At 39.8% G+C, this 114,778-nt stretch overlaps 3 protein-coding genes across 7 annotated transcripts; all 3 read right to left on the bottom strand.

Moving 5' to 3' along the window:
• Positions 1–5,372: 5,372 nt before the first annotated feature.
• On the bottom strand, positions 5,373–21,176 carry LOC140319386 (ras-related protein Rap-2a). Its single transcript, XM_072396996.1, has 2 exons — positions 20,116–21,176; positions 5,373–7,092 (listed from the first exon to the last, which is right to left on the bottom strand). The coding sequence occupies exons 1-2, from the start codon at positions 20,427–20,429 to the stop codon at positions 6,855–6,857; spliced, it is 552 nt and encodes a 183-aa protein (XP_072253097.1). The 5' UTR covers positions 20,430–21,176; the 3' UTR covers positions 5,373–6,854.
• Positions 21,177–21,684: 508 nt separating this feature from the next.
• Positions 21,685–39,744, bottom strand: LOC140319385 (muscleblind-like protein 2a). 5 transcript variants are annotated; one of them, XM_072396992.1, is made up of 10 exons: positions 39,441–39,741; positions 35,505–36,180; positions 31,044–31,208; positions 30,723–30,947; positions 30,365–30,619; positions 29,025–29,078; positions 28,558–28,714; positions 26,955–26,990; positions 26,188–26,282; positions 24,613–24,728 (listed from the first exon to the last, which is right to left on the bottom strand). In XM_072396992.1, exons 2-10 carry the CDS (start codon positions 35,676–35,678, stop codon positions 24,714–24,716), a joined length of 1,176 nt encoding a protein of 391 aa, XP_072253093.1. In that variant the 5' UTR covers positions 35,679–36,180; positions 39,441–39,741; the 3' UTR covers positions 24,613–24,713. The 5 variants fall into 5 exon arrangements, with proteins under 5 accessions (XP_072253092.1, XP_072253094.1, XP_072253095.1 ...); XM_072396991.1 differs by lacking the exon at positions 26,188–26,282 and having other exon boundaries at positions 21,685–24,728; positions 39,441–39,743; XM_072396993.1 differs by lacking the exon at positions 26,188–26,282 and having other exon boundaries at positions 21,685–24,728; positions 30,723–30,926; positions 39,441–39,742.
• A 3,860-nt stretch (positions 39,745–43,604) lies between these two features.
• Positions 43,605–113,356, bottom strand: hs6st3b (heparan sulfate 6-O-sulfotransferase 3b). The gene is made up of 2 exons (XM_072396990.1): positions 112,311–113,356; positions 43,605–49,067 (listed from the first exon to the last, which is right to left on the bottom strand). Exons 1-2 carry the CDS (start codon positions 112,853–112,855, stop codon positions 48,299–48,301), a joined length of 1,314 nt encoding a protein of 437 aa, XP_072253091.1. The 5' UTR covers positions 112,856–113,356; the 3' UTR covers positions 43,605–48,298.
• Positions 113,357–114,778: the final 1,422 nt, after the last annotated feature.

Here is a 114,778-nt window from a genome sequence, read left to right as displayed (position 1 = left end):
CTTGATGGTAAAGTTTTGGTTTCTATAAGAACAATCTCACAAAGATTGTGAAGAACATAAAATCCAAAATGGCCATTTGAAAATGTATCTTATATGAAACAGAGTTATTTTATGTCAGCTTTTGAATGCATAAATACAAGCTGATCCATAAATGGTGAAAATGAAGTTGGGCAGCTTTGCTATAACTTTCCATGGGAATAATTGGGACCCCCGGGACTCCGTAGGAACCTTTAACACTGGGGAAATTTCAGAAAAAGCACAAAGGATGCAAGAGGCCATCTGAGACATCCACCACAGCCTGAGACTCACAGTGTCCTCTGAGCAAGTAAAGGCCTCTCTCACATTGGCTAATGTTGATGTTCATGAGTGCACCATCAGGAGAACGCTGAACAACAGTGGGAATCACGGCAGAGCTGCATGGAGAAAGTCACTGTTCTAAGAGAATATTTACGCCTGGCCGCACATTGTTAAAGATCGGTATAGGAAAAATGCTCCGTGGACTGATGACACCAGAACTGAAGCTCTTTGTTTAAATGAGAAATGTTGTGTTTGTTGGTGGTAGCATGCTCTGGGCCTGGTTTGCTGCAACTGGGCCATGATGTCATCTGCTGATGGAACAATGGGAATGAGGATTTATCTGTAACATAGATCTAAAAGAAAAAGAAAAAGGGGGTCACAAAATCCTTCAGACACGTCTTTTTACTAAAAAAAAATACTGAATAAAAATAAAAATGATGTTCTGAAATGGCCAGGTCTTAAATTTGGTCCATTTGAAACAATGTGGACCTGAAACATGCAGCTAACACGAGGAAATCCACAAAAGTCCCAGAGCTCAAGCTGTTTGGTACAGTGTAATGAGCTAAAATTGATGTAAGCTGATGTTCAGGCTTGATTAACGGTTAACATTTTTTCCTCTTTGTTAAGAATGTGCGTGTGCACAATAATCCAGACACTTAATACTGCTTTTTAATCAAACTAGATAACTCCCATTCCTCGTATAATGTGCTGCATCGTTTTAATTCAACAAGCTGTTCAGCAGTGATTTAATCTTTCTGGAAGTGGCTGTGCAACATTTAGAACTGCCAAAGAAAGGCTTATTTCACCCAAACAAACATATTTTCTGTCCTGCTAACTCTTATCTTTATCCTAAGGCTGCTTTAAAAATATTTTTAACTGTTAAACACATGCAATTGGGGATGCTTGTGTGCAAACAGAGCTGAGCAAATGTTTTAGATTCACGATTTATCTGGAAGGCATACAGTCGGTCCCGAGTTCATTCTGAAACTTGATTTTTTTTTTGTAATTCCTTATATCCAAGTGTATGACTGTTCTCTTTTTGTCTTCTGCAGCTGATATGAAATGCAGCCCGTTGTCTTTAAAACCTGATGTGGGTCATATATGTCATTGTTTGCCTCACTCCATTGGCTGCTTGTCCATTATATGATTCAAAATATAATTTGTAGGTTTTTATTGCTGGTTTTTCAGGCTTTAAATGGGATGGCTCCAGACAACCGAGAGAAACTTTAACATATTCAGCTGGAACCTAAGGTTTACCAAAGATGGTTTTAGATGTTCTGAGATCCAAGGCCTGGAGCAGAGCTTTTATATATATATATATATATATATATATACATATAAAAACAATCAAATTAAAAGTACAATACCTCTGAAATATCAGTGGTTGAGGAAAAGTACAATGTAACATTAGAAAGAAATTTTCAAAAAATAACACAAAAAGAATAAAATGTATTTCATTTGGCAAGAATACTGTAGGTGAGGCTGAGTCTATATTTCAGTTGCTGCATGTTCCTCAGAACTTTTAGCTGCTGAAGGAACATCGAGAATAAGCAGCCAAATATATTTTTAGCAAATTGGTTAAAATAACATATTTATGCCTGTCAGAGCAGGAAAGCGTAAATTATGACAAACACATGACATGTATTCAGAAGAGGATTTCTTTTTGTTTTTTTTTTCCCAGATCATACCCACACACACTGCTCTGTTGCAGCGGCAAATTAGAGTGTGAAATTGACAACTCATGTGTTGCTGTCTAGTTGCCATGACACCTAGTTATTAGGCCCTCTGACAGTCCTAGCTCTGCTTGTTTGCCTCTTCCCCCTCCTATTTCATCATGACTGTTTCCCGTGTAAAAAAGGCATACGAAATCAGAGGGGGGTTGATAGTGTAGGTTGATAAAAGCTCGGTTCCTAACGTCCAGCGAAGGTGCAGCACACACACATGATAAATAATCGTTCACGAGCGCATGGAAAAAGCAACACCTTACACATGTTGACTGCAGTTGTTCCAAATGACTGCATTGAAAACCAAAACATTTCCTCCAAACACATAATTTCTTCATTTTGCTTTGGATCCTATTGATTTTCACTATTCCTCTGTGCTGTACAGGCACAAAAGGCTAATTTCCACACATTACAGCTCCTGTCTGGAGCACATTGAGACTTTAATGCTCCACTGATCAATGAGGGGATTAAAGCAATTTAAAGGGCCCTTTGTTTGGTCTGTGCGTTGGAATTTCCCTCATCCTCAAAAGTGCTGAGCTCGTAGGGTGCTCCTATACTCTCAAGAATAACAGCCTCTTGAACTCGTGTGCCCTGCAGTCCAAAAAGAGGACAGGGCAGACACAGCCTTTTTGTCATGAACTGCTGCTGTCTGTATTTCACGCAGATATCCGGCGAGAGTGTGCTGCAGCCTGGGGGAGAAAGGGGTGGTGACGCATGCTGCTCCCCCTCTTTCATCTTGACATTTGACATGGTGATGTAGAGGATCTCAGCTGGAACAAACATGGCGTGTTGTGTGACAGCTGCAGTGTCCTGAGCTTCTGGTGTGCAGAGCTCAGAACAGGTAACAATGAGTCAGCGACTATTTAATTCATACGCCTACACAGGGAGACTCAGGTGGTTGTTTTCAGGCTTATTTCAGCTTTATTTTCTAGTCTGTCTCCTGCTGCGAATTCAGCTTCTCACCTTGCATTCTTTCAGTCATTCGTGCATCGACTCTGCAAGGACTGTTGGAACAACTTTAACAAGTACATAAGATGAAGCTGCACAAAAAAACTGTTCGGCTGATTACCGTAAAGCATTTGGCAATCTATTCTCATTAAGTCCCTTTCTGTAGACAACAGGGATATTGTACTTTATGTGACCATAAACTATCACATACACAAATGATCTGGCTTCAGACTGAGTGATGCCACAGGGATTCTAGTTCCTAATGAACCCCACTGAGACCTCTTGCCATCAGGTCCTCCAGCCTTCTGGTCTTTGTCTCATCAGGCTGGATAAAGCACTGCAGTGAACAAGGCAGCACCAACAGACCACACATGCTCTGCTCTGACTCCTCTACATCAGGTGGCTGCCGTAGGAGGATGTTGACAAGTGTCTCAGAGGAGACTCCGGCACACTCTTCCCCAGATCTGTTTACTCATGTGTTGACATATTCTATTCTATTCTATTCTATTCTATTCTATTCTATTCTATTCTATTCTAATCTACTCCATCGTGACAATTGTATAAGATCATTCATGCCAAATGAATGAAAAGATTTCATCATATTTGGAATTGAGGCTTTATGATAACTGTGAACCTCAAGACCACTAAAAACCTTATGCCATAGCATAGTGTAGCATTTCTGATGAAAATCAACTGCAATACAAGTTCCCCCAGAATGCCCTTTATGACCACGATAAGAAAATACACAATGATGTATTATGAATGGGGATGTGTGGCATGTTGATACGGTTGCCATTTTTGGCAAAATGCAGACACTTAGCCGAGAATATCAGATCTTCTTATGTTGTGGTATTAATCTCATTTATGCTATATTTAACATACAAAATTACAAAATAAGAATGAACTGGATATAACAGTTCATTCTTATTAACTATATTAACTACTGACTTTCATATAACAGAAGCCTTTATCGTTGGTTGAAATGCTAAAACACAACTGGAACTACACAACTGACCGATAGATAGCATGTTAAAGTCAAATCACTGTTAAGATTCCCTGTGACCAAGTAATTGAAAGGCCACGCAATGAGCATTTAAATCGGAAACCTGGTCACGATTCACCAGCTACCAGCTACCTCTATCGTACAATATTTAAACAAAATTGTCTGAGAAAAGCTTGCTCTATGACAGGAAATAGCAAACTCTTGATGCCAATTCATGAATGGTTGGTTTGAAAGAAAAAAACTCTGCATGGAAATAAGGTAGTTTCTGAGTTTTTTCATCTTTTTCTTTCAATGACATTCAACTTGAATAGATAAGAAAGGGTCAGTGGGCTGCCTCCAGCCTCCATGTGTACTGTGGATAGTCATATTGGTCTCACACATTTCCATCACACAATTTTTCCATCTCATATTTGGACAACCAAGAAAATAGCATATACTGTGTCTTGGAATTTAGAAATCATTCACTAATTGGCTCATAAACGTTTGTGAGTGTTGTCAAATCAAAATAAACCTTTATAATAAACTGACCCCTCAAACTTGACTGTTGAGCATTGTGCTGTTTGACCTCCAGGGGGTGCCGAACTGAAATGGTGAAAATGTTGCACCAGTTATTGACTTAAACAAGCTGCAGCAGCAGTCACACCATTATTTCTTCAGGATTCACTCGTTTCAGTTATGTTTTGGATTTTTTTGTTGTTGTAATTAACCAAAGAATTAGGTGTTCCTTTTAGGGTTGAGGAAATTCTACTAGCTCTTAAGTAAACTTGGTCCTCGTGGACCATCTTCAAAGAAATTACACTCTTGCAAACACTGCAGTGGAATTATAACTTAAAAATTATTGTAGTTGCAATTTTAGTTGTTAAATGCAACATGCACGCAGCAATCCACCTCTTCTATCAATCTAAAAACATCACTAATACAGCCCGACCACAGGTACATTTTGAAAGGTTTTACCTGCAGTAGATTATTCTCAATGCATTATTTCCACTCTTTTCAAAATAAGGCATCTAAATAATTCTTCCAACACTGCATGTTTTCACACTGTGACTGACCAACAGTTTCAGATGGGATTCAATAAACCTCCTACAAATGAATGTCCACAGCAAATCTGCACTGTAAATCAAAGGAAAAGATTCCAAATCCTGAATTTTACCAGGTTTTTCAGACAAATTCAGAACAGAATCGATCCAATCATACTTCACCGTGCATAAGTGGGATTCTTAAGATGGCATATAAACATATAAACATATAAAACTATGTTAACTTAGTAATCGTGCAGACCTGTCAAGTTGAAAGAAGCAAAGAAGAACAAAAGCAAAGCGGTTGTGAAGCACATGAATGCCTTTCCTTTGAAGGTTTCTATCCGCTCACTTCATTTGACTGAAACCTGGCAGCCGCACTCGAGTGTTGAACGCACTTTTATTGTTTAGGTGTCAAATGTAACAGTGTCACCATTCATAGAGGGATAAAGAGTAAATGGTCACATAAAAAAATAGAAAATCAACAATGAAAATGGTTACACGGGGAAAGTCTGGTTCCCGTGGCAACATTGATGTACAGTTTAAACAGTGTCCAGATCCAGACGTGTGTGTGTTTGTTTTGCACATTTCCACATATTAACCTCAAACAGTAAGAGTCCTTTTTTGTTAACTAGCCATGCATACAGATGACAATTCCACGTGTTGAGTCAGTGTCTTCATACGAGCTGGCACTTTCATTACAAAATATTTACACAGCAGTTTTAATCACCATTTTCCTCCCTTACTATTTGTCACCATGATTTTGAATACTCTGAGCACAAAAAGAAGGGCATCAGGACGCCGAAACTCTTGAGTGTCACATTTCGTATTGATGGCGGAGAAGAAGAAGAAAATAACATGACAAATGTTGGCCTCTTGACTTTCAATGTCACCCGTTCCTGAAAGAGATGGTCTGTACAGGATATTCAAACACTGAAAATACCCCATTGCCCCATCAGGATGAAGCGGTTACTTGTATTACTACTCATCAATCTGTTGTCAGAGTCTCCCAAAGAGGAGATCAAAACGTCACGCGATATGTGAAAGACTCTGCTATGGTTACTATTATAGCTCAAAGTGAGAAAATGGGAAATAAATTACTGCACCAATGTTTTATGAAAGACACTGACTTGTCCCTTTTCTGTCCGTTACAGCTTTGAACGACTGAAAAAAAGACATGAGGAAAAGAAAATGGAGGTGCTTTCAGGTCACCTCTTTGGTTCAGCCCTGTGATGAGTAGAAAAAAATCTCCCGCCGACCACCGCACAAACTAAACTGGGAGAAAAATTCAACATACTGTGACTTTAATACTCCTAAATGTTTGAAACAAAAGGTTCCCAGAAAAGCTTTATTGGATTTGTGGTAGTGGCTACCTGCAATAGGGTCATGGTAACAAGAAATGCATCTCCACGTTCCGTGTGAAACAAAACTAGACACAAACAAAACTTTTACTCCTTAACAGCGGATAGTTAAACAGTAATCTGAGTAAAGAGCCTAATCTGTGATTCTTTGATTTTTTTTTCTCCCCTGCAACAGAAAAGATAAAAACAAAACAACAACAGACAGTAACATAAGGCGAGGGCATGTTCCTTTTTCTCATTTCTCAATTTCTCTTGCGGCACATTCCCAGCATTCCTCATTCAAAATGTGTGCATTACTCACATGTCGTTATTAATTATCATGTTACTGCGACCTTTATGCTCCACCGAGTTCAAATCCATTGTGTTCAACATTGAATTTATCTTCAGTTTAATTGGCTTGTTCGTGTGTGTGCGTGTCTAAGTGTGAATCTGTCTGCTGCAGGTCGATGGAGCTTCCTCGTAGTAGACCTTTTGTAGCCTGTTCTTAGAGGCCCCCCCAGGGCTATTGTATATTGCACGAGGAGCAGCAGGGGTCATCCTTGTCCGGCTGAGCAGCGTAGTCCATCTGCCGAACAATTTCAGCAAACAGTTCGTCTACCATGGTTTTGCTCTTGGCCGAGGTCTCCATGAACGGGCAGCCCCACTCCTCGGCCAGGGCCTGACCTTCGCCGGACGATACCTCTCTCTCACTTTCCAGGTCCACCTTGTTCCCCACCAGGATCACAGGGACCTTCTCGTACCTGGGGACACATACAGACCCCCATCAGCACGTCAAAAGCACAAGGAGCAAACTGAAACTTGTAATGGATGCGAATGCAACCGCTGACTTTTTGGCTTTTCATATCTTAAAACAAAGACAATAACTATCTCTATCATACTCTGTGATGCAGACAAAAGTTAGTTGATAATCAGCTACACAATGATGTCACTTCACCCGAAGAGTCACTTTACAGCTACCAAACAGACAACCGAGGCACAGCTACAGATGTGCATCTGTGAGCGTTCATCCACATGAACCATTTAATAAAATGGTTGTAGGTTTTTGATTTTTTTTAATGTTTAACTTAATAAATATACACCAAACAGAGCAATGTAATGGTAAGAGAAAAATGTAAAATAAGCATCAATAATTCATTTGTTTAAAATAAATAACTTTAAAAAGCTTTAAATATTTTAGCAATATTCTCTGTGGTTTAACATTTCCACTGAAATGCTAAAATGTTAAGTGGTGATTTCCTTTTCTTCTTTTCTGTTTAATAGCACTGGCAGCCACCACTTTATGCTACATTTTCTCAGTATAAAAAAGTCAAACATTTCTTTTGAACTGACTTAGCACACAGTAAAAATACCAATAAACTCCCTCTGCTCGGCACAAACATTTAGGTCGGCATATGTTTGAACACACACAGACGCATTTCTGGTTCTACTTTTAGAGACTGTGCAGCAATGTGACTGAAAATCAATAATGCTACCAGCTAACCAGGAGTTATATGAGTTCAGCTTTGCTGCTCTTGATCTAAACAGTAACTGTACTGTACTACACCTGTAGAGTAGGATGGATGACTCTATATAATGGCATAGAAACTAAGCCTATTTATCATTGTATAAACAAAAAATGTTAACTTTTACTCTCATAAAGAATAGACACTGCATAGATCTTTATGTGACATTTTTAAAAGGACCATTTTTTATCTAGGAACAGTACCATTAGCCTGAGAGGCTAGCAGGTTTATCGTCTTGCCAGAGGATGACAGACTTTGCTTGATGTGTGATTGGCGTGAACCTGAAAATGAGGATACTTTTTGTTTTCAATATAATTTATTTGGGGGGTTCTTCTGGCTTGGTAATTAAGAAAAGTTAAAACAGTGCTTTCGGAAGTTAACCATTACCATTGTTGAAGATTTTAATCAGCCAATCCTGGGAGAGGCTAACATATAGTGTTCACACACACACACAAAAAGAACTAAAGCAATGCCAAGAGCAAACTAACAGACGCCTTCTTGTTTTTCTTTCTCATACCAGCTATTGTGTATATATTACTGCTATACCAGTGACACTGGCAAAGAAAACAGGGATGTAACAGTGCCAAGACAACAGTGGATGCATAGATAACTGTGTTGTCTATGAAAACCAGACTTTGTGAACATCTTCACTCTGGAAGCAGGTTTCCATGTTTGACAAAGTACCAAAACACACACACACACACGCACACAAAAAGCTTCATTTAGAAAAATAAACGTGTAAAAGGCCTAACATTGAGATGTAAGATAATCCTGTCTGTGCAACAAAATTAGAAGCCACCGCAACTGTGCTTTTGGTGTGATGTAAAGCCGCTTTATGATCACTTGGTGAGCAAGAGAAAAATTAAGAAACATAAAAAAAAAAACTTATAAAGAGATGAGAATCCCATTAACTTGACAAAGGTAAGGTCAGTGTATGAATAGGAGCTGTCACTGTTGGCTGCTGCCACGCCTAAAATCTGTCTGTTACTGGATGCAGGCAGAGAACTCGTGACCTATGACTGACATGTCGGGACATGGGACCTCTGGGGGAGTCCTGTGGTGTCAGCAAGACGCCGCTTTCTAGATGCTTTGGGTCCTGGGGATTGTGGGGCGGCATCTCATGGATCAATTTTGTCCCTTGCATGTGGCATCTGGGTATTTTGCTGGCAGGGCCAAAGCCTTAAGACACTCTAGCATGTTCCTCAAGCCGGTCCTGAGTAGTTCTTGAATAATAGTGTTGACAGACTTTTGCCAAGGGGTGAGTTTTGGCTGCATTCATTTTTAGTGCTATGTATCGAATGAACAACGTACCCGTCAGTGGTTTTAACATTGTGGAAAATCCGTGTATAATCAATGGATGTAACATTTACCATGATCATTATCCTAGTTTAGTGCATTAGCATGCTACAGCTGAAGCTGATGGGAACATAACACAACATCATCATCATCACATCATCACAACATACACAGTAAAGTGTTGAGCAGTTACAAGTTTTGATCTGATGATGATGCGGTCTTAAATTCATTATAATGACATAAATGCATGCATAAAAATGTCATTGCAATCCAGCAAATACTTTGAGACACATTACTCAACATCACAGATGTGATCCTTGTTATGGTACAAAGAAAAAGATGACAGAGCAACAATATGACTTGCAATGTGGATGAAACAGGATTTAACGGCAAATATTTCACCTCGTGTCTGCTGTTTGTGTGGTTTGTTTGTGGTTGAACTCCAACCAGCACACCCTTTTTCAGCTGGAGAGAGTCTAGTTGTGTATTTTTCATTTTTAAAAAAAGAAGGCGTGATACAGAAGGTTTTTGGAAAATGAGTTAGCTACTTAACGACCTAAGGAAAGTTTGGCAAAAAATGTTGAAGCTGTTTTACCTTCTCATATGGGAAAACAACCGTGGCTCATTCAAAACAAACAGCAACGCTTCAAAACCCCTTAGCTGGGTGCAAAATGTCAGCTCACAGTGGGTGGAAGGTCATAATGAAAAGAAGATGTTTTTGAAACTGCTCCTTTATTAGTGCACACATCATCTTTGACTGCGGGAGGAAGCTTTTCATTTCAAGAGCCAGGCATCTTGCAGTGAGACAGTAACACTGACCCTCCACCCATCCAGCCTTGTTTATGAGTCTTAAGCCTGACCCAGAAGAGCACAGGAAATGGGCAGCAGAGCTGTGACCCAAGAGGGGAGGAAGTGGCCATAATCCTTTGAGCTCTGAACTTGTTGCCATGTCGCTGTGGAACTGGACTACTTTGAGGACAGCCAGAGGAGATGGGCAGTTCAATTAAATAGGCTGCTGCACTATAATTATAAAAAGGAGCAGTGAAACTAAGATGCAGTTGAACTAGTGTAATCACCACATCAGTTTTGAAATGGAGGTACATGGTGTGTCTGTGTAGCTATCTGCACACATCAGAGGAGGCAACAATGCTTCAAAGCAGATGCTACGCATTCACATTCTTTAAACTACAGGTTGTTTCTTCCATCCTTTCCCGTGTACAAAGCAGGAGAGGAAACATTTTCCATCTGTTGAACACACCATTGGGAGTTCAAATGTGTGTGTTAACAACCCTGTACAGCTCAGTCAAATCTAACTTCAACACTACTAAACATAATTAGGATTTCATATTCTGCTCTTACACTTATGGTAATACACATGCTGCTAAATAATTCACATAAAGAAAAGCCCTCCAACTTGTTTGCTGTGTTAACTCTCTACAAGGAAATGTCTAACGCTGGAGAGACGAGGAGACTGCAGAAGCAACAGCTTTGATACTACAGGTTAAGCAGCCTGAGCATCACTGAGAGGTTTCAGGCTACAGATTGTTAAATAAGCTTGAGCTGCCTAACTTTGATCTACTCATGAATACATTATACGGTAAACTTTAATCCTAACTATCTTGTTCTGTTCACAGGATCTGCTCACCAGCCGAGAGGAACTATCAGGAATTAGAGGTCGAACGCAGAGGTCGGTCTGGGTGTGACCAAAAGCATGACAGTGTTCATCCTACGCTTGTCAACATTAAAATTTAGCATACAGTGGGCATCTCTCCTGCATTCCTGGAGTGAATAAAACCGGCAAGGCAGTGATTTTCCTGAGAATAGCTTCTGACCACGTCTAGTTGGTGGCATGTTGTTTCTGCCTGCAAACCTTAAAACGCCCTTCCGCACCTTCTCCGAAAAAACCCTAAACACAGATTTGGGTGAGCAGATTGAAAGGCGGAACCTTTACATTTAAAGCTGTGGCCATTTCGGAGAACCCACAGGTGGCTCTGGCTGAGCCATTTTTGGGTTTGGTTTTGGCTTTGGCTCACTTTAAATCTCTCGTGGAGGTAAAGCATGTGCCCACATGCTGTTTCACATCAGCAATTATTCATTACATTAAAAGCAGAGCCTGACATGGTTGGCAACGTAATTCTATCTTTTAGGATTTACACGAGGATTCATTTTCTTTGTGATGATTAACTAAGTACCCAAACGAATTAAATGACTGTCATACTGGCAAACTACTATGAAAATAATGGTTACAATTGGGTAAGCATTAACAACTGTGCACCTACTCTTGGAAACATCATGAGGTTAAGGAAAGATAGTAGGAGAAATTTGTAAGGAAAGATGACCACTCTGCAACAAGAATCTGACCACACTTAACTATAAGCTGTGATGTGGGTTTAGCAGTGAAACAACTGCTGTTTAAAGAATATTTAAAAAAAAATGAAAGATACTTTAGATTCTTTGTCTGACATGTTCTTATCATGTTGTTTCACAGAGGATATGTCGCAAATATAGTATAGTAAGATAAGAAATATAATAGTGATTTAAAAAATGAAGGAAAAAACCTCCCACAACAGTGAAACATATTGTCACAGGTTACTCAACTGTGCTGCTCACACGCTTCTCCTCATGCTTATTCATACCTCCATCAATCACAGTCAGTACAACTGTGTGAAACGGTCGCTTTGAAATTTATTGTGGGCTGTTTTTATCTCCTTTCCGTTTCCCATGATTTGTGTTTCCTTAGATACTTCCAAGTCACAGCTATGTTGGTCCAAAGCGCAAAACAAATCAGGTTCACAATCTATCAATGAAAAAAAAAAAAGTTTTTTTAGTTTCTTAACTTTTCCTGCGGCAAAAAAACTTTGAGATGTGTCATTTTGAGGAAGGCAGATTAGTTTTGGGGGATTATCAACTGCTGAAGGAGGACTTTAAAAACAAATATAATGTAAAAAATGCATGAGTTATTGGGTTATATAACATGAATAACAACAATTGTGAAAATAATCATGGTTAGCAAATTTTGACATAATCCAGCGGTTCTTCTATTCACAGTAATAAACAAACTCACTAAAAATTGAATAGAGTTGAGTCAGCCAATCAGTCCAGTGGAAAAACATGTAAATTCCGACCTTTAAAATGACATCAAACGCTGTGTCACACCAGAGCGCATACATTGGCCCACAATACAAAATGTAGAAGTTTCATAATGAAGGCTAAAAAAAATTTGAAAATTATTACTCTTTCAATGCAATAACAGAATTTGTCAAAATCTGTGTAGGTTTGCATATGAATACAAATACGGTTAGGCGTAGGGATAAAAACACATGGTTTGGTATATCAGTGAACACATGTCACAGGTTTGCATCATGCTGCCCAAACGCTTTCCTCCACAAAACAACAGGAAATGAAAAACATCCCCACCTCACAAGTTCTAAGTCTTCATGGTGGCACGACTAACATTTAGACCAATGAGGACAAATGTTTTCTTGCGAGACCGGGCTGGTCATGTAGCTCATTTGGACCTCATTAAAACAGTGACACAGCATTAAGACATTTAGTGCGAAAGAAAATGGTCTATGTATAGTGATAATAACAGAGGAGGAAACCAGCAGCCCCAGGGGCTGTGAAACGGTGGCTGCCACGGATACAAGGGCTCGAGGGGCCTCAGCATTAAGGGTGTCGGCCACACCGTTCATGGACCACCAGCTTTTGATACGAAAAAGCAAGGCTCCACCTTTGCACAGAACACACCAAAGGAGAAATGAATAACTGAGCCTGGTTGTGTTTGTATTGTAACATGAACAACACAAGCAACATGTCACACTTTAGGCTTCAGGCTAACGCCAAAAGGCACTGGAACACTTTGACTGCAAACATCCATTCAAGCTCAGCCAGACACATCTTATCTATAATTCATGATGCAGATCATCTCACACAAGCCTTGCTGACGGACAGTGGAACCCGGCTGCATGAGCGCCTCTGGGCTTAACTGTGTCTATCAGCATCAGGATAAGGAAGGGGAAGGGGCTGTATACTGGACATCCTGATTAAGATTTCATTAATAATACCATGCAAGGAAAACATTCTGCTTCTCTAAATAACCATTGATTAGAAACACTGTCGCAGATGCTACTGAAAGCCTCTTTGAGATTCTCTGAAGGTTAAGGAAGCTAATTCTCTACATTCCTATTTTCCCATCATCTCTGATGCTACTCAAATGACAGACACCGGCCAGGAAATGCCAAGATGGTCAAGACAAATGAGTACCGAGCTCGACAGACTGCACATTCATCCTTGAATCCGATGATTTACAGCAATGCTGCTGGCACACTGAGGGTAATCATGATGTCTGACACAAATTCCTCCAGTGCAAACCACGGTTTCACTGGAGGTTTGTTCTTACTGAGTGAGTGGTAATAAAAAGGAGCAAGCTTTCAATAACTCTCAGACTCATTCACAAGATCTACAATCAGAAAATATGTGATGTCCTCGCCTTAGAAACTTAGATAACCTAAGACGAACAACAGCAGATGGCATATTATACTGTGCCAAAAAGCGAAGCAGTGTGTTAAAAATTAAGTCCACGCATACTGCTTTGGGAGTAAGGATAAGTAGCAGGTAGGTGCCGCTAATCAAATACTCTCGATTAATTGATCATCAATAAGTGTGAGCATTTCCATGAAAGCAGAGGTTTTGGCAGTTTCTTGGTCTGGAGCATTCGGGTGTGTGTGTTAACACAGTGGCAACGAGGACAGACATCAGCAATGATCTTAGAAAAGCAATTGTTGCCGTCAATCAATCTGGTAAGAGTTAGAAGGCCATTTCCAAACTATATGGACTCCATCATTCTACACTCAGAACAATTATTGACAAGTGGAAAACATTCAAGATGATTGCTTATCTTCCCAGGAGCGGACATTCAAGGTCACCCTGATGCCAGGCAGTACTATGCTGCGTCAGAGAAACTGCCAACAAACCAAGAGCCACATCCCGGGCCTTAAGTTTAGCATATAAATGTTCTATCTAAAAAGAGCATGGCAGCACGACTTAAGTTGTATCTGAACAAATCCCCATATTTCTGGAACAATGTCTTTTGGACAGACAAGACCAAAGTGGAGATATTTGGCCATACTGTACAATGCCGCATTTGACAAAAGCCAAACACAGCATATCCTTCAGCATGGTGGTGAAGGAGTGATGATCGGGGCTTGTTTTGCAGCTACAGGACGTGGACACCTTGCAATCACTGAGCCAACCACAAACTCACAGACATCTCAACGCATCACAGGTAAGAAACTGAAAATCAAAACCCAAAAACCAAAAACAACCAAACAAAATAACTCAGTTTAATGATCGGAGCTGCCTGCTAATATTCTTCACAGAATTTTATGGAGACTTTTCACTCTCTGTGTGATATGTCAAATCATAAAAAGCTATTAAAAATTCATACCCAGACAGCGTGTTGCCTGGCTGTCCTGTTTAATCAAAGCTTTTTTTTTTGTCATTGTCATGATGCGTGACAGTCTGTTTCGGTTTATAATGACGAGTCTTTAACAACAGTCAGCCTGCAGGCTGCAGATTCTGTCCCTGGGGTTAACAGCCAGTGTTTTGGTGCCTCTGGGGTCACAGGTGGATGTACAGATAACAGATATCCAAAGGTTGGAGACAAGACATATTTTTGCAATTCCCGATCAAAGTCTTGAGTTAGAACTGACAAGCCCAAAGTCACATTTCTGTTTAAGCAAATCGTGAATGCAGGATTTCTAATTTTATTTTTTTTCCCTTCAACTTGGTTGGACGCTGTCATGAGAATTGTGGGACAACTGACCTGTCAACTTGCTCGGAAAGGAAGTCAATTCAGGAAACAATTGATAAGTGTGCACACTTTATAAATAACCTACTTTTTAATATTTGGCCTTGATTCAATCCATTTGACTCAAAAAGGGTTAAGTTCCTGTTAAGTCTCAAGCCACAAGTGTTAAAAGTCCTCAGGACTTAAATGCACTTAGAAATTAAAAGAGAAAAAACATTTCAAAAGCTAAATTTCATCTGTAAGTTCTCTCTAAAGTGATTGACAATACTAATCAAACAACAAACACACTTCAAATGAAGACCCGAGGGTTTGTGGAACCATTATCTTGTGGCCCTATAGCATATTTTCTGATGACTTAGCCTCAGGGGAGTACAGCCAAAGTTTAGAGGCTTCCTGTGTGGCCAGCAGTTACATGGCTAACACATACCTGGGCAATGACATACTGCTCCATAAAAAATAAAGAAATTCATTATTAAATAATAAAATGAGTTACATACATATAAACAAAGCCTGCTTCAATAACTACTACTCAGACAGCAGGAATAGAAAGCTTATAGCTCCCCAAAATGTCCCCCCGTCCCCTGACTCTGCACATTCTATTCATAAGCAGACATGTTTTTGTATAGAGATTAGTATAATGTCATTAATGGAAGCGCAGTTTTCAGGATTACTGAGCTGGAGTCCATACCAGGGGTTTAAAAACTCTTCAGACAGAGCACTAATAAATTAATGGAGTACCTTTAAATACCAACAAAAATAAATACAAAATGCACTAAAACATACAGTTTTCCACAGTGGCTCTACTGTAACGTCAATCAGTGGTAGCTTTAGCGCAGAAAAGCACATTACTGCTCATAAAGCAAAACTTGTTATCGCTGGAAAAGCTTCATGTCTCCCCGGAGGTTTGCATTCTTCTTTGAAGGTGGTGGGAGCATCAACGTGGTGGAGGAGACGGCTTGACCTGTAATGTAACATACTGTATGATATAACACATACAGTCAGTGTGCTGGAGAATCTGTCAGCCTGCCGCTGGCCTGCCTGTTCATCTCCTGCTGTGTTGTGGCCTCAGGCTGCCGAGCGCGCGCGAGATGTTTACACTCACCAAAAAAAAGGTCTTTTATGTTTGCCGTTTGGCTCCGTTGCATGGAACAGGATGAAAGGCCGCTCAATGTATCCACTTATCAAGACACAATTAGTTAAAAATATGACCAAAACAACAAAAAAAAAGCGGGACTTGTTACTGCTGCCTAATGAGCCAGTGCTTAAGAAGACACGAGCCTACGGCATCCAGCGCTGAAAAACATGCACAATGGTGCAAAAGCTTTTTATTCACAAAGTCCAGTGTCAGAGGTAAATGGCAAATGGCTATTTGACTTGTTCACCATCTTGATTTTTTTTTTTTACATTTACAATAAACGTCAAAGAACAAGTAAATGTAACTTGAGAACAGAGCTGGATGAAAAGTTAACAGATTGTCAAAATGATAAACCTACAATTCATCTTAATTCAGCAGGAATGTTTAGGGCAAATTTCATGGTAATATTCCCACGAATGTCCTCATGGTAGTGCCACAAGGAAAAAAATCAGTGGACCATCATCGATGGGATTTATGATCTGGAAACAGTGAATGTCTGTGCTAATTCGAGCACAAACCATGCAGCAGTTAAGATGTTTCAGTCTGGACTGAAGGGACGGGCTACTGTAACATTGCTAAAATGTTACTTGCTAAGAGAGGAGACTTAACACGAGTTTACACTCCTGCTTCTGGCATTTCCTCAAACTTGTTCCATCGTCTCAAAAGTTGTGACTCTCAAAGTGGGGTGGAAAAATACTTTGTTGTTGTTTGAAAAAAAAAAGAAAAATTTCAGAGGAGGAGGAGGAGGGGGGGTTGATGACAGTTCGCTGTTTGGGGCCTTTGACACAGTGTCCGAATACCAGGGTGACTGTTAAGTAATCATAGCTGACCTTTAGCTCAGTTCACTCGTTTAGTTTGCACAAAAGACAAAAACAGCAAGGGACGCTTCTGTTCTTTCCACTCATGATCTTTTCAATCATCTTGCACATGAATAAGCATAGAAAAGATGTCTCCAAAGTTTGTATGCCGTGGCACATTGTTAGAGTGAGTAAATACCAGTACAAAGGCAACTACATAAAGGGGACAGAATAAGAGGTTTTCAGATACACCAGCGACATAACTGCAGAACCGCAGCCCTAACAGCATGGTTTATTATGGTGCCCTGTTTCACCCCTGCCTTGTACATTGTCCTCGACCACGGTCTGTTAAGTCACCAATCACAACATATTGCTGCAGCTAAATTAAGGAGCGATGAGGTCCCCCATCGACACAGGCGGTCCAGGACGTAATCACGAGCACCCGTGGCCTCTCCGTGCCGCTCTCAGCAGGCACTGATAGATGCCGACAGGGTTCAGAGCGAAAGCGACGCACAACAGCGCCTCTGACCTGAGCAAATGCCGATATGGTTGTGTGACAGGTCATCAGCGTTTTGGCAGCGAGGAGAGACAAATGGGCAAAAGACAAGAACAATCCCACTGCCGAGGATCACTCCGAATCGCTTCTCATTCAGCTGGGGACCAAAGTCTTACACAGCCAACAGCAACCATTACAACTATCTTTGTCTCAGGGCTGTAAAAGGAACAATTCCACCCTCTTTTTGAATCTATCACGTGTTTCTCTGAATGCTCTCAGTCATGCTGCCATCGCTGTCTTTCAGTTTATTTCAGTCTAGTTATTTCAACAAGCATTTCCTCTGTAAATAAAGGGGCGTTTATGATTGTTTGGTACAAAAGAGAGACACTTTGGTTACAAATGTTCGACATCACGTGTGGCATTTCCATTTTTCTGGGATGTTTGGAGAATGTGATTACTTGTACACCCACAGCCACTTCCTGCAGAAGAGGGCTTCTGATAGATACAAATCTGCCTGACGGTCTAGTATCACAGCATTGCAAATAAATGTTTTTTGGAAGTTTTTTTGTGTGCTGAAGTCTGCTCTGCTCCCTTGGAGCTTTTTTTTCCCCTGTCAGGAAGCTTCTGTCTGCGCACGTTCACGTTTTCCTGCACGAGGCAGACTGTGTGTGCCCTTAAGGTCAAAACAAATGAATGCATTTGCTTTCTAACCAAGCAAATGTTTGAAAGCTCCATTATTTATCTACTTATTTTACAGCTGGCAGCCGTCCTCTAGAATCCTTATCAATGGAACGCCTTGATTTGTTTATTTGATTGGCCTCTCATTTGCTCTTACGGAACACATTTCGCTTTCCTCACATTCAAACACATTTTCACCTGGCCCTGCTGTTATCTTATAACTGTTTACTTCATTTGAGGCGGGCATGACACCATGACAATAAAAAGCAGCGCTTCACATCTTTCATTCCTCTGACTGTTTGTAGGTTTATGACCTGGTGTATTCCAGACTTTTATTCACCATCGTCCTGACATTTTTTCCTTTCATATAGCTCTAATGTGGCTCAGTCATGGATTGACAAATGTGTTAAGACAAAACACAAGTGAATTTCATGTGATTGCATAAGGTGGAATACAGAATTACGTGGTCTTTATGCTGGGTTGTGCTGTAACAATTTTTAAATTTTTCATAGACTGTCTTTTTTCCCATGAAAATATATCGGTGTGTACACAGTTTTTCTAGGAATTACTAATAGAAAGTAATCATGATCTGTGTGGCCTGGAACTTCCAGTCGTGTCAAAGGAGCTTTTCATGATCCCCAGCAAAAGATATTCTTTTTCAAAAGGAAAAGCACCGTTACCAGCACAGTCTTAACTTTTTGCTTACTTGGTGTAGATAGATCTGAAAGAGATCTGAAATGAACTGTTTAATGTGTGTTGTGTGATGGTTTTGTTCCAGAAAATAAATTCTGCCGTGATATTAGAAAAAAAAAAAAAACAGCACCGGTGTTAGGTGTGAAATCAAATAAAAGCCTGAGTTGCTTCTGCTCAGAGAGCACTCATATACATATTTACACACTAACACACACTGTCACGCCGAAGAATTTCCAACTCCTATGGGGGCAGCACGTTGACCTCATTCTTTCAAGGAGAGTCGTGATTTCATTGGGTTGTTTAGGGTGTGCATTTGAAAAAGCCTCAATCCAATTAAGTGATAAAAAAAACAAAACTAAAGCAGCTGACAGAAATAAACATAGTCACCTTTGTTTCCTTTTTAAGGGGCAGAACAGATGAGATCTCGAAATGATGGTTCCTTCTCTGGAGGCCTTTGACGGATCCTCTGACACCTACAGTGACCCATGACCCCATACAGTCGAGCTCGGTGCTCCGGCACGCTGGAGCACGCAAACTCCATCTAACAACGGTTACTTGAACAGCTGCATTCATGACACTGCACATTTAAGCTCTCACTGGGTTCTATGACTTCATGCAATGTCAGCAGGTGGACACAGAAAACATTACGCCTCCCTATTGGGCCTATTGGTTGAGAGCAACAATAACACTATCGCCTCGCATGCGTCTATCAGCCGCTCACTCGGGTGACCTCATATCTTAACATCAGTCTCACACTTTCAGCCGTGCGGCTTTTCCTGAAGAGATTGTGCAGCTTATTAATTAAAAACACGGGCTTTCCTTCGCACAAACAGACTCGCGGTATAATGCGTGCTTTCCCCCAACGGTACAGTACTGAATGCTGCACTTTCGTAAAGCTCCCTGCAGAGCCTGTGTTGCACTGAATCCTGGGTATTCCCAACTGGGCATTTCGTTGGTGGTTGCAGGATCAGTAACAGTGGAACGTTCAGAGTTCACATCGCACACAGTATTTAGTATGCCACGAGTGCCTTTGGATCAGCACTGTTGTCCTGTTAGAAGTCTAAAGTCAAACACTGAAAAAGTACTTGTCTACACACTTGTGTTTGATAAGCTGGGACAGCAGTGTGAGTGCGTTCCCCCTGCCTAAAGCGGCTGTGGCTGAGTAAATAGAAAAGACGTGGTGTTTTGTTGTCTGCCTTGAGGCATCTTCATTCAAGCATAGTTCCCATACCAGGCCAAAGCCCATCCTGAAACTACAGGGCCCTTGATCATAAGGCCATGATATGTGTGACAAATTGCCTCCAACATTCACACTTAACAAGATGGACATGACTCTTTTCCTCAAAATTTCACCAACCTTTTGACTCTTATGATCTGATCTCTCATCGGCTTTATGTCTTGGAAGCTTTGCTGGTTGACAAGGCTGTAGACCAGTATGAATCCTTGACCGTTTTTGATGTACAGGTCCCGCATGGAGGCGAACTGCTCGGTACCAGCGGTGTCAAGGATCTCCAGCACCGAAGGCGAGGAGTCCACCTCGATCTCCTTGCGGTAAAAATCCTCTATGGTGGGGTCGTACTTCTCAATGAACGTCCCGGTGACAAACTGCACAGTGAGGGCGGATTTCCCGACCCCACCGCTGCCCAGGACCACCACTTTATACTCGCGCATCGTGGATATAATAAAGTCGAAGGGTATCAATCTCCGCGCGACATTGAAATGGACTCAAAATGTTCCCGCACGCACCACATTCACCATCCGTGTCCCATAATGAACGGGTTGTCAATAACACTGTCTTTGCTTGCCGCTGCTTAGCTATGGCAGAGCACAAAGACTCGGTGCCCCAAGATGGATTTCACTGTAGAAATTCCCCATTGCAGGCCAGACACTGACAGCTACACGAGCATCCGAGGACTGCAGTTGTCCAAAATGTGCAGGGAGGAAGAAAATATCGCCCGATGATGGGGACCGTGCGGGTTTTCATCTGCTTCGCTCACCCCTGTCTGTGCATCATAAAAAAACAAACTTGCTCCAGCGAGGACGCTGGAAAAACGCTGGGTTAGCCCGAGAATGAACTGCGGGCGCAATATTTCAAGCTGCGGGGTCTACCCATAAAAGCAGCTCCAACTAAAACTACAGCGAGACTTCACTGGAGAACTTGCGTCTCTTTGTTTCTTTTTCACCATCTCTGGCATGTCTCCACTTCTCCTCCGCTATCCAGTGCAATCCCAGCCGCCATACTCTCGGGTGGAGACCCACGGCCGCTGCGTAACCAGCCGGTCCCCACTCGGCTCCCGTACCGAAGCAGGAAAAAAAAAAAAGAAAAGAAAAGGGTCGTCCTTCACCAGATGGACATACGAACAGCCCAATGGCCGCCTCCGCGCTTTGTACACCTCACTCGCGGCTGAATGGGAGCCGCACTGGGGGAGCCAGTGAAATTCTGAGGTGACATTTCCGCTCATGTGTTAAAATTCCCATCATTCGGTTGCCCTAGTGACACCCAAAGAGAGCTCATCCAATCACAGAGGCGGCTCGAGGATGTGTATCCAGGAGGGGTGGGGGTAGGGGTGGAGGGGGAGCACCGGATGCTGTTGCTATGGTAACGCTGCATTTGGTTGCCTCAGGCTGAATTTGAGAGTGTTATTTGAAAGCTGCTAAACCACATGAACGCGATGGATCGAAAATTCCTTATTGATCTCTCACAATACAAGCAGCATTACGAACACATTACACCCGCCTGGCACACGTAGAACATCACTGTATTTACTTTTTGTGTTTATTCGTAATAATAAAACCCACGAGCCCTCCAGACACCAGGAAACATATGATTTACAATACAATATAATAACTAATCAACTACTACTTTGTGCACAAAAAGTCAGCAATAATATGTATTATTACTTCAAATAAAACAAAACGCACAGCATTGCATTAACAAGACATTTATTAATTTATTTGCAATATATCAGATATTACATAATCTAGAATTGACAGGAACAAAACTGTTCACATGTTTAATTATGCACAAATATTATTTTTAAAAAATTGGGAAATTCATGCCAGGATGGAACCTTGTGGCACCTGCATGGCAGCTTCGTCAGATGCCTCGGTCTTTAATTTACCCATACACAATAGCAAGCTAGCCAATTCTAACATAAAGCCTTTCAGTGTGGGGTTTGGGTTTGAATTACCGTCTGCAACCATGGACTAATTCAGCATTTAAGAAAAAAAGTTGAGGAAACAATGTAAAAGTCACAACCGCTGATCAAATACAAACTTAAGGATAGATCAGAGATAAGGCAGAGTTCACAACAAAAATAAAAACCGAACATGTCTTCTCAATCATCTGACTGTTGAGAAAGTGCTGAAGAGAAATGTTTCCATCCGGGATTCAGACCAACATTCTTACCGTCTACATCCTTTCAACGGGAGGATCAGAAATCGAGCGAAAAAGGTCACACACAAACACTGAAATATATGCCTTAAATTTGAAGGTAAAATAAGTAATAATCAAAGTCATACAGCTCATGACGATCTGAACTTTAAAGCAACTACAGACTGAAAAGTACATTAAGTTTAAAACAGCAGCTGAATCAGTGGCTAACCTTAACCGGATTTGAAACTGACGCTGCGGCTTAATAAGTACAATAATGTTGAATTTTGCACCGTATGGTGAGCATTTCATGACCCACAAAAATGCAGTTTTTAAATCACTGAAACTTCAGATTGCCGCAGTACTGTCTCAGACAACGTGGCCGTACAATGCACTTCTTCATGAGCAATTCCATGGCCTTGCTCATACACATGTTCCTTGTCCCTTACAGCTGACAAGGATGAAATGCCCTCAGCTTCACCTCCCCCCCCCCCAACATTCAATTCCTGGAAACGGCTTTTCAGAGGCTAATGCAACAGATCAAGGTCCTTCAAAGGACCCGACGGCGCTAAAGTCAGTTCAATAAATTACATTCATCATAAAATGAAAGAAAATACATTTCAAAAGTGTTTCTAAACTAGTCAAATATGCAAGTGAACTCATATTAATATTCCATTAATAAGTGTAAAGCAAATCACAAGGAAAATACAGAATGAAAACAGTGAACAAAGCCAAAATTTCCAAAAGATAACATTGAAGAAAAAGGTTGATATTTGTACACGCCGTTTGCAAAATACGGAACTGAAACCTAAGGGAAACGGGTTTAAAACATACATTAGAAGAAGAAGAAAAAAAAGACTCTTAAACAGATGCGCTGCTCGTTATGTCGGCTGTAAATTAAAAAAGAAAAAGAAAAAAAAAAAAGACTATTTGCATAATGTGGCCACCAAAATGTTACCTCCTTGGATCCTAACACACCACACAAAGTATTTCACCTTGTAGTAAAGGACTTTACCTCTTAAAAAGTGACAGAAAACTCAGGTCTGGATACTGGTCCGCATACACGGTACAAACATAACATGTCTGAGGATTGGTGAAAAAAAAAAAAGACATTTCAAGACTGAATCTGAGCACGTGCGCACAAAATACTAATGCACTGACATGGCATCGCAAAACATGTACATTTCATCTCTGATGCTTGTGACTAAAGTAGGAGCTTTAAATAAGTGATTCTCACACGAAGCCGCTTAAATATGCTTAGATGTCTTTGCATGTACAATTCTTTAGGCACTTGTAACATTCAAATAATACAGTTTTGACGACAGACTGTAACATTTAAGTTCACAGAATACTCAACCCTTACAGGATCACAACAACTCTAGTCTGAACATAAGCAGTAGTAATTCCACATCCTTTTAGTGAGTTAACTTCCCCGCCTGTAGCGGCTCTACCTAGAAACATGGCTTACTATGTTCTATCTTATTTGTTATGTCAAGTTGAACGAGCTAAAAACAGCTTATAGATTCATCAGTAAGTCTACCACCGTCATGAATAATCATCTGAATAGCTTCTTTTTTTCTTCCAAATAATAAACGAGGGGTAATTTAGAGAAATGTATCTGCACTGGATGGATTACACAGCATCATCTCTCGGCAAACTCCCTGTATATGCAATGCAAAGGCACACCAGGAGGTGGAGCACTGATCCAGTTCTCTGAGAATGACCAGGACTACGACGGAGACGAGCATCTCTAAGAGCATTTTAAAGGGATATATCTATAAACCTGCCATCGAAACTACATCTGACACTATGACGTGTAAAGTTTAAATAAGTGCTTCTCACTGCTTTGTTTAAAACAATTAAAACTGGCACTAGATAAGACAATCATTAACAAACAAAATGCTCGTAGCTTAAACAGCACATTCAAGAAGGGGGGGGTGAGGGGGTGGGGGGGGGGGGGGGGGGGGGTCAAGTTAATGACGATCAAACTGTAGCAATCTCTAAAATAGGACTCCTTTACATCTCACATTAAAATTTACTGTCAACACACCCAAAGCTGATTAGATTAGATCAGCTATGCTTTCCACTTTAAATAGTTACCAACTTTAATATAGTTATTGAGCGATATTTCTGTTGTTCGAGGGCGTCAATAATAAGGTTTCGCTGCTCTGTCCGCGCCGTCAGTCCGTCAGATACAGTTGTTCAAAGCCACCTCTTACTGAAGAGGCGCTCGCACAGTTTATGAATAACAGACTCAATGGCTTCATCCTTGACTTCATCGGAACTGGTTTGGGTGAAAAGTATTATGCACATCGTGGCTGGCATATGTTGAATGCAGGTGCAAAGGCTGTGTACATACAACAATACCTCTGTGATGCCCTAATACAACGCAATCGTCATAACTGAGCCACTGAACGTAATTCATCATCATATATCAAGTGAATGTCTACAGGCTTTTCATTAGTGATGTTAAGAGCATGCAGCTTGCTGTATATTGTGTGTGACATTAATAGAATATTTACAGAGAGGCTGTTGAGGGCCTTTACCAGCAGCAACGTGGCACTGACTTCTCTTTTTGACGGTTACTTGAGGATGATCTGTTCAAGAAGCAAAACAGAGCCACTGAGTACTTTCAAACAACAAGCGTTCAAATGCGTTTTTTTTTTTTTTTTTTTTTGTACGAAACAACAAAACCTGGAGATTTAGGGTGTGTTCACGCTTGTACTTCGGATATCTGGCCTGAACTACAGCACAAGTTCTGTTTTCCTTTTTGTTTCTTTTCAAATGGAACCAACAGACCATTTAAATAAGTCTCTATTTATGTTTAATGTTAGTTTCTTAGCAGCAGAGATGTCAGTCAGAGCTTTCCTGGACTTCCTGTGTTGCACACGCAAATGGATGCAGGTTGCCTGATAGCAGGTAGTCCAGCGCCTGCACTGAGCCGTGATGAGCCTATATTTTAGAAGTACAAGGTTGGTTTTGAATCAGTAATCAGGAACTGAGCGTATGTAGGTCCTTGAGCCACACCAGAGTTCGTTGGAATTAGACATAAAACCCATCTTTCAAGTAGTTTTGGTTCAGATTAGACCATTCACATCTCCTCAGGTGATCTGCAAAAACAGAGTCATCGCACCAGAGTTTGTTTAAAGTGAACTAAACCTGTCAAGAGTGAACACGCCCTAACAATCCTTGAAAAAATGAGACATTACATTAAATAAATCTTAAACTCCTGACATTCATCTGACATGAACCTTTGGTGTTGCTGAAAAGCAAAGAAGAAAACCTTTCCCTTAACTTATAGCTGCACCCTAATATGAGAATAGTGTTCTCTGTTGTTTTGTTTTTTTATTTCTTTTCTTTCTTGCATGTAACATACAGTATATATATATATATATATATATATATATATATATATATATGTATATATATATATATATATATATACATATATATATATATAAAAAGACAATATATATATATATATATATATATAGTCTTTAAGAGTTGGATTCACCTGTTAAATCAAATCAAGCACGTGTGAATATGACTCTACCACTAATGTATGAAACAAGTTATGTGTTAAAGAAAGGAAAGAAATAAAGTAAGATTAAATTCCTGTTAAGAGACTAATACTATCCTCATCTCATACTCATCTCAACATCAAAGTTGAGAAAAAAAAAAGAAATCTCCTTGTAAAACTGTGACTCACACAGACACAAACACCTGCACACAAACAGGATATTTACTGCTTTTATAGAAAATGTATGACTGCTAACATTTAGTCTGTGTCAAGCAAACATTTAGGTGGAAAAAGAGACTGACATTGAACAAGCATAAAACATGCACCAAAGACTAAATGACACACACTGTTTGTAACAAGTGACAGATGAGATTCAGCTTAGCAGTCCAGCTGAAGGTCTACAGGTACATGAAGCTTTATGACGGCAATGCAAGCAGAGCACCTCTAAGCTAACGGACCGACTCCACTGATTTAAAGATGAAGCACTTATTAAGAGCTCAAGGATTTATGACAGAAAGCTTTAAAAAGGAGCAAACCTGATTGGCTGGTGCTGTTGCTGCGTAGGGGACACTTGTGGCAGGAGTAGTTGCTGCAGAGACAGTAGCAGGCGTAGCACTGTACATCATGGGGACTTTTTCAGGAGGGGAACCATGAAAGCAATGAAAAGGGAGGTGGAGCATTATGGTAACCATAGCAATGTTTCTCTCTCTTGCCAGGCAAATACAAAATGCCAGTAGCAGCAAGCCATCATTGGGTTAGACCAGCAGATGGCATGTGATCACACGGCAAAGCAAGACAGCAGGGGAGAACATAAAAAGAAGGCTGATTAGAAATAAAATTAGGAAATCTGTTCAGAATTTGACATCCCACGAGAGATGACATGTGCAACCATGCCACCAGACAAGAACAGTGTTTTCTTGATAACATTTACAGAGTTTTAACGACGCAAAAACATTCGAAAACATAAATATAAAGGGATGCTGACCAAATTTCCTAATCTTTCCTAATGGTACATGGCAAATCTACAAACAGGAGGCACCAAAGTGAGGAGATTTCTATGGTAACGACTAGAAATGTTAGAAGAAAACTGTATACACAAGGCTTCAGGATTAGAAACGTGCACAAAAGGTGCCACGGAGCCACAGATATTCACAGGAAAAAAGTGAAACATCTTAACACGATTCAATGTAGCTGATCAAAACTGGTGTCCTCTGGTGCTCAAACAACAAGAGTCTTATTCAAACACAGTTATGTGCTATCTATTGATAATGAGACATTTGAAAACCATAAGAAAGAGACCTACCAACGCTGTTAGCGGGTGTCATGCACAAGACAGAACCTGCGTGATTATGGAGAGAGAGAGTAGGTATTTTAGCATGACTGACACATCAATCTGGTTAAAACAGAAGCAGACCCTAAGTTTAGTAAACACACACAAACAGGAAACAAGCAAAGATCACCAAATGTCCCGTTGTTGGCTGCAAGATGGATCACTGTTCTTTATGATAGCAGTGATCCAAAAACAACGGGAAAATCATTTGTGCTCCAATGCGTGAAGCAATGTAGAGCAATAGCTTTGCTATAATAACACAGTCAGGATGCTATGTAAACAAGCTGACTGACAATCAGAAATTAAGAGCAATTTTAGATCTGGCAACGTGACTGGTTATGCTACACTGTTTTATTGACATCTAACCTAAAGTCAGCTGGCTCTTTTGTTAGCACTCCTGAGTAATAATCAATTGAAGAATGAATGGTCACAGAAACAAGCAATTTCTATTCTAACTATTGCATGAAAACACTGCGCAGGATCCAATGATGTTTTATACGCTGTTAGAGGGCAACGACACTTAAGAGGCATACGCTGACACTCTTTTAATGTGTCAATGGTATGTAATCAATTTTACTGACACATGCGACCAATCACAGCAGAGAGGAGCGGCCATAAAGAGAAAGTAACTGAGACAGAGCATTTAAGACAGGCGATGATGAAAGGGGCCTGCAGAAATGTACTTAAAGCAATGGGCTGGACTGTATTCGAAAAGTCCTCCAAAATGACTTCACAAACTTTGACTTGAGCATACTGTAATAAGGGCTGACATTTTCACTTGTCGTACTCAGTAAACCACAGGTGTTATTTGACATTTAGCAAACTACTTGTTAGCATGACGGAGATTTTTATTTTCTACTTTCCTTACAACAAATAAAATGCCTGTTTTAGCTAGTAAGTCAACGGGTAGCTAGCCAGCAGCAGTAATATGAATGATCAAAGAAGTGATCAGCTGTTTCTGCCTCAAGACACAAGAGACATGGCCAATATTTGAACACATAAAATAACATGCCAGGCAGAAAAGACCTCATTCATTCCTTTTTTCTCTCATATGGGACCAAGCGGGCTGCTTCTGTTCGTGTCTTTTTCCTCCAAGCTCTATTTCTGGTCAGTGACTATTCCTCTGTTTGTGACTGCACAACTTAGCCTATTTCCAATAAAGCAACGATGAAAAAGTTTGCTTTAAATTCAATGTACAACATGATAGAAACCCGGCAATAATCTGTGGTATTTGTAACACCTGTGTTGTCTTTATACGACAAGTGAAATCATCTGCTATCACTGATGTAATTGGAATGCAGCCATTGCCACTGGTCATCCTGAGGTGAAAAGTAGAAGCGTCTGTCCTGGGAGTCAAACTCTTTAGGGCCAAAATCGAGAGCTGCTCGATTAATATTTGGCACACAACGTGAGCAGTGACATTGGCTGCTGCAAATTTCTCCGGGCAAACAACAACAGAAAGTGTCTGTTGCATTTGTGAGCAACACTGAAAGACGGAATGAAACAGTGGCATGAGCATGACATAAAATTTAAAAAAAAAGTGAGATTTCCTTAATGTCTTGGCTTGGAAGCTCACCTGCGGGATAAAATGCAGCAGTTTGCTGCTGTAGTTGTGTGTTGGCCAAAGCTTGTTGGTAGTGCAATAAACTGGGCGTGAGGAGTGAGTTGGCCCAGCTGCACTTCTCAAGAGCTGGTCTCTTTGGTAGAGGTTGTAGGACACCGTGTGGAAAGCCCTGGAAAGCGACGACAGGAAATATTAAAGCTCCTGCATTTTCACTCCATCTGTTCAGCTTTGTGCACACTCTTAAATACTGTAATTGTTAGTATTTAGCTTAAAATATGATCTCTATAATATACAAATATGACTGCAATAATAATGTAACCAAAATGCAGAACAAATTTGACAGTTTAAACATACTGACGATGATTTGATTGTACACACAAGAACTATATGAGACTTAAAGAGGCATTAAACCACAATGACGAAAATGAAAAGTTATCAGTAAAATTAATAGCTACATGCAAAGCGAAAGGTGAAAGTACCAGGTCTAAAGTTGCCTCGAGGGGTCGCTTCATTGCTTTGGCAGTCGACTGAGTCTTTTAATAGCAGGCAGCGAGCACATGATGGCAGTGGGCCAATGGGATTCAAGCGCATTAACATACAGGTAACAGCAAGCAGAGGTGCATCATGGAGGACAGCGTTGTGGATAGGTGAGAAGGGGAAAACAAAAACAAAATACTCTGAATGTAGTATACTACATAAAACACAATATATACGTGCACAGTAACCAAAACAACTGATTAAACGGCACATTAACTAAAAGATTCAACAGTAAGTTAGTCAAATTTCACAAACAGATTTGGCAAATCTCAAATTTACAGTGATGTACAACAATGTATACCCTAAACCGTAGGCTGATTACCCTTTTTTTAACATCGTGGGAGATGAGATCAGAGTTGTTAATAAAATGAAAACACAGCACAATCAGTGCGGCTATGCACAGATTATATAGTTAACATAAACAACGTACACGGATTTTATGGCTTTGAGGAGGGGATATCAATGGAATACACAGCAAGCACTGAAAGGCTTTACTGTCAAATGAAAGATGGCTTGGTTTTATGAGAGCCAGCCAAAAGCAGTACCACAAATCAACAGATACACCATGCAACTGATGTCATAAAGCACACAATGTGGAACTCCATTAACCACATTTACAGCGAAGCTTTAGGTGGAATGATGGTTACCTCCCCAGCTTGTGCTGTACATAAAAATATGACCACTTTTGTGAGCTTGAAATACAGCATCGCAGAAAACCGGTTGATGGCAGTATGGATCCGCTACTACATATGAAGTAAATGTGAACACGTACACATAGCCATCCGCAAACCTGGACTTGATAACTTTACAGGGGATTTGATGGTCATTTATAAAAATGGAAATGCAAGGATTGGATGGCTTGATTCAAACTGGGATGGGGCTGATTTCTGATTTTGTCTACGATGGCCTGACAGTGTGAGCCTCTGCTAATCTACGTAAACAGATGACTGTATGCGAATATGAACAATCAGCTGGTAAAGGGAATTATTTAGGAAAATGGAGGCTTGCTGGTATCCATTTGTGGTGCCAGTTGTATTGAGCAACATGTTGTTTGGGGAGCAGCAGCTGTTAAACACCAAAAACTCTTATCGCAGAGATGTTCTGCTTGGTTAAACTCTTTAAAAAAGATTTTCTTAAAACATTAAACCAAACCGCTATCCTGAATGTGCTCTTGCAAATGGCTGCATTAAAAATGTGCAGTGCTCCACATTCAGCGAGGTCATGGCAAACACAAGGACACGAAACACTCTGGAGTCACCACGAGGATCAGGGTCTGTCTTACCATGGCTGCAGCTGTGGCCTGGGCTGCCGCGCCCGTCTGATTGGCTTGTTGTTGACTGGATTTGATTTTGGCCTGCAAGTGCGCAGGCGGGTGAAAATACTTGCACTTCTCCCTGGAGCAGCGGCTCTTGATGTAGTCCATGCAAACAGTGACGGTGTTATCTGTGGCATCAATCATTGGGCTGTCACTGGGGTGAGCAAAGCGGCAATCTGTCTCGCCTCTTGCACAGTTCCCCCTCTGAAACTCACGACATACCTGAAAGAGGATCAGTTCAGCGTTTAGCATGCGGCCAGATTATGCCAAACCACAGCATTTTTTATTTATTTATTTCAAATCAAACGTAATGGCGCGTGGCTACCTCTAATTTGTCTGTGCGCTGCAACTTCTGTGACGGAGAAGAGGAGCAAGAAGAGGAGGACGAGGAGCACTGAACCGTCACAGCTGGGCTGCCGGGAAGAAGAACCTGGGTGTTGGAGAGGATGTCTGAGGGAATGAGGCTCATTCCATGGCTCAAGGGTGTGATGTATGAACCGTAACCAAGATTAGTATTCGTCCCAAGTCCCTGTGTAACAGGAAATGTTGGCTATGAGGGGAGAGGACATATATTAAAATTTGAGCCAAACATTGTCACAAAAAAAACAAAAAACAAGTTCCTTCTGCATAATTATGAGGACCTTACCACAGGCTGCAGACTGGGTCCTGGGATCATAAGCTGCATCTGCTGCGCGAGCACAGCTGCTGCTGTCTTCTGATGGATGAGATTGTTGCGCCCGTTTATCTCTAACTGGGTTTTTAAGTGCGAAGGTGGATGGAGATACTTGCAGTTTTCTCTTGAGCATCTGCCCTGCATTCAGAGATAGGTTGGAAACAAAAAAAAAAAAAAAGGAAAATATGTCATTTAATCACAATCCTTATTCGCTGTCCAAAGGAGCTTTATTGAAAGAGAAAAAAAATGGCAGCAACATGTGGAAGAGAAGTGAAGACAAGCATAAGCTGCTGCTGCTGCTTTAAATTGTCCATTTACTGAGGTCATCTTGTGTTATGCGCCCCAGCTCATGTCCCAAAGTTTCACAGAATTTTGGGAAATGTAGTTTTTTGCGTAATCTTGCCAAAAAATAAAGAAATAGATTAAATATTAAAAACCACGGATCACATTCTTTCGCTCCTCCGTGTCGACTCTCGCTTTCCTCTCAGGGACAAACTGTACAAACGACACAGTCTCCGTCTTTTATGTAAATATCCTTCCTATCTACGGCAATCTTTTCAACTGTCCGACCTGCGCCACTGAACTTCTAACGTTACGCCATGAAAGGCACACATTTCACTGCATTAACACTGAACAAACTCGATATGAACTACTTTCTGTAAGAGTTGAATATTAGCTAACCAAAGCTATAGCCAAAGCAATCAGTTAAGCATCAATTTGTTTCTCTTATAGGACAAATCCTCCAATTTAGTTAAACACTTTCAGCTCATTTGGATGCCAATCATCAGCTTCTCCTCCTAAATAATGTTTTTTTTTTTTTTTATGCTTTCTCCACGTCAGTAGAGGAGTAATATTTTAGTGTTTACCAAGCTACTAATCAATGCTTGATCAGGTTTAAATGCAGGTCTAAGGCAGACCTGGAGGCCAACACAGACAATAGCATGGGAATGAACACCATTACCAGAGCAGGCTGCACACATGCACATTAAGACATCCTTTCCAGATCCACTCGTATCTAAACCTCAAGCACTAACATGACACAAATGCAGTTCAACTCCCAGAGCCACCACCTGAATGCGGTCTCCTGCTTTCCAGGAGGTGCTCATGGTGCCTGCATGCTACAGAACAGAACCCTCGGGGTAAGTTATTCAAACAAGGAGCTACTGATAACACGTGGCTCTTTGGTATGCGCCTCTGAGAAATCACAAAGTGCAGCCAGAGTATGCTTCTATTCCGATAACAGCATTTCTATATTTTGAGCATAGAACATTCCTTACAAATTCACCCAATTTATAACCTATAGCTATTCTATATATGTTTCCGTCACTTTAGGTATGTAAGATCGTAGCGATCTGCTGTGAGATGTAGGTGAATAAGAGGCCCCGTTTCCTTCAAAGGAAAAAAAAAAAAACTCCCAGCGATGCTGCAGTTTAATAATGATCGTTTGATCAAGTGACGAGATCTTAACATAAAAGGGCTTGTTTTGAGCATCAGCAGGACTCTCGGCTGCTTTGTCGGAAGTCATGAGATCCAATTTAAAATAGACTCCAGTGTAACAAAGTTAAATGCGATCGGACTAATTTGTGCCTGGGAACTTCGGCGCAGATTTGGTTTTTTTTTTTGGTCGTCTCTTTCTTTACCAGCCTGAATCTGAGGAATCGCACGGCAAAACCATCAGTTTACAAGCCGAGACAGATAAATAGGAGGGAATTCAAGGGGAAATCCTCTCTTTAGAGAACTGTTTTAATAAGTTATGACAAAGACATCACGATTTCACGATTTAATAGCAGATGGACATGATTTAATGATGAAAAAACACAATTTTTCTCATAAACATTGTTGCATCTGCTCATGTCTCACGTGGCCAAAACAAAAACACACTGTTTTAGCTTTTTTAAGAGGGGGGTGGGGGGGCTTTTAGGGTCATTTTGAGTTAAGAACTAGCCAGATGCTGCTGGTGTGTTGCTCACACTAACCAGCCATATGGAGCTACAGCCTGTGACGGGTTAATGCCCGGTTGCTAAGCATGTTAGTCTGGTGAAAGTTGTAAATACTGAACTGGAATAATTGAGTTTATTTTGCATCAAAGGGAACATGTCATGCTCTTTTCTAATAAAGTTTGTAGAATTTCCTGAGGTCTCATCAACCCGTATGAGCCCAGGCTTTGGTCATGTTATCGCATGGCTTTAGCACAGCAACTGCTACCGAAACGATGCTCATCAGAGCTGTTTTAGGGGTGAGGAAGTGAGGAAGTGAGCGAGCAATCACTCCGCCTCTAACTCCGCTACCCACTTCTTGGGGTTTTGGTCTCTCTTGAGACTGACGCTTTCTCCCTAACATGTCAACCGCTGAGCAAAGCCAGACAGCAAGAGAGAAGCGTACGAAAATATCAATTTGAGTCTGACCCTGAACAAGAGGGAGATCCGGAATAAATCGCTGCAGCTATTTAATAAGAAGTATGCTGCATGTTATGGAAACCTGGGCCTCTGGTTTGCAGCTCATTGCAATAAACACAAACATAATGAAGCCCTTCCTCTGGTGACACCAATAACACTCAAGCTCTCTTTTTATACAAATAAAGTTACTTTATTGATCCCCCGAGTGACATCGTTTAGCACTCTAAGGCTGTAAGTTATCTGTACCAGCAAGCAGTGCGTTCTCATCAGCGGTAATGGGCCAAACAGCAGATTTACACAGCATAACTCATAGTAATGGTTTATTACTGTGCTTAAACGTTTTTGTATATATTAACACCAGGAAATCATTTCACTTGGGAGTCCTACATCTCAACGAATTCCACGAGCATTTTCAGCTGGGCCTTCGTTGCACACCGTGTCATTTGTGAAGGCACACAGGCGGAATAGGCGGTCGAAGTTGATCCACGACTGCTGCCTCTGAGCCGGGAGGTAGGGGAGGTAACAGAGGCAAAACACACCCAACGCATGCTCTGTCATTTTTTTTCATATTTCACTTCCTATGGCGGGAAAAGGGCTCATTTCAATAGCCAAAATATAATTGCAATGCAATTCTGCTGTGAATATGTCAAATGTTATTCAATAACAACAGAGAGGGAGATTAGGTCACAAGACAACCCGCTCACCAGCGTCAGTGTCCACCTTGATGTTCATAAACATCTCATATATCTCCATATCCTGCATTTAATCCAAAGAGTTAAAACAACTTACTTCTCCCAAGGAGCCTGTAGGAATCAATATCCAATAACCACAGTGGAAGATTTGATTTAACAAAGAGTCGAGGAACCCTACTGCCATGCAGCTCCATAAAATCTATTTAATCATTTTTCACATGAGCGTGCCGTTTTTAGATAATGGAGTAAGGTGACTACTTAGCATTAATCCTTTTAGCCTACTGACCACTTGCAGTATCTGTGCATTAATGTAAAGGAGATAAGGGGATGAATGAAGGGATGACTCAACGTGGATATAATCCTGGGGTAAAGCTGTGCTGGGGTGTGATAGTGAAGGTGTTAGAGTGGATTAAAGCAGTCGTAACCCCATACAGGGCAACTGAGCAAGTGAGAGGATAAACTAGCAATAATTCAACTGAGAGCTAGATTTTTTATTTTTTTATTTTTTTAAATAGTCTACATCAGTTAAGTTATTAGAACAACATTTGACTGTTGTTTTGCTCTGTTTTGATGGGAAAGTGTTGTATTAGTTATGCTTTCACAAGCACAGAAGCTACATGTATAATAGATTTGAGATTTTTTGCTCTGTGGTTTGGCATGTGTCTGGATTCTTGGGCATCTTAATGCAGCAAGGGACCATGTGAATTCCTTATTAGGCAGGTTATGGACCAGACAGGGTTATTTCCCCATCATCAACATTTTCAAGGGGAAATTTGATCCCAATACGTTTTTTTTTGCCGTGTAAATATCAGAAATGCTGTTGCAAACAAATAGCAAGACAGACACATTTAACTGCTGTTGCAGCAAGTTAGTTTGACAAATCTGCAGATCTGACTTCATTTTATGGGAGAGGGCAGCTCCCATTTTAAAGGACAGAGACGACCTCCACAAGAGGAGTTTGAAAAGGGGCTACAAAAAAGAAAAGTGAACAAAATATGTAGAAATCCAACTTTACACTGTGGCAACAACTCAAAAATGTTTTCACTGATAGATTAAGCTGTATATTATTTTGATCTATTATTATGGAAGATGGAAATAGTACATTTAACCTTCCGAATATCAATGAAACAATACATATTTTGCCAAAATAGTTGCTGCAAATTCACGTTCTTTCCGTTGACTGGTTCATCAACCCGTTCAGACCAACGGCTTGTTTAAAACAAGCTTCTAAAGCCTGAGGGAGTAAAGAAAGGTTTCACTCAGGAACACATGACATGCAAAATTACATTGGATTAATTACATTGGAATTAAATATACTCAATAAGGGATGGATAATATCGTCTTACCTTCAGTGAGTCAAAGCAGGCGATAACTCGCCCATTCTCAATCTGGCAGCTCTTGGGCGGATGTGCAAACTTGCACTCTTCATCACTACGGGAACAGTTTCCTCGCTGAAACTGCCGACAAACTTCCAAAGTCAGCCATTTTGTGTCTCTTACTGAGGACATATTTAATGCCATGTCCAAAGGTTTTTATGCACGCAATAAATGCTTAAGGTCAAACTTAAAAGTATAAAGCCTTATACAGCAAAAGCTCGAGATTAATCAAACAGTTAGCTCTGAGAGCAACACGACTCCTCCATCAGCTGGAGCTGAGAAATCAGATGGCTAGTTTATCAGTGAGAGATCATCCATCAGAGATAAATACCGGCAAACATGTTTTTCTGCAGGTTTAAGTTAGTGTATTCCTGAAGTGAAAGTGTCCATAGAGATCTTATGAGTTAGGGAACACAGACTTTAGTGAAACATTCTCAGGTCATTATTCTCCATTATTCTTCCTTTTATGTTATGGCTCAGGTGAAAGTCTTCTAGGTGCTGGATGTGTGCAAACTGGCGCCAAAGGTCTTGCAGCTGAGGTATCCTGTGTTGATTGAGAGTGACATTAAAGAGAGCAAAGGCAAACTAGGACCAGGGACCAACTTCAGACTGGAATTGTCTTCTCAAAGGCACTTCTGTTGGGGACCTGAAAGAAAAGAAAACAGTAATGGAACAAAGAAACGTAGCTGTAATTACGGCGCTGCGTCTTGAGCTGGTGTTTTTTAAGAGCTACTTTAAACTATCCATAAATAGCCATATATCATCTTTTGTAATTAGTCAAGTTGCTTCTGCAAGAAGAAGGTTTTGATACTCTGCAGTTCTATGATTTCATATAGCTGTAGTCACCTCTGTATCCTCATACACTCCAGTCTTCTTGAAGTTTAGACCACTGGTGTGGCCTAACAACTCTGAGAAACAATCGCCGGCATTTCTAAATAGTGTCTGACATTGAGTTGACAACATAATTAACAAATGTAGGAAATAAATGACCGATTACTCACTGAAATAAATTACCGTTAGTGCTACGCACAATCAACATTTACAGGGAGAACGGAAGGGAGCTTATCCTAGCTGGCATGAAGTGAGAGACAGGATACACAAAGCATGCGGATCAATCACTAAGCTAACACACACACACACACACACACACACACACGCAAAACTATGTGTGCACAAGCACTTTAGATTATGGGAAAAGAAGGTGTGCCCCAAAATCCTCTCGCTGTATGCCATGAGTGTTAACTTCTGCAACATTGTGCCGCCGAGACAATATAGTAATGTAGATATAAAAGTGAGATGGCTAGACCCCCGCTGCATTGAATACAGACAAAGTTCTGCTCAAACAAACCCTTCCACACAGAATCTTTAAGGGGAAAAACTGTGAAGATGTGTAAATCCCTTCCGGCCCGTTTCTCTATTTCACCAACACGAATAATGACACTCATAAAACACGACAACGACGCAGTTTTAAACCGTACCGCTCCACAAAGCATGAGTCATTCACTCAAGAGTAAACTGCGTCTTATTAAAGAAACTGGATTCATGAAAGCCAGTTTCCCGGAAATCAAATATCTAAACTATTTAAACTGACAGCTTTTAAGCTGAGTTGTAAAGTAAGCGCACGCAGTTAACATTCGGATGTCCATGAGGTGCACAGAGCCACAGCTGTTTTGCTAGCTGGAATGTGTAGCTGAGTGCCGTCATGGGAATCGTTTATTCAATAACAATACATCAACTTTGCCAAGTTCCAGTCCATAGAATTGCAAGATGTGGGTTGTAGTACATGAGTTACAAAGTTTTTTAAATATATAATAGTTTATATGTTATATTTATATGTCATAAATTCACTTTGTTGTTATGTACTTTATCCTCTAAAATATTTTCAAATACAATGAGTCTTCTCAATGAGGATTCTGTTTAAAAGAATACATAAACAGCTGGTTAGAAGTGCAAACTCAAAACCCACAAGAGTGTGTACGGAGCACAAGGATCGACACACACACACACACACCATGTTGGGAGTTAAACAAAAACGGGAGAGTCAAACCTATACGCTAAACCTGCTGCTACATGAGAAGCTGCAGAGCAGAGAGCAAAGGTGGTTAATTCATGAGCGACACAGATTCGCTGAAGAGTGAAAAAGTTCAACGTGTTCTGTGAGCGCAGAGCTCAAAAGCAAGGACTCAACATAAACACTGCTGTTGTTCTTCCCCTTTCTCCTCTGCAATACCACAGCATACTGCAGCAAATTCCTTTAGGCGCAAGTCAGGAAAAGGAACGAGAAAACCTGCCTCTCTCACTTCATGCAGCACTAAACTTCTGTCTGCAGCCTATCGTTTAGTCGCGAGCTATTCATTTGAAACTGATCCCTTGATAAGATTATGGCAACGGAGAGCTCTTACCCCTCTTTCTGTCTAGTGGATTCTGAGACGAAAAAATGTTCTCTTCACAACAGTAAAAACAGACTGTCTGCCTGTCTCTGAGTAAAACATTCCCAGCCACCCCCTTCCTGTCTGAGTGCTCGCCTCTGGAAAGACCCTCCCCATCAGAAACTAGCCAATAGGAAATCAGAAGCGGTTGCACTGTTGGAAAACTTCCTGTTGACCCCTATATTTGTTATTTCAGTTTAATTACTAAGAGAAGGTGGAATTCAACACTTACTCAATGCCCCAAGAATGAAAAAAAAAGACACAATGTGTCCTAATATGAGTACAGAACATGAAATTTATCAGTGTATATCCTGAACAGACAGTTTGTTAATATACATGTTTAACAGTTTGTTAATATACATTTAGACATGCGTGTCACAGTGGTTTTAAATTACATTTAGGCGACAAATAGCTCAAAAAGTCTAAGTGTGTTTAAAACTGCATTTAATCAGTGTATTTACATATTCAGGTTTATTTTCTTTTAACACTTGGCGTGAGAGGTATACCGGGTATTGTTAAGTCACCATTTAAGTTCCTTAAAGTCCAATATTATGTTACTTATCTGCTTTACAAATATTACAGTCGCCCTGAGGTGCACAACTCACCAACAATGAAACATAGCATCACAGTAAAAACACAATATGCTTTCAAAAAGCATCCCGACAACCCAGAAAACACAATGTGTCACGAAACGTAAATGAAGCCAAAAAGCTCAGTGCTGTTGAAAAAGATTCTGTTAGCATCATTCATGTGTTTTCTGTTTTGCTCTATCATTTTTCTGCAATGTTGTTCTTGTCCATAGCTGCTGTGTTTTCTGCTTTGTTGATAAATTTACTAGAAATACTGTATTTTGTCCAATATTCTGCCTTTTTGTACATAAGGGCCACCGTATATTAAAGTTACCTTTGCACAGAATCTTTTGAAATGTGAGGCACCATTATACATAAAATCATCTTATGTAATAATTTCAGAATGTTTCTGGGTTCTTGACAATATCTTCTTGTAGAGTAAACTGTATTTCAAATAACCGTGAATAACCTTATAAAGACTGTTTTCATTATAGTAGATGGATATTAATTGATTGTGAAGAAACGAACATGTCTTACGAGATACAGATGAGACGATGTACACATACACCACAGCTGTATTTATGTTATAAACTGAACTAGAGACGTTCTGTGTCATTGCAAATCTCCCAAAGTTGCTCATGTATATTTGGAATTGTTTGCTACCATAATGACTCATCTACTTGGGGTTATCTTGCGTCACACGGTTTCATTAGCAAGACTGATACTTGAGAATAGCACAGATTTACATATCTGATTTGTATTCTCAACATAAGCTTCGCTAGCTAGCTAATAACGTAGCTACCAAGCTAAAGGCGGGACTGGCACAGGTTAACATTAAGGAGTACATTAACTCTAATATGTATCCGCTTACGTTAGCCACAATGTAGCTGAGCAGAGGCTCTGCTTACCTCATCATCAGGAACCAACAGCTTTCCTCAGGAAACGTTATCACGCAGCAGCTAGGACAGACGGACGACACCCAACTGAACTAACGAAAACAAGATGTCAAGTGTTCCCACAATGTCTGTTTAACAACAAGACATTTATTGTCCTCTTTATAGATTTAAAGCTTATCCGACCTAATTTCTTCCTTACTTCGTAGCGTTACACAGATTTAAGCAACAAGCTTTTGACAGCTTACTGTACGACCGTCAGTTTAATGTGATGACGAGTATTCGCGGGGTGCGCTGAGATGCCGACATAAGATATAAAAAATAATTTACGACCCTAAAAACCGATAAAAGCGAACACTATCGTGTATAAATCTACTATAAGTGTTATATTTATTTTTCAAGGGATCAGTTATGAGCAAAACGAAGTAATTCTATAACCTCTATATGCTACCCCCTCCCCCCTTTTGACAGCAAAGTGGTACGATCCACACAAATGCCAGTAGGCTAAAAGGGCAAGGGTTTGCTTGTTACCAAGGGAACAGCGATAAAACCATGTGAGTTTTGTGGATTGGTTTATGTTAACAAGCTTTCACCCACAAATATAAACACGTTATTAACGAAGATTATGAATGTAGATTCGACAAAGATATCTTTAAATGAGAGTTATGCCAATTGATTTGCTAATATACCTTAAGAGTGACCTTAAGAGATGTGCATCCATTTAATAATATACGAAAGAATTACAATTGTCGACTATGTTAGAGGTGAAATTGAAACCTTTAAGATGTGCTGTCAGCATCATACCCAAATGTACTAACAATAGTATACATAATAGATGGTATGCTCAAGGTCAAGTAAGAGGGATGCTAACCCACATCAGATCATGCACGCAAGAAATGGAAGAAGACAAAGGAGGGACACTATTTACATTAAAGTTTAACAGCATAATTCTGTTATAAACATTTATACAAATTACTTTTTACTACTGTTGCTTACATGTAGGCATTTTGGTTTGTGCTAGATATTGTGTTATGCTTCAGTTTTCATCTTGTCATGTATTTTTCACACATTCACAGAGAGCACAAGTTGATTAAAAGAAAAATTATGATAAATTGTTTGAACACATCAGGACATAGAACGTAATCAGATTCCAAAATGTGCTTGTAATAGTGCTACAAATGTCACACACAGTCATGTTGTTGGTAGATCCTCTGTCATGAAGAAATTCCACTTTTCAAGTGACATTGTTATCTTCTGAAAGTTGTTTTAAATAAAGAAATATTGCTATATTAGTGATGCATCTTCTAAATAAACATATTCAGTGAGCTTTGTTTTGTTTTTTTTATAGAAACTCATCAAACTCGTGCATACACATTATTTTCTTTCAGATAAAGAAGTCAGTCAGAGTGAAGGTAACATTTTCCACTTTCCATCACTTGTCACAGACTGAAACAGTCATGACTATTTTATTCTGCCTTTTCTATTTCTCCAGTCCTCTTGAGGCTGAAGAGGAGCTTTATCTGATCTGTCACACTGACAGATCTCAAACTGGAGATGTGGCACTGAGTGCCACAAGGAAAGGTCACAATATTGCTCTCTTTGAGGGAAATGTCAATGTCAAAGTGAATCAGATATAAAAAAACAAAAAAAAACAAAGAGGATGCAGCAGCCTATGCTTTCATTCATTTGACCTTAACACTGTTTGTTGTTCATTTTTTGTTGTTGTCATATATCTAGTATCCTTATGGGTGAAGTGTTGAGCTTTTAAGAATGCCATTTATTCCACTGAAGCTAAACAGTGGATTATATAGCTTCCACTCCTAAACTTGGGGGCATGGATATTAAAACTTTCACTGAGAAGGTTTTTGAGGGAGGGTTAATCTTATTTAGAAAATTACAAATTAGTGTCTAATTATCTAGTCTGTTGTTGTTTATTGTTATAATGACTCAAAAAGATAATCATCATATACTGCCCATTTGTTGCAAATAAAAATAAAAGTAAATCAAATGCTTCTTCAATTATCAGCTGGGAAGGATTTCTCTCTAGAAGTAATAAGAATCACTTGAGCACCACTTTATTCTGCTACTTCATGTTTATAAAAAAAAAATGTATAAGTTTTAAGTCTGAAAACATTTAACATAAACTTCTAGTGTAATCAGCAGAGAATTTGAGGGGAATTATGGGAGAAGCCAACATCAGCGCTTGCAGAGTAACCAAAATGCATTTCCATTGTCAGCTTAGAATGATCCTATGTTTGTAAAACTGCAAAAAACATGAGGAAACCTTATCTGAAAAACAAAGATTTCACATCTACAAAGTGATGCGTACTATCCTAGGGGGTGGGGGATCCTTTGCAAATGTTACATTTCAAAAGAGGGAATACTAACTAATACAGGAACAGAGTTTCTCTTGTTAGAAGAAAATGATTTGTAGAATTATCTTTAATGTTTTAACTTTTTCTCACAAACAAGCTGTATGTCAAATGACTATTCAAAGCACCCTTCTCTTGTCTGGTGATGACAAAATGATATGGGACAAGATCTAACTGTTAATATAGATTTTTAAATGTTTTTTTTTCTGTATAATTCCACAGAGAACATTTGGTATGACACGTGTCTCAGAAATTAACAGCCAAGCAAGTCAAGAGAAGCAGCAATTGCGTATTATGGCCAATAGGTGGCAGTGTCATCTAAAATATGTTCTCATAAGCGTCAGAATTCAACATGAACTTCATGAAGACAGCAGTAGCTCATCCTGTACTCACTGTTCGTCAGTACTGTGGCCAAATAACTTATTTGTATGATAAAAATTAAATCTGTATCTGATTTCACAAACATTAAAACCAGTGAAGAACCCCAATAAACCTGATTGAGGGAACTAGAAGAATGAACGAAAGAATTTCTTGTAAATTTAACTAAATACTCTTACATTTGATTTATATGATTTCATCTATGATCGCATGTCTGTGCATTGTCATTTCTGCCCATGTTTTGGTGGAATTTAGGATAATTTGGATTTTTTTTAGGTTGCAAGCTATGTTTCTCTTTGATTTTGCTCTTCATTTTACTCAAACAGTAAAATACGGCAGAATTATCAAGTGCTGCAGTAAAAATAGTGTTTCTAATGTTGCCATTAGAATTTCCTCTTGGCAGCGCTTGGCCACCAGTGTTTCCAGAGACAATAAAGCTCAGGCAGTTTTTTTTTTTTTTTCAAGTCATTCCATACTTCAGCTGGTTTAACACGGACAATAACATAGTCATACCATCTGGAGGAAAATGACAAGCTGCTAAAATGCTGAGGTGGTAATCCACACTGTTCAACCTGAGGGGAAGCAGAAGGTTGAACATGTTAGCAGAGACAAAGCTGTAATTTTACAGTCTCAACTAGACTATACCAAGTTGACTTAATAGGATAAGCAGCAATCGGAGCGCTTTGGTGTTATCTGCTTCGGACTTTCAACCCAATCAGTTTTTTTCTGGCTGCTTTTCAGGGTAGCATTTTCCAGAAAGTTACCCCTCTATTCAAAGACATTGCTTGATCAGCTAAAATTGCTGAATATATTCATCTACAGACATTCTTTCATTTAAAAAGCTTTTATCTGGCTTCTTAGTGAATGTCTGCTGGTTGATTATCTACACAGAAATATTATAGTACTGACATTAAGCTTGGATATCTTTTCCTTTCATAGATTCCTTTTCACAAGCTTACCTTTTTTGTTTTTCATGAAGAAAAATCATATTTATATGCAGGCTGTAATTTATGGATCATTGCCTGAGTACGTGTTCTGTGTAAATCCTTTTTTATGTTTGTGCAAGACATTGGCCTTGACGTTAGTATTGTATGTACACAATGACAATATTTGTGAATTTCATCTTTGCAGTTGAGTTGATCTTTATATTTAGAGGCTGACAGGTAGACCACTGTATAATGGGGCAGATTCCCAGCTGCTGTGCGGACGATAAGTATACAGAGCAGACTGATGCATCAAAACCTGTGACCCATCCAGGGTGTACCCTACCACTCGCCCAATGGCAGCTGGGATAGGCTCAAGTCTTCCCCAAACTCTGAATTGGATTAAGCAGGTATTGAAAATGGATGAACAGATGGATGATGCATCAAAACTCACTCTTTGCTTGACTAGAAAAATAAAGACAGTACACTTCATAATGTCATGGCCATTCGATGCATTTATTTCGGATGTGTTAAGCAGAACTCGCTCATTTTTTTTTCCAGGTTTGACAAGAAAAGGGCAGATTAAATATAACACACCAAAATGCTTTTTGGACTGCTCTTTTTCAGCACAAGACTTTTAATATGTACACAGATATTCTCACAAGAAGAAAACTCTTGAGTTATAACTGATGGCCATCAGGCAAAGCCATTCCTCAGCAACAGTTAAAATCCTTTAAATGAAACAGATAAATCAGATTCTTGGAGGAATATGCGTTCAGTACGAGTGGCAGTATTAGTTCATTAAACGCCTCCTTTAACAAAGTGGCATGTCACACATTTCTGGGGATAGGAGTATAGCAGAGTGAAAATTCTCATTTGCTTCTCTTCATCTCTTTATTTACACCATAATATGAAAATAAACAGAGGGGGGGAGCGCTTTGGAGATATGTTAAAGCATATATCTAGGAATCACAGAGATGAGAGACCTAAATTTCAACAGCATACTTTAGTTTTATGATGGCACAGAGAGCAAACTGGAACTAGAAAAATGTCATCTATAAAAGACACGTTCAGGAACTGATAATTGTTACCCTATGAAAGTGTTTTTTTTTTTTTTATCTATACACACACTCACATACATATATACAGTGTGTATAGAACATATAAGGATATTTGCATGTGATTTGATTGCATCAGGATTACCAGTAAATGCGTACACTGCATATGTGATTGAGGAAAAACTCAAACTCATCAAAGATCCAGTGTGAACGATTCAGAGGCATCTGTTGACAGAGAAGCAGTCATCAGTTATTACCAGTTGACTGAAAACAAAACAACCATTCATGGCAGAATAAGACTCCAACAGGCTATTGCGAGAAGTATACCCTCAGGCTTTCTGACAGAAGGATGCCTTTATGGTAGACAGGAAGACAGGAGCAACAAAGTTCATACTTTCAACTGCTTGCTAAATGGTTTAAATGCAGAACTGTGTAAGTGTAAACTTGAAGGTTTAAAATTTGCTGCTAACTGGCATAAAACCTGTGGACAACCTTCTCTCGTGCATCTCCAACTGATCCAATCTGGCACCAACACTTTCATGTTTTCACAGCACTTCAGAGAGAAACCATACATTGGTTCTAGAGGACTTCTTTGAATTCTTTGCACTCACTGTAAGTTAACCTTTTGGCTTGAAGGTTGAGGCAATGATTATTCAGCTTGCTGTAGTCTCCATCTGCAACCTCATCAACAAATGCCACTAAGTGCTACACAGTGAATCGTTGAGGTAACAATATACAGTACACTTTATTCGCAATGGATGTTTCCTCTTGTTTTTGGTGAGTAAAGTGTAGTAATACTTGTCATGTGAACATACAGACAGCTTAATAGAATTTAAATGTACAAGTGCATTACTGAAAATGTTCCACTGTATGCTATGTTAAAGATCAATACTCCTGATTTTACCCTACTTTTCAGGTGCAACCTTCCACAGTTCACTATGATGCTTCTCAGTTGAAAATGACAAAGCATTCTCAATTACCCATAATCCATAATTTGACATTAAATTATATGTGCTTAACCTATTCTTCCACTGCTATATCTCAAATGGCTGTACTACACAGACTCTAAATTATGCTGAGAACAACGCTGTGATGTGGTTAGCTGCACTTGAAACACTTGAATTAGTGTTACAAATGTGCAGCACACCGCTTCTTTCTTCTCCTTCGTCTATCCAGACACTTAACAGATTTCATGCAGGTATGAGGGCATCCATGCAGACAGGCGCATATAAACACCTACCAGCAGTTGAAAACACCAAAACCAATATTCATTCAATGCATTCAGTGCAGTGGCTGGATCAATCACTCAAAAAGAAACAGAAGGAATTTAAACAAAACTACGCCACATGAGTCATGATAAATTGCATTCAGAGGAGAACCCAAAGAGATTACTGCAACAATAGCGTCTGCACGACTGAAGCGTTAAAACATTTTGTGAACATTTAATATGGTATGCTTATGTTGTGAGTGAACATGAGATAAGAAACATAAAAGCATCACAGCCACTGGAGCCTATTTAACCTGATAAAAACAAGCTTTGGGGGGACTGGAAACTATCAGGCAAGTGAAAGAATTTTTTTTATTTTTTTCCCCCCACCACTATCAGCTCTGAGGCTTGTCTTTGAATCCTGGCACTCTGCTGGTGTTTGAGCGCTCTCACTGCCCACAGCGCCGTTGCCGTCAGGTCTACAAATATGTAAAAGCAGCCAGCTTGACAGGGAGGGGCATGAGAACTGAATGCTGATTATCTCATTCACAGTCAAGCCACATACTAGCCACACAGACACATTTTATCACCTGTGCTATTTTCCAACTATTTAGTGGCTCTTTCAAACAGGAATAACTGACAATAGTTTTTCCCTCACCACAGATACCGTCCTCCGCCACAAGTATAGGGAAAGATTGAAGTTACTCTGTTAAGCAGGATAACTCTAAGGGAGACATGTTCAAGTCCGCAGGGTATTGCACTTCAGAATATATATATACATATGTATAACACTGTAAACAAAATATCTGCATATGAGGCAGTACTTTTATAGTTTGGTTCAGAAGATGGGTACTAAAAATGGGTGTCAAAATTTCAAATGATTTAATGCAGGGCAGAAACCTAAGTGAGGCTGTTTCCTCCCCTATGTCAATTCAGCTCAACTCAGAGACAGAGCAGTGGAGGAAGAAGTTTTTTGCCTTGTCTGAGAATATATTCCAAATCCTGTAAAAGACTGAGCACTTTCGAAATGATCCTGTGCAAACAACATGTCGGAAACTGGGCTGAGCTAAACTAGATCGAACGAGCAGTTCCCTGTGAAGCGGAAGTTTAACAACTGTGTCATATGCCTTATTGTTCTTCTGACTATTAAAGTTCTCTAGAAAAAAAACAACTACATTTTCAAACTATAGAAATTAGTAGCATAATGCATCAGCAACAGGTATCACAGGTGATTGGATGACCAGCGTAATGGATGGAAAGCGTGCTGTCTACTGTGCACTAGGATTGAAAAACTGGAGTCAAGATCAAATTTTCTGAACTTCTGTGTGGAAAATGGAGTATCAAATTAACGTTTCAAAATCCAAGTTTGTATTTGTTAAGGTGGGAAGAGCCTATTGAACCTGAAACATAATATTTCATCTCACTTTCTCCAAATGTTTGTTTTTAAACTGCTTAAAGTTACACTGACAATCAAGGAATTATTCAATCAGTAGTGTTTATCTTGGAGGCGGAATATACCATATTTGCTGATATCTGACATGTCTCTTCTTATTTTAATGGTCCAAGTCTCTGATGAAAAAAAAAACACTTTAATTTACATTTATAACATGCCATATTGATCTTTACACAACATCTTAAGCAAAACTGTAGGTTTTCATCCCACTTAAACAAACTCGGATGAACCTCTCTGAGAGACAAGACTGAAATTAGCCACAAATTGACCATTTCCGCATGTAACTGTGGAGTTATCGACGCTGATAACATGTTTTAAAGCCATTATTGGCTGATACTAATGATGTGCCAATATCGCGCATCCCTGTCTTTCACCCCTGAAATCAGCCTTGTCAACGGTAAGCATAATGCGTATGTAAAACATGCAACGGTCAGGCCTTATACAACAACTTTTTAGATGAAATATGTTTTCTGTTAGTTGTTACACCGAAACCCATCCTCTGTCCCAGAGTTTAAAATACTTGTTTTCTGTGAGAACCCCTGGCAACACATGAGGTGTCCCTGGGTGTAGAAATACTGGACCTTGACAGCAAATGTTATCTTGGAGTGTTAACTTATAACAAGTAAGGTTTTTTTTTTCGTTTTTTTTTTTTGTGGAGCAGCAAGAAGGGAGGTTGGTCAAAATCACAGGATCCACAAACACGAGACTCCAAGTGATAAGCAAATTTTTCCACTTCTATGTATTTATTCGCTTGCTGTTTATTTTTGGTTTCACTTGCAGTTTCACTCACTGTTTGGCTTATTCAGGCAACACATTTCCCTGGATGGCTTTAGGCACTAAAACTACTTGGTTAGGTTTAGCTAGAAATTGTGTTCAGGTCCAAAATGCACTGCTTCATCATGTTACTACAGGGTGTTATATACTGATTTGAAACTATACCATATAACTATGTTTACATGGACTGTCGAAAACTGACATTCAAGGTTGCACTCATCCTTGATTATGACACCAGGTGTCTTGAGAAAGATACGATGCCACTGAAGTGAGAACGAGCTGCACAGACAGTGGCATCAGTGACATTCATCACTGCGCTGTGAATGCCAAAATAAAAATCTGTAGCCAACAGTCTATAGCAGCTTCTTTTGTTTTCTTTCCACTCGACTTATTGTCTTATTTGGCAAATAAAAAAGAATCAAGGCAATAGTTAAAAGAAAAGAATCTTTAAATAGCATTTTAAGATTGAAGACACCACAGCACACTCTCAAGATAGAGATGACGCGAGAGTCACATCTCTTGGCATTTTTCATAAAGAATTAGCGGAACACTGGGATCACACTGAAGCTGACAGAACAGATAGAAGCAGGAGACGAGTTACTGGTGAGACACAACGAGAGACCTAAGATGTGCAAGAGAAAGTCACCAAAAACGTCTGTGAGGAACCTCCATCAACTCCTCTCTCTTTCCTTCTGTGTTGATGAGACCTCACCAACGGGCCACTTGGCTTGTGTAGTCCTCAGTGGTGGTGGTCAAGTCACTGTCATTTTCCTTTTCAAAGCCTCCTTTCCCTCTCCCGTCTCTGTTTCCCCACGCTTTGTGTTTGGGTGGCCACGGCCTGCCCTGCTCCCTCTGCTCCCGCAACCAGCGCCTCTCCTCCCGCCTCTTCAAGCGCACCTCTTGGTGCTCCCTTTGGCGGGTGAACTGGAACCGCTGGAGAAACAGGTCCTTTGCGTACTCATACAACTGCACGTCCAAGAAGTTCAGCTCCTCGATCCGCTTGCGCACAACCTCACTCAGGTCCACGTTGGCCGCTCGAGTGCTGTTGATCTGCGTGAAAGCGGAGATGAAGCGCAGGCTGAACGTCCGCTCAAACAGGTACTGCGTCTTGCGCTGGAACTCGGTCAAGCCGTAGAAAGCCATGTTCTTCAAGTTGCTCATGGCGCTGCTTAAGAGGATGTGATCGCGCTGACTCTCGTTCATTGAGGACAGGTTGTAGCAGCCCACCAGACTCAAGTCAGCCAGCATGCGGACCTGTCTGTTATTGGCCAGGTTTGACGGGCAGTTCATGAACTCCGTCAGGGTGACACCGGACCAGTCATCCCCACTGTAGCAGGTTGGCAGCTCGTCCTGGGTGGGCGAGCGCCCATCACACATATGGAGGGCAGTCTTCCATGTGGCTCCTCTTTGGACATGTTTCCACTCGCTCAGGTAGCGGGAGACTGGGTCACGCAGCATGGTGATGTAGTAGAAGTTCCTGCAGCCAAAACAAACACAGTTAGAGAGCTGTGAGTGCATCGCCATCACAGAGGGCTGCCCTGCATTGTGCTGACAGATGGTGAGTTTTGTCTCTGTATGAAACTTCAAGGTTGAATGCTAATTGGGAAACTGAAAGTCTCACTAATGAGACTATTATAGCTGGTTTCTATATATTGCCCTTGTAAAATGAACTCTTGCACCAGAGCAATGAATTTACAAAAAGGGGGCTAGAACTGTTTCCATTCCACAGATTTCTCCCACCTGCCAACACAGAGAATAATTGGGCATCAAGACCAAGTTGTAATTCACAGACACAGAGCAAGTGAGGAAAAACTGACCCAACCAAATCCAAAGAATTGTTTCAAAATAATGAGGTTTCAGCTTGTGTGTCTCCAATGTGTAGCACTATAAGGGGAATCCTACCCATTGTTATCCAGTTATGTAGTGGTGAAAAGACATTTGACTTTTTTTGTTTTAAGGTGAACAACTCCATACCGTCACCCATACCACCAGTAAAGGTTCTCTCACATTCTTACACATGGAAAACAAGCAAATCGTCGTAACTTCCAATTCATGCGATTCGGCAAACTACAGTGACCCGAAAACATGCAAAACTCGACAGCATATCACCAAATACGTCTTTGTAGATTCTCAGTCATCCGCTTGAGACATTTCGAGTCTCATGAGACGGGCTTCATCAGCTCCGACTGACTGGTGATGAATTCCAGGCACTTATGTGACCCCGACAACCCACATGACGGCAAGCTCGGTAAACAACTCTCAGGTGACAACCAACCCCAAAGAACCGCGGCATTGTCGGGCGGGTCAGTGAAACACAGGTGACCTTAACACCTCACAGGTGTGAGTGGCCCTACAAGAGCTCAAAGCCTGAAACTGTCTATCAGTCAGTTGGACTTCAAGAGCCAAGAAAAGGAGTCTGTTTTCCTTTTATTTTAAGCTCTTATGTGTTCGCAAAATGAAACAAAACAACCAAACAAACCGCATTTCACAAAGTACAGTAAAAAATGTTCTGCTTTCTATAATGTGTTTTCTATTTTGCTGTTATGTTTTGTAAGATACGGCTCTGTTTGCTATTGTGTTTTGGGAGATAGTGCGTTTCCATACTGTTTTCTTTCTCTGAAATATCGTGTTTTATGTTATGTGCATTGCAAAATGCTGTGGTGTCTTCGGTTTCATTCCTGTGTTTTCCCAGTACCTCTTTACCGATGGGACATAAGAAGGGATTGACACACTTATTTGGCTTTCGTTAGATTCTTCAAAGTATTACCAATAACACATAAATGTGAAATGTAAACACTTGGGTGTAAACTATGTAAAAGTTTGCGTTGTGTTGCAGGCATGCAAAGAACTGTCCTCCATTTTAATGCTGATTTCCACCGAAAGCACATTCTGATGGAAAACAAAAAAGTGGACAGGTGATGGCCAGGTAAACCTCTCCTCAGATGATGTCCTTTGTGTGTATCATGTGAATAATTAATGATGCAAGTGCCCCAGGAGAGCACCGTGAGCGGGTAAAGTGGAGTGCAGCACTGAGATTTCACCAAAGCTGCTCTCAGCAAAGCTTCAGAGCTTTCAACACAGCAAACAACCACACAGTCTCCACGGGAGAAAAAAAAAACAAAAAAACAGCCATTTGTCCTTGAGCGTTGGATTCAATAAGAAATTATTCTGAAACACTACATGTAAAGGCAAAGAATTCCATAGCAAACAATTGACAAGTCAAAGCCTGTGAGTTGTAGGCTTTTATGGCCAGAGTTCTTTTAGGCTGTTCTATTCACATTTATCCACGAGCAACCCCACTATCACACGAGTCTTTGCTTCATACACAGCATACAATAGTTTAAAAGATGTGTAGGATTTCTTGACTGAAGCAAAAGATTTTAAGTTATGAAGATTTGTCCGAACAGTGCCACAGGAATGCCACTGCTGAAAGTGTTCTCCTGTATGAATCAGAAGTTGAAGAAGCTGTGATTACAGCCATGGTAGGAGCAGCTGTATCCTGGCACTTGCTCCTGGAGTTGGCTGGCTGCAGTTACATCCTCATTAGACTGGGGACATAAACACAACTGTTGTCTGAGTGCAGTCGACAGCCCAAAGGTCAGTTGTGTGCACCATCAGTGTCAAAATATATCAGGATCAGCGGGTCTGCAGAGCTGTCTGGAGGAGGCTTTCCCTGAGTGATACAGATGGCTGTCGAAGGGGGGAAGGGGTATACGCAGACAGAATTCTCTTATTTCTGGCCTCAGTTATCACCAATACCACCCCTACAGTCATTTCACACTCACTATCAAAAGCACTGTGAAAAGTTTACACTTGGAGGCTGCTTTCCAATAGATGTTAGAGTAAAAGCCCAGCTTGTCTGGTTTGGCAGTGTTGTGACATACCCCATGCCTTTGCCAAGACGTAGCAAGCCCGTTTTAGTGTGTTGAAATCTAGAGCCCTGCCGAACTCCAGTTAATCACGGATCAATAATGGATAGGAGGCATATTGCAGCTCATTCTGCTCCAGAATACTCATTTCTGAAGCAGCAGCAGCAGCATTACTGCACTCGAGCACGGCTAAACAGGGGCCATTAAACAGAGATGGAAGAGGAATTTAAAAGTCTGGATAAAAACGGAAAGTAAAGCAGCTTCAAGAGTGGAGATGAGGGAGAAGATGCTGGAATATACTGAAGCTTAGTGCAATTTAAATAGACATATTAGGAGTTTGAGAAATGCAAGCATGGAACTGTTGACTGATATGTTTTTTTTAAAATGTCAAATGATTTGAAACAACAACTGAGAAAAGGATCTGACAGCCATCCCTTCTTCTCTTTTTTCACAACTAGAAACTTCCTTACTCTTAGGGCTCCTTTTTACTTAACATTATTACTCCTTATTCCTCTTATTTATCGGCTACTGTACTTTAAGCATTAAGTAAAATAGGAATAAAATATAAATAAAAGTAAAATAGGCTGTAAAATATAAATTCTTTACTTCTTTCCAGTCCTAAACTGAAAAAATTGAACTGAAAAAAAAAAATCTGCTCAAAAAGTTCTTTATGATACTAAAAAAACAAGGATTTACACTACAGTGTAGTCTTGGAGTGGCTGGTGTGATGTGCAGTTACACATTCTGCAATGGGCCTTTGATGCTCCCCTAAAAAAACAGAACAGACAGTAAAGATGGGAAAGGATGTGGGAGGATATCAAGTAAGATTTTGACCTCTAGAAGTGCTATGAAGCTGTTTTTTAAAATAAGTAATGTCCTACTCTATGAAGATGGAAATGGCATGTTTGTTAAAAACACCCAACACGTATTTAGTCAGTGACATTGAATGTAAGCATAAGCTTAATTTGTTTGCTGTCAACAGATATTGTTCTCCAGTGCAATGCTCAAGAGGAGTAAGAGCTACAAGCAGCTGGGATGCATCAAAATGAATTGGGTATGATGACAAAACTGTTAAAGTAGGACATTAGAGGAAAAACAATTTTGTTTTTCTTAGAAAAAGCATTTTGTTGTCTCTGTGCACCTATTATGTAATTTCCTACTATTTTAAAACAATTTAGCATGTTGGCTTTCTTCATTTTAACTGCACATGTGGTACACAAGACAGATGAGCATATATGCCCTCAGTCAATGAACTAGGTCTAGGTGCAACACACAAAGCCAGTATGGGGATGTGATGAGGTCAGCTGGAATGTCAGCACAGACAAAACTGGTGATAAGTTTTGAAGACGAAGTTACAGGCCAGCATTTTTGTTGCTGTGCAAAACAGCTGACGGGACAAAAGTTTTAAAAGTTAACATGGGAAATGAAAATCGAAAAAGGTCCAACTTCGTTCATTTGATGCATGGTAGAATGTTGGTTCTCTGGTGTACTGATTCAGAAAACCTAAGGTTACAGCAGGCAAATATGTGAAACATTTTTAACACAGCCAGTTTTGTGCTTGAATGCATGAACTATATCTCCAGGCTATGTGTCAACTGAGTCAACACCAACTCTTGGCTCTATGGTGTTCTGTGCTAAATGCTTAGGGAAGCTACATAACTGTTTAAATGTTAAATGTTTGACAGTGCATTATATTTAGAGATTACATGACTTGTATTTTCCTTTATCTCATTAAAATCTCATTTTAAAGTGTTGGCATGCTAAAATGTGATAGTTTGCATTGAACAAACTTCATTAGTTTCACAGGTAAGAGACAGAAGAAATGATTTACATGGAATCTCATAGAGAAATGAACGGATATGTAAATTCTTTACAATCCACTCAAAATTCCCCTTGAGACTGCAATGTGAACCTCTCCTGGCACCAGGAAAAGTCAGGGCATCACCAAAGCAATTCAAATTCATATAGGAACTTGTTGAGTGGGGACTGGCCAACAGTGTCAGTGAATGAGTGACAAGGGAGACATAAAAAAAGACTGACAGTGGCAGCCATCGATGCATGCTGTTGGCGTTACTAAAAAAAAGTTAGCTCCTTATGCATGTTGTCACTGAAAAACCTCAACATGGAGGAACAGATGATGCACCACATTCTATTCTCAGCCAATGTAAGAGACAATTGGCTTCTAATTACCTGTAATTAGCCCCAGTGACACCATTTTAGCCCACTGCTTCTCCTTGATTACAGGCTGCTAAATGCACCATTGTACTTTGAGCCTGAGCTCATAGTGTTTGGAAATGAAGGAACTGAATTCACACATTAAGCCAGCCTTGGTTGGAGTTGGATATATTTGCACGAGGAAAGGCAAAACAATGTGTGAGCTGAGCAAAAAGTCATTCAGAGCAAAAGCTAGCTCAGTGAGAAGTAAATAAGTAAAGACAGGCCAGATCCCAGAGCAACAATGGGACCGTCTAATGTTGTTGTAATGCAGTATGGTACACACTGTGCATTCATAGCTACTGGTGTTGTGTGTGCAACCTCTGCCACTTTACTGTCTGTTGACTACTCTGATTTACTGTCACGGTGTGAAAGCCTTGATCTTCCTCCAATACTCCAGTATGGTTCAGGGGCATTAAGGAAAATAACAAAACAACATTAAAAAAATGTAACCTAACAGACACGTGGTTCCAATTGAAAGTACATTATGTACTGTACTGTAGAGTATGGGAGCATATCTAGGCACATCTATCAAAGAATGTTCACTGCTTGTTGTTTTCTGTTTTAATCTTGCTGGAATAAAACTATCAATGTAAATATGTCTCATAAAAAGCATATTGAGGTCTCCCTGCACTCGCAACACAACATCACTTCAAGAACCAATCTTATCTTGCTTCATGTTTTCAATCCCATAATTACTTAATTTAGGTTTCCGATATATACATTTTACAAATAGAAAAAAAAAAGTTAAATGTCAGTATTACATCAATGATATTTACATGTAAAGGTTGACTATATTTCCTAGATATTTTGGAGCTTAATGTAACAGCAAACAGCTATTGCTACATAAAGACATGGTTCCCTAATGACATTAGGGACAGAAAGAAGTCAATGTCCTTCTCTGAGTGCTGTAATCCAAGCTGCTGTGTTTTGTGTCGGTCCAGCTGCGTTTGCAAGTTAGTAGGTTTGAGTGTCTGCTGATCAGTTTGGAGGTACCTAACTCAGATTTCCCTTCACCGATAAATCCACACTCTACAGACAAAGGCCTTCTACAAAGAGAAATAAGACCAAAATTGCCCTGGAGTTCTGAGATTGGTCCAAAATGCTTGTTTTGGACTGAATATGTGTTCCCATCGTGTAACATTCAGTGGTTCCATAATGTTGTATATTATACTTTAAGACCTGTATCCTGTAAATATGACAATTAAAAAGAAAAAAAAAGGTTCTAATGAGTTGATTTGAATTTTTCATTTTTTTTTTAATTAATTTTGAAATGTCACTACTATATGCTCTATGCTGCCTCTCTCCACCAGCAGCATTTTGAGGCTCTCAGCCTTTAAGAACAACACAGAGAAATTTGTCGATACAGGGAAAGTGACAAATGATAAAATGCTTCTAAGGTCCACAATCAGACACCAAATCAAATTGGCAGGTTTTCGGTTGTGTGGGATGAGTCTCGGATAGCTAGTCAATAAGCCTGCGTAAGGTCTCTTTATTGTCTGAACGCCCATTCAGTTGATATAAAGCCTGTAAAGCGGTCAACTTTGTATTCAGTGATGTGAAGAAACCTAATTTAGCCTAAAACATAAGTAGGAGAGTGACAGGCCAATTGGACGACCATCTGTTGTACTGGTCCGTTATGGTGAAGGACGCTGAAATGTGAAGAATTTACCGGTAAATCTTTACATAAGACATAGCAAATACAAGAGTCACAAATGAGCTTCCTCGCAATGGTATCTGTGCTCACCCGCACGGATAGGGTGAGGTTGTTTGTTCATCGTTAAGTGACTAAGTCAAGGCTCCTCCACATAAAGGAGCCAGTTCATGTGCTGTGGACATCAGGTCAGGATGTCTTCCGAATGACTCCAAGGGGACTTGTTTCAGGCATCAGAGAGAAATTATATCTCTTGGCCAGCTTGGGAGAGTCTTGGTGTCCCTCCCTAAGAGCTGGAGGAGGTGGCTGGGGAGAGGGAGTTTCTAGGGATCTCTACCAAGGCTGTTTTCCCTGCAACGCATTCCTTGATAGGTTGGATGTTGTGAAAAATGGTGACAAGAGAAAGCCTGGATTGGACTGACACAACTGTTCAAATTTTGGAAGTTGACATAACAAACACTGATATCTGAAAATATGATATCTGTGCAAATAAAAAAAAAAATCCAATTAATCCAAATAAGACACTACTTTAGCTTCCATTTTAATTGCAAATGAAATTGCCCGGATGGGTTTGTCTTAAATTACAAGCAAACCAAGAGCAAAAGGAGAATGCCACGAAGAACAAAATACCACAAATAATGTGGTTAAGGGAAAAATGTAAAAAAAATTGTTTAAACAGCTTAATTAATACCTATTAAGACTATTAATGAGGATGAGGATGGCTTCTCTAAACCTGTGACTGGATCTTTGATTATTGCTAATATCTTACTTTATTCAAAAAATAATTTTGTATTAAAACATATTAAAAGGTGCAATTACTAGTTAAAGTGACTAAGATACTCTTTGGTCATTTAAAAGTTTTCTTATCAAAATCACAGAAAATCATGTCCACCTACTATATAATTTACATCCGGTATTGTATGAAAATAGAGCCTATCAAAACATGTATACAGCAGATGTTTAGAGAGCTTATTATTATTACAACTATACTATAATGACTTTTTAAATGATTGATTATAAATTGCAGTATTCAACATCATCACTCAAGAGGCAACATTTTCTGAAATGATGCCTTCTAGGAGCCCTCTCAGTGCTCCACATTAACGAAGTATTCCTGTAATCGAACACCTTGATTGTCTCCTACCCTTTGCTCCACTCTGCTTCTCCCCCAAGTCTCACAGGCAAATCTCCGGATTCATAACCTTTTCTTAAAGGTTATCAAATTATTCACGCTGCAGATTTCACAAGTCAGTCTCCCCTTGCATCCGTTGTGTTTGTCTGTCGGGATGCAGTGAGATTGTCTCTCTCTGATGACCTCCGCTTGGAGCACTGCATATAAACAGACTTGACTTACCAAGTTCTTCGTGTTATAGCTTTTTTCCCCAGGGACTCCTCATTTAAGTAAATCACCAGAATGATAGAAGTTGATGAGAGATGAAGGTAACATATTGATAGTGTGATTTCAAATTGAAATATTCTATTTTAAAGAGCAGAGATAGAGGATCGGAAACCTTGTTGCGGGCTTCTGCCGAGAATGTCAGCTTTATTATGGTGACCATGGAGCAATGATTGCTTTAGAAAACATGCTTTTTGAGTGCAAAAGAAAACTTCATCTAATGTTATCCTCCCTATTTCCCAATACGTGGATGGAGAGCACATTAGAAAATCATTCAGTAATAACACATAATTTGTTTTCTGCAAACTTAACAATTCTCACAACGCAAGCTTGAGGAGAAAATACAAATCCTATATTTTCCTCTAATTATACTTAGGCATTTTCAACCCTTGTTTGATGTTGGAGAATGACTCAGGGGCTAGTGTTAAAATTACATTTTAGACTGGCTAACAGTGTACTACCACCTTTTATGCTCTGCTTTTTATGCCAATTAGATAGTCTGAAAAAACACGTCTGACTTACATATTAAATTATTAGTTTAGAATTTGGCATTCTTTGCTCTTTGTCTCCCCCTACAGTTGTGGAATTTAACATCACAATCTTCTAAACAAATCCCTGCACATGCACAGCCATGTACATGAAAGTGTTGTCCTGCTGAAAAGAGTGACAAAGACACCGTCAGAAGCTACCAGAAAACAAGAAGAACCTTTTGACAGGATGCAATCTTCCAAGAGTTTGGTATTAGATTTGCCAAAAACTGGTCAAAACATATTTAAAAAAAAAAAAAAATAGGGATAAGAGAACAGAGAACTATATGAGCTGCTTGAAGGGCTCTACGGTCACTCGTAGTTATGCCTTTGTTTTGGTCTTTGATTATATAGCTCTGATGTAATGCCAAGTGGTTTTCTGAGGTTCTTTACTGGACCTCTATGCAGTAGAGGTTTCTCCGAACCCAAGTTAATGCTTCTGTCATATTTCACAAACTGGAAATGGTTAATTTTCCCTCTTAGTTATCGTTATGTCTAGAAGTAAACTACAGTAGAAGTAAACTTTGGTTCAGTTTGAGGAATATGTTCTCCGTCAGAACAAGGCTCTGTTATTTCATCCTGACTGGGTCCAGAGGGGGTTTCACATTAGTAATTTGAGTTCAAATCAAACTGAAAAGTCCTTGGGTGGTTTCACAATAACCTTGTTTGTTCCAAATTTTCAGACTTGTTTTGTTGGGTTCAAGCTAAAACCATAGGTGGAAATTGCCCCCTGGACCAGGATGGTTGAACAAAAATAGATGCTCTTAGGTTGGATCAAATTGAACAATGGTTTGGTTTGCTTTCGGTGTAAAAACATTGTAAAGATGGTTCGGACACTTCACAGGAGGTTATGATGGGTTTTCGACAAAACCAAAAACGAGAAAGCATGAGCTCTGACAACATTTGGAGTGAAGAAACCAGTTTTATCAAATTTTCTGAAATTACTTCCTCTGACCTTAGCTGACCTCTCCCAAAACAAAGTTTCCAAGGCCTGCGAGACGACTCTCCAGACAACAAAAAAGGAGGGCTTATCATTGCCTTCTTGCTTTGCAACACTAAGCAAAGAGATAACGATGAGTGTGTAGTAATGCTGTGATAATGTTATTACAGTGATAGTGAAAGGATCCAGGATCCTATTCATTCATTATCTTCCATTCATTCAATTAGTGACAGGTCACCCACCAGCATACCAACACAGTACTAAACCAACTGGATCCTTTTGTTGCAACTGTAGTAATATTATTCATCAAATTAACATCTTCATCATGTGACCAGCAGTCCCTGACAGGCAAAGAGGTGAAAGCTGCACTCAGTCCGGCTGGTGGGAGGGGGAGGCTGTTTCAGAAGATGAAATAAGCCTCGTCTTCTCTCCCAAGACGCTACTGCAGCTCATTTTACATCATTCTGGCCTTTGCGTGAAGCCCCTGTAACTTTCTGTGAATGTTCCAAAAGAGAAAACCATGCCTAGCCTTACTGGGAGTGTATTGTTGTGAGACTACTTTTTGGTCTATTTTAATAAAAAGAAAAAGAAAAAAAATCACTCACTGATTGTTCATTCACTGTGTTGTCCTTTCTAGCTATGACATGATCGGAGCAGTGTTCCTGATCAGAGATCACATCAGCTCTTAGCTGTCCGCAGGCTCAGAGGAAATATGTGTATGCCAGTGGCAATGCCCTCAGCTAAACAAGCTCAGGTCTCACAGACATGACCCCAGCACTCGCACACAAACATGGATATGCGCTCCGAGCTCTCCTCATTCAGTGTGTTTTCTATTATAGTTGTTACTACATTGAGAAGTTTTAAATGCTTTGCTTCCAGCAAAGGCTGGGAGTATGTGATGTAAATGACAAACTGTTCTAGTTAGTCTCAAACACAAGCCAAATTACAGGGAAGACATTTGCCCCACAGCAGATGTGCATCACGTGTAGAGCTTAATGATACAGAAAACCCAAGAAAGGCTGAAATTGCTTCTTTTGTTTCTCCTTGAGTAGATTAAGAATGCATAGTGTGGTTTTGAGATGACTTTAGCCAATGCTTGTGCAAATGACAAGCAAAACAACATTAATGGTTAATCTTTAATACAAAAAAAAACACTGGCTTAGATATTTCTAACAATTTCATATAGGTCAAATTGATTAAAAGCCCCTCAAAATGCCCCCATCTATACATATTTTTCAAGATGGAGTACTGGGGATAGTGTGTGTCATCTTGGAGCAGAGAAAACAATCAGATCACTGTATGAATTTACAGCCTATCAAGGAAGAAAGAAATAACCTTTAAAGTAATATACCAGAAGCTGCAATTCTTTATCATATTATATCAGCCTGTCTGCTGCATCGCCAAGGACGAATGATGCCAGACTTGAATGCCTATCATTTTTTGGATTGGAAAACACAATTACTTTATGAAATCTTTGACCCAATTTGACAAAATTTGCCTTGTTTTGCACGATACAATTATTATTACTGTTGCAGTTATGGTACGTTGCAATTAAGCTAAATAAACCTCACAGTAATTACGAGCTCTGACAAAGAGTAATAGCAAACAAATCCCTTTTTTTTTCCTCCCAGAAGCGATTTGCTCTCATATAAATTATATGTTGATGAAAAAAAAACCCAGCATTTCTGGTATTTAAACGTGAAGCCTCATTTTAGTGTGAAAAAGTGTTTGAAGGCCCACTCTGCTGAATCTGCTCTGACATGGCACTGCTTAAGGCACATGTTGTGAGAATGGCAACAGTAACTAAACCCTTACCTGTTTGTAGGTAGCTGAGCCCATCAGCTGTGTTGGTTTGGATCGCAAAATAAATGTTTTAGTATGAGTAAAACTGACCAGTTGTGTGAACAAATGGTGAAGGCAAGAAAGAGATAATGTCGAGACTGTCAGCAAAAGCAGAAATCCAACTCTCTAGATCAGACATTGCCTTTTCATTTGACTTTAGAAACGACTGGGTTCTGTGCATTATTAAAATTGGAGGATTAAGTCACACACCACTTGAGTGACGTTCCCGCTCATGTGCACTTGGATGAGCGACATCGACTGACATGTCAGAAAAACTAGTGATTCTGCACAAAATGTTAATTAAGACAACTCAAATTATATCAGCTCATTAAATCAAGAGCCCGAGAAGTGTTGCGTACTTGCCTGGAGACGTTCGAAGCGTGTAGTACTTTCTGGTACTGTATGTGCTGACACAGCAAAGATGTCAAGACAGTGAGTTAGTTACAACTCAGCATATTTGAATTATGTGATTATCTTAGCATTGTGTTTGACAAGAGCCTGTGAACAAGATTTTTCTTCTCTCTGCCTCTCTCTCTCCTTTTTTTTTGTAGCAACAACAACATCAGCTGGAAAAGCAAAAAAAAAAACAACAACAATAGTGGAATTTTTCTGTACTCACATTATCAGAACTTTAGAAAAACTATAGAGGTCTAGTGATTGAGGTCAACAGACTTTAAATGTGTGGCAGCATGAGATACTTTATTGTGTTGCCAAACATGTCTCATTTGACCCTGTTGAGACCCCATTAATCATTTTAATATGCAAGTTCTGATGTTCAGAGGTATCAGGAGAATAATCTAGTCTGAATTAATTGATTTTGTTGGCAAATGACCACTGCTGTTGCTTAGCATAAGATATCATTTCATTTCTTTTTACTTTTGGCTCTTCACTTTTTCCCCTGGAGCTTTCCGTGGAATAAGGGCATGTTGTTTGTACTACCTCTGGACAGGGAACCGAATCTGTAACTTAGCGTAAACGCCTGACCAAATCCTGTTGGGATGTGGTCAAATAGTCAAAAAGAATGAAAAAAGAAAAGACATTAAAGAATTGACTTATACATATTGTGAGACACTTAAGGTCAGTTGAAAATGTTCTGTTAATTCATGTCTAGAGGCAAATTTCTTAAATGTCATGCTTCAGAAAATTGCTGAGTTATTTTGTAAAAATGTCAACAAACAGGAACCCCCCCCCCGTGTTTTGAGATAAGAGGGGTTCAATGATGGAGCTACACAAATGTCTATCAAACTCATAATCTTAGTTTGACTTTCAACCTACCCATTGCTCTCTAATCTTTCATTTGAAACCTAATCTTTGCTTTCAGTTTACTTGTGCGTACGCCCGCTGTTTGCATGACTGCAGAAATGAAAAACTATGTGCTTCCAGTCGAGGTAAGAAAATACAAAGGCTTGTGTAAAACAGCCACTGTTATTAAACACCTCCAACCTGTTTTTTTTTGTTGTTTTTTTTTACTTAAACATTAACTAAAAGCAACATAACTGTGTGACATTGGGTATAGCAGAGGTAAAACTTTTCTGATGATGGACCATGACAAGTGCATCTTCGATGCTTTACCTTAACCTTAGCGTTTCCTCGCTAAGGCTGAAACAGTCATTTAAAAATTTTTTTTTTTTAAAAAGACAGTCACACTTGTTGTCACACTGGCTACATAACAGCTGTTTAACAACTCTAGCTCTAGGCTCTTGAGTTGCCAGGTTCACTTATTATGAATGAAATGGGGCCTGCTTGTTTTGTTAAGAACACTGTTGCTTGTTAAAGGCTTGTTTTCGTAGATCTGGTTGCCTGTTTCTGTCATAAGAGCAGGAAACAGTGGCTTTGGTGGATATTAGGGAAGAGCAGGGAAGGCTACTGTTAAAAAAATAAAAAAATAAATGCAGTTGGGGAGAGAAAACCGCAGTGGGCTATGCTTTGTGTTTTGAGGGATAAGGATGTTATTAAGACTTATCATGGGTGCAAACAATGCCATTGTGTGGGGATTAAGACTTTGGTCTCTGACATGTAAACAGGTTACTAATAGAAAATCCCATCTGCAACTCATGTAAACACCAAAAAGGATGTCTTAAATGTCTTATTTAGACTATGGTCAAGAGATGAAACATGTCGGCTGTAAGTGTCAGTTATATGTTTTATGAACTGGGATAGGAAAATAGAACTATAGCAGACTACAGCTAATATCTTCCCAGACTACCTCAATTGTAACTCTATATATATGCAATAGGTGGTCAGGCAGTAAAACTGCCCAAAAAACACAGATTATCATATTCAACTAATAAGCACAAGGTGGGAACATTTTGTACCATCTGATGTATACCTGTTTCTAATCTTAGTACTGATGTAGCTGTCAAAATATAAAGAGAAGAGGGTAGAGCAGGAAGGTGTTTTGGGGAATTTTTATTTATTTTTTTTTGCTCTCAGAAAGTATATAGTGAGTATTAAATCACTGACATCCTGTTCTGTGCTGAAACTGTCACAAACCTGGCTGTGATCTTTGCAATGCTTCGTGCACCACGGGGAATCATCTTCTACTACAGGATGCGGGCGTCTAGACATTTTTGATCAAAAGGATAGAGCAGTGTAGATTTTTGTGATGTTTTTATTTATTTATTTTTATTTTTTTTTTACCAGTATTCATTTTCATTTTTATTCATCACATTTAAAACACACTCCAGTGGAGAGTTCTGCTCGGTCTCATCACATCCGTCGTGAATCCTAATGGCTTCGGTCGACAATGTACCAAGAAACATTTAGCTGTCTGTTTGACATTCATAGTCTGCGAGGCTTTCATTTGCTCAAAAATCACTGCGTATGAAGTCGATTTAGCTCGCTCATTAAAAAGACATAAATGTCTCCGAACTTAATGGCATCCCACATTAAAAGAGTAAGGCTTTAGAGTTTTGAGATTACATCTTAAGGTTGTCATCCACACAAGTGTGTAAGTGCAGATATCGGTCCGGTCCTGTTTACTTTAATTTCCCTTTGAATGAAAACGATCAAGAGTGGAAATATGCTGTCATCTGGCTGTTTATCTGTGAGGACCTGCCTCACCCAGGTGCTCTGCACTGGGAATTTGTAATAATAATTACATGTCTGTGTAAGCTGTACATATAGGTTTCCACATGGCTCATTCTGTTAATGTGCGTTAATGCGCTTCATGTATTATTTCTAAAGACGGTCGGCGCAATAAGAGCTAAAAGGTGAAACTGGCTGTGATTGGGATCTTAATTAACCACAAATCAGCATGTTCATTTTCTTATCCCTGTTCCATAAAAAAATCTGCTACCAGGAGATAATGCGGTGCAGGCTTTGTGGACGCGATTCTCTGAATGGGCTGTTTTTGCACGTGTAGAAGCGTTAACAACCTAATTTGATTAGAATTCACCTTGATTAGTCCACCTTTCAGAGATTACAGTCTGGTGTGCTTAACCTTGTGAGGAAAAAACTGCATTCTTCTGCATTACCTTTAGATAATGACGTCCTCCTGCCCTGCGGTTTATAATTTCAGCAGTCACAGAAAGTTTGTTATCACCAGCTGTAAGGTGATGCAGATTGAAGATGAAGTCTTTTTTTCAGTCCACTTCATGAGCTGTGAATTATGTGTCCTCCAAACAACAACGACAGTCACAGTATGCCATAATAATCACAAGCAGATAAAAGGTGCAGCGCCGTCAGCATCAATACTGTAGCTGTGTTTCAGTTGTTCATGCAGTTGTTAAATGGCTTTCGGGAGGAATTATATGACAAGCTCTTGCCTCTACCATCTCTCTGGTGAGTAGATGTCCTTGGTCTGTGAGCACGAGGGCGTTATTCAGAAAGAAAGGTCTCTGCAGTGCATATGTATTTCTGCACTGTCCCGATTCTCTCACACAAGATGAGAATGAGACCGGAGACATGCATTATTTGTAACCGATACCACTCCTTAATGGTGTCTGCACTCCCTCTGGCAGCCCATAATGGACCGTTTTTGAGGTTCTCTGCATCTTGCTCAGCTTTTTGATGGTGACAGAATGGGGACAGTGGGTGTCACCTGGGAAGAACAAGAAGAACGATGGGACCTTTCATTTACTTGTCAGGAAACTGGCATTGCTAGCACTTGACATGGTGTGCATGTTTGTGCTTGTACAAGGGGTGGTAGGTACAAGAAGGGAAAAAGAAATGCCCTTCAATAGAAAAATGTTTCATTCTGTCCTTTATAGTACAGAAATCAAGAACAATAAGAAAATTGTAATATATTTAAAGCATTTAAATGGCTCGTGGAGACACATTTCTGAACTATAAAACCTCTTAAAAGCTAATGTACCTGAGGGGGAATTCATGCTACACATCAAAGTCTGTTTACAAGTCATATAGAATACAACTGCATAGGCAGAAAAAGATGCTTACATTCTTCTGTGGCTATAAACTACAAGTTTAAAAATGAAAACACATTTTCAAGTGTGGTGTCAGAAAGTAGTGAGTCTTCTAGACCTTTGAAGTCTGCTTCATAGTTCTGCTTCATGTGAGTAGTGCTGAGCTTACTTGAAATTCTAAACTTTCAACCAAAAGTGGTGAAAAGTTAAATATTTGAAACCAAATATTTGAAGATTAATGAGTTGGCACGGCTTGTTGAGCCTAAGTCCCAATCCTCTAAGAACAATAAAGATTCTTAGCTGAGTTATATATGCAAAGCTGTTGAGCCACAGCTGAGCCAAACCTCATGTGTCAGGGAGCCATTCAGTTGGAGGTGCAGAACATTTATGAATATGTTTTTATGTTGTGTCCTGATTTTCCTTTTTTACAAAGCATTTTATATTGCTAATATTGCCTCGAGCACATCACATATTATTTAACTGCTTAACTTATCATCAAAGAACGTTCAAGTTGATGCAGAAAAATTGATTTTTACATGTTTTTTATCATAAGTCGATGCCAAATGGATTTTCACTCCTTGCTAATTATGTTTAAACATGTCAAGTTTACATTCTTAAAGTTCTGGTGTGCTCCAGTGTGTCAAACCAGAAATCAAAGAGTGAAAGTGTTCAGTTAAACATTTGTTTGTTTGAGTTGCTCTTTTTTGTCATTCTTTAAAGCTCTGCTTTTTTACAACTCATTCCTTTTGACTGACAGAGGCAGTTGGCTGTTCTCATAAACTGTCCTAAATAACAGAATAAGTACAGCAGGTACTGTACATACAGGTTCTGTGTGTCACGTTAGTTTGGTTGGTTGTGCAGCAGATGTTACTCTACTTGTTTCTGGTGCTTCTGGTGACTCACCAGCAGGTTAGTGCATGCAGCTCAACTTAACTGTGTGACACTGCACGGTTGAGCTGAGCCACAGTTACAGCATAACAGCTCCACTTGACCATGTGATTAGACTACTATCCTTGCTCCACTTTACATGCACTACAGTGAAACTGAGTTATTGAACCAAGTATGTTTTGACTCCCGCCCGAAAGCCATGAGAAAAAGCTATTAGATCATTGGACATTTAAGTATAGCTGAATTCGATACGCAGACGTTATCTTTAACTTACTTTAATGGTGATTTTGTCAGATGATGATGGGGTTATAAAATCTGGAGTTTTATTAGGACAGAGCGACGGACTGGAAAGGCTTTAAGTGCCCGCATGTTGACACGTTGTCTTAATGTAAACGAGAGCAGATTTACTGGAAACCAACTGCATTGATTTACACTTACACTTTATCGTTTTTACTAAAAGATGCGAAAAGTTGTAACTTTGGAGAATATTTGAGTCTTGTTGAGCGCATACATGCTGCACTGATTTGAACACCAACTGCATTATCTGGATGCGTTAGTCCGGTTTTGAGAAGCTTGTTTTTGTACAATATTTGGTCAAACTAATAAGTATACACGTATCTCAGAAGTCTGATTTTGGTTGCACTAACTAGCATTCCAATGCATAGTTGGAATCAAGCTTGTTCGAGCAACCTAATCTGTACTGAACCTGCTACTACCACGACATACTTTAACGACAAATGTCTAAGAGTCAAGAAAGGCTAAAAGGCGGAATAAAAAGCTTTGATTTAAATATTTGCATTAAAGATGTGATTAAAGAAGTGTTAAAAGCTCACCAAACTGCCACGCTGTGCTCAGATACAAGAAACTGCTTCATCTGTGGTAGTGATAAGCAAGTAGAGTCCGAATATAATATCTTTAAAAGGTGAAATCAGCACAGATCAGTGAATATGAAATACAGCTCTAGTCAGTTCACCACGGATCTTGCTGCCTTATACGCCCTATGGGATATTTCAGAATCTCACAATCTGACACAAATGTATCCGAGTCGCAAACACAAAATGCCACCTTGCCTTATTGATAGGCTATATGTAGAATATTCACTATGGGTTTAATTATAAAATTATAATGATGAATGCTCTCTACATGAATTTGCTAAGAATGCAGCTTAGGGGTCGAACCAATCTGAATGGTGGATATTTTATGAGCACTGTCATCTTGTTTCAGCTCCAACGATGCCAGCATAACCCCCCAGTACAGGGCTGCCAGTACAAAGCTGAATTACAATGATTTAACTTGAGTTGATGCACGTTCATAATCATTGTTTCTGCATGCTTTTGCCTAATGTGGCTGAAATTGTGTCATATGAGGTTGTGTAATATAACCGATGGGAGAAAGTGCTACTGGAGACAAATCAGACACACAAGACCAGTACAATAACTAGGCAAGACATGCTGAGATGAAAAGTATGGTTGGACAGGAAATTTTAATGCCGCTTTACAATGGCAAGTGACTCCCTGCTGTCCTCTGTTCTTCTGTAATCCTAGACCAATTAGACATTGTAATGCCACAGCACTGCTTCAATTACCACGATAGTGGAAATCCTCCTGTCTAATTATGCCCTCCTTTTAATCTTTCTCTTTCAAAGATCTTTCCAAGAGACAGTGGAGGAGGAGACAAGGCGTGCACTCACATGGTTTCTGAATTAATTATACAGCCAGAGGAGAGACACGAGTACACAGGCTGGCAGTGGAAACCACCGTACATGTCAAATCACATCAGGCAAAGCCGAAGACACTGAGAGGTTTGCATGCTGCCATGAGCCTTATGAGAGTCATAACAACGTGCAAACACACACAAATGCACAACAGATTAATGGCAGGGATGGTTTTTATCCACATTGTGGGATTTCAGTATCTTCACAATCATGATTGTGACCATCATCGTCATCATTGTTGAGCGGATACTTTTTCAATGACATTCTCCCTATGGGTAGCAAATAAAAAAGAATAATGATGGGCAATGGGTAATATCATCAGAAATCTGTTCACAGGCACTTGTGATCCTATTCCAAGGTAGATCATTGCTATGGCATTCCGCAATTAGCGCCAATTGAATGGATCACTATGGAATTCAGAAGAAATGTCCATGTGGATTTTACCGATGCCAGTGATTCTTCAGGTACTTTGGTTTCTGATCAAACACCTACAGAAATAATCACGTGTGGTGCTTTCAGTGTTATGCTAGCATACTATCAAGGAATCTTATGTAACTGCACACCCATGTGCGTTTGTATTATTCATAACAATGATGTTGTCTTCATTAAAGTAGACAATAATGATATAAAGACAAGTGAATAGAATTTTTTTTTCCATTGTCACATTAAACTGTGGCTGATTTATATCTTAATAAATTCATTTTGAGGTTATGAGGTTATTCATTTTACATTGCTTAATGTGGAAGCTAGAAATCCGTCAAATTAACATGCATTACCTAGTCATGATGTAATCGAATCAGATGTACACTGACACTGTGCTCAAACTGCAGCATCCTGACGAATTTCTAAATAAAGAGCAGAAACCTGCCTCAAAAGTCTAAATATTCCTTAAGACAGATACAGTATCAACACACTTTAAATTTTAACTTGACACCAAAGAACTCTGAATTTACAGGGGTTATTCTCGCTTTCCTCCTGAAGATGTGAAAACCTTGCTGTTTCTGGTTCTGTCCTGTCTGCATGCATGGCATCAGTCTTCTCTCTATAAGCAGCGATCAGTTGGGAATGATTGTTCACTGTGAAAACAAATGTGTGGCATGAGAGTGTGAATTGTGTGCATCTCACGCTCAATTCATGGGAGGTAAAGTCTCCCCCTGGCAACTCATCTGTGTGTCTCAAAATGTAATAGTTCAATGTTTTTGACAAGAAAAAAACAAACTTTTCATGCCTTTAAAATTGGTTGGGATGTGACTCTACCTCTTCCTCCTGATCCAGTGAATGGGAATGTATAAATATGCCAGTCTGGCCCCACCCCATCGCTGTACCCTAGCTGCTGACACCAGACTTAATGGTTAATGGAAAATTTGTTTGTAGGCTAGAGAACCAAACATGGAAAGACACATAACTTAAAAACTCTATGGAAAAAAACAAATTTCCAGCACTTCAAAACTGTTATATAGGCTACAATGTTTGTAGGTAGCAAGGAACGAGGCCATGGACAAATTTGGACAGTCAGTTTGATCAATCATTGAAAATATCCATACAGTAAATCACAATATGGCCATCACTAAAGATCATTACCCAGAGAAGTTGTTGTCTGTGAAACAATACAAGATGCTAAAACACAGAAGCTATCATTCAAAAATGAAGATATTCAAGAAGAGCGCTTAACTGCTTTCTTGCTGGGAGTTGGATGGGAAGAGTCTCCAAATAGGCTCTCTGTAGTGTGTGACCATTAACGGGAGATGGTTAGCTTAGTTTAACACACACACGGGTGACAAGAGGAAGCAGCTGGGCTCTGTCAAAAAAAATAGGGTAATGAAATCCTCCTATCAGCACTTCTCTGCTCACTAATTAACACATTATATCTTGGATTTTCACACTCTCCAACGGTTGCCTGGTAACCTCACGATGACGACAAGAACCCAGAAAGAGAGTGTGCATCGGCCAAAAAGTACTTGGAACACGGGCATCTCTACATTTCCATATAAATATATATATGAATTTTCTTTTGATTGCCTGCAGACAATGGATGATATGAGATATGAAAGGGGACCTACTGTATTGTGCTTATTTCCAGCTCAGTATCTCACAGCTTGAATAAATCCTTATTTAGTGCCTCTTTTGGAGCCCTCCCATTGAGACCATGCACTGTACGTAAAGGATCGATGTAGTCATCTGGTGTCAGAAGTGAAGCCAATCCACCAGCGATGGTTGCGAGGCACTGGCTAATCTCTGCCTCCAAGTCATTGGTGTCATTAGTTAGATTCAGTCCTGATCAGGGTGCTGGTAGTCATTTCTATATTAAAATAGGTATTAGATATTTCTGTCAGGCTTTAAGTATAACTCTGCAGAACCACCTTTTCTTTTATACTGTACCATTTGGCTCAGAAAAGAAAAAGACTGTGACGGCTAAATGTCAAACCCAAGGCTTCGAAATAGCCTTTTATATAGTGTTGTAATGGTTCACAGTTGCTACGTCCACCTTTTGTATATATAGTCTAGTTAAACCTCTGCTATCTTAGCTATTATCAGAGGGGGACAACATACTAGGGGACACTGATGGTGTTCCTGCCCTCTTAGCTCTTGTCTGAGAAGTAAAACTTAGCTTCAGAGGGGAACCTGTTTATGCCAGACACGGAAAATCTCCATGTGATCATTGAGTGTAACCTTAGCCGTGGAACTACAGCTAATGAAAACATAAAAAATGAACTACATGTAACTTTAAAGATCAACTATATCAACTATATTAAAATTGGCTACATTAGGTTAAGCTTCATGGCATGGAACCTGTCGTCTTATTCTTGCAAGCCCTCCAACCTACTTGAAGAGGGCTCATATGACAAAAATATCACAGGTTTTGCTGAAACAACATTAATGTCACAACATGCCTATTTGGAGGTTGCCACGGTGATGGGTGAACAGGAAATTTTGCATGAAACTGTTTTCACCACCACTAGAGGTAACAATATTTGCTTGAACTAACTAGTCATTGTTTTTTGCCAAATATTTTAATTTCTGTAATCTTGAAACTTGCCCAGATGAATAATTCATTATTGTTTGCTGCTACCTCACCAATCGAAAAATCAAAATTGCTTGAAAAAAAAAAAAAAGAAAGCTGTCAACAGCCTCACAATTTTAATGGCACAGCTAATGCTTATGTTGACCTTTTATCTGAGCCTGTTGGCAGCAAAAACAAGTACTTTGATGTGGAAAAGTTATCAATTTAATTACAATCCAGCTGTTTCATGAATACCAGAGATAATGTTCCTGTATAAAAATGGAGCATTTCCAAACACATACTGTTTTAGATGAAAAAGTAAGAACAAGATTTGAAAATGCTGGAATTTTTAGCTCCAATTTCCTCCGATATCATCTTTGAAGAAAGTTTTTGCAATAATGTGTAAATACATTTATCGACCGTGGGTTTAATTAGTGGCTGTGATGTACCTGAAGCACTGACATTGCATTATTTCAAATGTTGGACACATTTAATATGACCATTTGACATCACAAGATTAAGTAGAAACAGGAAGTAAGAATGAAATAAAAAAAATAAAAAAAACCTGCTGTCCATGCATCCATTAACTACATAGCAGACAAGTTTCTATGAGACGAAAAGACCTCTCCGCACCCAGAGTTAATAATGATAAATCCACAACTCTAGCAGGAATGGTCTCTGGATATTTAATGCAATAAACTTCTTTAATCTTAAGAGTTGTCGCTGTTCCTCTCTGTTGAGCCACTTATCAGAAATAATGAATATATCCAATAAAGAACAATGAAGCTGGCATTGATTTTATGACGGTATAATCTTACCGTAAGAGACTCGGGGGTAAACTGCAATCTGCTTTATTGAATTGCGTTAGCCAAGAGCTTACAACTTCTGTGCAATGGAAAGTACAATATGACAGGTAAACATTTTAATTTTATTCTTATAGATACCACTGTGTGGTCTTTTCACATGAATTTTTAGGTTGCTTTTTGAAAATATACAGTTGCAGTAACTGTTACACATAAAGGTTTTTATTCTTTTAATGTATATTTGTCATGGCTCTTTTGCAAATTTAGCTGGTGGCCACATTTAGCAGATTGATGGAAAAATTGATGTGGAAACATTTCCTGGTATAATGTAGAATTGGCTCTACCCCTAACCCTTTCCCTTGATTCTTCCAAGTTATGGCACAATAGGGTTCCACAAAATGCTGATTTTGTATTGGATGGAAGCTTTGCCGGGTCTGTTCTTATGACATTAAAGATTATAGTTAGAGTGCAATGAACAAAGGTCCTCTTGAATGTTAGTGTTTCTGAGTGAGAATGATGTAGATGAAGCCGATTATCTAACTTTCGAAAGCTCATTTTGGTCTCTGCTTGCCACAGAGGATCAAGCCAGCAGCATTGGAAAGGTTTTTATCATGGCTCTAATCCTTGTCCTGCTGAGAATCAGCAAAAAAAGAGAGGGGTGTGTATGTGTGTATATGTATTTTTCGATACAAGATAGAGAGAGCGGGGCAGGGCTGTTTGAGAATATAATTTGTCCAAAGAGTAAACAGAACCTATTCTGTTATTAATTCAGTTGGATGTGATGCTGCAACTATTAGTCACTTAATTTTCTGGATTAACTGCCAAGCATTTTGATAAGTTTCAAACAAAAATGTATTTTTATCGGGAGTGTTACATTAGCCATTTGGTATAAACCAGTGCCTAATACCATGCCTTTAAAACCAATGAGACTTTAAAGCTGTGCCTGCTTTGTCTGTTCTTTTCAGCCTCTAAACCAGAGTGAGTGTTTTCTGTGACTTTCATGGGCAGCGGAAGCAAGTCACAAACACAATGTTAATACTGCTTTCAAGCTGAGATTGGTAGCCTTTTGCCTGCAACAACTGCCTCTCTCCATAGCCAGCAGTTCAAGAGAATTTTCTGCCATTTGTTGCCCGTACAGTTCATCTAAAGAATGGCCAACATATCAGTCAATAACTCATTTCTATATATATATAGCCTCATACAGCACTGATGAGGACTAAGATTGCACTGTATTAACACAGTCATTAGTGCTAAATGTTTATAATCTGTTAATACTGAAGTTACTTGTAGTTGCATCCTTGGATGGATGGCTTAACACTGTACAATAATTTGATCTCTACAGGAGCTATAAGAGCAATACACCAATCCTGCCTGCTATTTTCATCTCACATCGATATGGCTACTTATTAGTCTAATGAGCACTGTGTGTGATGATGTAGTGGGGCTATTATGAACTTCTCAGCTGCATGCTCACTACATGTCTGCGGTTTTAACACAGGCTCTCAGAGTTTCACTTTATGAGTCACGTCTTGGCTTCATTTCTTTCTTCTTATAAGATAACTGCTGAGTAAATTATTCATAAGTGATCGCTGCTCTCATGTTGAAGGAACCATAGCTTTGATCAAAGAATGGGGACTTCTAGTAGCCATGCATGTAAAAGCATGCGTATGAGGAATGATCAAAGCCCACTCATGTAAACATCCTTTTTCCCTTATAGGAGGTATGCCTACATCTCTACAGCTTTTTGTGACATGAAATCTTAAAACAATAATGAGATACTACTGCAGAATGTGTCAAGGGGGTCAAGTGAAGGTCTGCATTTACTTTACATAAATGTAGTGTATGATCAAACATACACCCATCAGCCATAAGAGTAAAACCAGCTGCTTAATACTGAGTAATTCTGCAAAAACAGCTCTGACTCATGGTCTCAACAAGACCTCTGAAGGTGTCTTGTGCTATGAAGTGCCGATACATAAGCAACAGAACATTTAAGTTCTATAAATTGTGGGGTTTTCCCTACATAGATCTGACCACAGAAGTGCAATCGAAATGAGATCTGGGGGACTTGGAGGTTAAGTCAATGCTTTCCCCTTTCTTTTAGGTTCCTCAAAATTTTCCTGAATAAATATACAGAGACAAAGTTTCTTTGGGAAGGGAATAACCTCTGCCATGGGTGTATATGGTCTACAGCAATGTTTTTGAAAGTTATGGCCGCATCAACGTGATTCGGGATCAGAGGTTTTTCCCGTTAAATGTTGCTCAGAGCAGAAAGCATCCACAAACCCAACAAAACAGGAGATTCTTTTAAGTGCCAGTATTTTTTTTTTTTAGGTACACCGTAACCTTGCTTTCGCTAAGTGCTTTCAGCTGTCCATCAAACTCCCTGCAATGTCAAAGATTACTAAAGTTAGTAACTGCAAACTTCTCATCTCCAACAAGTCTCTACGTATTTTCTGTTGATGACTCGTCAGACACATTTCTGACTGAAATCAAGGGTTTCAACGGCTTCCTTAGTAATGTTTAATTCACATTCAAACCCTCTGCTGAGGGCATTTTGCTTAAAACCCAACCCGTTTTTGAGAATGCAACACCAGAGGTTAATCAAACTAGCATGCTGTCAGTGTTTGAATTGGACTAAAATGGAAGGAAACTAGAAGAACCACAAACTCCACAAAAGCTTTGTTATGGCATCATGCCCAGCTGCCCTCTGAGTTGTTTCTGGCACGGTGTAAGCAGGATGCGCAAGCTGAGACTCCCATGCTGGGGCAAGCAGTGACCTACAGGCTGTGTTTATAGACACCAGACAGAGAGGTCCTCTACAGTCTATCAGATCAGCAGGTTAATCAAACAACAGACAGTTACTTGGATCTATGATAGAAAAGAATGAATTATTCACGATAGTGACAGATTTTCTGCAGGGGGCTGCCAGTAAAGAGAGATGGTGTGTGTGTGTGTGTGTGTGGCTGCTATGAAGCTCCACGTGTCTGTCGTTTATGCAAAAAGTAGGCTCAGTTTAGTCAATTGAGAGATTTTTTCAGGTGGAATAGTTTTAAACTTTACTTGTTGTTACTTGATGACTCATGTCTTGTAACACACTCCTCTCCAAACCATTTCCACAGCCTAAGTAAAGCTCCTTTTAATAATGAATACCTTTTTTCACTCAGAACCCCATAATTACAGGCTCAAGCTGTCTCAAAGCTTGAAAACACCCAAGAACCTTTCTAGCTGTCTATTCTGAGAGAGCAGGAGTACTAAAAAAAATTGTTGAACTCCTTCAACGCACAATGTTCAAAGTGATGAGAATGCTTTTCAGACCACCAGATCATTGCAATATGCAAAGTACTGAATGAAAAGAGGGCATACAAAGAATCCCAATGTGGGTGTGAAATACTCGGTGAGCTCAGTGCAGAATGAGCATTCTTCAGTGCAAAATAGAAGCAATCACCATGTCAGTTTCAATCACAGCAAAAAAAAATAAACTCTTATGTTGTGAATTAAAGAAGCCATTTGTGATGATGTGATAATCAAGTGATTCCGGTGAAGGCAGAAAACACTTGATCCTCTCTGAGAGACGGAGTGTTTGGCAGAAGTGCTGTTATCCCACATTAGGCAATTATTCATACAGCCTTTGATGTGTGCTGTCAGACTGACGGCCAGGCAGACCTAAAGCGCCTCTTTGCTCCACTGACTCCATCAAACAAAAACCTCTCAGGTTCAGTGGACCATGGCTCTGCAGACATTCACAGCCCACCTTGTTGTCAATCCTCCACAGCCAACAGAACAATGCTCCACTTATTAAGCTCTTTTGCCCCAATATGTCCGTCACCTGACAGAGATTGAGCTAATATGGACGTAGCTTTTCCTTTGAAGGAACTATTTCATTAATCGCTTTTTAATTGTTTGAAAAACAATTTATCTATATGTATGCATACATACAAACTACATGCCATACCAATCAAAGCTGTGGTGAACAAGGGAGAGAATCGAGGCGTAGCAATTTTAAGAAATATGACCCACAATCACCAAAATTTAAAGGGTTCTTCTTCTGTATGCTTCACATCAGCCAAGTTTAGGTCAGGCGGCTGTCTCTCAGGAGGAAAAATCTCTGACTTCCCCTGACTATATGTCTAAGTATCATTGGGGAAGACAGCGAACTCCACATTGCCTTGACAAAAACAGGAGTGTGTAGCCTGTAACATTGTTTAAACCAAGCAGTGCTGCGTATGTGTGAGTGAGTGGGTGAATGTAGCTTGTAGTGTAAAAGTGCTTTTGGGTGGTCAACGGGACTAGAAAAGGAATAGCTTGTTAAAAAATTCAGAGTGTCTTTCCAGGAATATGCCCAAAAAACCCAGAAAATGTCTCACAATTTTAAAGTCTTTGTTGGCCAACCAATACTTAGACATTTCGTTGCGAGCCTGGACTACATATAGCATCCCGGAGATGCAGGCTTGACTACGCTTTACAGAGTTGTCACATTTTCTTTATCTCTTTTTTTCTTATCTTTTGGGCAGGCCTTTGTACTTTCTGGCAGACAAAAGAGTGTTTCCATTAGGGTTAACGCTGCGTTTGCAGAATGAGCACTGCATCAAAATACAACTAGAATAAAACATTGTCATAGACACTTATCCTTCCAGTATTTGTAAAGTGGGTTTGTTCTTGTCTTAAAACCCAAGAAAAGCGAGAGAAAAAAAGGTCAGCTAGGGAACATTTCTCTATATTTAATTAATCTTGTCCCCTGCAGTGCTGCTTGTGTCATCTATAGCGGGAAGAGTGTATCATGACAAATAAAAAAAGAATTGTTTTAGACAGTTAGGAATGCTTTTAAATAAGTGTTGGTTTCAGTTCCTTGCTAGCAGCAGTCTATGACTTTGTACACCACGCTAATGTTCACCATAATCTGCTGGCTTTCTGCTTGCAGGCTTTGATAGATAGTTCATATTAAATGGATAAACACTGTGGGCATCACAATGTTGTGGTATTCAGCGCTGTTGCCTCACAGCAAGAAGACTCCTGTTTTGAATCTTGGCTGGTTTCTTTCTGTTAAACTTTAAATGTTCTGAGTGGGTTTTTCGCCAGGACCTCCAACTTCTTCCCACAATCCAAAAACATACTGATAGGTTAATCAGTTTGTCTCTGTGAAAGCTTGAATTGCTCCAGCCCCTTGTGACCCTAAACAGGATGAAGCTGGGACAGAAAATGGATGAATGAATAAAAATGTTCGTAATGATCAATTCTATTAATTGCTATTAATGCTCTGCAGCATCTGTGAGTGCGCCAAGACTGGTTTGACAAATTTTTTGGGGGGTTATGGTTGTGCAAAACCTTTCAGTTAAACTTTAGATCTTATTTTTTATTTTTTTGGTGTTTTAACCCGAGATGTTATCATGTTGGCTGATTACTTTCATGGTGCAATTAACTAAGCCACAGAACTCTTGTTTTGTAAATGGGAGTTTATTGATTGTAAGAAAAGTGTAGCAAGGCTTAAATGGCTTCTCTCTCTCTGGTTCTGACTCTCACTGCTTTTTCAAGATGCTGCAATTGTGAAATGAAGCCTCAGAAATCAATATATGCCAAAGTCAGTTGATGCCCATTATCATCAAGTTCCCTGGTGTTATTCCATAGCTAAAAAAAACCACCTTCATCGACAAATTGTGGGGTAGCACAACTGAACATCATGATTTACACACGAGATCTCTTTGAATTTAAGTGGCCCTGGTCAAATAAAACGAAATGAGAAGAATGAATATTACTTTGCCACATTATGTAGCTAGATTTAAATTTATGAGAATAATAATAAGGACAAACAGTAAAGTAATTATTTCACAAATTATTTCTCACCTCACGTGAGAAACATCTTGTAATACAAGGAAACGATTTGAAAAAAGAAAAACTTTTTGAAAATCAATCCAAAGACAGATCCCCCGTGACTCTGAGCACTCTGCAGCCTCAGAAAATAGACAAAGGAACATACTGACCAATTTGGCCTGTGAAGCTTTTAGGAAAAATGCTGCAAAACACACACACACACACACACAAACCCACGTTAACAAGCTGGATGGTTAAATAGCAAAAGACTGCTAAATACGGAACTGCTGCAAGTAGTACACTGATAAATGTCTCCCGATGATGGTTAAAAGTAATGAACAGAACTCGAGCTTGTTGCTAAGTTACTGAAATCTGGGTGTGCGTTCTTGAGGTCGCTGACATGTATGACCTGTCTGTGATGTTTAGTTCAACACAGGATAAGATCAACAATCTCTACCAAGCTGGGGGTTTGCACGGTCATCATTTGTCATGAAAAGTGAGAAAGTGTCATTAAATGTTTTATTTGATTGGAATTTAAATGAAAAAAATACTTTATTTATCCTAAATGAAATTGTAAAAGTGTTTCAGATTTAGTATGTATGATGTCTAAAGGGCTTCAACATGTTAAAATGATTCAAGCCGTTCTTGTTGATCTCGGTGGTGCATAAAGAAGGGGAATCGCCTGGAAAAACCTGAATCCTTTCTGCAACGGAAGGTCACATGATTTACAAACAAAGGATTTTTTTTTTCAATGCAGCATCAAGACAAAAGTCAATAATATTTGACAAGTGTGGTGAAAAATTTGGGTAAACGCAACAGCTGAATTGTTGTCAAAGGTTCCTTCAGTTTATTATTTTAAAAGAAAATAAATGGAAAGGTTCACCAGACACAGTCTGTCACAAGGTAAGAAACGACAGCAGCTATTCTAGAGCTCGCTTACACAGTTGAAAGTAACAGCACATCAAATTTGACATGCTCACCACAGCATGGCAATCTTATCTGGCGCAATTTGTACTGAATGTTGTTGTTTCCTCGTGACAGCACCTGATCAAGCTTTCCGAAGCCCAAGTAATGCCTGGAATAAGACTTAGATGGGTTCAAGAGGAGATGTCTATGATGTGCAGCAAGGACAAAACAGACAACAAGAAAGAAGTTTAAACGTTTTCCTCATTGTCACGGGAAATGTGAAATCACTGCCAGATAAAATGGAGCCTTGACAAGGGTGCAGCTGGAATATTTGGCATTAAGCATATTTTTTTTCACCAAGACATGGCAGCGGGAATGACTCTAACATCTCTCTAACTGTCTTTCAGAATATTTCCGATAAGACCGCAGACAGAGAGGTGACAGTAAAGGAGGGGGGTGTGTGTTGTTAACAATAGATGGTGTAATTCTGGACATGTCACTGCTCCCAGGAAGTTGAACTGTATGCTGTGAGTACCTGTCCACGATTTCAAGTGAGACAATTTACCTGTGTTACCTGCAGAGGGCAGGAAGGGCAGGCTATAGATCCTTCTAAGTTCCTGCTCGCTGGCTGTCGCACCTGTTGGTCATCATTTTCATCACTTAAGCACCCAGTCTCTGCCAGGTTGTTTGCTCCCCAAGTGTGTTAATCAGGCTGCTTTATGACTCTCTCAGGAATAATGATGTTTACTGAGATAATATTTGCTTACCTGTGTTTTTTTGGTGCTTCTGAGCTGGCTGGGAAGTGGGTCACAAACCAGTGGCTCAAGCCAAAAACTCCTTGTGGATTACTTACCTCTGCCTGCTCATCCTCCCATGACTCCAGCACTACCTATCAAGGACAATCAGGTGCTTCTCTTGAAGCTTCTGCGTCAATTTTTTATTTATTTATTTTCTAACTAGTAAACCCACATCATCTGCAAAAAGCAATACTACTGGATCTACTCTTGGATATTATTTTAATACACCTACAAGAACTAACTTACCTCTTCTCCTCCAGAGACTTCAACCCAGTGACTGAACAAATCTTTGAAATCAGATTTGTTATCTATAATTTATACCGCATCAACATAATTTACCTTGGAAAAATAACTGCTTGATTGAATTGTATTGCTGTATATTTCATGATATTCATTATTTGAACAGAAGTGTATGGTTTCATTTTCCAAAAGGATTATGACCATGTAGCCAGTACTGTGTTGGAGACATGGTACAATAAAACATTAAGTAGCTGGTCAGCTCTCATTCTGAGTTACTCTGGAACTTCTTGACAAATTATCAGCTGGCTACCTGTTTGTTCCTAACTCTTGCTCTCTTATTCTACAACCCAAAATCAGAAAAAGTTGGGATGGGATGGGGAAAAGCAAATGAATGCATTGACCTATTCACTTTGACTGTCTGAATTTCTGGCCTGCAAAACATTTAAAAGGGAAAAAGTTTAAATGGCAAAGCTTTTAGCACTTTGTAGAGTTGACATTTCTTCACACAACTGTAAGACTTTCTGGCACTGAAGATACCAAGCAATGAAGTGTCTAGGTTGTTGTTTTGTCCCATTGTACAGACACATTCTAAGGTGTACAACAGCACTTAATTATTTATTTAAATTTTTTTCCAAACATTTGGGCTCAGCGTAGACTCTCAGAAGAGTCCCCCTACCCAAGATTACTTTTGTGTTTAACCTGGGGACAGGTTAGCACTGTATGCCAGTCTAGTATCAGTACCCTATTTTTCCTTTACCTTTTGTAATGTCTGCAGAATGTCATTTTGCATAGTCCTATTTTTATATAAAACATTTTTTAAAATGCATTGACCTCCTTGGAAATAGTGGTCTTGAGGGCAGTGTGTGTTGTTCTACAATTTTAAACTTTTCTGCATTACTGCTGCCATCATGTGACATCACCAAGAATAAATTGCCTTTACCATGAGCACAGATACAACCCCATACCATCACAGAGACTGGCTTGTTGCTGATAACTGATTGGTTGGATCACAGCACACATTTTCACTCTGATGGTCCATCTCAGATGTCTCCAAGCCCAGAGAAGATATGGCACCTCTTGACAAGGTTGACATAAGGCTGTCAGCTCACAAGTCAGGGTACAGGAGGCCTGGGGCAAAGCTTGGTCAAATGGCACAAGAGTGGAGATCCTATCAAATTGCTTTTGCAGTTCAGTGACACACAGGTCTTGGACAAAGTATACTGTGTCTGAATGGAAGCCTAAAAAATAAAAAGCTATTGACGGCATGCTGTCTATACACACATGTGGAGTTGCTTTGTGACTAAACTACTGCAACACAATGACTGTACTAAAAGATTGGATGCCATCTAAAGCTGGCTTTAGATGGTACCCAGTAGAAACTAAAAGAAAAGATTCTACAAACTTCAAGAAATACACGAATTACCATTGCTTGACACCTAAATATATGACCATGGGCACTGAAATAAGAATGAGAGATCCAAGTTGGTACAAACTTTTCCATTACATCCCAATATCAGAGTTAATGAGTCACATCAGACTTTGAAGACCTGTGTTAATAATGTTGAAATGTAGCTCAGCAATACAGTCACTTAATAAGAGATGTGAGCTATCTGTCACAGCATATCTCATCAAGCTGCATTAAAGAAGTGGAGGCAAGATTGATACAAATAACTTTCGCTTCAATTATTCAAGCCCATCATGGCGAAAAGAAGATTGTTCAGTCTTCATTGCATTGCTGTGAGACTGATGATACAGGATGAGTGACACAATACATATTTGATGCTTCGAAAAGAACCTTTTTTTCTTTTAGAACTTTTCACCTTAAATCACTTTCAAGGATAACCTTATCCCCTAGAAACAGCCTTTATGTACAACTGATCTGCAAATGAGTTTGAAAGGAAAGTCAACTGGAGAGGAAAATATCCACAACATAAAATATATACTTTGTTATTTCAATCAGCTAGATTGATGCACACTTACCGTATATAGAGCCTTTCTATAGAATTCTACAAAAGTGCTTCACAGTGTTCCTTATTCACCTATTCACACAAGCATTCATACTGTATATTTTTACTATACAATATATTTGCACTCTATATATGCAGCGTTCTAGCCAAGGACACTTTGACATGCGAAGTAGTAACCACCAATTTTCCAACTGGAAGGCTACCAGTCTACATCCTGAGCCACGATTGTTGCATTCAACTTTAGAATAATGAAATCTAGTTTTCAAAAGACACATTATGCAGCATGAAGAAAAAGTTATTTAAAAAAAGCCTTTTCTTACTGAAGACAACACATCAAAGTTCATTTCTTGGTTATGCTTCCTATCTTTTTTTTTTTTTTTTTTTCATCACAGTCTTTAAAGTAACTGAAATTGTGGTGTGGGTCACTTCAGGCTCCATATTTTGAATAATTCTCTTATAAAACTAGTACTTTTGTTACTTGTTACTTTTGTTGTCTAACCACACATGTGAAAACATTGCTTCGGAAAATTATTCAGCCAGCAAATACACTTGTCAGCACAGGATAATTGGAAAAACAATTTATGAATATATAAATGTAATATCTGAGAGACAGGGTTTGTTCAAGCGTATTTCCCCCTCTGCTCAGAGCTTTGGAATTCATATCATGACAAACAGCTCATTTATGGGAGAATCCTTCCAGGAAACATGCATCTTGGATTTCTTGGAATTTTATTCTCTTGGATATTTATTTATTTTTTCTTCCTATCTGCAATATGTAGAGTTACTGTAAACGCATTTGCATTGGTTTAGTGTGGAAATAGTGGGGCTGACCACTGACATCGCAGCTGCTTAATCCCTTAAACTCAGCAGGGACCTCTAATCCAGCTGGGAACTTGTTTCTAGGGAGCCGGTTATGTAGGCATCCTACAAAAAAAAAATTGCTCTTAAAATAGCATCTGGGTTAATTAAGGAGGACTACCCAGCAGCTGACCCTGTGCACCATCATATTGATTGGTGATTTAACGTGTACACAATGAGGGAAATGTTCAACGCAAACCTCAATGGATTTGATGTGCTTTGGCCAACATTGTGCTGCATATGTGAAGATATGCAACCAATCATTCCTTTGCCTCAGTGCTCAGTGAGGTTGACCTGGGCATGAGACAACATACCACTTTCATCTGTTAAAATACATGAATGGAAATTGGAGGACGACGGATACTTGATATTCTTTGCTGCACACTGCCTGGACAAGACCTCACATTTTCCAAAGTAAATGTTTCCCAGCTGCATATCCCCATGGTTTTATTTTATGGTAATACTGGTGACCAGCCTGTTGTGTCCGTTCACATGTAACCGCGTCCTTATCGTGGAGTCAAATGTTTTATACCACTGCGTATGCTCACACAGTGAATGAGGCAAATAGAAGAATTGTGTTCATTAGGAATAGGAGTGGGGATGCTGTAAGCAGAAGATAAAATCTGAAATCAGTGTATTCGCTGTCAGCGTTTGAAATAACAAGCAAAAAGACAGAAAGTTTCACTTTTTGACAGAAAAATTTCAACAAAAAAAGCCTTGGCTTTTTCCGCATTTCAAATGTCTCATTTTCAAATTAATGGGAAATAAATTGTTTGGCACTTATTAAAACACTGCCACAGGTTTCCCATAATGCACCTGAATAATTTAGCTCAGTTTCTAGTTGAAGGAATATTCCTAAAAACAGTGAAAAGACAAAAGAAACTCTTCAGTGCTGGCGAGTGGCGCTGTTTCCAAATTTCAAATGTGTCATTTCCATTTTTCAACATTAAGATGTAAAGATTTGGAGTTTGAGTTTACAAAAGTTGACTCCACAAAACTGCAGGTAAGGGATAAATAATGCTGGGATAATAGCTTTGACTTATTACCATGTGCTTCTCTCTTCTCACCTTAGCCTGTCCTGCCGTCTAGCATCTGGCTCCTCAGCCAATTACTGCTTGTACTGTATGCCGCTGTAGTCCCAGTGAGGATGTGCCCACTGTGGCTCAGTAGCAGGATGACAAGGCTTTCTCCTGTAGCTGAACATCCAGCTAATCAATCTCCTCATGGCTCATCCTCTCCTCAGACTGCACGGAGGTCAAAGAAACAAATGCTCGGTCCTATTAGAGGAGTTCAGACCTGATGCAAAATGAGATAAATGCAGATGGATCCCTTTTTGATCTATGTGCTGCACACAGCATCTTGTCACATCTTTTCTCGGAGGGAGCCTTTGTTACTAGAGTCATGACAATGCATGAATTTCCTCACATTAATCCCCTTCCATCTCCCTCCGTTTTGTCTGTTTCCTGCTTCAGAAGCCATCTCTGTATGTGAATTGAATATGTATATAAAGCAGAATGGGAACCAAGCAGAACTGTCAAGAAGACCCATTGTAAAGTATCAATCATTTCCTCTGTGCTGCGGCACACAGAGACAGCTCCAATGTGGGCTGATAGAGCATACAGATAAAAATCAAAGACTGACGCTCCATTTCACAACAATATCCTCAAGGCGATATATATAGGGAGCAAAGAAGGCATTTGTAAAGGTTAAGAGGACGTTGTTCCGAGAGTCAAGTGTCCTTGTGTCATGCAGGCCTGTCTAATTACCACATTGAGAACCATGTTTGCTCTGTTTTAAACCTCTTTTTGCAAAGTGCTCAGATCTCAAGATGATCACGACAAGGTAGAAAGGTAGAAGTACTATCTCCTGAAAAAGTCATGGCAGTGAAACTGTATTCATCTGTATGGCAGTAGGCGGTGTAAGGCATGAATGAGCACGTTCATGCGTGGCTTTCATATTCTCTGTGAATTTGAACTTAACAAGAGTGAATGTGAAGTGAGCGCAGACGTTTGGCCAAAAGAGAAGTCAAACTTGGACCGAGATGCTGCGCACTAACTCTGTTCTCATTGCCTGAGAAGGATTTGGTGGGCTGTTGTAGTGGCTGTTGTCGGACGTTTTGATGTAGCATTGTTTTATCCGGTGCTGATGTTATCTTTGATGTGATGTTAATTGAGAAACTGAAGCGTTTTTATCACCAGGCCTCTACTGGCTAATGTGCTTTCGTCAGTGTGCTAAGTTGATCAAATAAAGTCGGCTATGCAGTTAAAACATGTTTAAAAGTCTGTGTGTAGGAGAATTCAGTCCTCCCAGTACAATCTTTCAAATAAACAGGATTAGGAAAAGATGATAAATTGTGTCTCGAAAGAAAAAATGATGTCCTGATTAAGAAAATACAAGCTTATAATGAATGGCTAAACCTCTTCAGATTTTGTGTTTTTGGCCCATGTGTAAACAATTCTTCAATTTCTTAGGAACTCAATCTATGAACAAAGGATAAAGACAGGGAGAGAGATGTCAAAATTCCTTTTTATTTGGCTCTGTTGCATGATTTTACTCTGTATACCAAGGTGAACAAAACTGGTATTATATTTCATTTGATAAATAATGCATGGAGCAGTGAAATCCATCCACTGTACATCATAGCAAGAAAAAGGAAAAGCCTATTTCAAATATCAGCTCACAAGCAACAACAAAAAGTTCTCTTTTTGATAATATGTCCCCTTCAAACAGAGTTTTTCTGTAGCCTAAACCCCAAAACAAAACTTTGTGTGAAATATAACTTAACAGGCATGTCATTCAGAAATGTTGCACACATTACTGCAGTGCAGCAACTGGTCTCGTCAGTTTCAAAATGGCCAGTCTTTTTCAAAGAAAAGGTGATGCAACACAGTGGTAAAGGTTGACCCTGCCTCAGTGTTTTTTAAATGTGTTGCCTGCATCAGAAATGACAGTGAGTCTGTGTAACTGCAAATGGCACAGTTTCAGCATGTGATGTTATCCTATTAGCATTTTAGGTTGAATTTAAGGTTCAAATCCCTGCTTTCTCTTCTCTTCTGTTCATTACGTATACAGGATCCCAACTTTTTAAAAACAACATTATCATTTGATTGTAAATACAGGGTTAAATCTTATGAGATCAAAATAAAAACCTAATAAATGCGCTTTTTTTTCTCTCTTTCCAGTAAGTATACTATCTCTAAATCACAACAGTCGCTCCACAAAAAGGAAAAGTGTAAACCTACTTCTGCACTGATGTACAGCCCCAAGCCCCAGACCACAATGGGATGAGTGGCACAGCAGGCTGGATATCTCTGATTCAGTCTCCCTCTGTCCCATCTGAAACCCACAGCTTTCCTAAAGCTCCCCTTTGCCATGAATTAAGCCTTAATGCGACTCTTCTGCCTATTGATTTGTTAGCCATGCATTTCCTGTTCTGCTTTGATGTCATAGTATTGTCAGTGCATGGAAGATTCCCGATAAAATTATGGAAGGTTTTAGCTTTTAAGCTTGTTATTTCAGGGGATTATTTGGCCGCAGTTGAATTAACATTTTTATTCTTTTTTTGGCCACAAACTGGATTATGCGACTCTCCTCTGCAGAGGCAGTATCAAATGCCCATCGCTGATATTCTACTGCCATGAACCGCCCCCACCACAGAGTAGATCTGCACTGATTGGGTCTTGGGAGAGCCCAGTGTGGAGGATTTCACTAGCTCAGCCCTACAACTGTGCATTCAGCGCCGAGCCCTTCAGAGTTTAAAATCTGAGCAAAATAAAATACATTCACCAAATGCAGTACAAAGAGATCATTGTGTATTGTGTGAATATTCTGTTGCTATATGAGTCCAGTGTTTCGAAGCTAGGCCTTTGTTATTGCTTATTGACTTAACTGACCCAAAGTGGCCTGTTGTTGTGGCTCCCGGTTTGTGAAAGAGAAAAAATTGAGTTTTGGTTTCTTCTGACCCACAGGGACCCAATCACAGCTTTCTGGAAAGGAACTGAATTTCTGCAGGGAAAAAAAAGAAAAGAGAAAACCCGCCATCTGTGTTCGACAGACTGGATGTGGTCCACTGGTCCCTCTGCAGGGCTCAGTGCATTCTACATGGGAGCAACGTGAGCCACAGTGCAAAGCACAAAAATACAATACAAACAATAGGCAGATTAATGGCGAGGATAATCACAATCAATAGATTTGCTCCATAATTTTGTTTGGATTTCCTGGGTTTAATATTGCTATTATTCTGAGAATTTCTTTGCCAAAAACTCTAGACCTGCCTGTGAGCAGCAGCGGGGATTTAGCTTCTCTTTGCTGTTCGTATGTAGTAGCAGCTGCATATCATTTTTGAGCTTCAGGAAGACACCCAACATCAACCACAATTGTCTGGCCCTTCTTACGTGGATATAATTGCAGCGGCTTAAATACAACCCTACTTTTTCATTGCATTTTGTTGCACCTTTACAACAGTTAAAAGTTTTGGGTTCTGCTGAGGCCATTTTTTACACAGTTGATATATTGTTTCACAAGGCAGCAATTCCTCTTCACAATGTGTCATATTTGCCTTTTGGAGGGCTTTAAATGTGGGATGTGATTTCAGAATGAACAATTTGTGTTAGGGTGCTACTGAGTTCTATGTTCCAGACAATTGCTGATCAATTAAATTGTCATGGTAAGTCAATTGTCCATTCACTATAACAGCAACAGCTGGAATCTCTTTTTTATGCAGGCTTTGATTTGAGGTGAAGTCTGTTTTTGTGTATCATCCCTTTTATCCTCGTTCACATCTATGCAAATGAGACATTTTTCACCACAAGTCCAATAAACAAAAGGTCAGTAAAAACTACAAAGGGAAGAAAATGAAATGCAGGAAAAGCAGAATGACAAACACTGATGGTCAGAAAACAACTTCATAGGGCCAGCTCATTCAGTACAGGTAAATGGAGTTCCTGATGTTACCTTCGAAAACAAAAAACAAACACTGAGTCTTACAGCTAAATGGTAGACAGTGAGACTGGAAGAAAATGATCTGGTTTGGCAGGTGTAGCAATCAATGTTAGCAGTTTTATGAAGACTAAAAGACTATAGTCACAGGAGGCCTGGATGAAGCTACTGTCACGGCAGGAAAATCCAAATATAGAGTCTTTCTTTTATTAATTTGAGGCTTCCAGCGAACATACAGCTGTTCACATGGGTAAAATTTTGTTTGATTCATTGCAAAGTCAAAATGTGCTTCTGCTGAGTGCTGCATCCAAATGGAGTAATGGTAGCGCCAGCCTCTCGGTCATTCTGTTTAACAACAGTTTTGGTGCAGACTGACAGATCTACAACTTGAACTGCACTTGGAGAAAGCGGTCAGTTTGATTTATATAAATGTGATATGAACTGGCTTCCTGTTTTGAAGCGCTGTAGCTGATTTTGTATGACTTTTACAGACAAGCACTTTTGGAAAAATCTATTCTGGTGGGGAAAATGACAGAACATGAAGTTTTGATTTGCTTTAAATTAGTCTTGATGCAAAGGAATCCAAAAACTCCAGCAGTTTGAATGTATAAATGCAAGCCTTCAACACACTGATGGTGCAACAGTGCTCAAGCCACAGACACCAAAATTGAATGTGTCCTTTATATTTCAGGCTCCCTCTCTACTAGTTCAGTGAAAATCGACTTCAATATTCTTTGCTTAATAACTTGGAGGAGGTGACAAAAGGCTGAATAGGCATGAATTTTGGTACAAACATTCAAAGGCCTCCACAAAACGTATACCTTTTTCACACCAGTATTAGCATGCTTATGCAAGGTATTATAATGCAGATAAACAAGCAAATAAGGACTCTTTGCATTAACAGCAGCAGAATGGTTATCCAGTATGCTGGTACCTATATTCTGATTACTACATGTCTCCTATGGATAATGCTGTAGGCTACTACAGTTGAAAGAGAAGGCATTTGAATACCCTACAGTGGTGGACCACAATTCCTGATAAGACTGAGTTTCTGACAAAAAATGTTTATCATATTCTATTGGACTGGGGTAAGTCCCATTTGGCGGGACTGAGAGGACGAGCTGCCAGCTGCCTTGCTGACTGGAGCTGATAAATTCTCACTACCACTGCAAAGTCATTTGACACAGGTCTGAAAGCCAGTTGTGCACTTTCCCATTGAAACCAAAAGCCAGATTGATGTTAGCAGGTCTTTGTGTCCAGTGTGAAAGGACCTAACTGATGTTGGTGGTGCCCTGAATTTTAATCTGATCTTTCCATGAGCACGATAAACCAAGTTAACGGATGTGTTATGATAATGAGCCATATGTGAGCGTGTTGTCTGCATGTTAGCATTTAGCTTGAAACAACATTTTGAATGATCTGCTCACATGCAATAGAGTCCCAATACTAATGCAACCATACAGTATGTAGCAAATAGTTAAGTAATGTAATGCCATATTGCCCTCATTACCTCTAGCTGGATGTAAACCAGTTTCTTTACAACATTCAATTTTTTTCCCAGTACATACCTAAGCAATCGTTTGTATATTTCTTCATAGAGAACAGCTATTTTCAGAGAGAAGGGAATTGTGAAATATTCATACATAAGAAGTACTTTACAGCAGTTTGCATGGTATAGTTAAATGGAATGAGACTGGAAACAGCAGGGAATCACATGATAATCTGATTGATAGTCCTCAACAATACAGCAACTAGTCTATAGGTCCCACTGTAATACACATACACATATGCATACACATTCACTCTCAGATTCTCATAATATACTTTGTTGCTATTATGTGAAACCCTTTAATCTTCAAAACATTTGTGTAGTAGTGCCTGTTAGAGTGCAGTGGGTACCCTGAAGTGGGAATAATACTTTATGCAAAGATGTTTTAAAGTGGTTTGTGCAGCAAAGCTTTATGTCCCTGTGTCATAAACAATGACATAAGAATTTTTGGCTATAAATTACCATCCCCAGAATGAGACAGTTGAAGCCTATGTGCATATAGTCACTCTTCTCCTAACTGACATCAGGGAGTAAGTATATCTACAAAATGATTGCTCTGCATCTCATGCTTAAACCTAACCATCCAATGTTGGCAACGCGTTCTAGCAAGTGGCAAGAGGCAGAAATGCGGAGGTCGTGTCTCTGCCTTCCAAATAAAACATGAGATTAAGCACATTTCCATGACACAAGAAAAAGGGATTGTTTAGTCCAATCAAAGATTCTTAAAACACTTTTTTGAAATCTTTTTTGATATATATGTATTTATTGTAAATTTGACAGTTGTGCATAACATTTGAAAAATGCTGAAGATGTATTATAATGGAGTCTGTGCTCTTCAAGCCCAGTCTCACTTAAGAACACATAACAGCGGCATATATCCACAGCACAGAAATGTAGCAGTCTCATAATAAAGGCTCAAAAAGTATGAGGGCAAAATTTCTTTTTTGTCTTTAATACAGAGCAGCATTCAAGTGACCTAATTGCAAACTCAAACCATTCATCTACTGGTTAATTCTACTTATACAAGGTTAGCTCACAAACCAAGACATCCCTCTCTGCAGCAATACTCTCCAGCACCTCCTGGGAGTTTCTGAACCTGTCCCAGACTAGAAGGGATATGAACCCCCTCCAGTGAGTTCTGGGTCTGCCCTGGTGTTTCCTCCAATGGGAGGCGACCAGGAGGCATCCAAATCAGGTGTCTCAACTACCTCAGCTGACTTCTTTTGATGCAGAGGAGCAGCTGCTCTATTCCAAGCTCCCCACGGATACACAAACTCCTCACCCTGTCTCTAACACTCGGACGGAAACTGCTTTCAGCAGCTTGTGTTCTCATCCTTTGGGCCACTGCTCAAATCTTAGGCTTTTGGTTTGGGTTTAAATAAAAATGGACAAGTAAAGTGAAAAACTTGGTCTTTTGGTCTTGGCGAGTTCATCTTTCAGTTCATCCCACCATCATTCATGAACAATATCCAAAACTACTTCAACACCTCTACTTGGAGCCAATAACCCACCCCGACACCAGTGGGGAGCAGTCCACTCTTTACTGGCTGGGTGCATAGAGGGAATGACATTCATCCCGACAGCTTCACACTCAGCCACAAACTGCTTCAGTACATAATGGGGATCATGGCTTGAAGAGACCAACAGGACCACATAATCTGCAAAGACACAATCCTAAACTTCCAAATCCTGACACCCTCCTGTTAATAAGTCCCAACCATCCATCTATTTTCTATACCCGCTTAATCTCAGTCAGGGCCACGGGGGTGCTTGAGCATATTTCAGCTGTCATTGGACGAGAGGCAAGGTACACCCTGGAAGGGTCACCAATTTATCACATGGCCACATGGAGACATACAAACATGAATGGTCACACTCACTCCTAGGGTTAATTTAGAATCACTAATCAACCTAACATGCATGTCGTTGGATGATGGGAGGGAGCCAGAGTACCCGGAGAGAACCCACGCAGCCATGTTTCAAACCAGGAACCCTTTTTGTGGGAGGTGACGGTGCTAACCACCCCATCACCATGCAGCCTGCCCATGAGTGCATCAATTATAAAAAAAATGTCAAGCCAGATAAACCATTATCTGGAAAAGAAACCTCTGAAATAATTAATGATCCACAAGTACACCTCAAACCAAAGCACAGGGAGTGAGTAAAGAGGTGAAATGGAAGTCTGCAACATTTCAGTAACTGTATACAAAAAGAACAATGACACCTAAGTGACAGTAAAAAAAAAAGCAGCAAGATGAACTGAAACAGTTAAGTCTGCAAGACATAACATTTTCCATATACACAATCTCAAATGCGTCGATCAACAATTAAACCAATATTGATTTTTCCTTTTTTTATTACTATCAGTGCATTGCAACACTCCAGGTGTAAGACACAAACCATTATTTCATCATGGTTATTCTATTTCATATGACTTTTATGAAACCCTGACATACCAACTCATAAAGTCATTCACCACAAATATGCTCCGTGTGCACCTGCTCCATATTTACAGGAGATGCAACCTTCAGGCACATAATGACTTTAGTGCATGTTTACACAAGTCTAACAAATATAATCTGCTGCTTAACGTAAGCTTTCGTACCGCTGTCGTGTCAGCTGACACGGACAGGGATGAGTCTGTGCCTCTAAACTGAGCTAGAATTTCATTATGTTCTGCCCTCACTGTGGGAAGATTTGGTCTCCAGCTTGTGTTCCACACTGTGTGAAAGCCATTCGGTGAAAATATGAGAATGTCGAAATGACCTTTCCCCAGGACTCACAGGGACGCCTCTAATTGGCACTTTTTATTGTTATCAGCTGAGGCAAACAAAAATGTTCCCCTGTGCACTGCAATGTCGCCAGTTGCATAAAAAAAAAGAAATATATTCCAAAATGTCTGATTAAAAATGAAATATAATATTGTAAGCTTCTCTGTATTGATCCATGAAAAGCATCAGAGATAAAAATCCTCATACTGGTCTAGTTCACTGCTTTGCCTCGAAAAAAGATCAATACCACAGGAGGAAAATAAACCTTGTGTTTTATGGATATAATGTGCGCAGCTATAATCGATCTCATCATGCAACACTATAAGAAAGGTTAGACCTAACAAACACGGAGGTCCCTCCTCAACTGTTCAATCAATACTGGCATCATATCTGCAGAAATATAGCTGAGAGACTTTGGCTTTCTGTTGTTGCTGGCCAGCCGGACATTTCAACTTTAACTGGACAAATTGGGATAGCAGACATGCACAGGGAGATGTTTAAAGTCCCACTTGCATATAGGCTCAAAGCACATCTAATCATAAAAGCAGATGTTGATCTTCCTTATGTTAATTTCACGAATAACTTTCTTTCTCTCTCTCTCTCTCTCTCTCTCTCTCTCTCTCTCTCAGTTTAACTATACTCCTCCGTTTTATGTGCTATCTTATGATTTTAGGACGTGTTGTGTTTCTAATCTCAACTTTGGGCTCTGCAGCCTCAATTAGAAGGCTGCTCCTAGCATTGCCTTCCCTCCTTGTTACACCAGATGGACCCACAGATGGACACAGCGATGTTCTATTAGACCATCGGCACAGTCAGCAGCCAGCGCGTCACTCCTAAGTCTATCATATCTCTTGGTCCAAATCCCCAAATTAGATTTTTATTTGCCTGCAAAATCGCAGATTTGTCGTCGTCGCACGTGTGACCAACAATAAAACTGAAAGAGACGTGCTGTGTGCTGCGATGCTCGGCAGATGTTTGAGAACGACAGCTCACCAATAAAAATAAGTTTCATTTTGCTTCAGATGCTTGTTAGTGTAGTGGAGCTGTGGAGTATGTCTGAGGCTCTGACAGGGTCAGGCAAATCTCCCTCTCACTGTTTGGAGTGATGCTGGTGTCAGACCCCTCCCAGCCTCCTGCTCTGTTGGGGATAGCTGGCATCCACTGAGAACAAGTGGAGATAGGAGTTTCTGACCATCATTATCAGACAAATGTAGCCAAGGCTCAGTCTTGCGTTGCGGCGTTCAATAGCTGCTTCTGTAGCAGTTACAGCTATCAGTTTGGGGCATCTCTGAAGAGCAGAGCTGTTCAACCTCCCTGATCACCTACAGAGCAAAGGGAGCACAAGTGTGGCCTCAGATATTAACCCGATAAATCCATGATTTATGCTCTTCATGTCATGCTGCTGTAACGTAGTCTACTAGGATTCAGTAGCCAGGCTCAGGGCTGCAAACCCCTCCAGCTTCTTTGGCTCTTCTCACAGTCAGATTACCTGAAAGGACTGCACCTCAAAAACAAATATATGTAACCTATTGAAAAAGAGAGGGGAGCAAGGATGACCATGAGGACCATGTGAATGTCACACCCAGATTTCAACCAGATTTCAACCAGACTTAAAACCAGAAATTACAGCATCACAGTAGTGCTGGAGAAAAGGTGAAGAAATCAGGGGACACCATGAGGGGATGACGAAAGCAACACAAACACCTTATTTTTCAGCTCTGTATATCAAGCACAAACACACTTGATAAATACATTGTGCATGCATGTATGTGTGTCGTGTAAAAGCACTAGAAAGTTACTTTCAGTCTGTACAGTTTTATAAAATTGGCATTTTTTTGCTGCCTTCATATTCCAAGTGGGTAAAAAAGTGCTTTTCCCTTTGTGCATGTACACAGAATCCCACATCTATAATTTACATTGTACATTACTGCCAGCTACTCTATTCAGTAACCCAACTATTAAACAAGGTAGAAATTGATCTGTGTGTGTGTATTTTCAACGAGACTAGTTCTAATTCTGCTCGGGTCAAATTCTATTTTTTCCTTCTTTTCCTGCCCAATACACATCAAATATTTCAGTCTGAATTACTCATGAACAGTTGAAAAGACAGTTGTTGTAGAGAATCCCCCCATTGTAAGCCTCGCCATTATAACAGGGTGGAGCGTAACTGCTGTGCCTGACAGATGACTGCGACTTTGAGTGTTCTAGCTGGCTCAGACAGACACAAAGTTTCATTGACAATCTGAGCAGAGTGACTCGCTCAGTGAACAAAGGCATGTGCAGTGCTGACAAGACAGGAAAAGACACAGAGAAAGTGAGACAGACAAAAAGGAGACTGACATGTTTGTATAGTGTCTTTGTTGCTCACTTGTCTCTGATCCCAATACTGTTGCTTTGCAGATGATGAAACTTCGTCACCATCCCCTCTACAAGTAATGCAAGACTTGCCATCTTCAGAGCAAGTTTAAAAGAAACAGTGACATTGGTTATATCCTTTCCCTGTGAGAAAAAACAACTCTCCTCTACTCCAGTGCTGTCTCCGCAGTACTGAGTATTCCACGCCAGCATAAGTGATGAAAAAAAAAAACAGTTCAAAATCTGCTTTAGGAAGAGATGTTTGAAAGTATTGAACAGACGGCTGGACTGAAACATCTGAGACCTTGAAGGTGGCGTGAAATAATCTTTGTTGGTTTTTTCATGACACTGCAAATCACTGAATTGACTTAGAGGCTGAGTTCCCCTGAGGCAGCATCCATCTCTTCCATATTCCTCTCTTGTTTACCTCTATGGAGACGACTTTATTTCTAAGGTCGATTAAACCTGTTTCTGACTCAAGTAAAGCCAAGAAACACACTTACGCTTCATGGCAGTGCCTTTATGACTCCCACGGGGTAGCGTAATGTAGATTTTTGCTGTTCTGCAGCATTTTATTGCTCTACTATAAGCTGTTAATCTATAGGGAACAGGGCTGGATCAGCAAAAGTAAATGTAAGTTATGCAGTATAGCAAGTTTTCCGTTCACAAAATCTCATTCAAATCCTCAAAAATTGCAAAACCAGTTGTGCTAGTGTGAATGCCCATTCGTGAAATGATAAGATTGCTGAGTCTGAGCTTTACATTTTCAACAAAATAGTCAATTGCCTCTTCAATGATTTGTCAAAAGATTTAGTCAGAAACACTCATTTAGTCACAGTCAATTGTTGCTTTTCCCATTTTGCATCTCTGAAAATAGAATCGTGTTGCACTTTTGGAGCCCTGTTGGGATAAAAGACCTCTGAAGATTTACATTGGAAAATGCGCAAACATAATTGAAAATACAGTAAATCAGGCAAAGTCTGTACAATTCCAACCAGTCAATATTTGGTATGACCACCTTCATTCTTCAACATAACCCTAACCTTCTTGGACAAGCTTTCTTGTATTTTGGTTAAGTAGACTTCAGGAATAGTTCTCCAGGCTTCTTGAGGGACATTCCAAAGCTCTTCTTTGCATTTTGGCTGCCTTTTGTTTCGTTCTCTGTCAAGATGATCCCACACTGTTTCAATAATGTCGAGGTCTGGGCTCGGGGGAGGATTCATCCCTCCATAAGACCTGTTGATTTTCAGTCCACTTCTTGTGTCATTTGCAATACCTCAGTCTTTTCTCCTAGTTTACCTTCCTTACACCACCTTTCTGTGGAGACCATTTCTGACTCTGGTGAACAGTAGATAGATCAACTGAAGGGTTAGATGCATCTCTCAGGTCCGGTTATAAGTCTTTCCTGGACTTTTAAAATACTTTTTTAAAAGAAAAAAAAACAATTTCGGGACTCGACTGAAGAACATCTGACTGCTTGGAAGCTAAACATAAAGAAATAAGACATTTGCACAACACTGGATTAATTTATTGAGCAATGAATTAGTTTTTCTACAATATCATACAGTTATTTTCTTGATAAAGTGTTGAGCAGTTTGGCCCAGATGATCCAAAAATGGTGAAATATGTCTGCCATAATTTCTTTAAGCCTATGACAATATCATTAGACTACTTGTTCTCATCTGACCAGCTGTCCTAAACTCAAAAGCCCTAGATGTGTTGCAGGAAGAATATGCACAAAGAAGCAGAGCCAAATTGTTTGTACAAGCTGTAGTCAGCAAGAGAAAATGAAGTTAACTATAAAAAGGCTGTTATACTCTGACCTATATTGAAAAAAGAGCATGGTGCTACCAATTAAGTGGCCTTGTCATATGAAGATTGAAGGGCAATAGTTCTACATGTTTACTCCTCTGGCATTTCAAATAAAACCCTGTTCTGAACACACTGATCTTGCCTCAGAGGGGAGACTTAACGGTACCTGCTTCCCAATTACTCGTGCAGGCTTATTTTTCTGACATAGTCTCTGGGAAAACACTCTGGACCGGCTGGTACTAATAGCAGAAAAGCTTAGAAGAGGTAAATTTGTGGGCGGTCGAAAATTTGCTGCCAGCTCTCAACCGCCACGCCATGCTCTGCACTCAGATGGACAGATTTACTGTCTGTACCCTCCTACAGGGCTGCCTGTGTTTGTTCTGTCTCCAGTGGCTGACTGAAGACCTTGCTCACCCAACAAAAACACTGTCAGAGATAGCTCAGTCAGCCATGAAATTGATTTTGTATTAACAAACAAGGGGATCTGGTTCTCCCCCACTGTTAATCAAATCATTTCAAGGAATAAGGGGAAGAAGAGAGTAAAATCATTAACTTCCAACAGTAAATCAGGTTCACTGCAAACCTGTTGTCCCATTAACCCTGAAACCTGTTCAATAGCTAATTAAGGCAATTACTTCAGGCATGACACACCAGTTAATCATGACTGACTAGCCCATTTATAGTGGTGGCTTCATTACCATTGGCAGCACTCACTGATGGCCCCCTTCATTCCCACACACAGAAAATAGTAGGGATCAACGTGACTGTTGGTCTGTTTCCTCACACACTCCCCATTTACAGGCCTATTACCAGAATGGATGAAACAGTCAAAAAAGTGTGCACTGCAAATTGTGTGCTTAGATTCACGATGCACCATCTGCCGTCACAATACCACTACGACAGTAAACTTAAGTTTTCAACTTCAACGATGCAGCTCTTATGTTTTGGGGCTCTTCATTTCTTTTATAGTTAGTTAACAGAGGGGGGGTGACAGAAAATGGGCGAGAAAAAGGATTATAAACATCAAAAGTCCCCAGCCAGACATGAACTCAGGACTTTGTGGTCTGTGGCCATTTTGTTTCTCCTGCACAGGATTATGTTTGCACTTTAAATACCAAGAATAAGAAAAGGTTGTTGCTTCAGAGTGAATTCCCCCGATCCAACTAATAAACGGGTAAAATGTGCCGCAACATACCAGCAAAACAAGGGAAACAAAGATTGTGTGAATCATGCGGGATTACACACTCAGCACTCTGGTGTGTAACATTCATCATGTTATTGCACAGAACTTTTGTTAGTTTATTCAACAAGGGAATTTTAGAGGCAATACCTTTTCAGTGACTTTTGCTTCCAATTTCAGTCACATTGACCATCACTGCACTCATGAAAAACGATCAGGAACTGATTACCAAGTAAATGCAAGAATTAATTAACTGTATTACACATACCCGTGAAAACGCCACCAAGAAAACAAGCTATTCGGAGTTTTGAGCTTCACTTTTCAGCATCAAAGTGAAGATTTGGTGTTGCTGTAGCTTTGTTAGCTTGTTTTACAGAGAACCCTCAGGTCTTATGTGACTTTTTTTTCTTTTTAATTAACCTTTAGATCTGAAAGGGATAAGAGGCCAACAGGTGAGAGGGTGATGAGTGGTGATACTACCACTAAATATAATGACACTCAACAGATTACATTTGTTTGATTTAACATTTGTATCCATCAAGAGTGTTTCTGACTAAATGCCCTCGACTGCTTTGTTTTGTGGATCTTTGTACACTTACAATTACAATACAAACAACATAAATGGTGTAAGTAACTGTTTTGACAAATGACAGACTGAACCTAACAACTGCAAGGCTCTGATAAGCTATGTTATATGGTGGAAGATCGCACATCAGTGTCAGTCATAAGAAAGAATGCCTACTGCACACCAACCAAGTTTGTGTTATCAGATATGTATTAAGAAAATGTCTCAGTGGCGTGATGAAAAAGGACAGATGAGTTTGGTCTTTGTGGGGCTGTCCATAGTGCTGAACAAGACCTCAGTCGTGCTGTAACAGCGTGATCAGTGTGCCATGACACCTACCTTGTCAGCAGTTCCCATCCTGCTCGAGGGACTGATTCTGACAGACAGCTGTGCTGAGGGAGCCCCTTGTAGTGAACTGTCCTGAGTGGGAGTATTGATTTTCCTGTTTGTCTCCCTTGACTGCAGAAAGGTGGGAGCTTGATGAAAGAACTCCCTCAGCTATGTGGCCCATTCCTCTCAGCTCCCCTCACTTCACTTTAAAGTGCAGCTGGACTCTTTCTGTATGATAGCAGGGCATCTGCTGCGAGCTGGCCAGAGACCCCTCACCCTCATACTGTTAAACGTTACTCTCTTCTCCACTGCACATCTTTAACTGGTGCTGGCACAGCAGGATGCCCTCCGAAGTTGATTCAATTCCAATTGCTGCCATGAATACAAATTTCTGGACGACCTCCCACTCTTCTAAAGATAAGGGGGATTTCATTCTGCTATTTCTGCCACAGCTACTCAGCTGGAGCATCCAAATGTTCGGTGACACTAAAAAGAAAAACACCACCAAATGCAGTGCTTATTTCCCTCTAGCTCTCACATTAAAGAAATGAAAGCAAGCAAAGGCTCCATAAAATGCACACTGTTGGGACACTTTGATCTACTTTTAGCATTCAACACAGGGGACAACTTCATTGGTGGTGGTGAGTCAGTTAAAAACAGCATGGCTGCCCTCGCTTAGACAATATTTGTCTTTTTAACGTGGAATACACAGCTGCTCATCAAAGATGTTCATAAAGAGGCATCTGTTTGGTTTAACTTATCAAGCATCATTGTCATGGTCCTCGGGGAGTGCTGGTTTGCACCTTTGCTTTGAAACAATTACATTCGGGCTCAAATTAATAACCTAATTTCAACATGTTTTGCACTCCAATTAAAGTTTCAGAACGAGATCTCTTTGCTAAGGCTCACTTTTGGAGGAGGGCGTTTTCAAGAGAGCAGCTAGAGAACAGCAACAGACTGCTGCAGTCAGACTGAAAGCCTTTGGGGAAAAAACCTTATAGGTCAATCCACAAGGTACCAGCAGCACGAATCCCAACTCACACAAATATTTGGCCAAATATGACACTGCACTGTAAGTAAAACTGTTCAAACTCAAACGCCGATGTCACTAACCATATTCCAGACAAAAGAAGCTTAGGATCTCAGTAATTGCATTCATTAGTGTAAAATAAGCTTTCACTTTAGCTAGTCCTCTGGACAAATGGAATATTGTGGTATAGAAAAACAGGTTATTTCACAGTCTTTAAATTCAATACTTCACCCCACAAGAAAACCATTGTCATAGATGATGATGATGATGTCTAGAGAATCTGAGTGGTGCCTGTACATGGAGACATTAAAGGGCAATCGTCTGAGAAAAATATCATGTTGAGCTGTGGTATTAGTTCCAGGAAGGTTTCTTTTTGTGCTACAATATTTGGCCAAGCTAAATTTGTGAAAAATATAATCATACATTTTCTTCTGGATGACAATGAGCCCTAGGACAGCTGTGTTAAGCTTAACACCCCCTGTGACACTGAGCATGATAAAGTGGGTATAGATTAATGAATAACAAGGTTTTTTTTAGCACGCACATTTAGTCAGCCAGAACAAAGCCACTGCTGCAAGATAGTCACAGCGGTTTTGTTCCAATATACCCCATATCTGTCAGACCAGAAGAAATAACTTAGCGTGAGTGTGGTTCTGGATGAATCACACCACAGAACTAGCTCAAGCACAAAGGCCCAAGTCTGGGTGCTGAACCGGAACCAGATCCTTATCTTCCACAAAGTCAAAGCGCCACGTATTGTCTGTCGTTGCACCTGTATCTGCAAAATCCTTACCAGACCATGACTGGTTTGCTAAAAGTGAGTCAAGTGAGAACATAGCAGAGTGTGCTGAGTCCTCAGCTCAATCTGCCCGATTCATCCGGTGTATCAGTCAGGCACTGTACACTAGATTACATTTGTAAAAGTTTCCGCTTTACAAAGCTGGTATGTCAGCTGCATCTGCTATGTTTGCTGTATCAGAATATGATTCAAAACAGTCTGAGCTTTACAGCTGATTTTAACACGTTCATTAGAAACAAAACCCACCTTTATTTTCACTGCGAGAGAGATGGCTAAACAAGGTTCCATATCATTTTGTCTCTCTGAACTGATTAAATAATCTGTTTTCTTTCTATATCATCAACTGACAACAACTGTCAAACAATTTACAGATATCTCATTTCTCTCAACTCACCAAGAGAGGCTGAATTTAGCCAGTATGCTTTCATTACTGGGCTCCATCATTACCACTTTTAGCAATATAAAATTCACAATGTTGGATTCCTTGGTAAATATCAGCAGCTGATGATATATGCATAGCACACACACAGAGGGATTCTTCCAAAAAGAGCTAACCAGCTGTGTTGAGGGACACTACATATCCAGATATATATTTGTAAAGACAGAAAACATTTCTGTCTGACCTAAAATAAGTGTTGCCTATATGCGCACGTCTGTCAGGGAGCACTATGACATTATATTGATCTTATATATCTATAATTAGTTGCAAAAAAAAAACAATTGGCGGGGCAAACAGTGGGATAACAGCATGTACAACATGCATGGCTTTAGTTGTGACTCGCATGGGTGCATGCGCTACGCTCAGTCCAAGCTGTGTTCAAATTAACTGCCTGTACGGTGGGGGGAGAACATAAAGCTGTCTGTTTGATGCTTTTTAAAAATGCAAGCTGTGGAAGATGAAGCTGGTTTCACTTCTGTAACAAAAAATGTGGTCAGTCTGAATAAAACAAGAATGTATTTAACAATTAATCAGTATTCACCCTGACAAAAGCCAAAAATATCCCTTAATAAATGTTCACATTTCATCTTCTCATCTATACCTGAAACTATAAAGTCTATCAACACGTCCACTTTTATTTTGTCCTGAATGCCTAGAGGAAAGCTCCTTTCTTTTGCCTTTTGCTTTTTCTTTGGAATATCCTCTCTGTACAGAGAAAATGGATGTGCTAGCGCTCAACAATGCTGCTTTTTATGGAACTAGATGGATTGCATGTAAGCGATGAGATTGGTTTCAGTGTTCCCCATGGGCTGGAGCCTTTGGTGTTTGGTGATAAATGCTTCCTGTGCGGTAACACAGTGTGATTAACGGACACAGCCCACAGCCTGATCCCTCCTCTGCCTCCACACTGTACCTGAATCAATCATCTACATGGAAAGGCCACAGTCTTGAGCTGAACCAGTTGCTTAGAGCTACTCTCACTCCTTTCTCACTGCAAGAGACGAGAGATGGCTTTAGGACTTACTTTCAGACACAGTAAACACAAACGGATCAAGCACACATGCTTGCATTTGCTCTTGTGACTGTTTTTGTCCGACTCTATGCATTTTAAGTGCATCATTTGCCTATCGCTATAACATGGAGATTGTGTTAAAGCGCCATGAAAATTCTGTAGTCTGGCCACTGGTATTTAAAATAATACATCAAAGCAACGTGGGAGTTGGACAGTTTAGAAGTTGTATTCTTATTTTGCTTTTTGCTTTGATATTTTTACAGTCCAATATAATGTGCTGCTGCTCTTGTCTTGAAAAGAGTAGAAAATGGTCAAATGGATGGGACCATTTCTATAACTTAAGTTTTTAGTCTAACTATGAAAATAAGACGCTATCAATGACAGTAAACTTGTTTTGTTTTTTTTGCACAGGTTTAAAAGTATAATGTATTTCGGTTGGAAGTCTCTTCCATGTCTGCACCGTGTCAGTTGAAGAAGGGTCAGGTGTGGTAACTGGGAAAATTGAGCTTTTTCACATGTGAAACAACATGTGCAGGATTTATGATTTCCTAAACCTAAAAAAATCCTCAAAAAACTGTTGTCCAAGAGTTAAAACCTTACCACAAAAACATTAATATACAAATATTAATGAATGAAAACAGAAATCAAATGTAGAAATAGATAAAATAGTGCCCTCTGAATGGAATACTTGCGTATTATTCCATCACAACCCCTCCAGGCTTCACTCTTTGACTCTTGTTAAGGAAAAGTCAGGAAAAAGAATAGTAAAATAGAGATGTAGACATGTAAAACGCCTACGTATAGTAAAAAAGAAGATACAGCAATAGATTATAATTCCTGACTGCTGTGAGAACGTGAATTAAATTCACAAGACTAAAATATGACTAAGCATCACAAGCGAGGTGTGTAAAACGATGCGTTATTATAGCTTCCTACTAACTATGTTTGAGATAGTGTGTCACAATTTACTCTTCAAAGCTGGTGCAATGCAATAAATAGTTTATCTAATGATAAAATAAAATGTAAACTACTTCTTTCATTTACCAGATTTAAAACCTCACATTGTCCGAGCAGACTGCTAACAATTAGTCTGTATTGCAAGGCAAAGCCCTTATTAGCCAAAATGAACGCTACGTTCAAAAACCAACTCGTGAACAGTTTTGATCACCAAAACCGTTGTTGACCCTTTTCGTTTTGGCCATTTTTCACAAGACATTGGTTGCTTTTCCTGTTTTGTTTTTTTTGCTTGTTTTTTTAACTTGTAATTTGCATTGCAGATGTTTTAGTTTTTTGCATTAGTGGAGTCAATTTCCTAACTTATTTTGGCTAATGTTCAAAACTGTTTGAACTATAGCTGCACAAAATGGCCTTGAGGGAAGGTACTTTATTTATCAGCCTTATCACACAGTACAGTTAACCAGCAGAAAGAACACATTTGTTCAATCTTGTTATGTAGAGGTGACGAAGTGAATTGGACTTCAAAGAATAGTGGCACATGGCTCCACACTGAGCTGCATATGAATAGATTTGATGTTGTGATTGACATGGAAAAAAAAAAAGCTGCAGCAGCAGTTTTACAAATAGCTGTGGAAACTGTATCAATGGAGGGGAGATTATAGCAGTGCCATAAGCAGTCAAATCAGTCCCTGAGTATTTTTGTGTGAGTCGATAGAGAATCCAGGTTTGGCCCATTAGTCATGTTGGCACCCTGCATTGCATTGAAACTGCAAAGCACACTGGTCCTGAAAACACTCAACAAAACCAAATTGGCTTTTTTCAACATCGCAGCTTTAACAGCCACACGAAGAGTAATATTTAGCATGCATGGTTTTAAACTCAGTCTTGATATATTTAACGATGGAATAATCTGGTTATTTGACGACACTGAGGCATTTTCTGATCATTCAAAAGGAGGCTCTTAAAGGTACTTAATACTGCCCTTCCCTCCGTGACTTCTTACGATTCACAGACATGCCTGGTATTACAAGTGAAGCAAATGCCACCAGCGTCAGGACAATTTCCTCTCATGACACTCGAAGAGAGTAAACAAAGTCACAGCTCAGACTGCGAACATGAGAGGGGAGGCTCACACAGAATGATGAATGAAGCACATCGTAGTCCAGCCTTCATCGCAGAATGGGGACTGATGAGAAGTTAACTGATCCCTGGATTTGTGGGTGGGATTTAAAAGCTCTGTTCTCCAGCCATTCATCCGGCACGTCGAGAGGAATGACTCACAGTGAGGGACATCAGATTCCTACGATGAGGTTGATGTGCTGTATCACAACACGTGCTGCGACATAATGCTATTTGTTCCACACCAGCACTCTGTGATGCTGCAAGATGTTACCCTACTCTCGAGCGCTCTGCTGTCATTAGGACAGATTTTCAATGCATACTTATTATATTGTGGCATGGGACCCAATTTATGCAGCAATATTGCAGGTGGGCGTGGGTAGAAATTGATCTAGAGGAGGAAAATCCGTTTCCAGCAGGAAATAAACAATTTTTTGCTCGATATAACATGCAAAACACATCATCTTAGACGCTGTCTACCTTGATAGTCATAAAACCACATGAGAGATGTTAAAAAAGATAAAACAAATGCATAACAGTTAGTCAGACATGCAGATACTTGGGAATGTATGCATCCTAGATTTTAAAGGAGACATCATGTCATGAATTTGGAATATTCCTTTAATTGCTTAATATTACAGTAGATATATACTATACTGAACGTGAATGAAAATGAGGGCTCAAACATCTATAATGATTTTGCTGATTAAAACTGGAAAAAGCCTTTTTTTTCTTTTTTAATTAAGGAATTTAAGAGGCAATCTGGACTTCAATCTTTTAAGTATGATTATTCAGAAGTCTGACCGATGCCGCATGACGGAGAAGACAGAGAAGATGGAGAAGCCCAGCACTAAGAATTCAGTAACTGAACCTGTTTTTTGGTTTGCCATTTGATTTCATAGACAAAAGCTGTGACTAATTTTGGAGTGGCATAATAACAAAAAACTATCTAAATTAATATGAGGGAAAATTCCCACAAGTGAAAGTCGGCGCACTGTATTTCCTACTTGTGAGGCCATTCTGAAACTCAGTGCTAAAGTTTTCATCAAACTATTGGCGAGGAAAAACTACAACAACATCAAAACATGGAGATCCTAATCCTGCTAAGTGGCACACTCCTGCAGCAGAGGATTAGTCTGTGAAGGTGACTCTACCTGCATTTACACTTTAACTGTGCCAGGTGCTCAGTCAACCTCTGAATCCAAATTGGGGAACTGTGCGAGGCCGACAGCTTAAGCTAGCCTCCCCACAGTATAACTTACCTGTCACCAGCTCGCCCCCAGATAAGGACATATGACCTTTTTCTAGGTTGTTATAATAAATCAACTCCAGAAGTAGTTATTCCTGGCACAGGCCTCTCGTCAGTCCTTGCAGGTGTGTATCAATAGAGATAGAAGCAGACACCCATGCTGGCTTTTTCCTCGACAGTGTTTGATATGTCAGTCTGTCAAGTACAGCATGACAGGAATGAACAAGACATCATACAAGCATAAACATACACACACAAACAGGCGAAGAAAAAAATAAAAACATTTTTATGCCCTGTTTTTATGGTAGTTTAATAATTTTAAATACTTTTTTCTGTTTGCAATACCAAACTCCAAAAAACGTTTATTTCATGAACAAATATTTCATTCAAATCAGAACACAGGAAACATATAAGAAAAAAACATAGAAACACATAAAAATAGACTATTTACTGTTTCATGTGAAATACCAGCTCATCTTGAATTTCGTGGCAGTAACGTGTCTCAAAAAATGTGGGACTGAGGCAACAAAACACCTGAAAAAAAAAAAAGTGGTGCTAAAAACAAACATCTAAAAGAACACGTTGCAAGTAATTAGATCAATTGGCAACAAGTCAGTACCATGATTGGGTACCGAGTGTCTGTAGGGTGCTGTACAGCCACTGTACAGCTGTCTTCAAAGTAACACTCAAGAACTTACAAATACAAAAAAAATCACATGTGGCACATTTACTTTTTTATGTTGTGTCCATATAACAGAACTAGAATGTTCTTTTCTAGATTAAAGGGTAATCGGAGCCTAAGATAACTGCATCTCTGATTATAGGAGTGTTTGTGCAGCTCGGGCACAAAGTAGGCCTGGAGCGGACATTAACTCCGAAATCAGCGCACCACCTGACTCATTCTCATCACATTCGATGAACACATTTGACCGGATCATATTGATGGTGCTTTGATTCTCTTCGTTTTTTACCTCAGCCCTGCCTCTTAGTGTCTCATTCGACTGGGAAGAGTTTGCCTCCTTGGCAGCAGGTCTGGATCTGGTACAAATTCATACAAAGTTGAGAGACAGAGCAGAGTATTTGTCACATGTGACGTCGGTCAAATTAAGAAAAACAGCAGGAAACTGTGAAAGTATGGCAAAAAACTAAAATGCCTCTGCTAGATTTCAGGCACGGAGAGAACCAAAGGCTAACCAAGTATCAGTTCCCAAACACTGTGAACGGAGCCAGCCGCTTGACCAAATGCCACCTTTTAATCACATCATAAGAGCTGAATCAGACGCTTGGAGATTCATATTTGCCGAACCAGCAAGTATTTGACAACGGCACCAATCTGAAGGCCTGCTCTGGCAAGCTTCAAAGCTTTCATTACCCTAAGTGGCTTTTCAGAAGAGACACGAAACCACATCTCGAACAGTTCAGCCAAATGGAAAGTGAAGAATATCCATAACAATATTATTCCAAAATGCAAAGACTGCAGTGGCCAATATGGGCCCATCATTCATTCAATTATTCAATCAATGTGCATTTTCGACAGGTGAACCCTCTCAAAGCGAAAGAAAAAAAAGTACAGAAACACACACAAATACATACTGTATATATATATATATATGTATATATGTAAATGATAGAGTATTCAAGATATTAGAGTCTGATTCTCAATAACAATGCTACATCACATCATTTCAATCTCTTCCTGGAAATTCAGAATATGTAAAGACAAGATAAATATCATATATAAATGTAAAAAATTAAGACTGAAGTGTGTTCCAACACTATCTATTAAAAACCTGCAACATTTTGTGTGGACCTGTCCAGTGTATCCCCCACCTATGGCAGCTGAGCTCCCTCAACTCTGAATTTAATGAAGTAGGCAAATGAATTGGATGTATGGATTTTATGTTTGGGCATTTCAGAGCAATGTTACTTCATAAAGTTCATTCTGATTCAAAATTAAACCATTAATACAACCTGCAGTTTGTAGACAGTAAGATCTCCTGTGGAGTAGAATTACATTCGCTCTCTTTTTGTCGGACTTTTGTGTCACGAAGTGTCTATTACTGTGTCACTTTGATGAAGCTGAATACACTGCAAAATGCTTGTAGATTTCCTGTGAGAGCTTGGAGAGTTTATGTATGACATAGCAACACAACAGTTGCTGACTCGTACATCAGAATTTTCTAAACAAGATACTTCAGAGTCTGCAGATAAAGTGGGGAGAATTTCAACCTGCAGAGCGTTTTCATTGGGAAAAAATAGGTTTAGAATGTGAATTCGTTAAAAAGAAATTGTAAGTGTGTAAAACTATTTTACATAAATAGATTTGAAAACTTAGATGTTGTAATTCAATCTTATTTGTTCATTTTCTACTTGAGTCAGTTTTCCAGTACTTCCATGACTTAGTGATAACTATTCCTGCGAGGACACAAATATAACATGTGACAAATACAATTATTACACCAAAGCCAGCTAAATCATTGATTTCTTATAACTCTATGTACACATTGGCTAAAATAAAGGCTAAATTAATCTTTTCATCTTGCCCATGGCAGCATGTTTATTCGCTCTGAGCAACTTCTAAAGAACTTGCGATACGTCTGGTATCATTTAAGCAAACGTTTCTGAGAAAATTAGGCTATTTTTTTCTGGGTTTTTCTTTAATTGTTGGCCCAACACTGCTGGCTTGCGAATGAGCTGCTAACTGTCTTGCAGACAGTCTGTTGATTTCCTCTTGTCTGTCAGCTGTCAATGTTCTCTTTTTTGACCCATGTGAAAGAGGCCTGACTGCTTATGGCAAGAATCAAACAAAAATCAATCAAAGTCTGTGTCTTACTAGCAGTAGGCAGCAGGCAGGGTGCTCTCAGTTTGGAGAAACAGTGAGGAATCCTGAGGGATGGGGCTCAGCCAGCAGCAACTTGAATTTTAGCCATCTGAAATAACTCAAACTCACTATTTAGCCTTTACTACGTAGCTGTGAGTGAAGGCTGTATATAGTGGATGTTACACTTTTGCTTAAGCTTAAACTGCATCCGCTGCATCTGTTAGTTTAAGTGTGCATTACTAAAATATTAGCTCTCCACTTCTTCTGCACGGGCTAATTTGAATTTTATTTGTCATGATGGTGGACAAGTGCTTCATGTATGCTGTTACGCTCTCTGTGGACGTAACACTTAATTATCAACCAATTGGATTACTGCTCAGGCCTGCCAGCAACAACGACTTGGATTAATGACACATGAAGAGCAATCTCTGTGACTGGAAGTCCAAGGCCCGCAAGGGCACTCAAAACTTCACACATAATAAACATCCCATCATTCTGATGAGCGCTTTCCCTCCTACATCTGAAGATACGACCAGAACTGTAAATCTACTCAACTTTCTTCATTGGAGCTGATCTGTGTCCAGAGGGCATCCATTACCCTGCTGCCTCTTAGTGTCTCATTGAGGTCCTGCACTTTCACCTCTTTGCTGAGCAAGAAAACCGCTCAGCTGGAAAGTCTAGGTCTATGAGGAGCAACAACAGCACATAACCATTTGCTGGTTTGACTGTATTTAACTAAAGTTTTTACTTTTGGCTTTTCTCTGCTGTGGCACATTGTTCAGAGAAGCAAATTTGCTCCAATGAACTTCAATGAACAAGGAAAAATAAATCATTTCTTTCTCATTATTTAAAATAAAATACTTTGAGAAAAATAATATGAGTCAAAGTAAAAAAGCAAGCCTGAATTAGGAAGAATTTTTTTTTAAATTTTGCCGAAACAATATGACAGCTCTCTGCATTCGGGTTCATCTGGGTCATGTTGGTAATGACTCTCTCCTACATGCTCAGGAAGATGCTGAGCACTGAAAGATGTCACGCACAGGTAGTACACAGAGAGAGGCGTGCGCGGTTCACTGATCAGAGCTGTTAAAAAGTAACAGTCGCGCGGTAATTGCAGCCATCTCTGCATCATTTATTATGAATAAAATATGATGCAAGGTGTTTTTCAGTCAAGGATTCTGGAATATCATTTCAGTGCCATGTTAGTAAAAAAAAATAAAAATAAAAAAAAAAACAGTTCATTACGGCTCCTGTCTGTCAAAAACGTATATAGGGAATGTACGAAAGAAATTCAAAGAATGCAAATATGGTGTTTTGGGGAGAAGTAGGGGAGAAACATATTTTCAAAGCTGCAGTGGGTAAGCTAGGCTAGACATACTGTATCATAGCTTTACCTGCTAATGAGTTTGCATAAAGGAACTAATGAATAAAGAATGATTCAACTCAAGCAGATAATTCCCATAAAGCATAGCCTTCCATCATTCATTATTTGCTATTCAAACTTTAAGCTTACAGTAATTATTAATATCAATACCAGTGACCCAATTTCACACAGGACTTTCTCCTTCAGTTTTCAAAGGACGAACAGCAAGTTGATTTTCAGTTAATTCCCACTGGGTAGTTGCTCCCAAATTACACAAACACACAGCCTGCTCTTCATCTTAAATACAGTACATCTAAAACGAAAACCATGCTGCATTTTCGCAAGCAACCAATTTCTGCCATTTCTTTTAGCAGGGAGAACAAACCCGATATCACCAAATAGCTATCAATGTTTCATCGAGACCAAACAGCGGAAATCATCTGAACTGTGTCCGTGACTGGACATTTGTCTCTTTCTGCTTTTCTGCCCAGCAGTCATCATGTAGAGGCAACAGGAAAACTGATCACGGAGAATGCATAATTAATTAAAACTGCAGCATCAGAATAAACATAAAATGACCACAATGCTTGAGCTACAGGGGAGGGGAAATGTCTACACACTGTCTAAAAAGCTACAACACTTGAGTGATTATCACCAAAGTCATAATACAACTGAAATACTGGAACTGAAGGAATATAAAAAATGTGTGAATACATTCTTGTTTTGGGAATAGAGAATAGAGGATGTTGGCTTTGTCCAAAGATGGTTCATTTAGATTAATGCTAAATGCATCTGCAAACTATCACAGAAAATTAAAGGCGTAAACATTAAATAAAGCTTGCTTACAGTGCATGAAATTGAGAAAAGTTGTAAGACAAATCTGGTTGTGTGAAGGGGATTGTTCTAGAGTTCTGAGCTGATTGGCCAAAGAAGAAGCACAGGCTGCTAAACATAATGGATTACTTGCTCTCCCTTTACACTACGTCGCAATTAAACAACAGAGGGTCTTCAGTCAGAGGCTTCCTCAGCTTCGCTACAATAAGGAGGTACAGGAGGTTATTCCTGGTTAAGATAATATTCAGCTGAATTTAAAAGATTATAAAGTTAAAGATAACATTATTCCCCTATATTTATCTCCTTTATTGGTTTATTGGCACAATCTTTTTCTCTAATTCATGTGTGTAGCTCTCAAGATTGTTGAACTGTGTTATTATGAGCTTGTCATAGTAGGTCAAATGCGCTTAACCATTGAAGTTGAATTAATTGATTGAGATTTTATCTAAATATAGACAAAATGTGGATTGATTCAAATGCTGAGTGGACAGTGAGTGGGGAAAATGTAACCTGGCAGAGGCAAGCTCCTGCATATAAATAGAATGGTATAAAATCAATTTTATAAATAGTTATAAGGGAGAAAAAAGAAGTCTTCTGTGCCGTTTCTTGAGATATTTCGCCCTACCCGAACGTGACAAGAACCTGACAAGACAAAACGTCTATGGCAGAGCTGATAACATGACTTACCGGCACACTGGACTGTCAAAGACAAGCATCACAAATGTTTCACCAAAGTAATCCACTGCTTTGCTTTAATGAAAGCGCAAGATGCAATATGAGCAGACTTCAAATTGGTCCAACACTAATCCAAACACTGACCTCTGAATTTCACCAAAAAAAAGCACATGAAGACATGTTGGGAGTTGAGCAAACTGCTGGTTCATCTTGTTTCCTCTGTGCTGAGGGGGTTCAAATGACCAGTCAGCAGCGGCATTATCTTATGTAACAAAAAGCTGCCCCTGAATTATAATAAATGTTCATTTCTACATAAAAAAACAATATAAATAAAAGTCATGTTTCAGTGCATTTCAATAACCAATGAGCTGAGATTTATTTTTTATTGTATGGTAGAGTAGCCTTGAATAAATAAGGCCACCCCTCACATTTCAAAGATCTGATAACATTTTTTCACCTGAGCGGTGGCAGCATCGTCTGCTTCTTTTGGATGGAAGATAAACTCACATTTCTGTGTTCTGGTTCATTAAAATAGATGATGCTCCCTCTCCGTTTCTCTGATGAGTAATAAAAGGCTTTATGCGGCACATCTACTCTAATAACAGGCAACATAATTGTTCATCTTTGTCAGAATCTTAGGCTGGGGCGATTCGATTTGAAAATGCCAAGTCATTTCTCATCTACAATATCAGAGTTGCATAAACAAATGTGCTACTTTGATTTGTTGGGGATTTTAAAATACTAGTTCTAGTTGTTCATTTAAGGTTCTACAACTAAAATTATGATATTAGTACATGTATTTATAAATACATGACTGGTGAGCGGGAGTTCCTCAATGACTCTTTATAAAAGAAGCATACTGTGTCATTAGAACTTCAGATGGTGCGTTTGATAGTAAAATGACCTCACCTCAATTTAATAATAAAGCCGTGTTTTAGTTTTTCTCATTTGAGTGACATAAGTTCAGCAGCACAACAGCTGGAACACATTTTAAAATACTAGTCTTAAACTAAATAAGCTTGTTTGTCTTTTAATGAGAAGAACCATCAAATATTCATCTGATTCTTTTAACTGCAAGCTTTTATTACACATGCTTTGAAAGACGATGATTTACTCAGAAGCTCCTTTGCTTTGGTACGAAATTAATTTTGAAAATCGGCTCGTCCTTTTGTGCCCCAGCGTCACTCTGAATATATCTCCATGAGTAATTCTCGAGCAGAGAGTAAAATAATGAACATGTAACGATCAGAAATAGTTCCGGCAGCCCTCTTCGGCACAGGCCTCTGAAATCGTCTGAGAGGAAAGCAACCTGTTCAGTGAGCCAGATGCATGCAGCAGATGAGGTCATACCATGAGACTCTCCACAAAGCAACTTAAGAGGACAGCACTTAGAGGTACGTTTCTCCAGAAGCCCCCCCGACGAGGGCCAACCTGCCAGCCCCACTTCTTCACTGACTGACAGCCCACTCCAGAGGAGCCACACCGCAGGACACGCACACTGATCCAGCCTGACACGTCTGACCTTTCCAGGGCCGCGCGGCAGGCTCACCGAGCCGCATAGGCATGCGCAGCTGAAAAGGCCACACAAGGCCATGCTGGAGTTGGCATTTCTGCCCTCCTTGGCCTCCTCTTACTGCCACCTCAAGAACTGGAAAGTTGCATGTCTGCGGAAAGACAGCCAGTCAATCAAAAAGGCTCTCATCCGCAAACACGGGCCTGAATTTGGCGGCAGTACGTTATTAGCATTCCCCCGGTGCAACTTCAGGTGCACTAAAGATTTTTGTGGGTTGATTATTGTGGGTTTATTACAAATAACCCTTTTTCTTCTTTTATTCACTTGAACCTAATAGATGTTTCAACGAAGGCATTGCTCATCCGCAAAATAATTACGAGGATGACATTTGCATAATGCTTTTTTGTCATCTAAGTAAATGGGCCTGATGCAGTGGCTTGTTAAAGAGAGTGTCTAACATAATGTGTCGAACAACAGCCCTGGTCGAGGCGGAATAACCTCAGAATAGATGCTGCGGGAGCCCACTAAAGAACAAGCGGCGAGAGGCGTGTAAGTGCAGAACAGATGCTGCAGCTGTGAAATGAAGAGCTGTCGCATCCGGCAAGCACTTCTCTGAGTAAAGAAAACACTTGGCACAGCAGAAATAAATCATGTGCTTGTGTACTTTGCTGTATGTTTTTTCAGAAAGGAGAAGGACATTCTCTGCAGTCCAGGAATCCAGCTTATGAGACAAGACATTTTTGGTCATCTCTATTGGATGTGTGCTGGTGAATTGGCTTTTTTTTAATGAATAGCCTGGCATGCGATGCAACTTCAAAAATCACTGAGTCCAGATATGCTTACTGCCCTGAATAATACACACACACAAGCACACAGATTATAGCTGATGCAGTCATTGCAATGTGCCTCTTTAGTACTTGCATTCCAGCTCTTTTACATTAGTAATCGTGAATGTCTTTCTGCTGCAGCTACAACAGAATAAAATAGCGATAATGCATTTGAAAGTAAGAGGTTCTTCTGGGCTTTTTCATTCATATATCATCAAACAAATACATAGAGGTAATTTGAACTGAGTTGTGAGATAATATGGCAACAAGTAAGACGACTTTCTGTAATAATGGAGTAGTAAACTGCTACTATATACCTAATAAGACACCTCAAAGGGACTCTGTCATATCACACCAGGACACAAAGGCCAAGGATGATGGGAGACTTATGGATTATGGAGTGTTTGTGCTATTTTCAGCTGGTTGTATCAGTGAGGGTCTTATCCAGGGACTCTGAAATCACCAAAAGGTGTTTGAACATTTGGAGTTGGAAATGGAATTATTAAGACAAATGCAAAAACAGCGACTTTATAAGACCAAGTAAAACACTATAAGCAGGGAAACTGCAGGAAATGTCTTTAATTTGACATCAACAGACTTCTGCCTATTTCCCCACAATGCCCATTCCACCAAGAACGGGTTCTAGCATAGACAATACTGTGCAAATTGTCATTAAGAGAAAGTAACGTGTTGTATATGTGTTCCTGACTGTAATAACGCACCCCACATGTTTAATCGACACAACATGTTTTACTGGTCTTGGGCACAAAGACGCATAGAGACTCATTTGTTACCTTTTATTCCTCTGGGCCTCCTTCTTATCCATAATGACTGGAACACAGTTCGTAAGCTCGGTCCAGTCTGCGTGCAGCCCGCAGCTCCAGCCGGTAGAGAACCGGGAGAAGAGCCAGGACTCCTCTTTCCCCGGCCGATGACAGGTGCATTTCTTCTGCCCTGGCTTGCAGTCGCACGGCTGCTCCAAGCGAATATTCCTCACCAAGTGCCTCCCGAAAGTGGTTCCCCCGGTCTTCTGGATGTGCAAAAACACTATCACGTCGTCCCCTTTTATGTTGAACTCCACGTGTCTGTCAAGGTCTCTCTCAGAGAAATTGAATTTGGACGGTAATTTTGGAGGACTGTCATCCTCCAGATCTTGATCTCTGTAGAAATCATCGCTGTCTTGGTACGGGGTTGAAAGTAGACTCACCCCCCTGAATTTCTCCTCAGTCTTAAAGTGGCACGAATTGCTGCCTGTAGGACATATATACTGGTAACCTATCATAACAAAAAGGACAGCTAAGATAGGTACCAAAATGAGCTTACTGGATCTTTCATCCATTATCTTAAGATACTGACTTCATTCCATTACTGAGAATAAGTAGCACCCATGGGCTCTTTGGAGATCAATATTCCTCCAAGCCTCAGATAGACTAAAGGTGCCTTTTATTTAAGTGCCACATGTTGATCACCCTCCTTGAGACACTTAAAATGAACAAAACAGGCTAATGCACAGTAATGCACACCGTCTCCAATGCGCTGGGAATGTCCAAATTCAAGAGTCATTGCATTCAAATCTCTGTCTATCCAACTTCTGAAGCCAGTGTGGAGCTGCATCCGTGCCGACGACTCCTGTGCTCCGGCATCAAGTTGAAAATGAGGCAATCGATGAGAGTTTTTCAGTTTCACTTCCTCTTGAATCTCAATGCAAGATCCCGTGCAATCTAGATCGCTGAGTGGTTTATTTCGCTGGCAGACTTACTTCGGCTGGGGGGGGGGGACGTCGCTCGGCTTGCACTGTTGAACTGGATCATCCGGCAGGCAGCAGCATCCTTTACGGGCTGAGGCGTCTGACTGGCTGTGCTGAAGCAATGCTTTTGAGAGGATGCTGCTGCATCCGAGCCGACGAATACGCGTTGTGCTCTCGTCGCGGTTGGGCTGGGAAAGCTCTACATCCCACCCCATGCATCCCCTGGTCTTGTTGAACAGAGTGCAAACCCAGAAACCTGATAAACGCAGCCAAAACAAGAGATATGACCAAATATAAAATCCTCTCTTAACTTTTTGGAAGTGACCTTTGATGAGGAAAAAGGAGAGCGGGATGCTCACGGGCTGTCATCGGTGAAAACATTAAAAAAAAAAAAAAAACATTTTAAAGTTATCTATCATTTTTAGAATTTCACTTTTACGGCTGTTCATCACCAGACTGTTCATTTAATCGTAAATCTAACTTTAAGACACAAAGTTTTAATTGATTTTTAAAGCTTACAGATAATATGTCCATAAAGGTTCTCCACCCATTTTATTCGCATGAAACATTTCACTGGTCAATGGGCGAGACCATTCAACCCATAAAGCAGCTCGGTGGCTCTCATAGGATTTAGAAAATTATGATCCTTCACATAAAAATTAAAAAAAAAAAAGTCCCTCTGGTGATGTCACCGAGGTCATTTTGGCCTAAATTCATTGCTTGGGAATGTTTATAAAGGAAAATGTAGAATTACAAATTAAAAGTCAGCGACTATTTACTGCACATACGATGCAATTAATGAAAAATGTTGCTGTGCTGGATGAGGTAGTTTGAAAATGGTAGAATCAACCATTTTAAACCAATCCATCGTGCTTTTTAAGTGAGAATATAACTTTGTTGCAGCACAGATTTAAGATGAAAACATTTAAGCGTCTCAGATTATGGACTTCCTCTTGGAGAGCATAGGTTAAATTCCTAGATGCCTTTTGATTGTTAAGTGATTTCGTAGACATTAATCTAAACTTTCTGTTACTGGCTCTGGGAAAGTGGGAGAAATAATAACATCCTCCAAAACTTCTATACTTGCAACACTTTTTAAAATTTTTTTATAATCAAGTCACTCATATTTAGGGTATTCTACATAACCTCTATGATTAAATTCTCTTACGTTCACTTAGTCTTACCTTAAATTGATTAGACTCCCCCTGGAGACACAGCTTCCAGTGTAAAAAAGATTATCTGGTTATCTGGTCCCACCCATGTCTCACCTCCTTCAAATGAACCGATCACCTAAACAACTTGCCATCAAGTTTAGCAGAGGCACATTAATGACCCACTGACTTGAGCCAGGATTGTTGAAGCAAATAAACATCTATAATATGCAGATCAGTGGATACCAAAGGTATGTTTGAATGTAATAACAACATATATCAACACGAAGTGCAAAGCTATTATTAATATTATTATTACTATTATTGTTACACCAGCGCATTATCCGCACAAAATATGCCTGCC

Source organism: Leuresthes tenuis, unplaced genomic scaffold (assembly GCF_036924035.1).
Source record: "Leuresthes tenuis unplaced genomic scaffold, fLeuTen1.0.hap1 SCAF_12, whole genome shotgun sequence".
Classification (NCBI taxonomy): domain Eukaryota; kingdom Metazoa; phylum Chordata; class Actinopteri; order Atheriniformes; family Atherinopsidae; genus Leuresthes; species Leuresthes tenuis.
The sequence above is the reverse complement of the archived record's forward strand: the minus strand, read 5'-3'. Positions and strand labels throughout refer to the sequence as shown.

Coding starts and splice junctions, on each gene's coding strand:
- LOC140319386 (XM_072396996.1), bottom strand. CDS start 20,429: ATGCGCGAGTATAAAGTGGTGGTCCTGGGCAGCGGTGGGGTCGGGAAA. Junction 7,093..20,115: donor CAGATCATAAGAGTCAAAAG/GTTGGTGAAATT, acceptor ATGTGTCCCCAG/GTACGAGAAGGTCCCTGTGA.
- LOC140319385 (XM_072396991.1), bottom strand. CDS start 35,678: ATGGCATTAAATATGTCCTCAGTAAGAGACACAAAATGGCTGACTTTG. Junction 30,620..30,722: donor AGCGCACAGACAAATTAGAG/GTAGCCACGCGC, acceptor ATCCTCTTTCAG/GTATGTCGTGAGTTTCAGAG. Junction 26,991..28,557: donor TGCTGCATTTTATCCCGCAG/GTGAGCTTCCAA, acceptor ATAATCACGCAG/GTTCTGTCTTGTGCATGACA.
- hs6st3b (XM_072396990.1), bottom strand. CDS start 112,855: ATGGATGAAAGATCCAGTAAGCTCATTTTGGTACCTATCTTAGCTGTC. Junction 49,068..112,310: donor GAGGCCCAGAGGAATAAAAG/GTAACAAATGAG, acceptor TTTTGGCTGCAG/GAACTTCTACTACATCACCA.